Raw genomic sequence first — 122,173 nt, 5'->3', positions numbered from 1 at the left:
AGCCCCTTTTACCTTCATATCCAGAGTCAGTGAGATCTTCTTATCGTTTTCTTCACATCATCATAGAATCCATACTGTACAGAAGGAGGCCATTCGGCCCATCGAGTCTGCACTGACGACAATCCCACCCAGGCCTTATTCCCATAATCCCATGCATTGACCCTACCAGCCTCTCTGACACTAGGGGGCAATTTAGCATGGCCGATCCACCTAACCCGCACGTCTTTGGACTGTGGGAGGAAATCAGAGGATACCCATGCAGACATGGGGAGAATGTATAGACTCCACACAGACAGTGATCCAAGCCGGGATTCGGACCTGGATCCCTGGCGCTATGAGGCAGCAGTGCTAACCACTGTGTCCTTTGGGATCTTGCTTTCCCTCCAGCTCAGATGGCTGGTAAGTCCAAAGTACAATCTCTGGGCTTTGCCACAACACAGGGCAGGTGGTGCTTGAAGAGGCGTTTGGAGGTCTGTGCCCTGCCTCAATATAACATGAACAAAATAATAGAACACCGCTCAAATATTGCTTTCATCTTTCAGTATGGATTCATTAACACGTGTCTGAAATCGCTGGTGACTGAAACCTTTGGTGAGGATGCCTGGGAAGCTCTGAGGTGCGTACTAATAATCCTGTTGAAGAGTTTGAAGCTGCTCTTCATTGTTCGTGGAGTCTAGACGCGAGGAGAATGTACAAGTGTTCAAAACTAGAGGACAAAGGTTGAAGGTGAGAGGGGAGAGATACAAAAGCATCCAGAGGGGCAATTTTTTCACACAGAGGGTGGTGAGTGTCTGGGTCGAGCTGCCAGAGGTGGTAGTAGTAGAGGTGGGTACAATTTTGTCTTTTAAAAAGCGTTTAGACAGTTACATGGGTAAGAAGGGTATAGAGGGATAGGGGCCAAATGTAGGCAATTGGGACTAGCTTCGGGGTTTGAACAAAAAGGCTGCAAGGGCCTGTTTCCATGCTGTAAACTCCACGGGCCCGATTTTACCATCACGTTGCACCCGTTTGTGGGCGTGAAAACTGGGTAAAGTTGGGCGTGAGGCGAGTAGAGCCATCCGCGCCCACCTCTGTGCCAGTTCCCCCTTTACCAAGGCCCGGAAATGGCTGCGATCGGGACTGTGCCCGAAACGGGTGCGACAGCCATTTAAGTGCATTTGCATGCATTTAAATTGACTTAGTAGACTGCACGCCCAACCTCACCGGCTCCTCCCCCTTTACCACCGTGTTCACCCATCCAGAATCGGTGCGAAACAGACACGCTCCACAAAAATCCGATTGGAGCGCTCCAATTAGTGAGGAGTGGGTGCTTGAGATGGTGGGGGGGGCGGTGGGGGTGAAAGGGGGGGGTCTGCTGCCACTCTGCCTGAGATCGGTGGGGGGGGGGGGGGGGAGAAGGGGGGTCCGCTGCCACTCTGCCTGAGATCGGTGGGGGTGGGGGAGAAGGGGGGGTCCGCTGCCACTCTGCCTGAGATCAGTGGGGGGGGTGGGAAGGGGGGAGCAGCCCATGATCGGCCTGGATGGCAGAGGGGGTGGGGTATTAAGGCGGTCAGTAATGCTGTGGGGGTTGGGGGCATTACCCAGCCCGGGAGGGATGTGACAGGGAGGCGACGTTCTATCTTTTCCCTCTGCGCGTGCGCAGTTGGAGGCGCTGATGGGAACTGCAGGGTTTCAGGTGCGTTAAGCCCCGTGGGTTTCTGCAGCGCGCGATTCGGACTGGCTGGTATTTTTTTAGGCAGACGGGGGCTCCTCAGAATGGGTCTAAAAGTCAGATCTGAAACACTCCCAGTTTCGAGCCCCCCCAGCACTTTGAATCAAAATGGTAAAATAGGGCCCAACGACTGAGTCGATTTGTACCTCACTGTAAATGGGAGATAAAGCTGGGAGGAAAAGGTAGTGAGATTGACTAGTCCAACATTACTCATTTACTCTGCCATCCAACTAATATTCAATGTAGATGATGCGTTGTAAAAAATAGTCTTTCTCGAGTTGTGACAAGAGATCATCAACCCACTACTGCGACTTGAGCTGCTGTGTAATGTCCAACATTTAGAGTTCCAGCAAGTATAGTTTTTGGCTTTTCTAAATAAGTATACTGTTGGCAATGATACCTGTTTATTATCAATTTGTGGGACATGGGCATCACTGCCTGGCCAGCATTTATTGCCCATCCCTAGTTGCCCTTGAGAAGGTGGTGGTGAGCTGCCGCCTTGAGTCGCTGCAGTCCATGTTCTGTGGGTTGACCCTCAATGCTGTTAGGGAGGGAATTCCAGGATTTTGACCCAGCGACTGCGAAGGAATGGCGATATATTTCCAAATCAGGATGGTGAGGGGCTTGGAGGGGAACTTGCAGGTGGTGATATTCCTATGTATCTGCTGCCCTTGTCCATTTAGATGGGAGTGGTTGTGATCTTGGAAGGTGCTGTCTAAGGACCTTTGGTGAATTGCTATTATTTATTCACAGTTTGGGATTTCTGGACAATTTTCTCAGGAACAACCCCTGGGCATAAGTGACTTCCATATTGCATTCTGAAGTGAAGAGGTGCCTGAAGGAGAATTTAGTTCTCAAACAGCCTCAAGGATCAGCCAGCCATCCACAGGGGAAGGAGAAGCGGTGAGGAATGGGCAGTGTGACAGTAGGGAGACATTGTGCACCTTGGTCATTGAGAAAAAGACTATTTTGAACTCCGTGGGTCAGGAAAAAGAGTGAGGCTTTTCAATAAACCAGCAGCCATAATGCCGGCACAATGATACTTTCAGGGAAAGTTAAACAGCCACCCAGAGAGGTTATTCACAGAAGGAGGAGGCCATTCAGCCCATCGAGTCTGCACCGACCACAATCCCACCCTGGCCCTATCCCCGCAAGCCCACTTATTTACCCCACTAATCCCCTTGACACTGAGGGGCAATTTAGCACGGCCAATCCACCTAACCCGCACATCTTCGGAGTGTGGGAGGAAACTGGAGCACCCGGAGTGGGGGGGATGGAAGGGGGGGCGTTCTGCTGCCAGTCAGCCTGAGATCAGTGGGAGGACTGGAGTCACACATAATCCGGGCCAAGTTAGGACAACAGGTTTCCTTTCCTTGTGGGCCGAAGGGCCTGTTTGTGCTGTAGTGTTCTATGTTCTATGTTCTATGTCCTAAGGGATATCTGGGAAGCAGTTAGATTTTATTGACAATCTGATAGCTTCACCATCACTTTTACAGGTTTTTACTTCCAGCTCCTTTTAAATTTAATCTAAATTCTCAAACTGCTACAGTGGGATTTGAACTCGATTGATTGGAATCACTAGTACAGGCTTTTGGATTGCTGTTACATGGAGTAGCACAGTGGGTCCCATATATCTGGGGCCTTTATTGTTCCTGGTATGCATTCTCAATTTTCTTCTCATTCATTGTTCCTGCTGCCTTGTAACTTGTTACTTGCTGGTAACTGCTTCTGCTAAGGGACAGTTAGGTCTTATGGATATTCAGGATAGAAGTAGAATAACGGATTCAGCAGCTTTGATGCAGAGATGAGTAATCAAGAGACATATCAAGGAACCAATGGGTTAATGGGGTGGGATCGCACTCTGCAATATTAACATTTCAATGCATACATATAAAATTCCACTACCTGCTACTAACAAAGGTATTCACATATTCAAAAGCATCACCTCCCCAAATGTTTAGAAAGTAATATTAACAATAGCTCGAAAAAGTGGAATAAGCTCACAGGATATGAACTGAATTGAGACACAAAGGATCCTATTCTAACCCATTTTGATTCCAAGTGCTGGGCGGATTTGAAACTGGGAGTGTTTCAGATCTTTTAGATCCTGTCTGAGACACTTCCCTACTGCACTTTGCCTGAAAATCTTACAGCGATTCCGAATCGCTCTGCAGAAGCCTTGGATGGGGCTTAACACATCCGAAATCCTGCAGCTCCGATCGACGCCTCCAACTGCACGGGCACAGAAACAAAAAAGATAGAATGCTGCTTCCCTGCCACGTTCCTCCCAGACTGGATAATGCCTCCCCCTGGCCCCCACAGACATTGCCCCACCCTTCACAACATTACTGACCCCCTTGTCCCCCCACCACCCAGACCGCTTGCAGACCCCTCCTCCCCTTCCCTCCCCCGATCTCAGGCAGAGTGGCAGCGGATACCCCTTCCCCTCCACTGATCACAGGCAGCGAACCCCCCCTAACCCCCACCTCTACCCCCTCACACCTCCGATCTCAAGCAGAGAGCTGTCTGACGCTCGGCACCTACCTCCTCACTAACCGGAGCACCCAAATCGGGATTGTATGAAGCATGTCTGTTTCACGCTGATTCTGGATGGGTGAACAGCATGGTAAAGGGGGCAGTGCTGGTAAGGTTGGGCGTGTAGCCTATTAAATTAATTTCAATGCATGCAAATGTATTTAAATGGCCATCGTGCCCATTTTGGGCGCCGTCCTGATCACTGGCATTTTTGGGCGTTGGTAAAGGGGGAACCGGCTTGGAGGTGGGTATGGATTGTGCTACCTGCCTCATGCCCGACTTTACTAAGTTTCCGTGCTCAAAAATGGACACAACGCAATGAGAACATCGGGCCCTGAGAAAATCTTGAGTATAACTTGAGAGAGTCAGAGATTGAGGGGAAATCTGGTTCAAATGAAGACCACCTTACATTGATCTGAGATGTCCTTTGAGATGATGGAGGGAGATGGTTCGATTGAGAAGGAAGGAGAGAGCAATGAGAATAAAACCCAGAGTTGTAGATCCATTATGGCATCAGATCAGACCCCTCTATTCAAGAAAGGATAGAGGCGGAAAGTGGGAAACTGCAGACCAGTTAGTTTAACATCTGTCAAAGGGAAAATGCGAGAAGCTATTATTAAGGAAGTTATAGCAGGGCACTTGGAAAATATTAACACAATCAAGCAGCGTCAATATGGTTTTGTGAAAGGGAAATCTGCCAGAATTCTATTGCCCTGCCCGCCATGGGAATCGGAGCGGGTGAGCAGCGGGCAATGGAAATGTCCATTGACTAGGATGGGGTTTTCCAGTCTCGGGTCGAACGAGGCTGTAAAATCTTACCTATCACGTTTGACAAATTTATTGGAGTTCTTTGAGGAAGTACCAAACAATGTGGATAAAGAGGAATCCGTATCTACTTGGATTTCCAGAGGCATTTGATAAGATGCCATATCAATGGTTACTGCACAAAATAAGAACTCGTGATGTTGGGGATAACATGGATGGAGGATTGGTTAGCTAACAAGAAGCAGAGAGATCTGGGTTGACAAACTGTATCTAGTGGAATGCCACAGATTTAAGGCTTGGGCTCCAGCTGTTAACAATCTGTATCAATGACTTGGATGTAGGGACTGAGTGTATGGTTGCTAAATTTGTTGATAACAGCAAGCTAGGAGTGGTGGTATAGCTCAGTGATAGAGTGTGTGCTTAGCAGTATGAGGACCAGGGTTCAAATCCCAGTGTGCCCACCCCAATTTTTGGTTAGCACTGGGGGCCTGGGTTCGATTCCCAGCTTGGGGTCACTGTCTGTGTGGAGTCTGCACGTTCTCCCCATGTCTCCGTGAGTCTCCTCCCACAGTCCAAAGATGTGTGGGTTAGGTTGATTGGCCATGCTAAATTGACCCTGGTGTCAGGCCGATTAGGAGGGTAAATATGTGGGGTTATAGGAATAGGGTCTGGGTGGGATTGTGGTTGGTGCAGACTCAATGGGCTGAATGGCCTCCTTCTGTACTGTAGGGATTCTATGATTCTGTTCTATGACACAGATAGGGAGGAGAGTAACTCATGAAGAATACATAAGGAGTCTGAAAAGAGATTTACATAGATTAAATGAGTGAGAAAAAATTCAGCAGATCAAATACAATCTGGCAAAATGTGAACTTGTCCACTTACCAGAAAGAAGTGAAAAGCAGTACACTATTGAAATGGAGAACTCTGCAGTACAGAAGGATCTGGGTGTCCTGGTACATGAGTCAGATTAGGCTGGTATCTAGGTACAGCAAGGGACTAGGAAGGTACGTGGAATATCGTTATTTATTGCAAGGGGAATGGGATTTAAAAGTTGGGAAGTTTTGTTACAGTTGTACAGATGGGACCACATCCGGAGTACTGTGTACAATTTTGGGTCTCTTTACTTAGGAAAAGATACAATAGCATCCAAAGCAGTTCATTCGACTGATTCCTGTGTTGAAAGCGCTGTCTTATGGGGCAAGGTTGGGCTTGTAATCATTAGAGTTTAGATGAGTGAGAGGCAATCTTACTGAAACTTGTGGTACTGAGGGGACATGACAGAGTGGATACTGAGAGGATGTTTCCCGCTTTGGGAGAGGCTAGCACCAGGAGTATAGTTTCAAAATAAGGGTCTCCTGTTTAGGATGGAGATGAGGAAATTTTACTCTCTGTTCGAAGGTTATTAGCCCGTGGAATTCTCTTCCCCAGAGGCTGGGTTGTTGAATAAGTTTAAGCCTGCCTTAGATTCGCGATTGATGAAGGAGTCAAAGGGTGCAGGAGGAGACAGGAAGGTAGAGTTGAGGCCACAGGCAGAACAGCCACGCTCTTATCAAATGGTGGAACAGGCTTGGGGGGCCGAATGGCCTACTCCTGCTTGTAAATCAAATGCTTGTATGTCAAAAGAGGCCTTTTGGCCTGATTGAGTCCATGTTGGGGAAAGTGTGTACTGTGATGCAGTGGGAGAGTAGAATAGAGAATCATTTTGATGCATATCACAATATCCAGAATTCACGTCATGTATTGCATTTGGAATGAGCGCCGATCCCTTCCCATTAGCAAATCAATGTGGGGTTTGTACAGATGAAGCTCTGCAGCTCAGTGTCAGAGATGTTGCAACAGACTCAGACTGTTTATAAATGTATTCATCTGCTAATTGCCTGTAGGCCTTTGCTATAGGTGTGATACGGTGGCAATTATCAGTTCAAATTACAAGCAGAAAGACACGCACAGGTAAATGGACAGTATGGACAGCGCTAAAAACAGCAAGCTGTAGGGTGTTACAGACTGAAATCACTACTTGTTTCAGCTTCAGGGGTGTTCCGAAGCACTTTACAACCAAACTGAACGGGAGTTGCTGTTGTAACGCGGGAAACGCAGTGGCTAACACAGCAAGATCCCACAAATAATGAGGCTAATGATTAAAGTGTTCATTTTAACGATGTTAGTTGAGGGCTAAATTTTGGCCCAGATCCCAGGGAGAACTCCATTAACGCAAAAACAGAAAATGCTGCACTGACGCAGGGTCATCCAGACTTGAAACATTGGCTCTATTCTCTCTCCACAGATAGTGTCAGACCTGCTGAGATTCTCCAGCATTTCCTCTTTTTATTTCAGATTCCAGCTTCTGCAGTACTTTCCCTTTATCTTAATGAGGACCACCCCCCCGCCCCCCAGTCTTTATCCAATAATGCCACAAAATAAGAACTCACGGTGTAGGGGTTAGCTAACAAGAAGCAGAGAGTAAGGATCTGGGTTGACAAACGGTATCTAGTGGAGTGCCACAGATTTAAGGCTTGGGCTCCAGCTGTTAACAATCTGTATCAATGTTTTGAACAAAAGGACTGAATGTATAGTTATTAAATAGTCACAAGTAAGGCTTACATTAACACCACAATGAACTCACTGTGAAATTCCTCTAGTCGCCACACTCCGACGCCTGTTCAGGTCAATGCACCCTAACCAGCACGTCTTTCAGACTGTGGGAGGAAACCGGAGCACCCGGAGGGAAACCCACACAGACACGGGGAGAACTTGCAAACTCCACACGGACAGTGACCCGAGCTGGGAATTGAACCTGGGGCCCTTGGCACTGTGAAGCAGCAGTGCTAACCACTGTGCCACCGTACCGCCCCACATAGAAGGCAGTCTCAGTCTAATGTCGCTTTCTAAAAGATGGCTTGTCCAGTGCTGCAGTGCTCTCCTGGTACAGCATTGACAAGTCAGCCTAGGTTCTGTACTCAAAGTCTCCAGGATGGAAGCTGAACCAGGCTGAGTTGAGGTGAGAATGTTATCATTGAACCATGACTAACAATTCAAACTGGCCTTAAAGTTTCCACCGCTTGATCAAGTAAAGTTTATTTATTAGTCACAAGTTGACGTTTCCCACGTTACAACAGAGACTCCCATTCGATCAGTCTTTTCTCCTCATGTACCTCCCTCTCTCTCACTCAAAGACAAAGACCTTTCTCTCCTCAGAGCACAAGCTGGAGTTCAGGAGACATTCATGACATTCCATGTTTATGATGATGCTATCACGCTGAGACTTGTTCATGCAGCTTCGGAAATGCTCAGTAAGTATAATCTGCTTTGCCTTTTTCACTACAGCTTCCTCCCCTGCGTGACTCACCGCGTCCAATCACACAACGCAATGCAGTCGATGTCAGGTGAATGTAAAGCTATTTAAAACTGAGCAGGGTTGATAAAAAACTGAAAGCTCCAACAAAACTGAAATATTTATGATTTGGATTGGTTAGTCAGTGTTCGGGGTATGTTCCCTCTCCATCATTCATCCAACCAAATAAATAACTTGTAAACTATTAGCCACAAGTAAGGCTTACATTAACACTGCAATGAAGTTACTGTGAAAATCCTCTAGTCGCCACACTCTGGTGCCTGTTTGGGTCAATGCACCCTAACCAGTGCGTCTTTCAGAATGTGGGAGGAAACTGGAGCACCCGGAGGAAACCCACACAGACACGGAGAGAATGTGCAAACTCCACACAGGCAGTGACCCGAGCTGGGACTCGAACCCAGGTCGCTGGCGCTGTGAGGCAGCAGTGCTAACCACTGTGCCACCGTGCCACCCCAGTAAGAATACTTAGTGATGTGAATAGAAAATGAACTGCTTGAGAAAGGCAATATAGAATCCCGACAGTACAGAGAGAGGCCATTCAGCCCATCGAGTCTGCACCGACCACAATCCCACCCAGGCCCTACCCCCATATCCCTACGTATTTACCCATTAATCCCTCTAACCTACACATCTCAGGGCACTAAGGGTAATTTTTAGCATGGCCAATCAACCTAACCCGCACATCTTCAGACTGTGGGAGGAAACCGGAGCACCCGGAGGAAACCCACACAGACACGGGGAGAATGTGCAAACTCCAGCCAGACAGTGACCCCAGCCGGGAATCGAACCCAGGTCCCTGGAGCTGTGAAGCAGCAGTGCTAACCGCTGTGCCACCCCAAAAAGTTTATTTATTTATTAGTCCCAAGTGAGGCTTACATTAACGCTGCAATGAAGTTACTGTGAAATTCCCCTAGTTGCCACAGTCCGGCGCCTGCTCGGGTCAATGCATGCTAACCAGCACATCTTTCAGACTGTGGGAGGAAACCGGAGCACCCGGAGGAAACCCACACAGACATGGGGGGAATGTACAAACGCCACACAGGCAGTGACCCAAGCCGGGAATTGAACCCAGGTCCCTGGCGCTGTGAGGCAGCAGTGCTAACCCACTGTGCCACAATGCTGCCCCTTGAACTGCCTGTGGAAGCTTTTGAAGGTTAGATAACAAGACCTGACACTGAGGTGCTGACCTGAGCTGGCACGCCTGACATCCACACCATACTGAGACAGTCACAGCAGAGTTGTGGCCAGAGTGCCTGGCACTCACTTACCAAAGCAAGTCCCCTCCGAAGAGCTTGTTTCTGGGATGGGTTCTCACGGATGTGAGGCACAGAGGTTAGCACTGCTGCTTCACAGTGCCAGGGACCCGGGTTCAATTCCCAGCTTGGGTCACTGTCTGTGCGCAGTGTGCACATTCTCCCTGTGTCTGCATGGGTTTCCTCCGGGTGCTCCGGTTTCCTCCCATGTGCGGGTTAGGTTGCTTGGCCATGATAACTTGCCACTTTGTGTCAGGGAGATTAGGAGGGTAAATATGTGGGGTTTTGGGAATAGGGTCTGGGTGGGATTGTGGTCGGTGCAGACTCGATGGGCCGAATGGCCTCCTTCTGCACTGTAGGGATTCTATGATTCCATGAATTCTCAATGAGATTTGGCTGTACTTGGTGCGATGTGTTAGAATGGGAATTCCTCAACACTTTGGGCAAAATCAGAGATCTGGAGTGTCTGCTTGTGCAACTTACCAAGTAGCTGGATATTAGTCAGCACTAATATTTGAATCTTTCTCTGCTGCTGCACAGATTTGTCTGCCGAGGCTGTTCTGAAACTCTTTGGAGGATACTTCTTCACGTTCTGTAAGGTTTCTGGGTATGACAGGATGCTGCAGACACTGGGAGGCTCGCTCAGTGAATTCATCGAAAACTTAGACGCTCTTCACAGTTACCTTGCTCTGTCATATCAGGTAACGCACCTCTCCTGTCTGTGCTCTATTAAACCCTGAGGCTAGTGAAATACGGCTTTCATTTAAACATCTTCCAAGCATTCCACTTTAATGAGACAAACAAGGACAGTAATTCAATTATTTCTTTATTTAACAATTCTACCACCAACTCAAACATAAACAGTTGCAGCCTCATTAACTTTTTACTGAACCTTAATTCTAAGCATCAACTTTCAAGTGAACTTTAACTCTTAAACTGCACTTTAACTCTATCTGAATATCAATTTTAACTATTTAACTGAAAATAGATACTACCAAGTTGGGAAAACCTTGGCCAAGAAATATCCCCACTGAGGAATCAATCTCCTTCTCTCCTGAAGCATTCTTCAGGGTACAAGCTTTGTTGGTCTCTTTTGAGTTATCGCTGCCGAACAAAGAACTCACATGCCTTTTATCCACAATTCTCCACTTGTTTCTGGAAGATTCTGTGTCACCCAGACAATTGTGTAACCAGAAATCGATCACTTGGCTCGAATATCCAGTGAAATTACTTTTGAATGAAGCCATGATGTTTGGTTTATTTTACATGTCCCATACATAGCAGCCAAAAATCGGAGCCACAATGTCTCAGTTAATGTAAACAACTTCCTGAGCTGACCAGATCACAGCTCCCAGACCAGAGCCTCTTTGCCACCTGCATCTGCTTTTAATCTATAAGTTGACCAAAATTCCCAGCATGCTTCACTCTCAGCCAGAATAGCCATCTTAAAGCCACTATTGCCAATATTGCTGTTAAATCATTGTCGTAGCCCTTCTTTCTCTGTTCATACTAGACCTTGGGCACTGTACTTCCACCAGTAATTAATTGTAATGACTCAATTGTTACTCTAACAAAACTATTTTTTAGATTTGAAACAACCATGTACAAATTAAGAGACTCAAAGCCCTGCCTTCCACAACGTCAAGATACTTCAGAGTATTTTACAATCAGTGATGTGCTTTTGAAGTTAGCCGCTGTTGTAATGTAGGAAACTAGCACATAGCAAGCTCCTGCAAACAGCAGAGAGGTGTAGAACCAGATGTCCTGTTTAAGACCATAAAACCATAAGATGTAGGAGCAAATTGGGCCATTCGACCCATTGATTCTGCTCAATCCTGGCTGATATTTTTCTCATTCCCATTCTCCTGCCTTTTCCCCATAACCCCTGATCCCCTTATTAATCAAGAACCTATCTATCTCTGTCTTAAAGACACTCAATGACCTGGCCTCCACAGCCTTCTGCGGCAAAGAGTTCCACAGATTCCCCACTCTCTGGCTGAAGAAATTCCTCCTCATCTCTGTTTTAAAGGATCGTCCCTTCAGCCTGAGGTTGTGCCCTCTGGTTCTAGCTTTTCCTACTAGTAGAAACATCCTCTCCACGTCCACCCTATCCAGGCCTCGCAGTATCCTGTAAGTTTCAATAAGATCCCCCCCCCCATCCTTCTAAACTCCAATGAGTACAGACCCAGGGCCCTCAACCGTTCCTCACACGACAAGCTCTTCATTCCAGGGATCATCTTCTCTGGACCCTTTCCAAGGCCAGCACATCCTCCCTTAGATACAGGACCCAAAACTGCTCACAATACTCCAAATGGGGTCTGACTAGAGCCTTATACAGTCTCAGAAGTACATCCCTGCTCTTGTATTCTAGCCCTCTTGACATGAATGTCAACATTGCATTTGCCTCACTAACTGCTGACGGAACCTGCACATTAACCTCAAGTCCCAAGTCCCTTTGTGCTTCTGATTTTAGCGACAGGGGAGGCGATGGCCTAGTGTTTTATCGCTGGACTAATCATCCAGAAAATCAGCTAATGTCCTGGGAATCTGGGTTCAAATCCCGCCATTGCAGATGGCGGAATTTAAATTCAATAGAAAATGCCTGGAATTAAGAAACCATTGTCGGAAAAGCTCATCTGGTTCACTCTTGTCCTTTAGGGAAGGAAATCCACCTTACCAGGCCTGGCCTAGTTGTGACTCCACAGCAACATGGTTGGCTTTCAAGTGCCCTCTGAAACGACCTAGAAAGCCATTCAGTTTCAAGGGCAACTAAGGTGGGCAATAAATGCTGGCCAATCCACGGTGGCCCATGTGCCATGAATGAATAAAAATAGCAATGTTGGCGAGGGTTAAATATTGACCTGAAAATCTTCTTTGAAATCTTTGATTCTTTGACATCTCCACCTGAGAGGGCAGATGGAGCCCAGGTTTAAAAGCTAACCCCCAAAAGATAGCACCTCTGACAATGCAGCATTCCTTCACTACCTGAACTGGACTGCAGCACAAGTCTCTGGGATTGAACCGATGAGCTGCTGATTCAGAGGTTGGATGCACAGGAAGGATGAGACAACAGAGTTAAAATAACCATGAAAACAGAAAATGGAGGAAATCTTCAGCAAATCTGACTACCCGTGGAGTCAGAGACTCTGATGTTGACAGGTGTGGGTTTTGTGAGCAGAAGGGGGAGGGAATTTAGTCGGGAAATGCACAAGTCCAATTTTAATAGAATCATACAATCGTCACAGAGCAGGAGAAGGCCATTTGGCCCATTGAGTCTGCACCAACCACAATCCCACCCAGGCCGTGTCCCCATAACCCCATGCATTTATCCTAGCTATTCCCCCTGACAGCCATTTAACACGGCCAATCCACCTAACGCACATGGCTTTGAACTGTGGGAGGAAACCAGAGCACCCGGAGGAAACCCACGCAGACACGGGGAGAAGGTGCAAACTCCACACAGACAGTGACCCAAGCCGGGAATCGAACCTGGGTTCCTGGCCCAGGATTGCTAACCACTGTGCCACCGTGCTGTCCCAGTATCACAGGGTGCGCCTTATTTTCCACTGGGATTCTGACCTGGGGGTTTACAAGTATATCCTCGGGAGGTCACTTTTGAATCTGCTTCTACACTCTCCGATTGGAAACAGAGATTCAAACATTTATGGTCCTTAATATTTCAGCTCTGAAAATAAATTCCAACAGATACTTGTCAAAGTGACTGTGTCTGCTGATAAAAGCTTCAGTCTTCTCTGATTGTTAGGAGATGAGAGCACCATCTTTTCGAGTGGAGAAGAGGGAAGATGGGGAGATGTGGCTTCATTACTACTCCGATAGAAGAGGGCTCTGTCATATTGTCCCAGGTAAAAACTACATGGTGAGCTGGCAATTGTCTTTCCTTTGATAAGAAAGTGTGGACGCACGTTCTAATTTGTTGTACAGGTGAATCCCCGCTCCCTATCTTCCCACATAGCCCTGAAAAGGCACCTTGGAGGTCCAACCCTTTCCGCCTGTTCTACTATTCAAGAAGATGATGGCTGATCTATCCTTCACTGGGCAGGTCGCTCAGAGAGCAGCTGGGGTTCCTGAACTTCATGCTTGTTCTTCACCGTATGGTCTTGCTGTAACTCCGCAGGATGTAACTTTGCTGAAGAAGGCCATTCTCTTGTTTGTTTGCTATTTCATTTGGGTTTTTTCGATTGAGCAGACAGAGTATATACGAGCTGAAATAGCTCGGTTGGGAGAGCATAAGGCTGAAGACCTAAAGGTCCCTGGTTCAATCCCAGGTTTTGGCATGAGCCCAAGTGCTGACTTCCTTGTTATTATAGAATAGAATCCCTACAGTGCAGAAGGAGGCCATTTGGCCCATCGAGTCTGCACTAACCATAACCCCATGCATTCACCCAACTTGAGGAATTAATATGCTAATGTAAAACTTTGCGACACGAGAAAGTATAGTAGCCTGTACGAATCTACAATGAGCAGAGAGAACTCGCAGGCAACCTGGGATTTCAGGCTCGAGTTCACCTCTCCCTCGTGCACGTGGAATAAAAACTTATCTTGAAGTTCGACACTAGTCCCCTGACACTAAGGGCCAATTTAGCATGGCCAATCCACCTAACCTGCACATCTCTGGAGGAAACCCACGTAGATACATCGGAGAATGTGCAAACTCCACACAGACAATTATCTGCTAATTGGCACCGCATTTGTGGGTGGCACAGTGATTAGTACTGCTGCTTTACAGCGCCAGGAACCCAGGTTCAATTCCCACCCATGGATCACTGTCTGCATGGAGTTTGCGCATCCTCCCCATGTTTGCATGGGTTTCCTCCGGGCGCTCCAGTTTCCTCCCACAGTCTGAAAGATGCAATGGTTAGGTGGATTGGCCATGCTTAATTCTCCCTCAGTGTACCCGAAGAGGCGCTGGAGTGTGACGACTGGGGGATTTTCACAGTAACTTCATTGCAGTGTTAATGTAACCCTTACTTGTGACACTAAGAAATAAACTTAAACTTTATAATCTCGCGCCAATGGGTCCATCAGCTGACTCCCATCTTCCAGCAAGGTGCTATCTGGCAGCACTAATATTCACCGTGTTATTATGTACAGGAAGGTTACAGGAGGGAATAAAACAAATCGAGCTCGGAGACCATGTCGAACTTCAAGATAAGTTTTTATTCCACATGCACGAGGGAGAGGTGAACTCGAGCCTGAAATCCCAGGTCGCCTGTGAGTTCTCTCTGCCCGTTGTAGACTCGTACAGGCTATTATACTTTCCCGTGTCGCAAAGTTTTACATTAGCATATTAATTCCTCAAGTTGGATGGTTCTTTTAATTTCATCATGCAAATACATTGTTCAGTACATCACTGCTAATCATTTCCCGTGTACCCAATGATAATGTCAAAGTGTTGGTGTTTGCCCAACCGATCTGCAAGGATGTGTTAATTGCTCCCTCTCTCTGCTAGGTCATCATGTTTTCCAGAAGACTGTGACCTCCCTGGATTATATGGGACCCTGGCTGTCTCAGTGTTGGTTCTCCCATTGTCGTGATAACTCAGGGAGATCTCCTGCACGATATTAGTGTTCGAAGTTGATAGCATGCGTTAACTGTTATCTGTTAGCAGAGCAGAACTCTCGCTGTCTGTGTTAACCCCCTTCTTCCCCCTGGTGGGGCCTGGTTCTCTGGGTTTAGCCTATGTAACTCTGCACGTATTACACTGAAATTGAACAAAATATGAACAGAATCATAACTTAAAATGATATTGCCCTGCAACAAAAGTGGATTGGTTTATGAAATCAATAAGTTATTGTGGGCTCAGTATTAGCCTGTAAGTGTGGAAGTTAAAATGTTCAGATTGAAGCTTCATTGTTTGGAAGTTAAATTATGCGGAAGTTAAAGTGTTCAAATTAAAATTTCATGCTTTCTCTTTACAGTAGTGACTTTCTGACCTTCAAGAGGAATTATTCCTTCACAAGTCCCCATAACATTTTCCTTTCTTGGCTTTCACCAGAGGGCAAGCAAGACCAGATTTTTTCCATAACAAATACCAAAGGCGAGATATGGGGATATGTGACGCAAATGAAGGATTAGCAGAAGTCAATCTTTTATTGAATGAGAAAGGCTGGGATTTAATTGGCAAATATGTATGTCAGTGAAAGATGTGAAGAATCTCTTGTTCCTGATTTGCTGTAATTGACTATAACGGCTGAGCTGTTTCTCTGTAACCTCAGAGTCACCCCGTGTTGGCCGTGGAGAGTTCTCCTTGTGCACAAGAAATTAAAGACCTAGAGTTGGATGTCCAGGTTTTGTAAGGAATTGACTGAGTGCCTTTAGATTGCGGTTACTCAAGACAACGCTAACATAAGCCTGGATATTAACCATGGCCTGGATGATGTTCTGAGGGGAAACGCATCCCTAACAGAACCCAGAGAGAAAGAAATGCAGACAGATAGATAAACATTTACATGTACTGCAGTCAGCCTGAGTGTTAACCTCGATTACGTACTCAAGCTGTTGGGTGGCAAATCAGAGAGGGGTTCTAAGCAGCCCGCCCTCCCTGATCAGTCCATATCCTTTCCACATGATCCTTTGTGCTGAAGGGAGCAACGTTAAATATTTACCCAGTGAGTTTCAGTGAAGCCACATCACCCTCTCCTTCACAATGTTTAAACTCCAGGGATCATCCAGGCGGTGGCCAAAGATTTCTTTGATACGGAGGTGGAGATGGAAATCCTTAACCAGTCAGAAGAATCCACGGAAAAGATGGAGCATGTGGTTTTTCTTGTGGTCCAGAAGAAGGTATCACAGCGATGCAAGGAGAGGCCAGAGACCACCGTGCGATCCAAGGAAAAAGTGTTGGATAAAGAGGTAGATTTTACAAGGGTCTAAATTTCATGATGTCAAATCTTCAAGACTTACAGGGCATCAACTGCCAAGGTTACTACACAAATCTTTCCAAATCCTCTATTCTTTTACATCATAGAATGAAATAGCATAAATAAGGGGCCATTCAGCCTATCATACCTGTACTAGCTCTTTGGAAAAGCTTTCTAATGAGTCCCTATCCCTTCCTTCCCACATAGCACTGACAATGTTCCTTTTCAATTTCCTTTTGAAAGTTACTATTGAATCTGTTTCCACTAGGCTTTCAAACATTACATTGCAGATCCATAGAACTGCTTAAATATACATGGAATAACCTTTCCTTAACAGAGTGGGTTCAGCAATGAGTGTATTAAAGGTTTATATATTATTACGATTTCCAAAGAGAGTGATAACTCTTAAAAAGAGGTCAATTTCCCAATGACTGAAGGAATTAGCCAAAAGATGAGATTTCACATTAAAATGTTTACTGTAACAAACCAACTAAAATTAAACTTAACTAAACAGGCAACTAGTACTCCAAACGTTAAAAAAGGTACCAAAAGAGAAAGTGCTGGAAAATCTCAGCAGGTCTGGCAGCATCTGTAATCAACATCTACTTATTTATTTATTTTAATTATTAGTCACAGATAGTCCTACTCTAACACTGCAATGAAGTTACCATGACAATCCCCTAGTCGCCACATTCCGGTAGTTACTTGGGTACACTGAGGGAGAATTTAGCATGGCCAATGCCCCAACATCCCCCACAATATGATTGGTCCTAGGTTGCCAAAACCATCAAATTTAAATTTAATAGGTTCTTGGTATCTAAGTGCCTAATTCAAATTTAATTGGCTAAATTCAAAAAAATTCAGATGCCTGAAAGCCTTGGTAACACTGCTGCTTGGCCTTATGATAGGAATGTTTCAGTTTGGGCACTCTATCTGTACTTGCAGTTTTTTTTAACAATCTAGGCACAGAGAAAGCACCCCCTTTTAAAGGCACCATGCCCTGCTTCCCCCCCCCTTGCATTTTACAATATTATAAACACCAATCTACAATTACTCTACTCAAGCTCATAACAATGTCAATCCTGATGCCACTCCATCTTCACCTATCGAGTGGAGAATGAACAGATTTTGCTTTATCTTTTCGGATATTCCTTGACTGCCAGTCAAACAGCCTGTAGCCCGCTCCTGCCCTCCCTCTGCCAGCTCCAATATTTTAATTGCCGATTAAATAAAAGTGTCCAAAGAAAATGGAAACAAATTTTTTTTTAAAGCCCTCGTAATTTTATTTCGGTTTTCTCGCCCCAGCGCCCTCGGGTTGAACCTGACAGGGTAACACTGGGAAGGGCACTGATCTATTAAAGGAGCCCACCCGTCACCGAAAGACGCAGGAGCAGAAGTAGGCCATTCGGGCCATCGAGTCTGCTTCACCATTCAATGAGATGGTGGCTGATCTGTTGTGAGAGTCCTCAACTCCACACTCCCGCCAGGCTTCTGAGTCCCTTACTAATTATAATTGAATTGGTTCAAATTGAAATTGGTTTGGTGCATTGACCCGAACAGGGGGAGTGTGGCAAGTAGGGAAATTTCACAGTGACTTCATTGCAGTGTTAACGTAAGCCTTACTTGTGACTAATAAATAAACTTTCACTACTTTAAAAATCAGCTGCAGGGAAAAGTTACTGCAGAAACTGATTTCCTCTCTTATCTTGTATCATAGGACATTGAGAGGTATTTTCACAAGATGAAGGAGAAATATCTCACACTATCACGCCACTCAGTGAAGAGGAAACACTGGGACCTTCTCAGGAGCGTAGTACGATTTGACCAAGGTATGATCCTCTCTATATAATAACTAAGCACAAAGCAATTAAAGGGACTGGAACTCCTTTGGATAGTCTTGCCTTTCACTATATTGCTCAGATTTCCCAACTTAATTTCCAGGGATGTTTTAATCCTGTTGGTTAAAGAACATTCAGATCATTATGGAACCCAAATGGAATTAATTGCAACTCAGGGGCTGGTCCCCACGCCCCGTGTTAGCCTTCATCCTCCATTTACCCAGCTCTGTTTCCTTTATCCTTCTCCCTCCTCAGACAGAAGAGACGGAGTGAGGAGATGGAGAGGGGAGCGGGGAGAGAGATTAGGCTGGGTGAGAGACGAGGAGGAGACTAGGGAAAGAGAGACTGGGGGGAGGGGTAGAGGTGGGGAGAGACTGGGGGGTAGAGATGGGGAGAGACTGGGGGGTAGAGATGGGGAGAGGCTGGGGAGTAGAGATGGGGAGAGACTGGGGGGTAGAGATGGGGAGTGAGACTGGGGGGTAGAGATGGGGAGAGACTGGGGGGTAGAGATGGGGAGCGAGACTGGGGGATGGAGAGATGGGGAGCGAGACTGGGGGATGTAGAGATGGGGAGCGAGACTGGGGGATGTAGAGATGGGGAGCGAGACTGGGGGATGTAGAGATGGGGAGCGAGACTGGGGGATGTAGAGATGGGGAGCGAGACTGGGGGATGTAGAGATGGGGAGCGAGACTGGGGGATGTAGAGATGGGGAGCGAGACTGGGGGATGGAGAGATGGGGAGCGAGACTGGGGGATGTAGAGATGGGGAGCGAGACTGGGGGATGTAGAGATGGGGAGCGAGACTGGGGGATGTAGAGATGGGGAGCGAGACTGGGGGATGTAGAGATGGGGAGCGAGACTGGGGGATGTAGAGATGGGGAGCGAGACTGGGGGATGTAGAGATGGGGAGCGAGACTGGGGGATGTAGAGATGGGGAGCGAGACTGGGGGATGGAGAGATGGGGAGCGAGACTGGGGGATGTAGAGATGGGGAGACACTGGGGGATGTAGAGATGGGGAGCGAGACTGGGGGATGTAGAGATAGGGAGCGAGACTGGGGGGTGTAGAGATGGGGAGTCACTGGGGGGTAGAAATGGGAAGAGAATGGGGAGATGGGGAGAGAGACTGGGGGGTGTAGAGATGGGGAGAGACTGAGGGGTAGAAATGGGGAGAAACTATGGGGAGAGATGGAGAGAGAGACTGCGGGGTGTAGAGATGGGGAGAGAGACTGTGGGATGTAGAGATAGAGAGAGACTGGGGGGTAGAGATGAGGAGAGGCTGTGGGGAGAGATGGGGAGAGAGACTGGGGGGTGTAGAAATGGGGAGAGACTGTGAGGTAAACCTGGGGAAAGACTGCGGGGTAAAGATGGGGAGAGAGACTGGGGGAGCTAGAGATGAGGAGAGGCTGGGGGGTAGAAATGGGGAGAGACTGGGGAGAGAGATTTGCGGGGGGGGGGCTAGAGATGGAGAGAGAGACTAGGGGATAGAGATGGGGCAAGAGACAGGGAGAGCCAAGATGGGGAGAGAGACTCGGGGTAGAGGTGGGCAGAGAGACTGGGCGGGTAAAGGTGGGCAGAGAGACTGGGGGGGTAGAGATTGGGAGATTTGATTTTATTTGATTTATTATTGTCACGTGTATTAGCATACAGTAAAAAGTATTGCTTGTGCACTACACAGACAGAGCATACCATTCATAGAGAAGATAACAAGAGAGTGCAGAATGTAGTGTTACAGTCATAGCTAGGGTGTAGAGAAAGATCAACTTAATGCAAGGTAGATCCATTCAAAAGCCCAATGGCAGCAGGGTAGAAGCTGTGTTAATGCAAGCTTACTTGTAACACTAATATATAAATGAACTTAAATTAAGTTCACCTACAAAAGATACCATCACAGTCACTTCAGAATGAAAAGATTGCCTTTCCTCCCGTAATGAGTTATATAAAAAATAAGTCACTGGGATTGTGCAGAAAAGGATATTAATTACTCCGTGTGTTCCTATTTCTAGGTAATTTACAAAGTTCTTTTGAACCAATTTATCCGGAGAGACTGTGGATGGATACAAAGGCTTTCTGCAATGCTTTTCCTTTCCATATTGTCTTTGATGAGAAGGTAAACCTTCCTGTGCTGTTCCTGACTGGTTTTATTGGTTTGGATTCAGGAAGTCAATATTGAAATTTCCAGAGTATATTAAACCGGAGTGGGGGGGTCGGGAGGGAGGGAGTGGGGTGGTGTTGAGGTAGAACCATGGAAAAGTTATGGCGTAAAAAGAGACCATTCGGCCCACTGTCTCTGTGCTGGGGGAGCTGTGGGCAAAGTCCAGGGATCTGCAGGAACAGTTTGATGGCGTCCGTAAATAGATTCAGAATTTATCTTTACTGGTATGGCAACCTGCGTGGAGTCTGCATGTTCTCCCCGTGTCTGTGTGGGTTTCCTCCCACACTCCAAAAGACATGGTGGTTAGGTGGATTGGCCATGCTAAATTCTCCCTCAGTGTACCCACGCAGGCACCAGAGTGTGGCAACTAGGGGATTTTCACAGTAACTTCATTGCAGTGTTAATGTAAGCCTACTTGTGACACTAATAAATAAACTGTTTTTAAACTGGGGATATGGGATTATGAAGTAAAGAATGACATTAATTACTTTGCACAACCTCAGTACACACCAAAAGCATTTTACAGCCAATTCATAGAATCTTTATAGTGCAGAAAGAGGCCATTCAGCCCATTGAGTCTGTACTGACTACAATCCTACCTAGGCCTTATTCCTGTAACCCTACATATTTACCCTGCTAATCCCCCTGACACTAAGGGTCAATTTATCATGGCCAATCCACTTAACCCACACATATTTGAACTGTGGGAGGAAACCGGAGCACCCGGAGGAAACCCTAGCTGACACGGGGAGAATGTGCAGACTCTGCACTGACAGTGACCCAAGGCTGGCGTTGAACCCTGGTCCCTGGCACTGTGAAGCAGCAGTGCTAACCACTGTGCCACCGCGCCGCCCCAGTGAAAGACCTTTATGAGTTGTGGGCACTGTTATCACAGGGAAATTTTCCAGATCATTTTCTCGTGCTACAAATCCCAATCGGATAAATGACCATGTTAGCTGATGGATAAATGTTAGGCATGAAGAGAGAGATCTTTGCCCCTTCGAAATAATGCCAGGGGATCCTACAGGCGGAATTTTATAGCCTCACTTAACCCGAGACCGGAAAGTCCCACCTGAGGCCAACAGACCTTCCCACTGTCCGCCCCTCGCCCGCTCCGATTCCCGTGGCAGTCGGCCTGGTAGGATTCTGGGGATTAGGTCCACCTGAGAGAACAGGCGGGATCTTGGCTTAATGCTACACCCTAAAGAGAGCAGGCGAGATTTTCTGCTGCTGCCCTCCCTGGGAATTGTAACGGGCCAGACAGAAAATTGGGCAGGCCATTCAATGGCCCATTGACCTCGGACAGGGATTTCCAGCCTTGGGGATGTGTGTGGCTGGAAAATCCCACCCAGCATCTCTGACAGTGCGGCACTCCCTCAGTACTGACTAGAGTTCCAGTCTAGATTAGTGTCTGGGACTGAGCTTCTGACCAGAGGAGTAGTTGGGAGATGTCTCCTTATTGTGCCCACCTCAGTCCAATGTCAGCATCTCACCTCACGACTATGGTAGTGTGAGTACTACCCTAATCTATGGCTGGGGGATAAGTTCGTTATTAAATTGAATCCCTTGATGCTAGTAATGAGACATTACATTTAGAAACCCTACAGTACAGAAAGAGGCCATTCAGCCCATCGAGTCTGCACTGACCATAATCCCATCCAGGCCTTGTCCCCATATCTCTACATATTTTACCCACTAATCCCTCTAACCTACACCCCTCGGAGCACTAAGGGCAATTTTTTTAGCATGGCCAATCAACCTAACCCGCACATCTTTCAAACTGTGGGAGGAAACGCGAGTACCCGGAGGAAACCCACACAGACATGAGGAGAATGTGCAAACTCCACACAGACAGTGATCCAAGCCGGGAATCGAACCCAGGACCCTGGAGCTGTGAAGCAGCCGTGCTAACCACTGTGCCACCGTGCCACCCAACTGTGCTACTGTGCCGCCCAAGATGAGTCATAGCCACAGAAACAGGGAGAAAAGGCTGCTAATGGCAGCCTGTAGAGAGGATAAAGAGTGCGAATGGCCAAACACCAGAGAAGCTGATACCAGAGGGTAATCTGTGAGAGATGGGGTGAGGGGGATGGGTGGGAGGGAGATAAAATGGAGAAAAAAGAGGGAGAGGGGAAGCAAAGTGGGGAGAAAAGGTAAGGAAAGGGGGGATAACGTAGGGGGAAAGAGTCGGGAGGAAGAAAAATGAAGAAAGACAGTAAAGAAATGAAAGGTAGAGAACAGTAAAAAAATAAACAAAATGAAAACGAAGGGGTGGAGGTGGTTGTTGAATTCGATATTGAGACGGGAGGCTGTAAAATGCCGAGCTGCCATTAGCAGCCTTTCCCCTGGTTTCTGTGTCTATGATTCATCTTCCATTCCCTCCCCCCACAGTATAAATATCTCCCACTTTCTCTGCCTTTTAGCTTTGACAAAGGGTCACCTGGACTCGAAACGTCAGCTCTTTCCTCTCCTTACAGATGCTGCCAGACCTGCCGAGATTTTCCAGCATCTTCTCTTTTGGTTCCCGATTCCAGCATCCGCAGTAATTTGCTTTTATCCTTTAGGGACTATATTGATTAACGGCTGAGAGAATTTCTCCATATCGGAAAACACTGACAGAAGCTACTTTCTTATTGCGACAGCTAAAGGTCAAGCAGGCGGGCGTGAATATCCAGAAGCACGTGCCTGGGTTGCTGCAAACAGGAGAGGTTGGAGTTGATGAATACTTCACCATCACCCACCCTGCAGTGCCCTTCACCATTTCCAGCATTCGGAAATTTATCAACAGTCAGTTTGTACTCGAGGCGCGGAGAGAAATGATGCCAAAGTCTTGGAGAACTCAACCAATGCTGAAGCTCCGAGGTACAATTCAGAACCTTCAGCTGAATAGCACGTGAGTCTGTGTCAAACTCCCATATCATGCTTCAGCCCAGCCCATCTCGCAATCCAGCCTCCCATCCACTGACTCTGTCCACACTTCCTGCTGCCTCGGCAAAGCAGCCAGCATAATTAAGGACCTCACGCACCCCGGACATTCTCTCTTCCACCTTCTTCTGAGAGGGAGTGGGCATCGGGTTAGCAGTTTAGCCAAAGGAGCTTATAATCTTGAAGTTAAAAATGAGAATTCTGGAAAGGCTCAGCAGGTTAGAGAGTTAACGTATCAGGGCAATGACTTTTATCAGCTCTGATTACCTTACTAGCCAGCATGGAGTTGCATCAAACCCACCACCTCAGAGCAGTTAGCGATGGACAATCATGGAGTAACACGGTGGCACCGTGGTTAGCACTGCTGCCTCACAGCATCAGGGACCTGGGTTCAATTCCCAGCTTGGGTCACTTTCTGTGTGGAGTTTGCACATTCTCCTCGTGTCTGCGTGGGTTTCCTCCCACAGTCCAAGGATGTGCGGGTTAGCTGCATTGGCCATGCTAAATTGTCCTTTAGTGTCACAAGATGTGTAGATTAGGGGGGTAAGCAGCGTAAAACACGGTAAAAAGTTGCAGCATGCTGCTGTGCAGAGGGATCTGGGTGTCCTTGTGCAGGAATCTCAAGGAGTTGGTTTGCAGGTGCAGCAGGTAATTAAGAAGGTAAATGGGATTTAGTCCTTCATTGCTAGAGGCTTGTGTCACTGTCTGTGTGAAGCCTGTACATTCTCCCTGTGTCTATGTGGGTTCCCTCTGGATGCTCTGGTTTCCTCTGAAAGACATGCTGGTTAAGTGCATTGGCCATGCTAACTTCTCCCTCAGTGTACCCAAACAGGCACTGGAGTGTGGCAACTAGGGGAATTTCACAGTAACTTCATTGCAGTGTTAACGTAAGCAGACTTGTGACTAATAAATAAACTTTAACTTTGAAGATTGTCCATGATCATACTGAAGGACAGAGCAGATTTGATGGTCCGTGTGATCTACCTGTGCTCCGAGCTCTTACATTCGGCAGACCCAGCTGATGGGGTCCAGGCCAGGCAAGCAGCTCAGACCCCAAGAGACCACCTAAAGTTTGTTCAAAGAATGCGAGGTGAGTTAGGGTGGGGACGGGAAGTATGGATGAGGGGGGGAAATGGGGTGTTATTTGTTAGAAATAGTAGGGGAGTCCTGGAGATGGATTACAACGTGAGGTTATGCACTTTGGTAGGAGGACTAGAGGTGCAGACTACTTTCCACATGGGGATAGAATTCAGAAACTGGAAGCGCAAAAGGATGTAGATTCTCTTAAGATTAACTTCCAGGTTCGGTTGGCAGTTAGGAAGGCAATTGCAATGTTAGCATTCATTTTGAGAGGACTAGAATACCAAAGCAGGGCTGTATAAGGCTCTGGTCAGACCCCATTCAGAATATTGCAACCAATATCGGGCCCTGTATCTAAGGAAGGATGTGTTGGCCTTGGAGGGGGTCCAGAGGAGGTTCATGAGAATGAGGAATGTCTGAGGACTCTGGGTCTGTACTCGATGGTGTATAGAAAGGTGAGAGGGGATCTCATTGAAACCTACAGAATACAGAAAGGTCTGGATAGACTGAACATGGAGAGGATGTTTCCATTAATAGGAGAGACAAGGATCCAAGGGTATAACCTTGGAGTAAAGCTTTTAGAACCAAGATGAGGAGGAATTTCATCAGCCAGAGGGTGCTGAATCAATGGAATTCATTGCTACAGAAGGCTATGGAGGCCAGGTCATTGAGTGTCTTTAAAAAGTTTATTTATTCGTCACAAGTAAGACTTACATTAACACTGCAATGAAGTTACTGTGAAACTCCCCTAGTGGCCACACTCTGGCGCCTGTTTGGGTCATCTAGCCAACACGTCTTTCAGACTGTGGGCGGGAACCCACACAGACACGGGGAGAACATGACCCAAGCCGGGTCCCTGGTGCTGTGAGGCAGCAGTGCGAACCACCGTGCCGCCAGACACAGATAGTCAGGTTTTTGATTGGAAAGGGGATCAAAGGTTATGGTGGAAGAATGGGATTGAGAAACTTATCAGCTTTGATTGAATGGTGGAACAGACTCGATGGGCTGAACGGCCTAATGCTGCTCCAATCTCTTGTGATGTTATGAGTTTATAGTGGTATTTGTGCCAGCCTGTTCTAGGCAAAGGAGACGGCCTCCCAGTGACAGCGGCAAGGTCAGTACCAGGGGGTGTGAGACTAAACCTAGCCACTGGAGCTTTAACCTACAGTGTGACAAGGCACTATGGTCTGGCATGGGAAATGTGAGGGTTACCGGTTACAGTTTGCCAGCAGCATTTCCCAGCTGGCGGGACTCTGATCCAGGATGGACTTTTCTATCTTTCCCTCAGGACAGATGCTGTGGATGGGAGCGATCCAGTGCATGATTTACCTGTGCTCGCCACAACTGCGCTGCCTGCAGGAGCTGGAGGAGAGGAAGATGCACATCGCTGACATTGCCCAGCACGACACGACCCGAGATCTCATCCTCCTTAACCAGCAGAGGCTGGCCGAGATCGAGCTCTCCAATCAGCTCGAACGCAAGAAGGAGGAGCTGAGGATCCTGTCCAAGAACCTGGAGGTGGAAAAGAAGAAGACTGAGGTACTGCTGTACGCCATGCTCCCGGAACACGTGGCCAATCAGCTGAAGGAAGGCAAGAGGGTAGAAGCAGGTAAACACCACTGGCTCGACAGGAAAGGTGAAAAACATTAGTTATTAGTCACAAGTAAGGCTTACGTTAACACTGCAATGAAGTTACGGTGAAATCCGCCCTCCCCCCCCGTCGCCACAGTCCAGCGCCTGTTCGGGTACACTGAGGGAGAATTTAGCATGGCCAATGCACCCTAACCTGGCACATCTCTGGACTGTGGGAGGAAACCGGAGCACCCGGAGGAAACCCACGCAGACACGGGGAGAATGTGCAGACTTCACACAGACAGTGACCCGAGCTGAGAATCGAACCCGGCTCCCCGGCGCTGTGAGTCAGCAGTGCCAGCTACTGTGCCACCGTGCCACCCCTCACAATAGAGTCAGAGTAGAGCTCACATTTTCATAGTGTCTGACAGAACGTCACGTCACTCCCCAGCCAGTGACATACCTTTTGAAGAGTTTTCATTGTTGTGATGTGGAAGATGTTGCAGACAATTATACCGTGAGGTCCCACTAGACCATAAGACATAGGAGCAGAATTAGGCCACTCAGCCCATTGACTCTGCTCCTCCATTCAATCCTGGCTGATATCTCATCCCCATTCTCCTGCCTTTTCCCCATAACCCCAATCCCTTATTAATCAAGAACCTATCTGTCTCTGTCTTAAAGACACTCAAAGACCTGGCCTCCACAAACAATGACCAGGTAAGTTACACTGTTTTATTAACAAACTTTGGTTCTAACACTGGGAGAACCCCACTGACTCCTTAAATAGGGTCAGCGGGCCTATTAGACCCTGAGAGTGTAGATAGGGACCGGATTAACAGTTTATCTGAAAGATGGCACCTCCAACAGTGCAGCACACCTTCAGTCTGTACCAGGAGTGACAACCTGGACATAACCTTAACCATCTGGAGTGTGACCCTTTTAAGGCAAGGATAGATAAATTTTTGAACAGTAAAAGAATTAAGGGTTATGGTGAGCGGGCGGGTAAGTGGAACTGAGTCCACGAAAAGATCAGCCATGATCTTATTGAATGGTGGAGCAGGCCCGAGGGGCCCGATGGCCTACTCCTGCTCCAGGTTCTTATGATCTTATGTGACTTGAGTCCAGAAGAATCGAATAACTATTAAATCAGGGCGCGGGAAGTTAGTGTTTTCCCACTCTTGATGCTCTTTTGGAATGTTTCGATGTGTAGAGGAAGCCTGAAGGGAGATGAGTTGTTCTGTAAAACAGAACATGATTTTTAATGCACCTTCCATGACCATAGACCAGCCTAAAGCCCTTCACAGCCCCTGTTTTGAAGAGTGTGACAGTTCTTCTCACATCCAAACCAATATTTATTTTCCCACTGCTTTACTGAAGGTGATTACCTGCTGATTATCTCATTGCTGTTTGTGGGAGCTTGCTGTGCACAAACTGGCTGCTGCCTTTCCTTCGTTACAGCAGTAACTCCCTACGATAGCACTTCATTGGCTGCAAAGTGCTTTCGGACACTCTGAGGTACATGAAGGCAAGGTTTCCTGGAACAGACTCATTTCCCATGGTGAACTGCCCGGAGAAATCCTCATCCCCACACAGTCTGACCTGACCCTGAACCCCAACCCAAGAGGTGAAAGGTCAGTTTGTATAATCTCAGCCATCTAAACAAAAGCAAACAGCAAACTAACTACCTCTCTCTCTCCACCTCCCCCACATACAAACTAATGTTTCCTTCTATGTATTAGTGCCACAAGTAAGGCTTACATTAACATTGCAATGAAGTTATTGTGAAATTCCCCTAGTCCGGCCCCTGTTTGGGTCAATGCACCCTAACCAGCACGTCTTTCAGACTGTGGGAGGAAACCGAAGCACCCAGAGGAAACCCACGCAGACACGGGGAGAATGTGCAAATTCCACACAGACAGTGACCCAAGCTGGGAATTGAACCTGGGTCCCTGGCACTGTGAGGCAGCAGTGCTAACCCACTGTGCCACCATCAGCAGTTTGGAGGTCTCATCAACAGCCTCCAACCATCTATCCCCAATCCCCTACCATTGGTCAGTTAATAGTTCATCCTGCTTTTCCCCACCAATGGTAAAATGATTAGACTCTTCACTACCCAATTGGGCGAGTCTTGACGATCAAATAGCCTTTATCGCCCTCCAAAACTTTTCAAACTAATGAACAAACTGTTCAGTTAAATGGAAAATAACAAGCTAGATGTTTGATGACTTTTCCACTGGGTTTGAATGTAACAGTGCCCCTGAGATTAACTCCTGGAGACTGTGAGGCAATGCAGGATGGCTGGCCACCTGTGGTAGAGAATGAACTCAACAGGTGGGGGGTGAATGGTGCGGTGACACAGGTCGGGGGTGATAAATGCGGTGACACAGGTCAGGGGTGAATGGTGCGGTGACACAGGTCGGGGGTGAACGGTGCGGTGACACAGGTCGGGGGTGAACGGTGCGGTGACACAGGTCGGGGGTGAATGGTGCGGTGACACAGGTCGGGGGTGATAAATGCGGTGACACAGGTCGGGGGTGAATGGTGCGGTGACACAGGTCGGGGGTGAATGGTGCGGTGACACAGGTCGGGGGTGAATGGTGCGGTGACACAGGTCGGGGGTGAATGGTGCGGTGACACAGGTCGGGGGTGAATGGTGCGGTGACACAGGTCGGGGGTGAATGGTGCGGTGACACAGGTCGGGGGTGAATGGTGCGGTGACACAGGTCGGGGGTGATAAATGCGGTGACACAGGTCGGGGGTGATAAATGCGGTGACACAGGTCGGGGGTGAATGGTGCGGTGACACAGGTCGGGGGTGAATGGTGCGGTGACACAGGTCGGGGGTGAATGGTGCGGTGACACAGGTCGGGGGTGAATGGTGCGGTGACACAGGTCGGGGGTGAATGGTGCGGTGACACAGGTCGGGGGTGAATGGTGCGGTGACACAGGTCGGGGGTGAATGGTGCGGTGACACAGGTCGGGGGTGAATGGTGCGGTGACACAGGTCGGGGGTGAATGGTGCGGTGACACAGGTCGGGGGTGAATGGTGCGGTGACACAGGTCGGGGGTGAATGGTGCGGTGACACAGGTCGGGGGTGAATGGTGCGGTGACACAGGTCGGGGGTGAATGGTGCGGTGACACAGGTCGGGGGTGAATGGTGCGGTGACACAGGTCGGGGGTGAATGGTGCGGTGACACAGGTCGGGGGTGAATGGTGCGGTGACACAGGTCGGGGGTGAATGGTGCGGTGACACAGGTCGGGGGTGAATGGTGCGGTGACACAGGTTGGGGGTGATAAATGCGGTGACACAGGTCGGGGGTGAATGGTGTGGTGACACAGGTCGGGGGTGAATGGTGTGGTGACACAGGTCGGGGGTGAATGGTGCGGTGACACAGGTTGGGGGTGATAAATGCGGTGACACAGGTCGGGGGTGAACAGTGTGGTGACACAGGTCGGGGGTGAATGGTGCGGTGACACAGGTTGGGGGTGATAAATGCGGTGACACAGGTTGGGGGTGATAAATGCGGTGACACAGGTTGGGGGTGATAAATGCGGTGACACAGGTCGGGGGTGAATGGTGCGGTGACACAGGTCGGGGGTGAATGGTGCGGTGACACAGGTCGGGGGTGAATGGTGCGGTGACACAGGTCGGGGGTGAATGGTGTGGTGACACAGGTCGGGGGTGATAAATGCGGTGACACAGGTCGGGGGTGAATGGTGTGGTGACACAGGTCGGGGGTGATAAATGCGGTGACACCGGTCAGGGGTGAATGGTGCGGTGACACAGGTCGGGGGTGAATGGTGCGGTGACACAGGTCGGGGGTGATAAATGCGGTGACACCGGTCAGGGGTGAATGGTGCGGTGACACAGGTCGGGGGTGAATGGTGCGGTGACACAGGTCGGGGGTGAATGGTGCGGTGACACAGGTCGGGGGTGAACGGTGCGGTGACACAGGTCGGGGGTGAACGGTGCGGTGACACAGGTCGGGGGTGAACGGTGTGGTGACACAGGTCGGGGGTGAATGGTGTGGTGACACAGGTCGGGGGTGAATGGTGTGGTGACACAGGTCGGGGGTGAATGGTGTGGTGACACAGGTCGGGGGTGAATGGTGTGGTGACACAGGTCGGGGGTGAATGGTGTGGTGACACAGGTCGGGGGTGAATGGTGTGGTGACACAGGTCGGGGGTGATAAATGCGGTGACACAGGTCGGGGGTGAATGGTGCGGTGACACAGGTCGGGGGTGATAAATGTGGTGACACAGGTCGGGGGTGATAAATGTGGTGACACAGGTCGGGGGATGAATGGTGCGGTGACACAGGTCGGGGGTGATAAATGTGGTGACACAGGTCGGGGGTGATAAATGCGGTGACACAGGTCGGGGGTGAATGGTGTGGTGACACAGGTCGGGGGTGAATGGTGCGGTGACACAGGTCGGGGGTGATAAATGCGGTGACACAGGTCGGGGGTAAACGGTGTGGTGACACAGGTCGGGGGTGATAAATGCGGTGACACAGGTCGGGGGTGATAAATGCGGTGACACAGGTCGGGGGTGATAAATGCGGTGACACAGGTCGGGGGTGAATGGTGCGGTGACACAGGTCGGGGGTGAATGGTGCGGTGACACAGGTCGGGGGTGATAACTGCGGTGACACAGGTCGGGGGTGAATGGTGCGGTGACACAGGTCGGGGGTGATAACTGCGGTGACACAGGTCGGGGGTGAATGGTGCGGTGACACAGGTCGGGGGTGATAACTGCGGTGACACAGGTCGGGGGTGAATGGTGCGGTGACACAGGTCGGGGGTGAATGGTGCGGTGACACAGGTTGGGGGTGAATGGTGCGGTGACACAGGTCGGGGGTGATAAATGCGGTGACACAGGTCGGGGGTGATAAATGCGGTGACACAGGTCGGGGGTGAATGGTGCGGTGACACAGGTCGGGGGTGATAAATGCGGTGACACAGGTCGGGGGTGAATGGTGCGGTGACACAGGTCGGGGGTGATAAATGCGGTGACACAGGTCGGGGGGTGAATGGTGCGGTGACACAGGTCGGGGGTGAATGGTGCGGTGACACAGGTCGGGGGTGATAACTGCGGTGACACAGGTCGGGGGTGAATGGTGCGGTGACACAGGTCGGGGGTGAATGGTGCGGTGACACAGGTCGGGGGTGAATGGTGCGGTGACACAGGTCGGGGGTGATAAATGCGGTGACACAGGTCGGGGGTGAATGGTGCGGTGACACAGGTCGGGGGTGAATGGTGCGGTGACACAGGTCGGGGGTGAATGGTGCGGTGACACAGGTCGGGGGTGATAAATGCGGTGACACAGGTCGGGGGTGAATGGTGCGGTGACACAGGTCGGGGGTGAATGGTGCGGTGACACAGGTCGGGGGTGAATGGTGCGGTGACACAGGTTGGGGGTGAATGGTGCGGTGACACAGGTCGGGGGTGATAAATGTGGTGACACAGGTCGGGGGTGATAAATGCGGTGACACAGGTCGGGGGTGAATGGTGTGGTGACACAGGTCGGGGGTGAATGGTGTGGTGACACAGGTCGGGGGTGAATGGTGTGGTGACACAGGTCGGGGGTGATAACTGCGGTGACACAGGTCGGGGGTGAATGGTGCGGTGACACAGGTCGGGGGTGAATGGTGCGGTGACACAGGTCGGGGGTGAATGGTGCGGTGACACAGGTCGGGGGTGAATGGTGCGGTGACACAGGTCGGGGGTGAATGGTGCGGTGACACAGGTCGGGGGTGATAACTGCGGTGACACAGGTCGGGGGTGAATGGTGCGGTGACACAGGTTGGGGGTGAATGGTGCGGTGACACAGGTCGGGGGTGAATGGTGTGGTGACACAGGTCGGGGGTGAATGGTGCGGTGACACAGGTCAGGGGTGAATGGTGCGGTGACACAGGTCGGGGGTGAATGGTGCGGTGACACAGGTCGGGGGTGAATGGTGCGGTGACACAGGTCGGGGGTGAATGGTGCGGTGACACAGGTTGGGGGTGAATGGTGCGGTGACACAGGTTGGGGGTGATAAATGCGGTGACACAGGTTGGGGGTGATAAATGCGGTGACACAGGTTGGGGGTGATAAATGCGGTGACACAGGTTGGGGGTGATAAATGCGGTGACACAGGTCGGGGGTGAATGGTGCGGTGACACAGGTCGGGGGTGATAAATGCGGTGACACAGGTCGGGGGTGAATGGTGCGGTGACACAGGTCGGGGGTGATAAATGCGGTGACACAGGTCGGGGGTGAATGGTGCGGTGACACAGGTCGGGGGTGATAACTGCGGTGACACAGGTTGGGGGTGAATGGTGCGGTGACACAGGTTGGGGGTGAATGGTGCGGTGACACAGGTCGGGGGTGATAAATGCGGTGACACAGGTCGGGGGTGATAAATGCGGTGACACAGGTCGGGGGTGATAAATGCGGTGACACAGGTCGGGGGTGATAAATGCGGTGACACAGGTCGGGGGTGATAAATGCGGTGACACAGGTCGGGGGTGAATGGTGTGGTGACACAGGTCGGGGGTGAATGGTGCGGTGACACAGGTCGGGGGTGAATGGTGCGGTGACACAGGTTGGGGGTGAATGGTGCGGTGACACAGGTTGGGGGTGATAAATGCGGTGACACAGGTTGGGGGTGATAAATGCGGTGACACAGGTTGGGGGTGATAAATGCGGTGACACAGGTTGGGGGTGATAAATGCGGTGACACAGGTTGGGGGTGATAAATGCGGTGACACAGGTTGGGGGTGATAAATGTGGTGACACAGGTTGGGGGTGAATGGTGCGGTGACACAGGTCGGGGGTGATAACTGCGGTGACACAGGTTGGGGGTGATAAATGCGGTGACACAGGTCGGGGGTGATAACTGCGGTGACACAGGTCGGGGGTGATAAATGCGGTGACACAGGTTGGGGGTGATAAATGTGGTGACACAGGTCGGGGGTGAATGGTGCGGTGACACAGGTCGGGGGTGATAACTGCGGTGACACAGGTCGGGGGTGATAAATGCGGTGACACAGGTTGGGGGTGATAAATGCGGTGACACAGGTCGGGGGTGATAAATGCGGTGACACAGGTCGGGGGTGAATGGTGTGGTGACACAGGTCGGGGGTGAATGGTGCGGTGACACAGGCCGGGGGTGAATGGTGTGGTGACACAGGTTGGGGGTGATAAATGCGGTGACACAGGCCGGGGGTGAATGGTGTGGTGACACAGGCCGGGGGTGAATGGTGTGGTGACACAGGTCGGGGGTGAATGGTGTGGTGACACAGGTCGGGGGTGAATGGTGCGGTGACACAGGTTGAGGGTGAATGGTGCGGTGACACAGGTCGGGGGTGAATGGTGTGGTGACACAGGTTGGGGGTGATAAATGCGGTGACACAGGTCGGGGGTGAATGGTGCGGTGACACAGGTTGGGGGTGATAAATGCGGTGACACAGGTCGGGGATGAATGGTGCGGTGACACAGGTTGGGGGTGATAAATGCGGTGACACAGGTCGGGGGTGAATGGTGTGGTGACACAGGTTGGGGGTGATAAATGCGGTGACACAGGCCGGGGGTGAATGGTGTGGTGACACAGGTTGGGGGTGATAAATGCGGTGACACAGGCCGGGGGTGAATGGTGCGGTGACACAGGTCGGGGGTGATAACTGCGGTGACACAGGTCGGGGGTGAATGGTGTGGTGACACAGGTCGGGGGTGATAACTGCGGTGACACAGGTCGGGGGTGATAAATGCGGTGACACAGGTCGGGGGTGATAAATGCGGTGACACCGGTCTGTGCTTTGCTTCAGGAGATTTCAAAGAATGCACCATCCTCTTCAGTGACGTAGTGACTTTTACCAATATCTGCGCTGCCTGTGAGCCTATTCAGATTGTCCACATGCTCAACTCCATGTACTCCCGATTTGATCGTATAACGACAGTCCATGGTGTTTACAAGGTGAGTCAAGCACCGTTAGTAACTAAGGAGAAGGCCTCAACATGGAGACCACCAGCCCATCTCCATAAGCAGGAGAGATTTTTAGATTGGGCAGACACCAAATTACTAATCCTCAAAATAAAAGTGGAAACTTTAACCATATGAAGCTTCCTTCAGCCACATGATGTCAGTGGTCAGTGATATGCAGTATCTCTGGGGTAGGTCTGTTTCCAAGCTCAGTATCAGGACAGCACGCACCAATCCAGGAGACTAAGGTAGGGCTGCCAACATGATATTTCCCCACCATCTTCCAGCCATTATTCAATCAAAATATCCAATTTGTGACACACAGCCTTCCTACTCCAGTTGGAAAGTGAAGAGTTACATTACCCAATGCTTGACTGTCCACCATTATCTCCCTTTTCAATATATTTTTAATTTGGTAAAAAGTAATATGTAAAGAATTTTTTTTAAAAATCTGTCTTTAATGACTTTCCTCCAAGATTGCACACCCCCGTGTCCTGGAGATTGACCTTCAATCCCTGGACAGTCCAGAGCAATCCTGAAGAGTTGGTAACCTTAGCCCCAGGATGAGTTTACAATTGGCACCCAGGCCTCATAATCTGAGTGAGCTCCCTCTGCTGGTGTGGCCTAAATTAACCAGTTATTTTAATTGGAATGTTAATGCTCATTTTGGGAAAAAACGTTGAATGTTATGTAAAGTTTGCAAGAGGAAAGACTCCACAAAACACAGGCCAGTCCACGATTAGGCTGGGGGAGAAAGGATAAGTCCATGTTCTTCTGTCTGTGGCCCAGAGATCCTCCTGTCTTGAGATGGAACCTGTTCCGTAAGGGTTCAGACACAAAGCTCCCTGTCTGGTTTGCCGTGTAAGTGAATGCATGTTGGATTGTGTGCAGGTTGAGACTATTGGAGATGCCTACATGGTGGTCGGAGGCGTGCCCATTCCTGTGACCAGCCACGCGGAGAGAGTCGCCAACTTTGCCCTGGGAATGAGGATGGCAGCAAGAAGTGTGAAGAATCCGATTACTGGAGACTCTATCCAGGTACGAAACCAGAGCTCCCCTCAGCGTCACATAGACAGGCACTTAGTTCAGGGTTCGGCACGACTATCACAGTGATGTCCACAAGGTGAAGCTCCTGGGGCTGAGGGTAGGCTTCAGACCATGGGGTTGCTGTCAGACTACAAGCACCTTCCATCAGGCAGTGCCAGATGATGTCCCTGTTTGTTACTCTCGCACTCAACAAGGTCCCAACAGCATTTTCATTCTTGGCTGTTCAAAGCTTTCAAAACTGAAACCCTGGATATTCTCACTACAATTCAAAAATCAGTGATGGGGGATACAGATGTATTCCAATTATTGAAAGTGATTATCCTTTAAATAAAATCCTTTGAATAAAGTGATTAATAAAGTCATTATTTAAAGTGATTAGCTTATGAAGAGAGACTGAATAGACTGGGTCTGTACTCGTTGGAGTTTAGAAGGCTGAGGGGGGATCTTATTGAGACCTATAAGATGATGAAGGGGATGGATAGGGTAGAGGTAGAGAGATTCTCCCCGCTTAGAAAGGACAGCAGGACTAGAGGGCACAGCCTCAAGGTAAGGGGGGGGGCAGTTAAGAACTTCTTCACTCAAAGGGCGGTGAATCTCTGGAATTCTCTGCCCATTGAAGTGGCGGAGGCTGCCTCGCTAAATATATTTAAGTCACGGGTAGACAGTTTTCTGATAGACAGGTGAATTAAGGGTTATGGGGAGAAAGCGGGAAGGTGGAACTGATCCACTATCAGATCAGCCATGATCTTATTGAATGGCGGGGCAGGCTCGAAGGGCTAGATGGCCTACTCCTGCTCCTATTTCTTATGTTCTTATTATGTTCCTGTTGCCTTGACCAGTCTCCCATCAGGTTTTCCATTCTCAGATGTAGAAGATCTCTAAGAAGAGAGGGTCATGCGGGACTACAAATCTCAGGCAGTGCGTTTAGCTCCCTGGGTCTGGTAGAATCAAACAGACAGATAGTTAAAGTAAAGAGGCTTACCCCTGGCCTAAATTTCAGGCAGCAAGGACTCACACACAAGGTGGGGGCAGGGAGGCCATCATTAAATATAGAGATCAGCTCCCACTAGCATCATGGGAACTGGACAGCCGTTTTAACCTTAGACAGACCTGCCTTTCCCGATAGGTTAAAGCTGTAGGGAGGAGTGACTCCCCCCTCCCCCACCACTCCCCCGGTGAGTTTATTTCTCCCCTTCATTGGATGGGAGATGTAGGAATCCTGCTCCAGACCCCACACAGGAAGTTCGGGCCTCGTACTCGTGGCATGTATCAAAACCAAACCAAACCAGTCAATAACTGGAGAGTCATTGATGGTAAGTTAATGTGAAAATGCTGACCTTTTGGAAAGTGGGTTCTGATGGTGAATTGATGTGAATTCTTTCTTCTACACAATCAGATCCGAGTTGGCATCCACTCGGGACCGGTTTTGGCAGGAGTGGTCGGAGATAAGATGCCCAGATACTGCCTGTTTGGTGACACGGTTAATACCGCCTCAAGGATGGAGAGCCATGGAGTGCCAGGCAAAATCCATCTCAGCCCGACGGCAAACAGGTAGTGAACTTTACCCAGCCTCAGCTCTTCTGAGACTCTCATCCGTGCCTTCGTCACTTTCAGAGTTAAATATTCCAATGTTTTAATTTGATTTGATTTATTATTGGTACATGTATTAGTGTGCAGTGAAAAGTATTGTTTCTTGTGCGCTGTACAGACAAAGCATACCGTTCATAGAGAAGGAAATGAGAGAGTGCAGAATGTAGTGTTATAGTCATAGTTAGGGTGTAGAGAAAGATCAACTTAATGCAAGGTAGGTCAATTCATGGCAGCAGGGAAGAAGCTGTTCTTGAGTCGGTCGGTACATGACTTCAGACTATTTCCAGTGGAAATATCCTCTCTACATCCACTCTATCCGGGCCTCGCAGTATCCTGTAAGTTTCAATAAGATGCCCCCTCATCCTTCTAAACTCCAACAAGTACAGACCCAGCGAATGGACAAGTGAATGTACATTTACTCTGACAGTACTGGAGCTGACTCGGGGCGGCTGTATTGTGAAGTCTGCATAATGGAGACTGATGAATTCTCCAACTCAGAAACCCTCTCTCAGTTCCTCAAACCCCAAAAGTGACTTTGCCTGGAATGGGAGGCCTGGTTTGAATGCAAGTTCTTTTAAGTGAAATTGTCAAGATTGAGCACTTGTACAGAAACCTATTTAATCGAGATCTTACTGCAATCCTAATTAGTGAAGTATATACATGTCAAAAGCACTTGTAGGATATCCTGAGGTTGTGAAAGGTGCTAGATGCATGGTATATAGACGAAGGCTCTAAATACAAACATACTTCAACAGAATCATACTCTTGTCACACAGAGCCCTCCAAAATAAAGGCTTTGAAATCGTGGAGAGGGGAGAAATCACTGTGAAAGGTAAAGGGGATATGATCACCTATTTCCTCGTTCAGAACCTGCGTGCCACTGAGGACGACATCATGGGGAGGCCACCAAAGGGCGATGGAGGAGATCGCAACAACGGCGGCAGTAAGGAACTCTCTGAGCAAAACGGTGAGTTTTACCAGACAGGGAATCTGACAGTTATATAGTGTGCAACCAGGATTCAAAGGCAATGATTAGTGCTGTCTAGGCAGAGGAAGTGTTCCTGAGTTAGATAAAGAATAGACAGCAAAGTACCAGTGATCGGGGCTGTGTTAGAAAATGTTTAATACATCAATAGCACATTTTATCTACCTGAGTCCTGTTGTGTTGATTCAGTACAGATTGGGGAGAAATCATTTTGATTTTAATTGTGAAATGGTGCTGTAGTTCTGACCAGGATTTTGTTTCCTCTGGTTTAGAGAGACTCATTTTAAATAGACTCTGTAGACTGTTGGAGTGAGCTGTGCAAATAGACTCTGTAGGCTGTTGGAATGGGCTGTATAAATAGACTCTGTAGACTGTTGGAGTGAGCTGCGTAAATAGACTCTGTAGACTGTTGGAGTGAGCTGCGTAAATAGACTCTGTAGACTGTTGGAATGGGCTGTATAAATAAACTCTGTAGCCTGTTGGAATGGGCTACATAAATAAACTCTGTAGACTGTTGGAGTGAGCTGCGTAAATAGACTCTGTAGACTGTTGGAGTGAGCTGCGTAAATAGACTCTGTAGACTGTTGGCGTGAGCTGCGTAAATAGACTCTGTAGACTGTTGGCGTGAGCTGCATAAATTGACTCTGTAGACTGTTGGAATGGGCTGCATAAATAGACTGTCTGCTTAGTAAATAGACTTTGCATTCTATAGAATAGACTGTTTGCTGTGTGCCCTGCTGAATGGGACCAGTCCACTCTGAACTCATTGGCTGTCTTAAACATTTTCTAACACAACCCCGATCACTGATACTTTGCTGTCTTAAAAGTTTATATTCAGTTTGTCAAAACAGCCACATGAAAAGGTGTGTTCACCTGACCTGACTGCAAATATTGATGATTTTGATTAATCCTTCCTCTTTACAGTTTTCTCCCTCTTTTAATTTCACACTATCCCACCAGCAGCACAGTTATGGGCTGGTTATCATCAGTAACCTTATCAAACTCAATTTTCACTCCAACCTCATCTCGAATTCTCGGCTTGAAGGTAGGTCTGACCCAGAGCATCAGCACTTGGAGCAAAGAGACAGATCCTGAAAGTTCGTCCAGCAGTGAAGATACTTCAGTGGCAAGGAATAAAAAAAAACTAACTTATCAAAGTGAAGGTCTAATAAAGAAATTTCTTTACACCGCCACTTGGAACATGTCCTGGGCCACAAAATGCCCCCCACAAGCCCCATCTGCTTTCTATTTATACCAGATCAACTGGTCAATTGAGCCCTAATCCGGGTGGCACGGTGGTCAGTACTGCTGCCTCACTTCACCAGGGACTCAGGTTCGATTCTCAGCTTGGGATTTTGATGAAGGGATTTCTGCCTCTGGGGACTTACAACAGTTTTAGTCCCTGGTTTCTTCGATTGCACTAAGCTACTGAGGAGATAGAACATCGTGCACAGGAACCTGGAAAACCCTCATATCTTATGCTTTTTTTTTGCCTGCACAAATTAATAAAAGTGCTCAGTATAGGAGCTCCATCACTCCATGTTTTCATCGAAGGTTCCCACAGCACCGAAACTCCTGCCATTTTCTTCCAAACAGACGTTTCCTGAATGCACTCTTTGCAACATGTTTCTAACAGCTACCTTGCATTTCTTGCTTAAATAAGGCCACACCCGAGCTTTGGCCTCATTTTTTAAAACACTCCCAGCTCTGTAATTAAAGTTTATTTATTAGTCACACCGCAATGAAGTTACTGTGAAATTCCTCTAGTCGCCACACTCCTCCTGTTTGGCTACATCGAGGGAGAATTTAGCATGGCCAATCCATCTAACCAGCACTTCTTTGGACCATGGGAGGAAACCAGAGCGCCCGGAGGAAACTCCTGCAGACACGGGGAGAATGTGCAAACTCCACACAGACAGTGACCCGAGTCCGGAATCGAACCCTGGTCCCTGGTGCTGTGAGGCAGCAGTGCTAACCAATCTGCCACCATGCCACTCCACTTGTTGCTCTGCAGATGATTGTTACTCATGCCCACCTCACGCATGGTGTCTGGAGCACATGCGAGAGCTGTTCCTCCAAGTCTTTTTGGACTTACTGTTAACTTCCTTTACTCCCAGATGGCTAGCAAACACTGTTCAAAGTCCTCGTCACAAGATTTCATGTTGTGGATGGTGGCATTGACACTAAAAAGTACAGAGGGTTAAAAACTAACAGAGCTTTATAGACAATGTGTGTACACTATGGACTGCTTTTTCACTCAGGCAGTGTCCTGCACTAGCAACCTGTAATGTCACATCTGGTAACGACATTGCTAAACAGTGCTTACTGCAGTTACAAAACTCAATATAAACACAGAATGGGCACAATTCTAACCAATCACTGTTATTTGTTAACAATAATTTAACCAGTTACCTGCCAGAGGAAAGCTTGAGATACGAGACAAAAGAATATGTTTTCTGGTCTTGAATCACCAGTTAATGAGTGACTGAGATGAAATATTAATTGTAACCAAAAGAGAAAAAGCTGGAAAATCTCAGCAGGTCTGGCACTATCTGTAAGGAGAGGAAAGAGCTAACGTCCAGATGACCCTTTGTCAAAGCTAAAAGGTACAGAAAGTGAGAGATATTTATACTGCAGGGGGAGGAATGAAAGATGAGTCATAGCCACATAATCTCACAGCACCAGGTTAAAGTCCAACAGGTTTATTTGGTAGCAAAAGCCACTAGCTTTTGGAGCGCTGCTCCTTCGGCAGGTAAGTGGGAGTTCTGTTCACAAACAGGGTATATAAAGACACAAACTCAGTTTACAAAATAATGGTTGGTATACGAGTCTTTACGGGTAATCAAGTCTTAAAGGTGCAGACAATGTGAGTGGAGAGAGGGTTAAGCACAGGTTAAAGAGTTGTGTATTGTCTCCAGACAGGACAGTTCATGAGATTTTGCAAGTCCAGGCAAGTGGTGGGAGAAACAGATAGTGTGACATGAACCCAAGATCCTAAATGAGGTCATCCTTGCGTACGGATGTGTGCGAATCTCACTTACTGTCCTGTCTGGAGACAACGCACATCTCTTCAACCTGTGCTTAACCCTCTCTCCACTCACATTGTCTGTACCTTTAAGACTTGATTACCTGTAAAGACTCACATTCCAACCATTATTTTGTAAATTGAGTTTGTGTCTTTATATACCCTGTTTGTGAACAGAACTCCCACTCGCCTGACGAAGGGGCAGAGCTTTGAAAGCTAGTGGCTTTTGCTCCCAAATAAACCTGCTGGACTTTAACCTGGTGTTGTGAGACTTCTTACTGTGTTTACCCCAGTCCAACGCCGGCATCATGATAGCCATAGAAACAAGGGGAAAGGCTGCTAATGACTGTCCACAGAGAGAATAAAGGGTGTGAATGGCCAAACAGCAGAGAAGCTGCAAGCTGAGACAGATGAAGATTTTGGGCGGTGGGGGGCGGGTGGGGTGGAAATGGATGGGACAGAGGTAAAATTTAGAAAAAGGGGGAGAAAAGGTAAAGGCAAAGGGGGATAAAGTAGGGGGAAAGAGTGGGGGAGGGGAAGAAAAATGAAGAAAGACAATAAAGAAATAAAAGGTAGAGAACGGTAAAAAACTAAATAAAATGAAAACAAAGGGGGTTGAGGTGACATAGAGCAAATCATCTGAAGTTGTTGAATTGGATGTTGAAACCTGTAAAGTGCCTAGCCGGAGGATGAAATGCTGTTTCTCCAGTTTCAGTTGAGCTTTACGGGAACATTGCAGTATTAATTACTTAGTAATTATACATAGGTCAGGGTCTAATCATAGAATTAATGCAGGTCATCTTCAAATTATTACTGAATATGTTGCTCTCTCCTTAATTTGCAGAACAGAGCAGTGAAGATCAGGACCACAGGCCTGCTATTATCATGCAGTATGCTGATAGTGAGCAGACAAGTAACCCTTCTGGTAAGGTCTATATCTACCACAAGGTGAAGGATTCCCTGCTGTTGGCCAGGGAAACAAATGAAATTGGTGTTCTTACACGGATTTAACAGCTCTACAGATGCACATTGAAGATTTAAAAAAAAACCCGGTCATTCAAGTCACAAGGACTGTCCCATGAGGAAATATAACCAGTTAGTGATCATCCCTAAGTATACACAATCCACAGACAGTCCACTGGGAGGAGAGACAAAGAGTACGAGATTGAATGAGAGATCAGTGCTCCAGTGGGAAGCTGGGAGTCTGACAGGTCATCATTATTCCGAGAATCCAACAGTGCAGTCCAAAAATGCGCGGGTTAGGTTGATTGGCCAAGCTAAATTGCCCTTAGTATCCCAAAATGCTTAGGTTAGAGAGATTAGCAGGGTAAATATGTGGGGTTATGAGATTGTTGTTGGTGCAGAGTCGATGGGCCAAGTGGCCTCCTTCTGCAAGTAGAGATTCTATGATATCCTTGCATGCATGTGTTGACCATCACAAATTTCCTCAAGTCTTCACTCTTTCAGGATGTTAATTGGTTCAGTATTTAAACGAATCAATTAATTCCTCTCAATTCCTATTGGAAATCCTGAGCCCAGCCTCACATTGTTCCATCAAGCTAAAGGTTTTGCTGCTGTTTGACTCTGAGCTGAACTTCAAATCTCACATCTAATTCTTCCAGATCACCATCCTTTTCCCCTTCTAAAGTTCAGTTTATTTTATCAGTGTCACAAGTAAGGTGTACATTAACACTGCAATGAAGTTACTGTGAAAATCCCCTAGTAGCCACGCTCTGGTGCCTGTTCGGGTACACTGAGGGAGAATTTAGCACGGCCAATCCATCTAACCAGACGTCTTTCAGATTGTGGGAGGAAACTGGAAGAAACCCATGCAGACACAGGGAGAATGTGCAGAGTCCACACAGACAGTGACCCGAGCCGGGAATCAAACCCGGGTCCCTGGCGCTGTGAGACAGCAGTGCTAACCACTGTGCCACCCATTCCTGTTCCTCCATTCACGGACTAGTCAGGAACTCTCCCCTGCATTGTCCATTTTTTAAATATAGTGCACTTTATTTCATTTCTTTCATTAAATTTAGTAATTTACAGTGGCATGATGAGTAGCTCTGCTGCCTCACAGCGCCAGGGACCCCAGTTCGATTCCCGGCTTGGGTCACTGTCTGTGTGGACTCTGCACATTCTCCCCGTGTCTGTGTGGGTTTCCATTGGGTGCTCCGGTTTTCTCCCACAGTCTGAAAGATGTGCTGGTTGGGTGCTAAATTCTCCCTCAGTGTACCCAAACAGGCGCCGGAGTGTGGCGACTAGGGGAGTTTCACAGTAACTTCATTGCAGTGTTAATGTAAGCCTCACTTGTGACTAAGAGTAAACAAACTTTACTCTTACTTTAAATTCATGTTGTACAGCTCGCATTGAGGCACTTACTGGAAATGAAATACATCAATGGTAAACAATGTAAATGGAATGGTGAACTAATTCAGTCCGTACAGCACACCAGCACTGGTTCTATATATTGAGCATATAATTTGATGACTTGACTCTATTAATATTAACTTTTCTTTTTGTTCTGAAGACAGGGAAATCAACAGATCCGAGCATAACAAGTGCCCTGAGAGTGCAGCTGTCTCCAGGGGAGACAAAGGAGAAGAGTCAAGACTGGACCTGAATAATAAGGAGCCTCTGGGCAAGCACAATGGAAAGTCAGAGCTTTGTATCTTATTGTAAACATCCAACTCAAGCTGCTCCTTAATTAGTTGTGTTTTCACCTTGAATCCTGTAGTAAAGATAAGAAATTAAGTTGATATAGAATATTTTTTGGGACGTTGTAACTTCAAAGTAAAGTAAAAGTTTATTTATTAGTCACAAGTTAAGCTTACATTAACACTGCAATGAAGTTGCTGTGAAATTTCCCAAACTCCAGAGCCTGTTTGGGTCAATGTACCTAACCAGCACGTCTTTCAGACTGTGGGAGGGAACTGGAGCACCTGGAGGAAACCCATGCAGACATAGGGAGAATATGCAAACTCCACACAGACAGTGACCTAAGCCGGGAATCGAACCTGGGTCCCTGGCGCTGTGAAGCAGCAGTGCTAGCCACTGAGCTCCCATAGCCGTCCTTATGGGGCAGCATGTTGGTACTGCTGCCTCACAGTGCCAGGGACCTGGGTTCGATTCCCGGCTTGGGTCACTGTTTGTGTAGAGCTTACACGTTCTCCCCATGTCTGCATGGGTTTCCTCCGGGTGCTCCGGTTTCCTCTCACAGTCCGAAAGACGTGCTGGTTAGGTGCATTGGCCATGCTAAGTTCTCCCTCAGTGTACCTGGACAGGTGCCTGAGTGTGGCGACTTAGGAGAATTTCACAGTAACTTCACTGTAGTGTTATTGTAAGCCTACTTGTGACACTAATGAATAAAGTAATAAATGAACTTTGAAATTTGAAACTTTACTCTTGCAAACATTTGATGGATAAGTGAAAGAATAAATACTGAAGTTCAGTAAGATAGTTTGGGAAGAGCAGAGGTAGAGAATGTAATTGTTGAATTATCCAGGCACTGCTGACCAATTGCTTCCAGCCATGCTGGAAATATTCAGATTAACAATTTATTATGTAGTTCTCGTCAATTTTTCCACTAATCCTTCCTCATTCACTGTACTTAGTACAGGATACTGTGAGGCCTGGATAGAGTGGACGTGGAGAGGATGTTCCCACTGGTAGGAAAAACTAGAAGCAGAGGGCACAACCTCAGGCTAAAGGGACGATCCTTTAAAACAGAGATGAGGAGGAATTTCTTCAGCCAGAGAGTGGGGAATCTGTGGAACTCTTTGCCACAGAAGGCTGTGGAGGCCAGGTCATTGAGTGTCTTTAAGACAGAGATAGATAGGTTCTTGATTAATAAGGGGGTGAGGGGTTATGGGGAAAAGGCAGGAGAACGGGGATGAGAAAAATATCAGCCATGATTGAATGGCAGAGCAGACTCGATGGGCCGAGTGGCCTAATTCTGCTCCTATGTCTAATGTACTAATGTGACAACCCAGGCTGCACATCTTGAAGAACAGAGACGTATCAGATTAAGATTCAATTGGACTGACAATCAGAGGTGACCCATGATTCTTGCTCTCAAAATCACATTCTCCAAACATGCCCAGAAGGGAAAAAAAGGAGTAAAATAGGGAAATGAGAAGACTGGTCTGAACTGGTTTTGTGTACTATAAGATGGAACACCAGTAAAATAGGAAGGTAAGGGGCTGGTCTGAACTGGTCTTGTGTACTTTACAATGAAGCACCAGTAAAATGGGGAGATAAGAATTCTGGTCTGAACTGTTTTCTCCTTCCTGTATTTCTTGATGCATTGACCCTTCTCTCCCGTGCACCCCTTGAGTTGCCTTCCCAAACACCTCTTCAGCAATATGCCTTTGCATGTGGATTGCATCCCCAGTACCACGTGGTACCTTGTGCCCTGACTGTTGGAACTGATAAAATAATGAGCAGCAGTTTCAGGGTGTGAATTTTTATAAAAATTGATTTTCTGTGTGTGGGTAAATCTGGCAAGCCTAATTTATTACCCATTTCTCATTTCCCCCATTGGGTATGTGAGGCCACTCAGTGGTCAGTTAAGAGACTCACTCATGTTGGGACTGAAGTCACATATATGACATACAGGATAAGGAAAGCTGTCTTCTTTTCCTAAAGAGTTTTAAAGATAATCCAATTGCTTCAAGATCATTTTTATTGATGCCAGTATTTGTTTCCTTCAACTAAATTCAAATTCTCAACTGTTGTCTGGATTACTCATATAAACCTTTGGATTATTAGTTTGGGTTTCTACATTACTAATGTAGGTCTCTGGTCTTGGAGCAACATAGCAGCTTGGTGGGTACAATGGTTAGCACTGCTGCTTCACAGCACCAGGGACTCGTGTTCAATTCCAGCCTTGGGTCACTGTCTGTGTGGAGTTTGTACTTTCTCCCCATATCTGCATGGGTTTCCTCCGGGTGCTCTGGTTTCCTCCCACAGTCCAAAGATGGGCAGGTTAGGTGGATTGGCCATGCTAAATTGTTCAAAGATATATAGGTTAGGGGAATTAGTGGGGTAAATTTGTGAGGTTATGGGGATAGGACCTGGGTGAGATTCTCTGTTGGAGGGTTGGTGCAGACTCAATGGGCTGAATAGCCTCCTTCTGCACTCCTTCTGACCCGGGTTCTGTTCCAGCCTTGGTCACTGTCTGTGTGGAGTTCTCCCTGTGTATCTGTGTGGGTTTTCTCCGAGTGCTCTGGTTTTCTCCCACAGTCCAAAGATGTGCAGGTTATGTAGATTGGCTATGCTAAATTGCCCCTTAGTGTCAGGGGGATTAGCAGGGCAAATATATGGGGTTACAGGGATTGGGCCTGGATGGGAATGTGGTCAATACAGACTCAATGGGCTGAACGGCTTCCTCCTGCACTGTAGGGATTCTATGATAGAATGGACATCTGGCTTTGACCCCCAATTCCTTAGACCAGAACAGGAGAAACCTTCTCTCTGTTACTTTGTAAGGAAGAGATTTTCTGCCTAGTGTGAATTCCTTAGATGTGTTTTAGATCTTTCCTGCATCAATGGAGTAGTTTCAGATGGCAAGCCTACAGGTCATCACCAGTCCTGGCTAGACTCACAGTTCCAGATTTGAGGATGTCAAAACCACGTAGGCTGCTTCTGGTTTAGACCTCAAGTTTGGATCTAGCCATTGAATTGGGAGCCCTTTGTAGGGTTGTTATCTCAGCAGATGGAATCCTTTTGTGAAATGTGCCAATGGTTATTCTTTTTTTAAAGTTTATTTATTAGACACAAGTAAGGCTTACACTAACACTGCAATGCACTGCAACACTGTGAAATTCCCCTAGTCACCACACTCCGGTGCCTGTTTGGGTCAATGCAACTAACAAGGACATCTTTCAGAATGTGGGAGGAAACCGGAGCACCCGGAGGAAACCCACGCAGACACGGGGAGAATGTGCAAACTCCACACAGACAGTGACCCGAGCCGGGAATCGAACCTGGGTCCCTGACGCTGTGAGGCAGCCGTGCTAACCACTGTGTCAGAAATGCAAGATTTTCACAGTGTATAGTACTGGGTAGGCCTACTCCCATCCTGGCCAGCAAGTACGGCTGGTATTCTGAATCTTGGCTCTGGGATCTCTGACCCTGTCCATGCTTCTGATTCTCCAGTCCTGCTGCTGTGAATGGAGATTTGGCTCAGCGCTAAATTACAACACCGGAGAATTTAGGCCTTTGTACATGCTGGCCAATGAGACCGATTTGACTTACACCGATGACACAAGCATTTTACACATTCTTCCTTTGTAGCACAGTGGTTAGCACAGCTGCCTCACAGCGCCAGGGACCCAAGTTTGATTCCCAGCTTGGGTCACTGTCTGTGTGGAGACTGCACATTCTCCCCGTGTCTGCGTGGGTTTCCTCCGGGTGCTCCTGTTTCCTCCCACAGTCCAAAGATGTGCAGGTTAGGTGATTGCCATGCTAAATTGACCCTCATGTCAGGGGGATTAGCAGGGTAAATTTGAGGGGTTACAGGAATAGGGTGGGATTGTTGTTGGTGCAGACTCGATGGGCCCAATGGCCTCCTTCTGCACTGTGGGGATTCTATTTTATGATCGTTACACCTGGGGCAATATTATTTGGACTTTTTTTTCCTTTGAAGCTAGTGGTACATATGATTCAAGAGCACTGACATATGCATGTAAAGATCACACAGATAGACAAAGGCACACATACATGCACAAACATACACATTTATGGATACTGGCAGACACACACGCGCACACACACACACACACACACAGATACACACACACACACACACACACACACACACACACACACACACACACAAAGATACATACGCAGATGCACAGGCAAAGATTTACGTTGGTTAAGAGGAGGAGAGGGAATGGATGTGATCCTTTGAAAGCCATTCTGAAGGAACAAAATCCATACTCAACATACAAAGTCAGTTTGGTCCTGACTTAGCAGATCGGAAACCAGCAGTGGGATGGAACACAATTGCAAGGTTTCTTTAGGGACCTTTCTGTAATAGGTAATAAATCCTTGCTTGTTCCTCTGTTCTGCATCGTTTCCTCTGGAGCAGTGCTCTTTTCTTTCCAGTTATTAATACCCTGTGCTGTTTAGCTTTGCACTAATAATCACCATAAGGGGCAAGAGCTGTTCCTTGAGGATTGCAAAAACTGTAAACACGTTCAGTGACATTCAACACAAAGAAAATCTTCCACCCAATATTTCCCAGACAGAAAGACCTCACCATTAATCTCAGACGAATCTTTCACAAAAGTACAGATCTGGACTATTCACCCCCTCTAATCCAGTTGGGTAGTGACTAACGATACTGCTAACCCATCATTCTTTTAGTACCCTTACCCAATGCAAATCTACCAATCTCAGCCTTGAGAATTTCTGTTGACTAAATGACCTGGTGGCACGGTGGTTAACACTGCTGCCTTGCAGTACCAGGGACCTGGGTTCAATTCTGGCCTTGGGTGACTGTCTGTGTGGAGCTTGCATGTTCTCCCTGTGTCTGCATGGGTTTCCTTCCACAGTCCAAAGATGTGTGGGTTAGGCTGATTGGCCATGCTAAATTGACCCTAGTGTCAGGGGGATTATTCAGGTAAATATGTGGGGTTGTGGGAATCGGTTCCGGGTGGGATTGTGGTTGGCGCAGACTCAATGGGCCAAATGGCCCATTCTGTGCTGGAGGGATTCTATGATACTATAAGTAATTATTGATGAAATATTGTAGTTGTAGTTCTGGCTCAAAATGTTCTCCCTTTTGCTCCCAGAACCATGCGTATGTGCTTGTTGCTGAACTGGAGCACGTGAGGAATAGAGTGAGTGGGACTGTGTAATATAAAGTACAGGCTCTGATGGACATCATGACATTTATTGCAGTACTAATGTAATACTAACTTGTGATGCTAATAAATAAACTTTAACTTAAATAAAGTTAGGATACAGATTAGCTATTATATAACTGAATGGCAGGCCAGGTTCAAAGCTATGAATGGCCTATTTCCCTTTCTATTTTCTATGAATCGCACCATGTGCTGCTGACTTACGCAATTTATATTTGCCCTTATTGGTATCTTTGATCAGTGTCAGGCCTGAAGAGTTTACTACCTTACATCAAATCAGCAGGATCCTAACACTGAAGGGTTTCCATCAATAACCTTCTTGTCACCAGAAGTAAGATTGTTGCAGATGAAGATCGCAATCGTAGATTCAGACAGCACTGAAGAATTCCATTCGGCCCATCGTGTTTGTGCTAGCTCTTTGCAAGAGCTATCCCATTATTCCCATTCCACTTCTCCTTTCCAATGCCCTGCACATCCTTTCCTGTTCCGAAGTATTGAATTCCATTTTGAAAGTGACTATTGAATCTGCTTCTTCTGCACTTTCAGGCAGTGTATTCCAGCGTAACAAATAGCCTGGGGACAATATTCCCAGTTCCCTTTGGATCAAGATCTCAAACATCCTTGGGGTTCCTATTGACCACAAATTCAACTGGACTCACCACATAAACACAGTGGCTACAAGAGCAGGTCAGAGCTCTTACTGCGGGCGATTAACTCACCTCCTGAACCCCCCCAGAGTCTATCCATCATCTACAAGGCACAAGTCAGGAGTGTGATGGAGTACTCCTCACTTATCTGGATGGGTGCAGCTCCAACAACACTCGAGATGCCTGACACCATCCAGGACAAAACAGCCCGCTGGATTGGCACCACATATACAAACATTCACTCCCTCCAACACTGACGCTCAGTAGCAGCAGTGAGTACTATCTACAAGATGCACTGCAGCAATTCACCAAAGATCCTTAGACTGCACTTTCCTAACCCACGAACCACTTCCATCTAGAAGGGCAAGAGCAGCGGATAAATGGGAACACCACCGCCTGCAAGCTCCCTTCCAAACCACTCACCATCCTGACTTGGAAACATATCACCATTCCTTTGCAGTCGCTGGATCAAAATCCTGGGATTCCCTCCCAAAATCCTGGCATTGCATGTCAATCCACAGATCATGGAGTGCAGCGATTCAAGAGGGCAGCTCACCACCACCTTCTCAAGGGCAATAGGGATGGGCAATAAACGCTGGCCAGGCAGTGATGCCCAGGTCCCACGAATGAATAAAAATAATCTCAAAGTGTGTGTGCTTCTTTTGTGTGTGATATGAGAATCCAGCTCTCCCACAACACACTTAATATCACATGGATTTGTGAGCAAAAATCAGCATCACTCCTTCCATTAAAAATGACGCAAAGGTAAGACTTAAGTACTTGTTGAATAAAATAGCTCTTTAATTTTGATAAATGTATACATACAGAAAGTAGAAAAGACTTTTTAAAATGTTTGTACCTATTGAGCAATAAAAATCTTCTGTGGTTTCGTAAGAATGTTTTTTTAGGGTTTTGACAGTACTCTTGTCAAGGTCAGAAGGATTCTGTGCCTGGAATATTTTGGGAAATCCTGGTCTAAGTCACTGATAGATGTCAGGAAAACACTGACCCACGGGAAACTCTGCTACAAACCCTCCTCCAGTCCAAAAAAAGTCTATTAACCATTGCTCTGTTACTGTCAGGCAATGCTGTGTCAATGTTGCTCCTGTTCCCTTTATCCCAGGGGCGACAACTTCTCTCAGGTTTGTTGTATGGCACTGTATCAACTGCCTTTTGGAAGTTTGTGCAGGCCATATCAACGACATTACTCTCATTAACACTTTCTGCTGCCTCTTGAAAAAAAACTCCACCAAGTTAGTTAAATATGATTTTCCCTGAATTAATCCATGCTGGCTTTCTTTAATTGACCTGAATTTATCCTTGTGGCTATTAATTTTGTCCCGAGTTATTGTTTCCAGAAGTTTGTCCACCGCCAAAATTAAACTGACTGTCCATAGATGTTGGCTTATCTTTACACCCTTTTTGAATAAGGCTGTAACATTTTCTGTTCTCCGGCACCGACTTGGCGAGACCCGCTGTGGGAAAATCGCAAACCAGGCAACAGTCCACTGACTTTCAGCGGGACTGGAAAATCTTGGTGGTGGGCAGGGTTGGAAAATCCTGTCCCCAAAGTCTTCCATTCCCGCACAATCCTACATTCCCATGTAACTGAGGGTTCATCTTTGGATCCTGGCTTTTGTCTTCCAGCTATTAGTGCTGGGAAACTACCTGTTTCTTTTTATAGAATCTCTACAGTGCAGAAGGAGGCCGTTCGGCCCATCAAGTCTGCACCGACCCCAATCCCACCCAGCCCTGATTCCCGTAACCCCACATATTTACCCTGCTAACCTGCCTGACACTAGAGTCAATTTACCATGGCCAATCAACCAAACCCGCACATCTTTGGAGCGTGGGAGGAAACCGGAGCACCCGGAGGAAACCCACGCAGACACGGGGAGAATGTGCAAACTCCACACAGGCAGTGACCCAAGACCGGAATTGAACCCGGGTCCCTGGCGCTGTGAGGCAGCAGTGCTAACTCGCTGTGCCGCCCCACGATGCTCTGTAGCTCCATTGTACCAATGTCTGCAAAGCCTTCACACACCAGCTGGGGTCCCATTTGTAAAGTCAGAGAGAAAAGCTGTTTCAACGATGCTGGGGACACTGAAACCCCACAGTTGAAAATTAAAGAAAATGAAGGTTTTCAGTGGATCCCGTTGTAAGTGAAAAGTAACTGGAGAAAAGATTCTGTCAGTGCTTGAAGTGCAGACTCGTCACTCAACTGATGGCACTAAGATCGGCCTGAGAGTTCACTTGTTTTCTTTCGTGGACGTCTCTGTCCTGCCACCTAGAGGGAAACAAAATAAATGTGACAAAGATTAGCCGGAGGGACCATGGTTTAAAACATTTACTCAGACAAATGATTAGAATTTTACTGAGCAGAAGAAGGCCATTCGGCCCATTGAGTCTGTACTGACCACAATCCCACCCGAGCCTTATCCCCATAACCCCACACATTTACCCTAGTTAGACCTCCTGACACTTAGGGGCAATTTAACACGGCCTATCCACCTGCGCATCTTTGTGGGATGAGATCGGAGCACCCGGAGGAAACCCACGCAGACATGGGGAGAAACGTGCAAGCTCCACACAGGCAGTGACCCAGGCCGGGAATCGAACCTGAGTCCCTAGCGCTGTGAGGCATCGATGGTAGTCGTGATGTGGAGATGCCGGCGTTGGACTGGGGGGAAACGCAGTAAGAAGTCTCACAACGCCGGGTTAGAGTCCAACAGGTTTATTTTTGGTAGTAAATGCCGCTAGCTTGCGGGGCAAACCAAGCTGGGAATTGAACCCGGGTCCCTAGAGCTTGGACGAACTTTTCAGTGGCGTTTACTACCAAATAAACCTGTTGGACTTTAACCTGATGTTGTGAGACTTCTTGGTGTGAGGCAGCAGTACTTGCCACTGTGCCACCGTGCTGCCCCTTACTGCTGAATTGTTGTGATGACCTTTAAAAATATTTTATACCGAAAACTTGCATTTTTACAGTCCCAGTAGCGTAGTAAAAAGCACTGCAGGGGAGCAGTGGGACAAAAATTGACAGTAGAGATATCAGAACGGGTGACCCAAATGAGAGGCAGGTTTAAAAAAGGGTCTTTAAGGAGGGATCAGAGGCTGAGAGGCTGAGGGAAGTAATTCCAGAGGCTTGGGGAGTAGACAGTTGAAAAATAATGACTGAGAAACCATGTTTATAAACATTGGAGCTGATCCAAAGTGGGGTGGTGCTCTTTATCCCGGCCTTCTCATGTCCCACCCCTCCCTCCAGCGGATGGTGTGATTCCCGTTTCCTCTCTGAAATTACACAAAGTGTTGTTCGTCGCGAGCTTCACAACCAGTGTTCTTGCCTGAGCCAACACTCTGGGCAGAACCTTCCCAAAAATGCTCACTGTGTTAAAATACCAAACTACAGGCTATTGAGGCATAAAGATTCATACACCACACATTATCAACACAGTTAGTACTTTAAACCAATGTTTATGAAGAAAACTGGTTTGCAGCAATACTGCAGGTAATGGTCTCCTTTTAAAATCAATAGCCACAGATCAGTGGGCAAATTGCTATACTAAGAAAACATTCGAGTACATTTGGCCGACCACATGTTTCGTTCTCTTAACTTTCAAAGCAGAATTGAATGGATACATGAAGAGAATCAGAGTTATCGAGAAAGAGCAGCAGGGTGGGATTAATTAGACAGCTTGTTCAAAGAGCTAGCACGGTCAACAGGGGCTGAATAAGCTCCTTTCTTGTTGTACCATTCTGCCTCTTTTAAATAAGAAGGCTTCTTGTCTGTCTGGAGTCTGCACACTCTTCCCGTGTCTGCATGGGTTTCCTCTGGGTTCTCCGGTTTCCTCCCACACTCCAAAGATGTGCGGGTTAGGTTGACTGGCCATGCTAATTGATCAGGGGGATTAGCAGAGTAAATACATGAGGATATGGGGATAGGGCTTGGATGGGATTGTTGCCAGTGCAGACTCGATAGGCCGAATGGCCTCCTTCTGCCCGGTGAGATTCTATGATTCTGACTCTGGTGAGAGGCAGTCCATTGGCAGAGGGGCTTCATGATGAATAACCTGCCACCTTGGTGGAAGGCAATGAAAGACTCTGAGATTAGGGGAGGTTTCACCTGCTGATCAAATAGAATTAGTACACGTCCGCTGCACAAAGGTGAATGGAGGCCTGTAGGGTAAGAGAGAAGCTTCAGTCCTTTGTGTCTGTCCCACCATAGAGCTGCTCTCTACCTCAACTCTATTTACCTCCCCCCCCATAAGTAAAGAGTTCCTACAGTGCAAAAGGAGACCATTCGGCCCAACGAGCCTGCACCGACTACAATCCCACCCAGGCCTTATCCCCATAACCCCACATATTTACCCTGCTAATCCCCCGACACTCAGAGGCAATTTAGCATGGCCAATCAACCTGACCCACACATCTTTGGAGTGTGGGAGGAAACCAGGGCAAAGCCACGCAGACACGGGGAGAACATGCAGATTCCACACACACAATGACCGCAAGGTCAGGAATTGAACCCAGGTCCCTGGCACTGTGAGGCAGTAGTGCTAACCACTGTGCCACCATGCTGTCCATTTAAAGCCATCTATCCATGTCCTCCTTTTAAAGTTAGAACACTCATATTGTATCAGAAATGTGGTAATCTAGTGTCTAATCAACAGGGTCTAGGCATGGCCCAGTAGTTTTATTGTCCTGGTTCTCTTTAGGATGCAGGCAACCATTGATATTGTTGGAATATTGTGCCACAGTTCAATTCTGGGCCAGGCACTACAGCGCAAATATGACTGAATGAAGCTAGAGGTCCATTTAGCAGACTTCAGATCATCTGGAAATCTGAACACTAGTCTTCAGACCAAAATCAGACTCTATAACAACATTGTGGAGTCAATGTTGGATGGATCTGAACACTGGAGGGTAATGAAGACTGCCATGGACAAGGTTAACTCCTTCCATAATATTCACCTACATGAGATCTGTAAGATCCACTGGCCAAGTAACGTTTCCACTGAGGGCCTGTACAAGAAGAGTGGCTACCATAGCATTATCTGCAGGAAGTGCTGGATAACATGGCTCAGACAATGTGCTAAGGATGTCTCAAGAGTGAATACAAAGGTTGCTCTAAGATGGCACGGAGGCACTGCCTCACAGAGACCCGGGTTCATTTCTGGCCTTGGGTCACTGGCTGTGCGGAGTTTGCACATTCTCCCCGTGCCTGTGTGGGTTTCCTCCAGTTTCCTCCCACACTCCAAAGATGTGTGGCTTAGGTTGATTGGCCATACTAAATTGCCCCTAATGTCAGGGGGATTAGAAGGGTAACTACGAAGGCTTACAGGAATAGGGGCAGGTAGAATTGTGGTTGGTGCAGACTCGATGGGCTGAATGGCCTCCTTCTGCACTGTAGATTTGAAGATTCTGTGATAGACACCAGCTGGAGAATATAAACAAAGTAAGACAGGGATTGAAGTGGAAAAACTGGGATTTATATGGGGTAAGATGCAAGCCACAGTACAAGGTAGGACATAGATTCTCTACAGTATAGAACATCGCATTCCAGCTTCAGTCACCCTCAAAATGCTTTGCATAGTACATTAGTGACCTCTCTTCAAAAGTACTTCCCTGGCTTTTAGACCTCCATGTGAAAGGCGTTACATAAATGAAATTCCTGTGTTGCAGTCGGGTTAGTTTTATAGTCGGTAAATGTGAGATTGTAGAGGTTTTCCTGTATCATGGCCAGCCTATTAGGGCTTCCTCCCTCTAAAACATTACTGAGATGTTCTACCAACGTTTCTTGGCTCTCTGTAACCTCAGACCAACTCCAGAACCAATGCAATTACACAATCTGGTCATTACCACATTCTGCAATTTCGTTTCTGGGAGCCTGCTCTACACAAATTGGCTTCTGAATTTCCTGAGTGTGACTCAACACATACTTCCAATGCTGGTGAAGTGATTTCAGATGGCCTGTGGAGATGAGAACTTCTCAATAAAGGCAAATCTGTCTCAATTTTGGGCCCTGTCTCTAAGGAAAGGTGTGCTGGCCTTGGAACAGCCAGCACATCCTCGGGTCCCTGGCGTTGTGAGGCAGCAGTGCTAATCACTATGCCACCGTGCTGTCGAGAAGGTGAGAATACAAGAGCAGGGATGCACTTCTGAGGCTGTATAAGGCTCTGGTCAGATCCCACTTGGAGGATTGTGAGCAGTTTTGGGCCCCATATCTAAGGAAGGATGTGTTGGCCTTGGAAATGGTCCATAGGAGGTTCACAAGAATGATCCCTGGAATGAAGAGCTTGTCATATGAGGAACGGTTGAGGACTCTGGGTCTGTACTCGTTGGAGTTTAGAAGGATGAGGGGGGTCTTATTGAAACTTAGAGGATACTGCGAGGCCTGGATAGAGTGGACGTAGAGAGGATGTTTCCACTTGTAGGAAAAACTAGAAGCAGAGGGCACAACCTCGGACTAAAGGGATGATCCTTTAAAACAGAGATGAGGAGGAATTTCTTCAGCCAGAGAGTGGGGAATGTGTGGAACTCTTTGCCGCAGAAGGCTGTGGAGGCCAGGTCATTGAGTGTCTTTAAGACAGAGATAGATAGGTTCTTGATTAATAAGGGGGTGAGGGGTTATGGGGAAAAGGCAGGAGAACGGGGATGAGAAAAATATCAGCCAGGATTGAATGGCTGAGCAGACTTGACGGGCCGAGTGGCCTAATTCTGCTCCTATGTTTTACGATCTTATGGTCTAATTCAAATGAGCACAAGAAACTCTGGGTGGGCATTTCAGGCTCATCCAAAGTTCTGTCCTCCCAGCTGTTCCAGAACACTATTAGTAATTCCCAAAGCGGATGTTCCCATAACCACAGCAGCTCTGACAGAAAAATTTTTTTAAAGGTGCACACTTTCAGGAGGCAAATAAAAATTCAAGAGCCTTTCAATATTGGTAACATGCATCTTTATTTATACAATACTTACACACAGTGAAGGGGGCGTTTCCAAAAACAAAAATTCCTACATCCCAAAACTTTAATGTGGAGATGCCGGCGTTGGACTGGGGTGGGCACAGTGAGAAGTCTCACAACATCAAAGTAAAGTTTATTTATTAGTCACAAGACAACTTACATTTACACTGTAATGAAGTTACTGTGAAAATCCCTTAGTCATCACATTCTGGTGCCTGTTTGGGCTCACTGAGGGAGAATTTGGATGGCCAACTCACCCAACCCACACATCTTTGGAGTGTGGGAAGAAACCGGAGCACCCGGAGGAAACACAAGGAGACACAGGCAGTGACCCAAGCCGGGAATTGAACCCAGGTCCCTGACACTGTGAGGCAGCAATGCTAACCACTGTGCCACCTCCAGGTTAAAGTCCAGCAGGTTTAAGCCTGTTGAAGGAGGTCTGAAAGCTTGTGACTCCAAATAAACTTGTGTCGTTTAACCTGGTGCTGTGAGACTTTTTACTGTACCAAAACTTCAGGTCAATTCTATTTTGGAGGTTATTTAAATAGTTCACTCTTTAGTCCTTTACAATACAGGTAGGACTCATTTGGGGTCATTTGTGGGACTGCTTTGGAATAGAGAAATAGGTGTCACCTAAACAACATCACCGCTAATGCCCATGTTGAAGAGGAAAATATGATGTTGGCATATCTGCTCTATCTAGAAGATGCTGAAAGTTAAAATAAATTAAATTGCAATCTTGTTATTGTCATCAGTAACTAACCTGGTGCCCGGCGATCTCCGAAGACCCTGTGTGTGTTATCAGTGGAGAATTTTCTGCCCAGTGGCAAGTTATAGACAAATATTAAACTAATAGGGAGAAGGGAAACGAAGCATCAAGATAAGGGATGGGATTTCCCACTGAAGTCTCCCCACTGTATCTCCAGGGAATGGGATTGGGAAATCGGTCAGTGAACTCATTTATCAGACAGTTTTCTTGGAGGTGGCAGTAAAACTGGAGGCTGAGCAGGGATCATGCCATTTTGCAGGCTGATTCGGAAGCTGAAAATGAATGGGGTAATTTTGAGCCCTTACTCTCCCTCAGTGGGAATGGTGGCACACGTTCAAATTCCTGGAGAGAGCAAGTTTCCAAGTTCCGATCTTCCGGGCCCCTTGCCACACCAGACTCGATGGGCCGAATGGCACGTAGTGATTCTAAGATGACTCCCCACCAGATATTCAGTGGGGTTCAGGTTCACCTAGACATGAAACTGGTCCTGGGGGTCAGCTTGAGGTCATAAAGGTCAGTATAGTCCAAGGGAAGAGGGCGTGGCTGGACAGTGGCTTGGCAATGCCCCCTGGCACAGGTTGGCAAGGCCGGCAGGAAGGGGGTTGGGGGTGGAATTCTCCTGGATGTGCTGGTGACCAGGAGCAGGGGATGCCAACAATGGCCTTTGAGAGGGGATTGTAGTGGAGGTGGATGCCTCAGGTTGTTTGGGTGGGCGGGGGGGAACCTGGGCTGCGAGACTGGGGAGGGGGCTTACTCAGGTTCTGATCGAGGTGCCCTTCTTAAGGTTGTGCCCTGATCTCTGAGCAGGGGAGTTTTGCCAGTACGTTGACGCCCTGCAACCCCCTCCACTCCCTGTATGACAGCGTGAAACACTGGCACAGCTTTATAGGATCTGGAGAGAAAACCAAAGCTTTTCTGGAGGGAACCATGCTGGGTTTCCTCGCCAGAGATAACGGTCTGCCTTTTTTTTATTTGGTGAGATTGCACTCAACGAGTTTACAATATTGACAGGTCTTCAAAGCCATACGAGGGCCATAAGACGTAGGAGCAGAATTAGGCCACTCGGCCCATCGAGTCTGTTCTGCCATTCAGTCCTGGCTAATATTTTCCTCATCCCCCATTCTCCTGCCTTTCCCCCATAACCCTGATCCCCTTTTTAATCAAGAACCTATCTAACTCTGTCTTAAAGACACTCATTGACCTGGCCTCTACAGCCTTCTGCGGCACATGGCTGACTTCAAAACAGTGATGGTAGAGCAAAGTTCCAGTTTATAATCATATCCCAGGACTGTCAGAAACATGCCTTAAAGACACAAAAATTTTAATAATAGATATATTGGGCAGCAAGGTGGCAACCACTGCTGTCTCACGGCGTCAGGGACTCGGGTTTGATTCCCAGCTTGGGTCACTGTCTGTGTGGAGTCTGCACATTCTCTGCGTGGGTTTCCACCGGGTGCTGTGGTTTCCTCCCACAGTCTGAAAGATGTGCTGGTTGGGTGCACTGACTCGAACAGGGCCACAGTATGGCGACGAGGGGAATTTCACAGTAACTTCATTGCAGTGTTAATGTAAGCCTTACTTGTGACTAATGAATAAACTCTAATTTATTCAAACCATAAAAATGGGCTTTGTGCCTATAATCTGCCCGATCCAGAGCAGTCAAATTTAGCAGCTGTTAATATTAAACCAGTTTACATTATTTCCCAATTAGAATGATATGGGAAGCTGCAAAAAATAATGCGACTCAACACTTGACGAAAACAAAAACTTTTATTTTGCTTTTTTTCAAAAAAAAAAGTTACGGCGTCTTTGTTGTTCCTTTGTTCTTTGAGGTAAAGAAGGCAGATATATTTTTCATTCCAGTCTTGTCAACCTTTGCCAAAGATTTCTGTGCAGCTGTCATCTTGGAGGGCTAAGGGAGGAAAACAACAATGGTTATTACTGGAAAGAAAAACCTGCAGAACTTAAATTACATTCTATAAAGCACTAGAGAAGTATCACGTCTGCCCTGAGTTCAATACTGATTTTATTAAATAAATAAAATTAACTAGCTGGTGTTTGGTATTGATTTGTGTTAATTGAGGTAAGTATAATGTCACTTGGAGATCTAAATGATAGAATTTACAGCAGTATTGACCATTCCAATCCCTATCACTTTATATCCTTCCTTTTCAAATACATACAATTGCTCTCTAAATAAAGTTAAGGTCTTTGCCTCAATAGCAACTTACGGTAAAGCATTCGATAAAAACAAATTACTGTGGATACTAGACTCAAAACGTCAGCGCTTTTCTCTCCTTAAAGATGCTGCCAGACCTGCTGAGATTTTTCAGCATTTTTTTCTTCCAGTTATGGTAAAGCATTCCATGTTCTACCAGCCCTGTTTGGGAAACTAAAATTATTCTACATAATCCTGGTCTGTGCCACCTTGTTACTCCTTTAGCAAACAACGGGGGTAAAACATCATTCAATATTTCACCCTTCCAAACTCACATAATTTTGAAAAACCTTATGAGATTCTCCCTTAACTCTGTCACCGTGAAAAAGGCCCCAAGTTTATTTCCCTGTGTTCACTATAACCTTTCATTCCAGTGAACTGTCACTGTACCTCTTTGATGGCAATGATACCATTCTTTTAATGCAAATGCCCAGATCCTTCAACTTTTAACTAACTGATGTCCTGCACAAGTTCACTTTTTACCTTTATTACATTTGCTGAACCATACAGAATCGTAGAATCCTACAGCGCAGAAGGAGGCCATTCGGCCCATCGAGTCTGCAGCAACCATAATCCCACTCAGGCCCTATGTCCATAACCCCATGCATTTACCCTAGTTAGCTAGTTATAGAATAGGAACATAGAAACAGGATGAGGCCATTCTGCCCCTTAAGCTTGTTCCTCTTTTCAATTAGATCATAGGTTACCCATACCCACCCTTGATACCCTTACCTGACAAAAATCCACCAACTTCAGTCTTGAAGTTTTAACTGGCCCCAGTATTCACAGCCTTTGGGCATTGGGGTGGAGCAGGGGGTGAGGATGGTGTTCCAGATTTCCACTGCCCTTCGTATGAAAAAACCCTTCTTGATTTTTTTACTAATGGCCTGACTAATTTTAAGATTACGCTGCCTATTCTAAATTTCTCCACCAGAAGGGTTTCTCTGCATCTACTCTACCCAAGCCACCATCGTTTCAAATAACTCCATTTGCTTACGCCTCAACTCACTACAATGAGCCTAGTCTATGCGACGTATCTTCGTAATTTAACCTTCTGAACTACGATATAATTTCAACGTATCACCAGACTGCCCACTCCCAGGCTAAATTGTGCTTGTGGGGAGTGGTACCTGTTACTTCACCCCATTTATCAGGTCTGTTAACTTCTCATAACAATCCAACGAACCAAACAAGTGCAATGTGAACTTTTTGGACCCATTCTGTCAGAATCAGCCTTTTTCCACAAGACCATAAGACATAGGAGCAGAATTAGGCCACTCGGCCCATCGAGTCTGCTCCACCATTCAATCCTGGCTGATATTTTTCTCATTCCCATTCTCCTGCCTTCTCCCCATAACCCCTGATCCCCTTATTAATCAATAACCTATCTATCTTTGTTTTAAAGAACTCAGTGGCCTTTCCTTCCGAAGAACCCTATCAATGTTTCAAATATCTTCCTCACAATCAAATTCTAACTTGATCCTTACTAAACAAAGAGGGCACCGTTTAAACTTTATCAGCCATTGGGACGTTTTATGCAATTTTAATCTGCTCTGAAAGAGACCAATAATGGAATTTAAAATTAGGCAGCAGAGAGAGAAAAACCCTGAAAATAAAAACCCTCATGATAACTTTTAACATTAATTTGGGAAAGTGGATGAAGGGCAAATTATAGAATGATCCAGCAAAGGAGGAGGCCTTTTAGCCCTCTGTGCTTGCTCTGGATCTTTTGAAATTGTCTAACTTGCTCACTCCCCTGTTTTTCCCCATGTAATCCTGTTTTTCAGTCCCATTCAAGTACTTATGCAAGTCACTCTTTACAATTGCACTCTTTTGGGGTGACATGGTCGCACAGTGGTTAGCACTGCTGCCTCACAGCTCCAGGGACCTAGGTTCAATTTCCAGCATAGGACACTGTCTGTTTGGAGTTTGCACATTCTCCCCGTGTCTGCATGGGTTTTCCTCTGGGTGCTCTGGTTTCCTCCCACAATCCAAAGGTAGGCAGGTTAGGTGCATTCTCCATGGTAAATTGCTCTTTAAGTGTCCTGGGATGCGTAGGTTAGAGGAATTAGTGGGGTAAATATATGGGGTTACGGGAATGCAGCCTAGGTGGGATTGTTGTCAGTGTAGACTCGATGGGCCGAATGATCTCCTTCTGCACTGTAGGGATTCTATGATAAATTTTATTTTGAAGTGAAATCAGCAGTGACATGGATCCATTCAATACGTTTTTAAAATTTTACTATTTTTAGTAATCAGGTACTTAATAATAAAACAATTAGCTCAAGTGCCAGATGAAAAGCTCTCCCAAGCTGGGGGCACGAACCTCAGGTTACAGCTTTCCATCTCTAGTCTAAGCCTAACAGCATAATGGCTGCTCCATCATCCCTTATCTGCATCATCCCTGTCCAGTGTTACATTTGATTTTATTAATACCGTCACAAACTCCGCACAAACCACTCACCCACACCCATATTTTCTCTTCCCCATCTTTCGCAAATTTTAAGCCTTGTAAGAATATTAAGCCTCCCTTCCTCTCATATGACACCAAGAGATTTGGCAACAAAACAATTATATAAATATTACTTGATTCACTACAGCTAATACACATTGATGCATAAGTAAAGTTTATTTATTAGGTCACAAGTCTTACATTAACACTGCCATGAAGGTACTGTGGAATCCCCCTAGTCACCACAGTCTGGCGCCTGTTCGGGTCAATGCACCTAACGTGTACTGATCCACGCTGTTCTCGTATTTGCAACTTCTACATAGTTTAGTAACATCCTGTATAGCAACAAAGAACTGAAAAAAAAAGGTATGATGTGCTATCAGCAGTTCTCTTGTTTTGCTCGGTCATTTCTACCCAAACACTAAGCATAGGAAAAACCATGTTGCTATTGATGAATCGTGACCATGAATCACTATCAATCAGATTACAATGGACACAGGCATGAGGGGAGCGCGGAAAACTATCAGCTTTGGAGAACTTTAAGAACCATTGGTCCAAAGCCATCTGTTCTTGCCAAGCATGTTACACTTACCTTCTGGCATAAAGCAATCAAACCTAAATTTTTCACTATTCCTCTTCTACAGCCTGTGGTTCTGCTCTCCTGCAGAAACTATTTCTAGGGTCTTATATCTTTCTACCTTAAAATGCAGTAAAAGCAATCATCAATTTCAAAAGGAAATCGGACATGGATTTGAACAGGCAAAAATTATAGGGTTGTGGGAAGAACAAGGAAGTGGGATTAATCAAACAACTCAATCAAACCCTCTCCTGTGTCCTGTCTAGTGGGGTGTAAGCATCCTCTTTATTTATGTATTAAATGTCAGCACTCACCAGCCAACCTCACCCCCGAGTTTAATTTCTTCACAACTTATTTCATCCTTTGCAATTTTTAAGTTGTCACCAGAAAACTTAAAGTTTGTGTCACAAGTCGGCTTACATTAACACTGCAATGAAGTTACTGTGAAAATCCTCTAGTCACCACACTCTGCCGCCTGTTCTGGTACACTGAGGGAGAATTTAGCATGGCCAGTGCACCTAACCAGCACATCTTGCAGACTGTGGGAGGAAAGCGGGACACCCGGAGGAAGCCCACACAGACAACGAGGAGAACGTGCAGACTCTGCAAAGACAGTGACAAGCCGGGGATCGAACCCGGGTCCCTGGCATTTAAACAGTGCTAACCAGTGTGCCATTTGGTGATATATTGAAGGAGATGGTCAGTCAGTGACAGATTTAGAACAATTTCTGATAGATATGACAATTTGTGGGGCAGCACAGTGGTCAGCATTGCTGCCTGACAGCACCAGGGACCTGGGTTCGATTCCTGGCTTGGGTCACTGTCTGTGTGGAGTTTGCATGTCTCCCTGTGTCTGCATGAGTTTCCTCTGTGTGCTCCGATTTCCTCCCACATCCTGAAAGATGTGCTGGTTAGATGCATTGACCCAAACAGGCACCTGAATGTGGTGACTAGGGGAATTTCACAGTAACTTTTTTGCAGTGTTAATGTAAGCCTTATGCGTGACACTAATAAATAAACTTTAACTTTACTGAGTTCTGATGCCCACTGACAATGTTCAGAGCAACAGGAGACTGCACCTTCTGACCCTGATCAAAAATTATTGCCCAAGAGCTGCATTATGAAGATCACGTTTTGGCCAAAACTAAACATGGCTCTAATTCCACTTGGACGGCACATTGCAAGGACTGTCTGTTGTTTTCGACTGTCTATAATTATGGATAGGAGTTTATAAAATCCTGTAACAAATTCATTTAGCGCTTGCTAAACATTTGAACAGAATTCTAATTTTCACACTGGCCAATTGTGCCATTAGCTCAGATGCACTCAGGCCACTTGTGTTCAGGCTGAGATCAGCTCAGCATGGACCAGGCAGGGGACCTGGGACCTCTGACCTGTGCAGCTCAGTGCTGCGCACCATTCCCAAACAAAATAGAGGGTGCCTGAAATATTTGAGGTTCGGCTCTCCTGGTTTCAAGTGCAGTAAAATAACATCGTGCGATTGTCAAGCTGAGGAAGTGCCTTACCTTTGTGTCTTTTGAATCAGAGTTGAACTTCGTATAGTCTTCTTCAGCCTCCACTACTTTGCCGGACAGTTTCCTTTTCTGTAATAGCAGTTTATGAGGTTTTGGTTGAACAATGTTGTGCAACACCGTAAGGCTGCATGCTTCATTGCAGGAAAAGAAAAACTCTGCCAAAACAAAACCCCCTCAAAAACACACAGTGGGCAGACTGTAATCAAGTGTTGATTTTGGACAATTCATGCACAAGTAACGAATTTCATGCAGATCTTGGTGCAAAGGTTTCACTGAGTCTTGTCCACAGAACCAGCAATAACTTATTGTAATGCAGCATCTTAGTGTGGAAACTCCCTTTTCCCTCCAAATACACAAAAATAGTCTTACACAAATCCTAGGCTCAGGAAAGTGCATGTATGTCCTTGAGGCATCAACGCAGAGATGAATTTATTCTAACAGGGTCCCTGTTACTATTGCTTCCGTTAACCATCAGAGGTTCCAAGTTTACTTACTTCAGTGCACATTTTCTACCAATGTTAGAGAAAAAGTAAGTTTGCCGAAAGAGAGGGGAAACAATCCCTTTAGTATACTCATTAGGGGTGGCACGGTAGCACAGTGGTTAGCACTGCTGCCTCACAGCGCCGGGGACCTGGGTTCAATTCCAGTCTTGGGTCACTATCTGTGTGGAGTTCTGCACATTCTCCCCATGTCTCTGTGGGTTTCCTCCTACAGTCCAAAGATGTGTGAGTTGGGTTGCTTGGCCGTGATAAATTGCCCCCTTAGTGTCAGGGGGATTAGCAAGTTAAATTTGTGGGATTGCAGGAACAGGACCTGGGTGGGATTGTGGTCGGTACAGACTCGATGGGCCGAATGACTTCCTTCTGCCCTGTAGCGATTCTATGAGTCTATTCTATGAAAATGAGCGCAAGAAACGCACCTTTTAATGGGACTTTCACAAGCGAGTGAAATAATTGAGCAGAACCATACCACTTCATGGCCCTCTTCTGACACATGTTAATTAACCATCAGTTTGGCTTCATTTGTAATATGGGGTAGATTCAGCAGTAATGAAAAACCTCATGTTTACATGTTCAGAAGTCACAATCACGGTGAGTGAGTGAGCAAATGGTGTGCATATGTGTAGGGTGTAGATGTCCCACCAATGTCATGTCTGGTCATTCCCTAATGTTGTGGGAGACCAGTATGTAGCAGCAATGGTGAAAGTTCACGGTGGACTGAGACAGCACATCGAGTCTCTCACAGCGCTGGCTGAAGCTATTTAGATTAGCTGCCACTGACACTTCTGAGTCACAGCACCGTTTGGGCGAGGCTAGTAATTGTACTATCACCAGGAGCTTTATATTGCAAGTTTTTTTTAACTGCATTATTTGTTTGCTTGAGAAGCTGGCATTACTATTGAGGCAGCTCTTGCCTATGCCTCATTGCTCTCATCACTCTCATCACATTAAGCACGTAGATGGACCAGAAGTTTTGGTCGCCGCACTTACGCAAGGATATTTTGGCCTTGGAGGGAGTGCAGAGGAGGTTTACTAGGCTGATACCGGAGTTGAGGGGGTTGAACTATGAGGAGAGGCTGAATAAACTAGGCTTGTACTCGTTAGAGTTTAGAAGAATGAGGGGAAATCTCATTAAGACTTATAAGATGATGAATGGGATGGATAGGATAGAGGTGGAGAGACTCTTCCCGCTCAGAAAGGACAGTAGAACTAGAGGGCACAGCCTCAAGATAAAGGGGGTACGGTTTAGAATGGAGTTGAGGAGGAGCTTCTTCACTCAAAGGGTGGTGAATCTCTGGAATTCTCTGCCCGTTGAAGTGGTGGAGGCTGCCTCGCTAAATATATTTAAGACGCGGGTTGATAGGTTTTTGATAGGCAAGGGGATTAAGGGTTACGGGGAGAGGGCGGGAAAGTGGAACTGAGCCATGACAGATCAGCCGTGATCTTACTGAATGGCGGGGCAGGCTTGAGGGGCTAGATGGCCTACTCCTGCTCCTATTCCTTATGTTCTTAGAAACTCAGTAGATTTAGCAAGTTTCCATCACTGGGGAACATCAGTTAGGCTTTTGATCACAATCTGACATTTTGTGCTGCTAGTCCACAAATGATCAGATTTATTAAGTTTAGGTGCTCTAACGGTATGATTATTACCTGAAGATGTAGAAAGGGCCAGGAGAACGTTCAATGTACTTGTTAAGAACATCGCCTATGGCAGTCACATACATACAAATGAGCAACTAGTCACTGAGGGCAGAATCCAACCACACATCTTTCAGACTGTGGGAGGAAACCAGGGCATCCAGAAACGGGGAGGATGTCCAAACTCCACACAAACAATGACCAAAGCTGGGAATTGAATCAGGGTCCCTGGCGCTGAGAGGCAGCAGAACTAATTACAGAGCCACCTCTGCTGGAAGTGAGTATTCAGGGAGCATCTCATTCAAAAGACAGTACCTTGATCAGCACTACACCGCTCAGCAGCTGACTCTAATTCAGCATCCCACCACATGGTGACTGGCAGTACAATGCTTCATGAGTGCAGACCCTCAGGCAGGGCAATGCTTCACTTGTACAGATCCTCGGGGCAGTGCAGTGCTCTGTGAGTACAGACCCTCGGGGCAGTGCAGTGCTCTGTGTGTACAGATCCTCGGGGCAGTGCAGTGCTCTGTGAGTACAGACCCTTGGGCAGTGCAGTGCTCTGTGAGTACAGACCCTCGGGGCAGGGCAGTGCTCTGTGTGTACAGATCCTCGGGGCAGTGCAGTGCTCTGTGAGTACAGACCCTTGGGCAGTGCAGTGCTCTGTGAGTACAGACCCTCGGGGCAGGGCAGTGCTCTGTGAGTACAGACCCTCGGGGCAGTGCAGTGCTCTGTGAGTACAGACCCTCGGGGCAGTGCAACACTCTGTGAGTACAGACCCTCGGGGCAGTGCAGTGCTCTGTGAGTACAGACCCTCGGGCAGTGCAGTGCTCTGTGAGTACAGACCCTCGGGCAGTGCAGTGCTCTGTGAGTACAGACCCTCGGGGCAGTGCAACACTCTGTGAGTACAGACCCTCGGAGCAGTGCAGTGCTCTGTGAGTACAGACCCTTGGGCAGTGCAGTGCTCTGAGAGTACAGACCCTCGGGGCAGTGCAGTGCTCTGTGAGTACAGACCCTCGGGCAGTGCAGTGCTCTGTGAGTACAGACCCTCGGGCAGTGCAGTGCTCTGTGAGTACAGACCCTCGGGGCAGTGCAGTGCTCTGTGAGTACAGACCCTCGGGGCAGTGCAGTGCTCTGTGAGTACAGACCCTTGGGCAGTGCAGTGCTCTGTGAGTACAGACCCTCGGGGCAGTGCAGTGCTCTGTGAGTACAGACCCTCGGGCAGTGCAGTGCTCTGTGAGTACAGACCCTCGGGCAGTGCAGCGCTCTGTGAGTACAGACCCTCGGGCAGTGCAGCGCTCTGTGAGTACAGACCCTCGGGCAGTGCAGTGCTCTGTGAGTACAGACCCTCGGGCAGTGCAGCGCTCTGTGTGTACAGACCCTCGGGGCAGTGCAGTACTCTGTGAGTACAGACCCTCGGGGCAGTGCAGCACTCTGTGAGTACAGACCCTCGGGGCAGTGCAGTGCTCTGTGAGTACAGACCCTCGGGCAGTGCAGTGCTCTGTGAGTACAGACCCTCGGGCAGTGCAGCGCTCTGTGAGTACAGACCCTCGGGCAGTGCAGTGCTCTGTGAGAACAGACCCTCGGGGCAGTGCAGCGCTCTGAGAGTACAGACCCTGGGGGCAGTGCAGCGCTCTGTGAGTACAGACCCTCGGGCAGTGCAGCGCTCTGTGAGTACAGACCCTCGGGCAGTGCAGCGCTCTGTGAGTACAGACCCTCGGGCAGTGCAGTGCTCTGTGAGTACAGACCCTCAGAGCAGTGCAGTGCTCTGTGAGTACAGACCCTTGGGCAGTGCAGCACTCTGTGAGTACAGACCCTTGGGCAGTGCAGTGCTCTGTGAGTACAGACCCTGGGGGCAGTGCAGCGCTCTGTGAGTACAGGCCCTCGGGCAGTGCAGCGCTCTGTGAGTACAGACCCTCGGGCAGTGCAGTGCTCTGTGAGTACAGACCCTCGGGCAGTGCAGCGCTCTGTGTGTACAGACCCTCGGGGCAGTGCAGTACTCTGTGAGTACAGACCCTCGGGGCAGTGCAGCACTCTGTGAGTACAGACCCTCGGGGCAGTGCAGTGCTCTGTGAGTACAGACCCTCGGGCAGTGCAGTGCTCTGTGAGTACAGACCCTCGGGCAGTGCAGCGCTCTGTGAGTACAGACCCTCGGGCAGTGCAGTGCTCTGTGAGAACAGACCCTCGGGGCAGTGCAGCGCTCTGAGAGTACAGACCCTGGGGGCAGTGCAGCGCTCTGTGAGTACAGACCCTCGGGCAGTGCAGCGCTCTGTGAGTACAGACCCTCGGGCAGTGCAGCGCTCTGTGAGTACAGACCCTCGGGCAGTGCAGTGCTCTGTGAGTACAGACCCTCAGAGCAGTGCAGTGCTCTGTGAGTACAGACCCTTGGGCAGTGCAGCACTCTGTGAGTACAGACCCTTGGGCAGTGCAGTGCTCTGTGAGTACAGACCCTGGGGGCAGTGCAGCGCTCTGTGAGTACAGGCCCTCGGGCAGTGCAGCGCTCTGTGAGTACAGACCCTCGGGCAGTGCAGCGCTCTGTGAGTACAGACCCTCGGGCAGTGCAGTGCTCTGTGAGTACAGACCCTCGGGCAGTGCAGCGCTCTGTGAGTACAGACCCTTGGGCAGTGCAGTGCTCTGTGAGTACAGACCCCCGGGCAGTGCAGCACTTTGTGAGTACAGACCCTCGGGGCAGTGCAGTGTTGTGTGTACAGACCCTTGGGCACTACAACACTCTATGAGTACAGACCCTTGGACAGTGCAGCACTCTGTGAGTACAGACCCTGGGGGCAGTGCAGCACTTTGTGAGTACAGACCCTCGGGACAGTGCAGTGTTGTGTGTACAGACCCTTGGGCACTACAACACTCTATGAGTACAGACCCTTGGACAGTGCAGCACTCTGTGAGTACAGACCCTTGGGCAGTGCAGCACTTTGTGAGTACAGACCCTCGGGGCAGTGCAGTGCTCTGTGAGTATAGACCCTCGGGGCAGTGCAGTGCTCTGTGAGTACAGACCCTTGGGCAGTGCAGCACTCTGTGAGTACAGACCCTTGGGCAGTGCAGCACTTTGTGAGTACAGACCCTCGGGACAGTGCAGTGTTGTGTGTACAGACCCTTGGGCACTACAACACTCTATGAGTACAGACCCTTGGACAGTGCAGCACTCTGTGAGTACAGACCCTTGGGCAGTGCAGTGCTCTGTGAGTACAGACCCTCGGGGCAGTGCAGCGCTCTGTGAGTATAGACCCTCAGAGCAGTGCAGTGCTCTGTGAGTACAGACCCTTGGACAGTGCAGTGCTCTGTGAGTATAGACCCTTGGACAGTGCAGTGCTCTGTGAGTACAGACCCTCGGGCAGTGCAGCACTCTGTGAGTACAGACCCTCGGAGCAGTGCAGTGCTCTGTGAGTACAGACCCTCAGAGCAGTGCAGCGCTCTGTGAGTACAGACCCTCGGGCAGTGCAGTGCTCTGTGAGTAGAGACCCTCGGAGCAGTGCAGCGCTCTGTGAGTACAGACCCTCGGGCAGTGCAGCGCTCTGTGAGTACAGACCCTCAGAGCAGTGCAGTGCTCTGTGAGTACAGACCCTCGGGGCAGTGCAGCACTCTGTGAGTACAGACCCTCGGGGCAGTGCAGCGCTCTGTGAGTATAGACCCTCGGGGCAGTGCAGCGCTCTGTGAGTACAGACCCTCGGGCAGTGCAGCGCTCTGTGAGTACAGACCCTTGGGCAGTGCAGCGCTCTGTGAGTACAGACCCTCGGGCAGTGCAGTGCTCTGCGAGTATAGACCCTCGGGGCAGTGCAGCACTCTGTGAGTACAGACCCTCGGGCAGTGCAGCGCTCTGTGAGTACAGACCCTTGGGCAGTGCAGCGCTCTGTGAGTACAGACCCTCGGGCAGTGCAGCGCTCTGTGAGTACAGACCCTTGGGCAGTGCAGCGCTCTGTGAGTACAGACCCTCGGGCAGTGCAGTGCTCTGCGAGAATAGACCCTCGGGGCAGTGCAGCACTCTGTGAGTACAGACCCTCGGGCAGTGCAGCGCTCTGTGAGTACAGACCCTTGGGCAGTGCAGCGCTCTGTGAGTACAGACCCTTGGGCAGTGCAGCGCTCTGTGAGTACAGACCCTCGAAGCAGTGCAGTGCTCTGTGAGTACAGACCCTCGGGCAGTGCAGTGCTCTGTGAGTACAGACCCTCGGGCAGTGCAGCGCTCTGTGAGTACAGACCCTTGGGCAGTGCAGCGCTCTGTGAGTACAGGCCCTCGGGCAGTGCAGTGCTCTGTGAGTACAGACCCTCGAAGCAGTGCAGTGCTCTGTGAGTACAGACCCTCGGGCAGTGCAGCGCTCTGTGAGTACAAACGATATAATTTCCTCCCCTCCCCACTGTAATATCAGCTGTGATTATGTCCAGGAGTGAGGGGTGAAATTGCAGTGTTCTGATTCAGTTTCCAGGGTGAAAATACTGAGCATTCTGGTCTCTTTCTAAAAATGTCTTCATGGGAATGCTTATAATGTAATGTTCTATTCTTTCAGCCAAAATATTCTTAAATCAGACATATTATTTTATACTTAACATTGATCCCACTCAAAGCCTTCACTATTAAATTTTAGTTGTACTTATGTCAGTAATTTTTTTTTATGACTTTTTAAGAGGTTTCTATAAAACAGCTTTAGCAGGAAACAATATTCAATATAATAGAAACAAACCTTTGATGGTGGTTCGCTCACTGCCGTTTTTGTCGAAACAGCTGGTAACCTAACAAACAGAAATGTAAGTATTATTACAAAAGGAAAATCTCCAGGTGTTCCTACAATACAGAAAGAGGCCATTCAGCCCATCGAGTCTGCACTGACCACAATCCCACCCAGGCCCTACCCCCACAATCACATGCATTTACCCTAGCTAGTCCCCCTGACACTAAGGGGCAATTTAGTATGGCCAATCCACCTAACCAGCATGTCTTTGGACTGTGGGCGGAATTTCATTGCAATGTTAATGTAAGACTACTTGTGACTAATAAATAAACAAATAAACATGTACGGTGCTACATAAATACAAGTTGTTGCTGCTGTAAGCACTTAATGAACTCCCCAAAATACCCAGCAAGTGAGTTCATTACATGATGAGCAGCACCTTTACAGTTCACCAATGGTCTGTCAATGCAAGTGTGGATGGTGTAGTTAGTGGAGATTGTACTCTGTTAGCATCTTTGAGGAAGTAACAAGCAATGTGGGTAAAGGGGAACCTGTGGATGTGGTGTACTTGTCATCCCAAAAGGCATTTGACAAGATGCCACATCAAAAGTTACTGCACAAAATAAAAGCTCCTGACTTTGGAGGTAACATATTAGCATAGACTGTGGATTGGTTAGCTAACTGGGAGCAGAGAGTGGCTCATCTTTGGGTTGTCAGGGTGCATGTTAACTAATGGAGTGCCACAGGAATCAGTGCATAAGGTACCAAATGTTTACAATCTTTGTCAGTGACTTGGATGAGGGGACTGAATGCATGTTTGCCAAATTTACTGATGACATAAGGAGAGGTGGGACACAAGGAGTCTGCAAAAGGATACAGATTGGTTAGGTGAATGAGCAAAAATTTGATTTACTCACTTATATGATGTGGAAAAATAGGAGGCTTTGGCAGGAGGAATGAAAAAACAGTTTATCATCGAAATGGAGAGTCACTGCAGAACTCTGTGATACAGAGAAATCCGGGTGTCCTGATACAGGAATCACAAAGAATTAATATGCAGGGACAGTAAGGGATTAGAAAGACAAATGCAATGTTGTTGTTTATTGTAAGGGGAATGGAATATAAAAGTTGGGATGTTTTGCTGTAGTTGCACAGGGTGCTGATGAGACACACCAGGAGTACTGTGTACAGTTTTGGCCTCCTAAGAAAGGATATCATTGCATTCAGGGAAAGTTCACTTGACTGATTCCTGAGACAAAAGAATTATCTCATGAAGAACAGTTGGGCCTGCAACCATTGGATTTAGAAGCATGAGAAAGTGATCTCACCGAATCAAACAAATTTATAGAATAGAATCTACAGCACAGAAGGAATCTGTACCGACCACAATCCCACCCAGGTCCTATCCCTGTACGCCCACACATTTACCCTCCTAATCCCCCTGACACTAGGGTCAATTTAGCACGGCCAATCAACCTGGCCTGTACATCTTTGGACTGTGGGAGGAAACCGGAGCACCCAGAGGAAACCCGCGCTGACACGGGGAGAACATGCAAACTCCACACAGACAGTGACCCGGAGACTGAATCGAACTCGGATCCCTGGTGCAGTGAGGCAGCAGCGCTGACCACCGTGCTGCCCAATACTCAGCAAACTCGTCAGGGTGGATGCTGAGAGGATGTTTCTCCTTATGGGAGAAACTAAAACTAGGGTATGTACTTTAAAAACAAGGGTTTTCCCATTTAAAGTGGAGATGACGAGAACTATTTTCTCTCAAAGGGTCTATATTGTCTAATTCTGTTCCTCAGGCAGTACTGGAGGCACAGTAACGGAACATTGCTAAGACAGAATTAAATATATTCTTCATTGACAAGGGAGTCAAGTGTATTGGGCAGGCTTGTCCAAGCCATGGGTTGCAGAAGCCCCTCTGCGTGGCTCACAGAGCAACAAGGGGCCCCAGTTCTTGTTGCCCCCTTTTGCAGGCACGCATGCTCAGATACTGCTAGGCCTCAGGCCTTGGTCCTGATCTCCCTCCACTCTCCCCTTCCCCATTTAATGTAACGAACGCGAGTGACTGAGCGAGCAAACGAGGGCAAGGCTGGCTGAGTGCAAGGGTGTGTGTGAGTGAATGGAGAGAGGGAAGGTTGAGAGGGAGGGGAGAGTGTCATCTGACTCACTTCCAGTCAGGGTTCTCATTCACCCTCACCCCACACACTAACAGGGCACTCTCACAGTGGATGAGTGAGTGAGTGGACACCCTAAGCTTGGGAGTGAGCTGGGCAGACACACGCTCACCCTTTTACACTCGAATAGTTGTCTTCATTTGTTACTTATTTTTAAAATGTTAATTCATTGTTGTGATTTTTTTTTGCTCTGTAAGTTGTCTATTTTCATGTGTCAGGTTTGTTAAAAAATTCATCTTCCCAATTATCTTTCCAAAGTTCTCCTGATGACCATGAAGCCATTGTAGATTGTCGAAAAAACCCATCTGGTTCACTAATGTCCTTTAGGGAAGGAAATCTGCCGTCCTTACCTGGCCTGGCCCACATGTGACGCCAGAGCCACAGCAACGTGGTTGACTCTCAACTGCCCTCAAGGGTGACTAGGGACGGGCAATAAATGCTGGCCAGCCAGCGACGCCCATGTCCCACAAACGAATAAAAAAAAACTTGTCGTGCCCCCAAATCCCAATTGAGAAGATTGAAATGTCCCCACGCTCCCCCACCACTAAGCAGAAAGGTTGGACAAGCCTGGTATAACGGAAAGACAGCAGCCAGAATCACATCAGCTATGATCTTATCGAATGGTGGAACAGGCTTCAGAGATTAAATGGCCTATTCCCTTTCCTAATTCGAATATCCATATGTACTAATCAAACATTTTGTAAGTGAAGAAATGATACTTTAATTCAAAGCTTGGCAGTAAATAATTTTTAATTATAATCAGCTCTTTGTCCAATACTTACTCCAAGAATTTAAGAAGCTCCACACTTAGATCGGCAGGAATATAATCTGATAATAAACCATGAGCGTACTGCAGATAATCCTCTGGAGAAAACAAAATAAAATAAAATGCAATTTTAAAAATTTAGTAAGTGACACAACAACGTAAGGATCAATAGCGGAGGTGAATCACAGGTAAGCAATTAATTTATTGATTAGTATATTCAGTAGCTATTTTCTTTAAAAACGAATTAGAGATGGTCGAGAGCTTCAAGATTTTAGGGGTCCAGATCACCAACAACCTGTCCCGGTCCCCCCATGCTGATACTATAGTTAAGAAAGCCCACCAATGCCTCTACTTTTTCAGAAAACTAAGGAAATTTGCATCAGCTACAACTCTCACTAACTTTTACAGAAAGTATTCTTTCTGGTTATATCACAGCTTGGTATGGGCTCCTGCTGTGCCCAAGACCGCAAGAAACTACAAAGGGTCATGAATGTAGTCCAATCCATCACACAAACCAGCCTCCTATCCATTGACACTGTCTACACTTCCTGCTGTCTCGACAAAGCAGCCAGCATAATCAAGGACCCCACGCACCCCGGACATTCTCTCTTCCACCTTCTTCCATCGGGCAAAAGATATAAAAGTCACATACCAACCAACTCAAGAACAGCTTCTTTCTTGCTGTCATCAGACCTTTGAATGGACCTAACTTGCATTAAGTTGACCTTTCTCTACGCTCTAGCTATGACTACAATCTGCACCCTCTGGTTTCCTTCTCTATGAATGGTGTGCTGTGTCTTTATAGCATGCAAGAAACAGTACTCTTCACTGAATATTAATACATGTGAAAATAATAAATCAAATCTAGAAGTGTTTATGTCTTTTTGAGTGCTTTAGATTTGCAGCATTAACCAAACAGTTAAATAGTCTTAAAATAAAAAGAAGAAAATATTAAACGCCCGTGAGCAGACATGGGAGGACAGCTGGAATTTATCGTGTGCACATGCTGTTCAATGCCGGAGTTCCAGAATTCCTGTCCCGGAAAGGCAGAAATGTGAAGATGTACTGCCAAGTGCTGGTTCAGCAGCTCTGTGTTTGTGAGCTTGAAGCGTGGTTATCATCTTTACCGTGCACGTGAGAAGGTGAGAGTTCCATGGAGAGTACATTTCAGGAGGTGTATACTCAGCAGCTACAGAGTTCAGGAGGAGTGGGAGTAGGTAATCGCCAGGCAAGCAAGAAGGGATATCCCAGCCCCCTCCCAAAATCCTCATCAGAACAGATGCCAACCTTTGGCCAATTCAGTTCACTCCAAGTGATACCAAGAAATGGTGAGCTTGTTGGACACAACAAGGACTCTGGGTCCTAAGAACAGGCTGGTGTGAAGAATTGTACTCCATGGCTGGCTGTGCCCGAGCCGAGCTGTTCCGGTACAAAACCGACATCTAATCAACAACATGGGAAACTGCACAGCTGTGTCCGATCCACAAAAATCAGGGTCAGTTCAGTTTAGCTAACTGTCCCACCAATCTACTCTCAACAATCAGCAAAGGGGAGGAAGGTTGTTGCTGCAATTGCTCTGCAATATCCTACTCACTGACACTCAGATTAGCCTCTGCCAGAGCTACTTGGCTCCTGACCTCATTGCTGCCTTGGTCCAAACATGGACAAAGGAGCCGAATCCCAGAGGGAAGAGAGTGACTGCCAGTGGCATCATGGCAGCATTATGACAGACTGTGGCATCAAGTAAAATGGAGTCAATGGCAATCAGTGAGAAGCTCTGACACAGGATGGATTCACAACTAGCACAAAGGAAGATGACTGTAGTTGGTGGAAGTCAATCATCTCAGCCCCAAGACATTACGACAGGAGTTCCTCATGATAATGTCCTCTATCCAAATATCTACAGCTGTTCCCCTTCATAATAAGATTAGAAGTGGGGACTCTTGTTGATGGATATTCCATTCATAATTCCTCAGATAATGAGGCAGTCTGTGCCCACAAGACCTGAACAGTATGCAAGGCTTGGGCTGATAAGTGGCAAGTTCCAGGCAATGAACATCTCCAACCCCAGGGGGTCTAACCATTCCCTCTTGACATTCAATGGCATCATCATTTCTGAATCCCCAGCTATCAACATCCAGGGGCTTACCACTGACCGGAAGCTTAACCGCATCAGCCACATAAATACTGTAGTCATGGAGCAGGCCAGGAGCTGGGTGTTGATTATTCTGTGATGAGTAACTCACTTTCCAAGCCTTATCATTACCTACATAGTACAATCCAGAAGTGTGTTGGAATACCCTTCACTTATCTGGATGAGTGCAGTTCCAACAACACTCAAGAAGCTCAACACTATCCAGGGCAAGGCAAGCTGCTGACTGACATCAGATCCACCATCTTAAACATTTACTCCTTCCACCACCAGTGCGTCACAAGATACAGGAGCTGGAGTAGGTAATTTGGTCCATTGAGCTTGCTGCACCATTTAGTGAGATCATAAGAACATAAGAAATAGGAGCAGGAGTAGGCCATCTGGCCCTTCGAGCCTGCCCCGCCATTCAATAAGATCATGGCTGATCTGTCGTGGCTCAGTTCCACTTTCCCGCCCTCTCCCCATAACCCTTAATCCCCTCTCTTATCAAAAACCCATCAACCCGCTTCTTAAAAATATTTAGCGAGGCAGCCTCCACCATGGCTGATCTGATTGGGCCCTTAGCTCCACTTTTCTGCCTGTCCCCATAACCCTTGATTCTTCTGTAGATCAAAGATCTGTCAAACTCAGCCTTGAATACGCTCAATGACCCAACCTCCACTGCTCACAGGAAGAGAATTCCAAAGATTAACAACCCTCAAAGAAGAAATTCCTCCTCATCTTCGTCTTAAAAGGGAGACCCCTTAAAACTGTGCCTCCTAGTTCTAGATTCCCCCACAAGGAAACATCTTAGTGGATATCCTGTTAAGTGCCCCCAGAATCTTGTATGCTTCAGCCAGATCATCTCTCATTCTTCTAAACTCCGGTGAGTATAAGCCCCAAACTTCACAACTATCCTCAGTGGACAGCCCTTTCATCCCTGGAATCAGCCTGGGTAAACCTTCTCTGAACTGATTCCAATGTCCCTCATCAAGTAAGGTACACACTGTTTAAAACTGTATACAATACTCCAGGTGCAGTCTCACCAATGCCCTGTAGCAGGGCATCCCTACTGTTACATGTTCCCCTTTGCAATAATGGCCAACTTTCCAATTGTATTCCTAATCACTCGCTATATGCGCATGCTAACTTGTGGCTAATTTACAATGACAGCCAGATCTCTCTGTTCTGCAATATTATGTAATCGCTCTCCAATTAAATCATATTCTGCTCTCCAAAGTGGGCAGCCACACATTTCCCCAGATTATATTCCACCTGACAATTTTTTACCCTTTGCAGGCTTATTGTATGCTCCTCACAATTTGTTTTCTTACCTATCTTTGTACCATCAGCAAACTTAATCCCATAGCTGAAGCACATACCATTTACAAGACACACTCCAGCAACTCTCCAAGGCTTCTTCAATAGCACCTTCCAAATGCATGATCTCTACCATCCAGACGCAGACACGTGGGAGTACCACCACCTGCAAGTTGCCCTCCTCGCCATTTATCATCCTGCCTTGGGATACATCGCTGTTCATTCATTGCCTCTGGGTCAGCACTGTGGATGTACCGTCACCTTACAGAATATCACCATGTAGGCTGCAGCAGTTTCAACATCACCTTTGCCTGGGCAATTAGGGATAGCTAATAACTCCAGTCTTACCACAATGTCCTCTCTAAGCCATCAGGCAGCCTTAACGTCTTGTGCACAAGTTGGCCTCTCTAAGTTATCATGCATGTATGGTTACACAAAAGAAGGTAAATGGGCTATGCATTTGAAGTTTATTTATTAGTCACACATAAGGCTTACATTAACATTGCAACGCAGTTACTGTGAAATTCCCCTAGTCGCCACACTCTGATGCCTGTTTGGGTCAATGCACCCTAACCAAACTACCTGCTTATTCACAACAAGGCATTTGACGGTACATTGCATGCCAGTGGCACCTGCATCCCACGAATGAATAAGACAGTTGCAATTTTGTTTAAAGAAGTCTAAAAATCTGAGCACGCCATGGAAACCAATAAAGGGTAAGGGAGAAAGAGGGGAGCCAGAAAGATAGCCGTGAGAAAATGTTAAGAAACTTTTCTGACTCTATTTTTAACTTGTTTTTAAAGATACTGAATCACTCCTGTTGGTCTCTTGACAAGATCCTGACTTTTGCATTCCTGACGTCTGTGTCTCAGTCAGCGGATAATTTGAGTCTTCCAGTTTTTTTTAAATGTCTGCATCCATGCCTACTTTCAAACTCAAATGAAGGTTTGAACCACCCAATCAATGTCCATACGATAAGACAACTAGTCATTCTATAACTTGCTATCAACACGACCTAGCTCCTCATTTTAGTGCAATCATCAGATGAGGTTCTCCTCATACAGAAAATCTCTCAATCAAGAAGCATGGTCAAAGTGGATAAATAAAACATATTTGAATTTATGCACATTCCTACAGCACGTTCAAAGGCTTCATTTGGGTTTGAATTAGATATTTAACATTGACATACAGAGAGCTGGAGGGCTCTTGAGTTACCTAGAGACCTGTGTATTTACAAAGAGGCTGTATGGGCAAAATGTGCAGTACAAAGTAATTTTTCATCCCATTGTATTCAGAACATAATTGATTATGTGCACTGCTTAGTGTCCCAAGGCAGACAAATCGCCTCACCTGATGTAAAGGGAAACTGAAAGTTTTACTGCGCAAAGCACAGGGCTGGCTCAGGCACTATAAATTAAATTTGGCATGATAAGAACAGATGCAAGGGGGCATGAGAAACAGATGAGCTTTTGAAGGCATTATTCCCTTTTTTTATTTCAGTTCCTTTAAAGAAGGGACCACTTTGAACTTACATTAAATTTTTCACCACCCCAGGACACCTCAAAGTATTTTACAGTCATGAATTAGAGAAACAGACCATGTTGTATAACTAGTCAGAATTTACACCATAGGTGAGGTGAATCACATTTGTCCGCTATGCTTCCTTTATCCTCACTTAATTTGATATTGGATATTGACATTTTTACATCAATCACTAAATCTCTTAGTGAATTCTATAAACATGTTCAAAGGCATTTCCCCCACTATTGTGCTTATGATCTTAAATCCCATGGTCCCCCAACTTCTGGTAACTGTATGCTTCTATCTACTCTGCCCCTTCCTTTCAATTTTTAAATACTTGTATCACTCCTTTTAATATTCTACTAAAAGCCTCATTTTTCACTATTATTTTGCACTTCATCATGCCAACGGGCACCTTTGTAAATCTGCCCTGTGCCCTCTTGATATCCTTCCTCTGGTGTGGAGCTCAATACTGCACCGTACAGCAACTGAAGTCTTAATAAAATGTTGTCAAAGCTCACTCTTATCACTTGGCTTTTATAATCTTATGCCTTATGATAGAATTCTGTTTGTGTTTTTAACGTCATTACTTGAGGTGCTGCCTTTAGTGTCCCGTCAACCCTGTGCTTCCAAATCCTTCTGCTCTTCTCCAGCACTCAGCCAGCAGTTCAGAGTATAATTAGTGCTTTTAATTTTGTTTTACTTTCTGACATTGAATTCCACCTGCTATTTCTCAGGCTATTTCACCATCTCATCAATTTTACCTGTTTGCAACCACTTTTAAACCACTCTGAACTCCTACTCTTCTAATGCTTCAAACCAAGTTTTATTCTGGAGTGCTGTCCCGCCTCTAAAGCAATAATGCCTAATCTTCTCCAGTAATTTCTTGCCTGGTACCTCAAAGACTTTCCTAAAGTATACACATCATACAGACATGACTACCACCAAATTCTTATCTGTCGCTCAGTGTGAACTATGGGGCAGAATGAATTCACTCCATTGCTGTTAGCTGTCAACCAACCTGGCTATTAAGTAAACCACATCCACTCCATTTCCCTCAATCACCATGTTTGTTATCTCCTTACAGAATTCTAAAGTCTCTAAAACGTTCCCTAGCACAGATGTTAAAGTAACTGGTCTGTGATTCCTCAGAATCAGTGCTCTCTCCCTTTTTAAAATGGGTACTATATTTGTCACTCCTCAGTCTCCTGGCATACAGCCATGAAATATAAGATATAAAGCCTCTGTTATTTCACCCCTCATATTCCTTTGGCTCCAAAGAAATATCCCTTTGGGTTTGAGCACTTTGGCTTTCTTCAACCTAATGACTTACCTAAAAATGCTTTTTAATGCATCATGGTATTTCTCATCATAATTTCAACCACTGTTGAATATACTTCTCTTTACTAAAGATCAATGCAAGGAATTTATTAAATGTCTCTCCCATTTTACTTTGATAATCAGCTACAAATGAGCAACCTTTGTATCTCAGGGCTCTCGTCTCACTTTTGACAATTTTCTTCAAAAGTGTGGTTATTGTCATGTTGTAGGCACCCAATTTGCACACAGCAATGTCCCAATGCATAACAGTGAGAGAAATGACCAGGCAATCGTAGAGTCATAGAGGTTTACAGCGTGGAAACAGGACCTTTGGCCCAACTTGTCCATGTTGTCTGTATTTGGCCCATATCCCTCGATATCCATCTTACCCATGTAACTGTCTAAATGCTTTTTAAAAGACAAAATTGTACCAAACCTCTACAACTACCTCTGGCAGCATGTTCCAGACACTCATCACTCTCTATGTGGAAAAACTGCTCCTCTACACTCATTTGCATCCCTTTCCTCTCAAATTAAACCTATGCCCTCTAGTTTTTGACTCCCCTACCTTTGGAAAAATATGTTGACTATCTAGCTGATCTCAGCCCCTATTTATTTTATAGAGCTCTATACGACCACCCCCAAGTCTCCTGCACTCCAGGGAAAAAAGTCCTAGCCAATCCAGCCTCTTTTTATAACTCAAACCATCAAGTCCCGGTAAGAGCTAGTAGATCTTTTCTGCACTCTTTCTAGTTTAGTAATATCCTTTCTCTAATAGGGTGACCAAAACTATACACCGTATTCCAAGTGTGGTCTTACTAATGTCTTGTTCAACTTCAACAAGACATCCCAACTCCTGCATTCAGTGTTCTGACCAATAAAACCAAGCATGCTGAATGCCTTCTTCACCACTCTGTCCACCTGTGATTCCACTTCCAAGGAGCTATGAACCTGTATCCCCCAGATCTCTTTGTTCCACAACTCTCCCCAACACCATACCATTAACTGAGTCGGTTATAATAATGCTTGTCAAGTGATAACCAGCGGCTGGGACACTGGAGAAATTGTGAATGATCATTCACATTCTCCCAACCAAGTATATGGGACCATGGTGTAACATCCAAAAAGAATGGGAATGTCTCTCTCCTCAAACACTGCAGTATTCCCTCTATACGATACATGAGTGTCAGCCTGGACAATGGAGTAGAGCTTGAATCCTCCCTTTATATTCAGCACCAAATTACAGCCACTGAGATAACTCTTAAAAGTCTAGACCTTGGTATTAAGCTGCGGGTCAGCAAAGGTCTGCAGGGTGGGCTATTGCATCATCTCCCTCTCTTTCACCCACACACTTCAGCTTTCCATGCCAGCAAAGGAACTTCAGTATGACCCTTTATACAGCATTCTCAATAGCCACAGCCATTTGAGTTAGTAAAAAATGCCTTGCACACGCTGCAGAAAAATGTACTTTGACTGCAAACTTACATAACAAACATAACCATCATGCAACCTCCCTTTCACCAAAGTGTGGAATTCTGCCATGACTTTATCAGATACCTCTCTGAGCAGCTACTAGCTTTCCACCCAAAAGTCGCAGAGTTCAGACCCCTTGCTGAGAATGTTGTTCCTTGCTCCCCACAACACCCACCCGCCCACAAAGCGATCTGGTCCTGCTGTCCATCCACGCCACCCACATTCTCCATCCATACAAACATATAAAGAAGGAGCAGTAGGTCACTCAGCCTCCTGAGTCTGCTCTGACACTCCCAACAAGACCATGACTGATCTGCTGTAATCGCCATCCCACATTCCTGCCTTTCACCCACTGCCGTCATCTTGGCTTAGTTCTTCGAACTGGGCTGAGCTGACCATGATGACAGTTCTCCCTTCTCTATATAATGCTGCTGCTGAGGTCCAGCATTTTCAACCAGCTTCCACACCATTTTAGCAGCTAACCATGAAGCAATGAGCAAGAACGTAAAGCAGCGCAATAACAAGATTAACATTCACACGCATAAGTCATGGGAATACAAATATTCAGATCGCATGTCCATCAATGGTGCTTACTACTTATTACATTTACTGATCAGAAAGTACAATTAGTTGGCTGCCAAATTGGTTATTGCAATGTCTTGTAACTTATGAGGGTGGCACAGTGGTTAGCACTGCTGCTTCACAGCTCCAGGGACCCAGGTTCAATTCTGGCCTCAGGTCAGTGTCAGTGTGGGGTTTTCACATTCTCCCCGTGTCTGCGTGGGTTTCCTCCCACAGTCCAAAGGTGTGCTGGTTAGGTGCATTGGCCATGCTAAACTGTCCCTAGTATCAGGGGAATTAGCGGGGTAAATATGTGGGGTTATGGGAATAGGGTCTGGGTGGGATTGTGGCCGGTGCAGATTCGATGGGCCGAATGGCCTCCTTCTGCATTATAGGGATTCTATGATTCTTATTCCAACCTAAATAAGCAATCTGCAAATGAATCAATAATTGAGGAATAGCCACTAACCTTCAGTTACTTGTGTAGCTGGTTTATTTCTAATCAGCATACTGGACTGTACACCTCCACCTACAGAGAGATTGCTGTTCTTCAGTGATTTGACAGTCTGCTCAACCTAGTCGAAGCAAGAGACACAGCCAATCAAAAAACACCTTGTTGCTCCGCAGAGAATGGGATAACCCAGCGGCCAAGTGGATGTAAATACTCAATGAAACTGTGTAAACACTCTAATCACTGCCTCAACTATCACATCAGTCATTACCTGGGGTGGCACGGTGGTTAGCACTGCTATCTCACAACGTGGACTGTGGCTCTGCTACAGAGCTGCCTCTGGATGTGTGACGGACATCAGCAGATCTCACTGAAATGAAACCCAGACCCCAGTTTTGGATTAACTTGGGTGCTCCATTAGACATCTGCCATCAATTGTAACCCCATGTTATACTGTGGCACAGTGGTTAGCACTGCTGCCTCATAGCGCCAGGGACCCGGATTCAATTCCCAGTTTGGGTCACAGTCTGTGCGGAGTCTGCACGTGGTCCCCGTTTCAGCGTGAGTTTCCTCTGGGTGCTCTGGTTTCTTCCCACGGTCCAAAAAATGCACTGGTTAGGTGCATTGGTCATGCTAAATTCTCCCTCAGTGCACCCGAACAGGCGCCGGGGTGTGGCGACTAGGGGGTTTAATCCAGGCTGGCATTCCGGTGCAATACTGAGGGAATGCTACGCGGTTGGTGGAGCTCTCTTTCAGAAGAGGCATCCTGATGGGGCCTAAAAAAGAAATGAAATCATCTGGGATTTATCTGATTGCTGTTCGTGGGACTGTGTGAGGAGAATGGCTCCTCCATTCCTTACCTAGCCCCAAATCTTAGTGTTCATTCGGAGAGACAGTATGGACCTGACGGGCCAAATGGCCCCTTCTGCAATTCTGTGAAACAATTCGCCAGAGTGTGGCAACTGAGGGGTCTTCACAGTAACTTCATTGCAAGTAAACAAGTACTGTTTACTTGTGACAATAATAAAATAAACCCGGGGAGGTTTTAAAGTGTTTTATAACCAGTGAAGTACTTCTGAAGCGTCGTTCTTGTTGAATTGTGTTACAAAATTGTTACGGTGCAGAAGGGGCCATTTGGCCAGTCAGGTCTGTACTGTCTCTTCAAGTGAACATTAAGTTTGGGGCTAGGTAAGAAATTGAGGAGCCTTTCTTCTCACACAGTCCCACAAACGGCAATCAGGTAAATCCCAGATGATTTCATTTCTTTTTTAGGCATTGACTGGATGCATTTTCTGAAAGAGAGCTCCACCAACGGTGTAGCACTCCCTCAGTAATCCAGCCTGGATTAAATCCCCAGAGTGAGTCTTAAATGCACAATCAGGTGCAGAGAAGATTTAAGAGATTTAACCAGTGATGAAAGATGATGTGGTATTTGAAGAAGCTTAGAAGAGGTTGATAGGTACTTTGATAGATGTGTTTAAAGTCATGAGCAGTCTACACAGACTACATGGATAGCAACTTCCCATTGGTGGAAGGGTTGAAAACCAGAAGATACTGGTTTAAAGTGAATGGCAAAAGAATTAAATGTATAGAATTAGAGAATCCTTACAGTGCAGAAGGCGGCCATTTGGCCCATCAAGTCTGCACCGACAAAAATCCCACCAAGACCCATCCCCATAACACCACATTTTTACCCCGCTAATCCCTCTAACCTCCACATCTTGGGACACGAAGGGGGAATTTGGCATGGCCAATGCATCTAACCCACACGTCTGTGGGAGGAAACCCACGCAGACATGGGGAGAATGTGCAAACTTCACACAGACAGTGACCCAAGCTGGGAATCGAACCCAGGTCCCTGCAGCTGTGAGGCAGCAGTGCTGACCACTGTGCCTCCCTGTAACATGAAGGAAAATCTTTTCCTAAGCAGTGAGTGGTTAGGAATGCACAGACAGAGCATGTGCTGGAGGCAGACTTAATCATGGCTCTCTAAGGGGAATCTGACAAGGGACAATTTGCAGGGTTATTGGAAAAGGGGCTGAGGAGTGGGACCAGCTGAGTTGTTCTTGCACTGAGCGGGCATGGACACAATGGGATGAACGACCCCCTTCTGTTCTGCAACTGTTCCGTTATATTGTATGCTGCAGGTCACTGCTGAAGACAATGGCAAGCAGAATCAGCTGAAGCACTAACAGGGGAAGGGAGGCCTGATCACTTTTCACCCCCACCCAAAGCTGAAGGTTTCAAGGCAAGTCTGCAAAAGGTGCTGCATGTGACCATCGTTACAGAAAATATAACATTTACAATTAAATAGATTACCTTTTTCTTTAGCCACACCAGAGTCTTCTCCTTATTGTATTTATAAAACTTCCGATCACCAATTTCTGAGGGTGGGGGACGGTGGAATAAAGAGAAGAAGGCCATAAATAAAATGGGCAAGCAAGTGTCATAAGCAATATAAAACATTTGAAAATGTGAAAGGGGAAAATAATACTGGAATTTGAGGTCTGACTGAAGTCAAGCATGTTCAGGGTGAAGCTTGCTTCACTCAGTCCAGGGCTCAATATCACCAGGTACCTACCTGTCTTCAGCACCCACACTGTGCTTTTGGGGAAATGGAGGCAATTGCCCACTGACAGATAGATCTTTCCCCTGGGTTAGACTGTTTGTTTGGGGTCAGTGGATCAAGGGATAATTTAATAGAGGGTTTAAGCAGAGCAGATAGAGAGAACCCAAGCCCTCTGGCGAGTGGCTGTTTGAGGTTAGCATTCAGATTTTCCTTCCCCCTCACATAAGGGAGCTGATTTAATTTATTATTGTTACATGTATTAGCATACAGTGAAAAGTATCGCTTTTTGCGTGCTATACAGACAAAGCATACCGTTCATAGAGAAGGAAATGAGAGAGTGCAGAGTGTAGTGTTACAGTCGTAGCTACAGTGTAGAGAAAGGTCAACATAATGCGAGGTAGATCCATTCAAAAGCAGCAGGGAAGAAGCTGTTTTGGAGTCAGTTGGTATGTGTCCTCAGACTTTTATATCTTTCTCCCGACAGAAGAAAGTGGAAGAGAGAAAGTCCGGAGTGCGTGGAGTCCTTAATTATGCTGGCTGCTTAACAGTAGTGAAGAAGGCATTCGACATGCTTGGTTTCATTGGTCAGAACACTGAATACAGGAGTTGGGACGTCTTGTTGAAGTTGTTCAGACATTGGGAAGGCCACACTTGGAATACTGTGTACAGTTCTGGTCACGCTATTTTAGAAATAATATTATTAAACTAGAAAGAGTGCAGAAGAGATTTACTAGGATGCTACCAGGACTTGATGGTTTGTGTTATAAGGAGAGACTGGGACTTTTTTTCTCTGGAGCGCAGGAGACTGAGGGGTGATCTTATAGAGGTTTAGAAAATAATGAGGGGCACAGATCAGCTAGATGGTCAATATCTTTTCCCAAAAGTAGGGGTGTCTAAAACACAAGGTCATAGGTTTAAGATGTGAGGGGAGAGATACAAAAGGGTCCAGAGGGTATTGCTTTCCACACAGAGGGTGGTGAGTTTCTGGAACAAGCTGCCAGAGGCAGTAGTAGAGGCGGGTACAATGTTATCTTTTAAAAAGTGTTTAGACAGTTACATGGGTAAGATGGACATAGAGGGATATGGGCCAAATGCGGGCAATTGGGACTAGCCTAGGGGTTTAAAAAAAAGTGTGATATGGACAATTCCACGCTGTAAAACTCTATGATTGCATCAGAGCCAAGAATAAGGTGACACCACCCACCATAAAATAATAGTTACACAAGGTGTGTGAGAGAGGGGGTAGATTAGGAATTCACAAGGTTCCAAGGCTGTACCTTTTTCATCAGTGAGGTGATGGAGTGACGGCAAAGTCCTCGTACAATTCAGTAAGGTGCTGCACCTGGGAAAATCTTCATCCTTTATGACCTGATCCACTGGCTGAAACTTTCCCTGCTGGGAAGAAAGGAGTTTGAAGAAGATATATGTGACAAAATTATCAAACGACAATCTGTCCCGAGATTAATGGTTGCTGACATTGAATTTCCACCAGTTAAGGAAGTCTATATTGTTTGGCATCACTGATTGTGTTTTCAGCATTATTTTAATTCAGCATAGTTCACAGCAGATGCTAGAATAACTTAGGGATCTCCCAGACTTATTTTTCCAAGCTCCATAGCTACATACCATTGAACCTTGCAGGAAGGGACATATTAATGATATGTCTTCTTTAATTAATATTTATATCCTCTTTAATATTAATTATATATCCTCTTTACCACTGATCTGCATGTATTTCAAGTTTTGCTGTTCTAATCAAAGAAACATTGAAACAGAAGTGGGCTCTTTCTCAGGAGACGAAGGAAATTTGGCATGTCAGCTACAACTCTCACTAACTTTTACAAATGCACCACAGAAAACATTCTTTCTGGTTGTTTCACAGCTTGGTATGGCTCCTGCTCTGCCCAAGACTGCATGAAACTGCAAGGGGTGGTGAATGAAGCCCAATCCATCACTCAAACCAGCCTCCCACCCACTGACCGTCTACACTTCCTGCTGCCTCGGCAAAGCAGCCAGTATAATTAAGGATCCACACACCCCGGACATTCTCTCTTCTACCTTTCTCCATTGGGAGAAAGATACAAAAGCCTGAGGTCACGTACCAATCGACTCAAGAACAATTTTTTCCCTGCTGCCAACAGACTTTTGAATGGACCTACCTCACATTAAGCTGATCTTTTTCTATACCCTAGCTGTGACTGTAACACTACATTCTGCACTCTCTCCTTTCCTTCTCTATGTACAGCATGCTTTGTCTGTATAGCGCACAAGAAACAATACTTTTCACTGTATGTTAATACATGTGACAGTAATAAATCAAATTAAATCAAACTACTGTGGGGACCAATAGATTACTCCCACCATGGACTTCTTTCCTTTGTTATTTTTTGTTTCTACCCAGTCTGATTCCATATCTTGGTCTTCAGTGCCGATATAATTTTTGATTTGATTTACTGTCACATATAGTAACATACAGCGAAAAGTATTGTTTGTTGTGTGCGATACAGACAAAACATATCATTCATAGAGAAAGAAATGAGACAGTGCAGAATATAGTGTTTCAGTCATAGCTAGGGTGTAGAGAAAGATCAACTTAATGCAAAATAGGTCCATTCAAAAGTCTGACAGCAGCAGGGAAGAAGTTGTTCTTAAGTTGGTTGGTATGTGACCTCAGACTTTTGTATCTTTTTCCTGATGGAAGAAGGTGGAAGAGAGAATGTCCGGGGTGCGTGGGGTCCTTAATTATGCTGGCTGCTTTGCCGAGGCAGCAGGAAGCATAGACAGAATCAATAGATGGGAGGCTGGTTTACGTGATGGATTGGGTTACATTTACAATCTTTTGTAGTTCCTTGCGGTCTTGGGCAGAACAGGAGCCATACCAAGCTGCGATACAACCAGAAAGAATGTTTTCTATGGTGCATCTGTAAAAGTTGGTAAGAGTTCTAGCTGACATGCCAAATTTCCTTAGTTTTCTGAGAAAATAGAATTTCTCAGACAGCACAAATCCCCTTATTTTTTGGCAAAGCTATACCACCTCCTTTTCCTATCTGTCTATCCTTCGGAAATAATAAGTAGCCTTGGATATTCAATTCCCAGACCTGGTCTCCTTGTAACCATGTCTCAGTAATCACCACCAAATCATACCCCTTTGTCTCCATTTGCGCTGTTAACTCATTAATTTTGTTCTGAATGTTTCATGCATTCAGACACAAAACCTTCGAGTTTGTTTGATTATCAAATTTCCCTACTCTTGGGCAACGGCCAGGAAAGTGGGGTTGAGGCTGAGATGAGATCAGCAACGCTCATTTTGAATGGCAGGAGCAGACTCAAGAGGCTTAATTACCTTCTCCTGCTCCCAGTTCTTACCTAAGGCATCACACAATCCTATCTCTGTAACCTCCTCCTGGTCCATAATAGTTCCCCCAATTCTTGCACATTCCCCAATAATTTTGCCTTGTCTTCAGGACAGCAATTTGCTTCCTAATCTCCCTCTCCTCCTTTAAGGCAGTTCTTAAAACTGACTACTTTAGGCAAATCTTTGGTCACTTGTTCTAATGCCCGTTAAAAGACATATTTTTGTCTCTCAGAGAATCGAAGGATACAACGAGCAGGAGGGAAAACCGAGTAGTAGCCCAAGGTCAATACGACTGTATTAAAAGTAAAGTTTATCTATTAGTCACAAATAAGGTTTACATTAACACTGCAATGACGCTACTGTGAAAATCCCCTAGTCGCCACACTCCGGCACCTGTTCGGATCAATGCACCTAACCAGCACGTCTTTCAGACTGTGGGAGGAAACCCACACAAACATGGGGAGGACGTGCAAACTCCACACAGACAGAGACCCAAGCCAGCAATCAAACCTGGGTCCCTGGTGCTGTCAGGCAGCAGACAGAGCCTGCATGACGGGCCCACAGTCTTCTCTTACTCCTATTTCTTAAATCTTTCTGCTTCTTTGGCTTGGCGCTAATCGTTCTCTGACTGTACTCCTAGGAAATGCTCTGGAACGTGTTACTGTTTTAAAGGTGCTGCATAAAATGCAAGTTGCGATCTTACTGGCCCATCCTGGTAATGGAGGCCTCAACAATTACTTCACTTGCCTTAATGAAAATACTCAAACGCCCTGCCATCACCTTGCTTATTCTCACACCATTTGGTCTGCGATTGTTTCAGACTGTCCACTTCAGTCATTCACTTGGCACAGTGCCATTAACCTTCGAGTGGCATTCCTGAGCTCAGAGAACTCTTCCCTTACAGATTGACCAGTGCTACCATTAGAATTACTCCCTTGCCATTGCCCAGGTCGTGGCTGTTATTGCTATTACAGCAGGCTTTCCACCAACCTTGTTTTTGGTCAGAGAATCTGAAGAAAACTGTAACGAGAGGGGTCACTGGAGAGGCCTTTACATGGCATGGCTGCCTTTTTACAGTAATCCTGCTGTCGGTGATTAACCTTAGGCAATGAGCAGGGCACCAGCAATGCCCCCTACTCAGCTAGATTGGGGTCAGCCTAGGTGTAAGGGATTAATGTCATTCTAAGCTAGATTAATTGACTCTATTCAGCATTTCAAGTTCAGTCACGCGCAGATTAAGAGTCTACTGCGGTAAAACACATGACTCACCTTTTCACTGGCCTGTATAAGGTACGGCAGAACCAAAAACAACGGGTCCAGGGGAGTAACAAACAGAAGTCTTCCATCTGAAAAGGAAGGAATAGGAATTAACACAAGCAACTGTCGTTCAAATACTCCCACCTGCAGATAGTCACATCCTTAACAAAAACCAAAATAAAATGTCAGATCTTTTCTGACTGGTTGGAGGCTGGTTGGGAGCCGTTCTTATACACAGAATACCTATAGTGCAGAAGGAGGACATTCGGCCCATCGAATCTGCTTGACCACAATCCCATCCAGGCCCTATTCCCGTAGCCTCACATATTTATCCTAACTAGTCCCCCTGACACGAGGGCCAATTTAGCACGACCAATCAAACAAACTCGCACATCTTTTGACTGTGGGAGGAAACTGGAGCAGCAGGAGGAAACCCACACAGACACGGGGAGAATGTGCAAACTCCATCCGCACAGACAGTGACCTGAGACTGGAATTGAACCCGGGTCCCTGGCGCTGTGAGGCAACAGTGCTGACCACTGTGCCGCCCAACTGTATTATCCAACTGAGAAAGCAAATTATCTGGTCACTTACCTCATCATTGTTTATGGAACTTCTTTTAAAAAAATCAATTCTGGGGATTTAGGCACCGCTGGCAAGGCTTACATTTATTAGTGATCCTTAGTTGTCCTGACAACTGAGTAGCTTTCTTAATCATGCAGTGAAGAGTTCAAAGTTTTATCTTTTATGTATATTTTAAATTGATTTTATTTTAAATCTTATTTAATTTACAATATAGGATTTTAGGAATATGCAGGTGAAAAGTGCAGATAACAAACTAGCTTCTCTTGTGGAAAACACGAAACACAAAAGTGCAACTTAATGATCTGACTGATTAGCCAAGAAAACAGTAAAACATCCAAACCCCTACACCGGGGAAATAACAGTGGCACTGAAATGAGAAGGCAATGGCCTAGTGGTATTATCGCTAGAAGATTAATCCAGAAACTCAGCTACTATTCTGGGAGACTCAGCTTCGAATCCCACCACGGCAGACGGTGGAATTTGAATTCAGTAAAAAATATCTGGAATTAAGAGTCTACAGATGACCATAAAACCATTGCTGATTGTTGGAAAAATCCATCTGATTCACTCATGTCCTTTAGGGAAGGAAATCTGCCTTCCTTACCTGGTCTGGCCTACAGCTGATGCCAGAGCCACTGCAATCTCAACTGCCCTTGGGCAACCAGGGTGGACAATAAATGCTGGCCAGCCAGCCATGCCCGTTTTCCATGAATAAAAAAAAAATCTATTAACACAATCTGATAACCATCGCAACACTGTGAACGTAAACTGTCAGGGTCACTTCGCTAATGTGTAAACTGCACAATAACGTCAAACCCATGTTATCTGTACCAAGGGGGCAATTTAGACACTGGTCTAGGATTTGCACTTTTATGGAACCAGGGCACACCTTCAAAATGATGGGATTCTATGTGCCACAAAGATTTCAGTTAGCTTTAAAACAGCAAGAGGAGAAATTCAGTCTGCGCAAATTAGTGTACAAATACAAAGAACAAAGAAAATTACAGCATAGGAACAGGCCTTGCAGCCCTCCAAGCCTGCACCAACTATGTGCATGACTGAACTAAAACCCCCTACCCTTCCGGGAACCATATCTCATCCTATTCATGTATTTGTTCAGACACCCCTTAAAACTCACTATCGTATTTGCTTCCACTGCCTCCCTTGGCAGCAAGTTCCAGGCACCCACCACCCTCTGTGTAAAAAACCTACCTCGTACCATCTCCTTTAAACCTTGCCCCTTGCATCTTAAACCTGTGCCCCCTAGTAATTGACTTTTCCACCCTGGGAAAAAGCTTCTGACTATCCACTCTGTCCGTGCCTCTCATAATCTTGTAGACTTCTATCAGGTCACCCCTCAACGTCTGTCGTCCCAGTGAGAAATCTTTCTAATAATTACTTTGCGTCACTGTTAACCATCACCAGTTTGACAGCACCAGTCAGTGCTATCAAACATACTCAAGTAGCCTGACAGGGCAATTTGGATAAGGTAATAGGGATACCAGACAGGATAATAAGGATACTTACCATGCTGAACAGACTGCCCGATAAACCAAGAACGATACTCTTCATCAAAAGCTTTCACTTCATAAACCTGCCTACCACCAGCATTAAAAAGGTACAAAGCAGCAGTGCCTGAAAAAGAGATAAATTAATTCATACAAGTCCATTTTACAATATCCTGCAACAGTGCGTGTGATTATAAGCATCAATAAATTTTACTGTACAGTAATTCAACCCACAAACAGTTTCATGATAACTCTCCTGGTTTTTTTTTTGCTAGTTGAGGAGACTTTTTTCTCCCACTCACAGAATTGGCTATGATCGGAAATCTGCTGCCTGAAAGGAAAGCAGAAGCAGATTCACTTCTAAAAGGGTAGGATATAACATAACCTAAAAGGTCAGAGGTAGGCCATTCAGGAGACAAGTTAGAACACACTGTAGAAAGGTGGAAATCTCTCATAAAAAGCAGCAGATGTTAGCTCAATTTATAATTGTCAGATTAATAGGTTTTTGCTACTCAAAGGTATGAAGGATACGAAATCAGAGAAAGAAAGTTAACATTTCAGTGGATGCTCAGCATCTGAAGTTTTATGTTGGACGCAGTTGGAATACAGATCGGTCGTACACTTAATAAACGTCAGACGAGGATCAAAGAGTTGAAATTTTTTTAATTCATTCACGGGACATGGGCGTCGCTGAACAGCCAGCATTTATTGCCCATCCCTAGTTGCTCTTGGACAGCAGTTGAGAGTCAATCACATTGCTGTGGCTCTAGAATCACATGTAGGTCAGACCTGGTAAGGATGGCAGATTTCCTTCCCTAAAGGGGATCAGTGAACCAGATGGATGTAGGTCAGACCTGGTAAGGATGGCAGATTTCCTTCCCTAAAGGGGATCAGTGAACCAGATGGGTTTTTCTGACAATCGACAATGGCAATCAGCAGATTCTTAATTCCAGAAATATTTTTTACTGAATTCAAACTCCATCATCCAGGATTCGAACCAGGGGCCCCAGAACATTACCTGAGTTTCTGGATTGATAGTCCCATGGTAATACCACTAGGCCACTGCCTCCAATAACTGCCCACTCCTGTTTCTATGAAGGTTCTGTCCATTTCCTTTCCATTTTTTTGTGCAGCAATCTATGTTCTGTACACATTTATATTCTATCTAATTCCTTCTACAATCCAAACTACTGCCCGCTGTATTTTTAACACTTAATGCAGCCACCTTTATTGTCAGCCTGTCAGCACAACATGCAAATTCAACAGGAAATGGGCCCAAAGGCAGTGAAAGAGATTCAATTGTATAATAGAGATTTGAGTTAATCACAAAGCACGTTGTGATAGATCCAAGAACAAAAAGTTGAATCTCTCATCCTTCTCATCCCAGCACTCATACAAGCAGTCAGGCTGCACACCCCAGCACACGTGCTTAGGCTACATGTCCCAGCACCCGTACGCAGGCCGCGCGTCCCAGCACCCGTACGCAGGCCGCGCGTCCCAGCACCCGTACGCAGGCCGCGCGTCCCAGCACACGTACGCAGGCCGCGCGTCCCAGCACACGTACGCAGGCCGCGCGTCCCAGCACACGTACGCAGGCCGCGCGTCCCAGCACACGTACGCAGGCCGCGCGTCCCAGCACACGTACGCAGGCTATATGTTCAATCTGAAACCAATCTATTAAATATCAGTGAAGTCTAAACCAGCTTTGTTCCACTTGGATTTAATTTTAAACATTTTACCTCCAAAATCTCAGTTCCCATGATAATGCCAGACCCCACATAACTGTTCTGTGCTGATAATACAATGAATAAGTGGGTGGTATCCCTGCCTCTGAGCTGGATGCTCCTCCAGATTCGAGGTCCATTCCAGGACAAGGAAGGTGCGTTAGTAATGCAGTCAAATAAGTTGAGTATCAACATGTAAATCCTTCTAACAAATGCCAATGAGAAGTGCAAGAGTGGATGAGATTCCTGGTCAGCCAATTGATTGAAAGAAAAATGGTGCCTCCATCATCACTAAAGTTTTAAAGTTTACTTATTAGTCACAAGTAAGGCTTACATTATCACTGCAACAAAGTTACTGTGAAATTCCCCTAGTCGCCACACTCCGGCGCCTGTTTGGGTCAATGCACATAACCAGCACGTCTTTCACACTGTGGAAAGAAACCGGAGCACCCGGAACAAACCCTCGCAGACAGGGGGAGAACATGCAAACTCCGCACAAACAGTGACCCAAGTTGGGAATCGAACCCAGGTCCTTGGCATTGTGAGGCAGCAGGGCTAATCACTGTGCTACCGGTTCATAGCTCAGGACAATAACACACACGTAAAAATTATGTTGTCATCATTTGGCAGTGTGAATCTGATTAGTAGCAGCAGACTCAGTCACAGGATTGGGTCCTGTTCAGGCTGACTGAGTGGATTCAGGATGCCTTACTCATGCTGGAGGTCACGACACTATGGGTCTTAGGGCACAGAGCTAAAGAAGAAGAAATCACAAATATGCTTTGCTGAAAGAAGCATTTAAGGAAAAGCTATAAACATGCGGCAGATGGAATTGAAAGGACATGCTTAACGGGGTTAGTGGGAAGAAGGTTGTGTGGAGCATTAACACTGGTAAGAACCTGTTCAACTGACTGGTCCATTTCGTGCTGCAAACTCATTTGCCAATTCATAAAATCCCTACACAGCAGGAGGAGGCCACTTGGCCCATCGAGTCTGCACCAACCACAACCCCACCCAGGCCCTATTCTCATAACCCCACATATTTACCTTGTTAGTCCCCTGACACGAGGGTCAATTCAGCGTGACCAATCAACCTAACCTACACGGAGGAATCTGGAGCACCTGGAGGAAACCCACACAGACACAGCGAGAATGTGCTACCTCCACACAGAGAGTGACCCGAGGCCGGAGTTGAACCAGGGTTCCTGATACAGTGAGGCAGCAGTGCTAACCACTTAGGGACAGAATAGGTAATTCAGAGTCTTGTGCCAGATACCAATCACTTAGCTCATTGCTGATCTGAAACTCCATGCCGTTTACTTGCTTTGGTTCCATTTCTCTCAATACTGTTATCTAACAAAAGATCTATCAATTGCAGTTTTGAAAGCTACAATTGTCCCCCAGCATCCAGTCTTTGGGGGAAGAGAGTTCTTTCCAAGTGAAGTCCACTGTGGAAATGTAGGAAACTAATAATACTGTTGTACACTGGCTACTATGTATTCCAACACAGATTCAGTGTGACGGAACTGTGTACAAGTCTGGTCAACTGTGTACAGTTCTAGTCACCCTATTATTAAAAGGATATTATTAAACTAGAAACAGTGTGGACAAGATTTACAGGGATGCTACTAGGTCTTGATGGTTTGAGTTATAAGGAGAGGCTGGATAGACTGGGACTTTTTCCTCTGGAGCCTAGGAGGTTTAGGGGTGATCTAATAGAGGTCTATAAAATAATGAGGGGCACAGATCAGTTAGATATCTTTTCCCAAAGGTAGGGGAGTCCAAACCTAGAGGGCATAGGTTTAAGATGAGAGGGGAGAGATACAGAAGTGTCCAGAGGGGCAATTTTTTCACACAGAGGGTGGCGACTGTCTGGGACAAGCCGCCAGAGGCAGTAGTAGAGGCGGGTACAGTTTTGACTTTAAAGCATTTAGACAGTTTCTTGGGTTAGGTGGGTATAGAGGGATATGGGCCAAACACGTGCAATTGGGACTAGCTTAGGGGTTAAAAAAAGGAGCGGCATGGACAAGTAGGGCCGAAGGGCCTGTTTCCATGCTGTAAACCTCTGTGACTCTATGACATCCACCACTGCATTTCACTGCAAGTGCTGTGTGACTAGGTTTCTTCATTTGTAGGAAATAACTTATTATCCATCTGTCTCAATGATGAACTTGTTGTTTTTTTCTTGCTAATAAACCATTACCAGTAGGTACATGTATTGTGTATGAAGCTTGATCACGCTCGAATGCTCCACTTGCCTGTTTTGGGATTGCGTAGTCTGGTAAAAACAGGTCCACAATCAGCTTTCTCTGGTGCATTAATGGCAGACTCTGAAAATTGGGGAGACAAAACAAATCAAAATCAGTCAGCTGTAATGAACAAGTGTCTGTGCATGACACCGTCTTCATGCCGTGCACTGATCCCAGATCTCCGACAGATAAACTGGTCAGCATGTCTTTCTGCACAGGAAAATCTGAAACATGGCATTGCCAGAGACTGGGGGACTGATTCTCCCAACAAAAATTCCAAGTGCTGAATTGACGGGAAAGGTGGTGTAATTCACGGCTGTTTTTCCAGTGGGAGTTCAGACCTGAGTCTCCCCACTCTGCGCTGCAGGAGTCACAATCCTGAAGACTATTAAAAACCCAGGATGCGGGACCTATTCACGTCGGAGTTTCACAGCTCCGGATCTCTGCGCAGGGACAGTGGCCCCAATCTGTCAGCCTGCAGTTTGCCGGCCAGCCCGGGACCACCGCAGTGCTGGCCCCCCCACGGCCCCAGGCCAACCCCGACACCACTCCCCTCCCTCATCTTGAAGCAACCCAATCTCCAGCCCCCGGCCCCCCCTCAGCAGTGATGATGCTCAGAGGGCAGTGCCAAGGTGCCCCGGGGCATGGGCACTTTGCCCCTTGGGCAATGCCAGGGGACACAGGCTGGCACTGCCAGGGTGCTCACGTCCAGGGGGCACTATTCCCCTGTCGACCAACCCTTGGGGCGGCCCCAATTGCCCCCCCCTTCACACCAGCGGGGTTTCTCGCTGGTTCCCCGAACATGGGGAGTTAGTCTAGACGCCACCGAAGTGAAATGTTCCTGGTGGGGTGGGGGATGCTACTGGGCCGGAAAATGACATTGAAAACAGATTAAAAACAGATTAAAATCACTTACCTGGTCTTCCCACCGGTTTCCAGAGTGGTCTCGACTGCGCCTGCTCTCTGTCGAAGAGAGACGTGCATGCATGGGGAGCGCATGCGTGAATCCCACAAAACAGCCGACATGTACATCTCCCAATCTAATGCGCTAAAAAACTAGCGTGTCGCGATGGGAGAATCGGGCCTTGGGTTTCTAATGCCGCTTTCATTTTGCGCAAGATGGCTTTGACATGTACCTCAATGCAAGTCAATTCTGTAACTCAGGAAACTACCCGGTGCAGGTAAAGTTCCCCTGAGGTGTGGACTGCACCTGCTGCTGGCAGCTGCTAAAATGACAGTATGAATTCACCATAACAACTTGCATTTGTGTGGCACCTTTAACACGGTAAAACCTTTAACAGTGCTTCTTTGCAGCACAAGCAGGAAAATTATGATGCTTAACCACAAGTGGAGGTGAGTTTTAAGGAGCAACTTAAAAGCGTAGAGGGAAAGACAGGAAGAAAAGTGAGGAGGTTGACGGAAAGAATTCCAGAGCTTAGGCCCTCTGCAGCTGAAGACATTATCACTAACGTTGCAGCAGAGTAAACAAGACTTTCTTTTATTCATTCATGGGACATGGGCATATCTGGCAGGCCAGCATTTGTTGCTCATCCCTAGTTGCCCATACTGAGTGGACCATTTCAGAGGGCAGTTGAGTGTCAACCACATTGCTATAGGTCTGGAGTCACATGTAGGCCAGACCAGGTAAGGACAGCAGATTTCCATCCCTAAAGGGCATTAGTGAACCAGATGGACTTTTCTGACAATTGACAAAAGTTTCATGGTCATCAGTAGATTCTTAATTCCAGATTTTTTAATGTACGAGAGGTCTAAACAAATTATCCAAAGGATGTCACAGAAAGCTCTGGACGGTGATGATCACCTTTAAATGAAAACAGTGCTGTTAGTCTTACGAGGTCTGATCCCAAGCGCTGGACAATGAAAGGGAGCAAGGGAGACTCAATAGACACAAACCAGAGATGAAGAGCTACATGGATGGAAAGTGGAGAAATTGCAGCTGTTTGCCTTACATCAAGGAAGATTAAGAGCAGATTTATTGGTGGCATTCAAAATTATCAAGTATTTTGATAGACCAGGATATGGAGAAAGAGTTTCTATTGTTGGAGGGTCAGTTATTAGAATTAGCAAAAGAATCCGACTGGCGCTGAGAGGAAATTGTTTTAACACAACAATTTGTTAAGAGCTAGAATGCACCATCTGAAAGGCTGGTGGAAGAAGATTCAACAGTAAGTTACAAAAACAAATTAAATTAAGTTTATTTATTAGTTACAAGGAAGGTTTACATTAATAATGCAATGAAGTTACTGTGAAAATCCCCTAGTCACCACACTCCAGCGCCTGTTCGAATCAATGCACCCTAACCAGCATGTCTTTCAGACTGTGGGAGGAAACCGGAGCACCTGGAGGAAACCCACACTGACATGGGGAGAATGTACAAACTCCACACAGACCCAGGCCAGGGATCAAACCCAGGTCCCTGGCACTGAAATTCAAACATTTTCTGGAAAAAAAGAAAAATACTTCATGGCTATTGGGAAATAGCAGCAAAGTGGAACTGACTGGAAAACATTTTAACAAGAGCTGGTAATAGGCCTGCTGGGTCAAATGGTCTTCAGTAGTCTGAGTTTATGATTCTCTGACAATTGGATGAACTGGTAATGTTAGGGTGACCACCTGCAGCTGTGGACAAAGAATGAAAAGGAGGAACCAGCAACTGTAAGGATGACATTCCCTTGCAAATCAGAAAGAAATCTCAAAATTATACAGAGCTGTCCTCCTCTGGGCTCAATAGGCAGAAGTGATATTTATGACTGGTAAGAACGACATGACCACAAAACCATTTGAGGAGCACAGTTTCACAGGCTGTATCTGCTACCAGTGCTCAATATTCATGTGTCTTAATGATGAGTGAACTCTAAGGTCAACCAGCATTTTCTGTTCTTAATTTCAGATTTCCAGCACTGTGTGTTTTTTTATATGTGAGAACTCCGCTGCTCTTTTATGGAAATAATGTTGTGGCAATGCCAGCGTTGGACTGGGGTGGGCACAGTGAGAAGTCTCACAACACCAGGTTACTTGGTAGCACGAGCTTTCGGAGCGCAGCTCCTTCATCAGGCGAGTCAACCTCCCATGAGAATCACCTGACTTGCGCTACCAGCTAAACCTGTTGGACTTTAACAATGGGAATGGTGTGTACAGGATTACTGATGGGCCTCAGTTTAAGGTCTTGTACAAAATTGAAAAAAGGGCGCCTCTGACAGTGCGGCACTGGCTCAGTACTGGAGTGTGAGTCTGGGGTCTGTGTGCAGGAGTTCAGGGGAGAGGGTGTTACCAACAGAGGCAGAGCTGGCAGCCAAAACCACCCCCTTCCCCCCTGTACAGCCATTTCCTGAGTACCTTGTGCCAACAGCACCCACTGGTCAGAGGGTAAGTCCGTCCGTCTGTTTGCCTTGTTGGGCATGGTGCTCCAGGATGTAAGCGGAAGGGAAGGAGCGGATTGTATCTCTTCAGCGATACAATGTTGCAGCTCCGAGTTCCCCGCTCAGAATGGCGCCAACCTGCCCCCCAGCTCATTGTACTGCGGCCGGAGGGGGAAACCTAATCATAACCTTCATTTCAAACAGCGAAACCCCTGTCCCACAGAGACAGAAGGACACCAGTGATCATAATAAAATACTTTCTGGATGTATCATGGATCTAAACGGACTAACAACCCACCCATCCTGTTTATCCGTGGTGACAAATGGAATTGACACCCCTTTTTCTGTGCGCGAGTTGGCACAGTCCTACTTAAAGGGACCCTGCATTCAAAACAGACACAAGCAAAAAAAAGTATCTCTTAAAGTAGGAGTGGAATTGGGTTATTGAGGGGCGGGCACAGCAGTCTAGGAACCTGCCCCAAAGGCGACAAAAATAAATTAAAACAGAAAATGCTGGAAAATATCGGCAGCTCTGACAGCATCTGTGAACAGAGGATAGAGCCAACATTGCACATCAAGACAGAATAGAGCCAACATTTCGAGTCTGGATGATCCTTTGTCAGAACTGGCTCTTTTATGGAAATAATATGCACAGGATTATTGATGGGCCTCAGTTTAAGGTCTTGTCCGAAAAGGGGTGCTTCTGACAGTGCTGCACTGGCTCAGTACTACAATAAAGTCTCAGTCTAGGTGGTTTTAAGGGCTCATTGGCTCTGACAAAAAGTTATCTCGACTCGAAAATTTCTATTCTGTCTCCACAGATGCCGTCAGACCTGCTGAGATTTTTCCAGCACTTTCTGTCTTTGTTTCAGATTCCAGCATCTGCAGTATTTCCCTTTTGAATAAAAAAAATCCTGATTATCAATCTATGGAATGTCAAAGTTAGTAGGTACGTAAGTTTTGTACTTTATGCTGGGGGAGTTTCAAATAATCTTACTGGAACAGCACAGTGGTGAGCACTGCTGCTTCACAGTGCCAGGGACCCAGTTCGATTCCCAGCTTGGGTCACTGTCTGTGTGGAGTCTGCATGTTCTCCTCATGTCTGCTTGGGTTCCTCTGGGTGCTCCCATTTCTTCCCATAGTCCAAAAGACGTGCTAGTTAGGTGCATTGGCCATGCTAAATTCTCCTTCAGTGTATCCAAACAGGTGCTGGAGTGTGGCGATTAGGGGATTTTCACAGAAACTTCATTGCAGTGTTAATGTACGCACACTTGTGACTGATAAGTAAACATTAAACTTTAAAATTTCACAGTAATTGCTATTGCATGGTGCTGTAATCTGCCTGTTGAGAACAGATATTAAATATTTCAGCATGTCTAAAGTCTAAATTGATTGAGACCACATTTAAATCCTGTGTTCAAGGCAAATAAAATGTGCCTTTAAAAATCAATGGCTTTGAAAAGTGTTTAAAAAAGACCATTTAAATCATATATATACATATATCTGAAATATTAAAGTTTATCTACTTATGCAAATACCAACTTCATTATCTTTGTATAACAATCTTAATATGCTAGGTACCTTTAAGCTGTGATATGAGACTGATTAGAAAGAATAAACTGAATTTATATCATGTCTCATTGCATTCTCACAGTACCTCAAAATGCTACATAAACAATGAATTACATCTTGAAGTACAGTGACTATTGGTATGAAGACAGTAACATTCTGATTGTTGAAAAGGAGCACATTTCCACATTAGCAGAATAATACTTGCATTATATGATGCAAAACCTATATAAAACGATATTGATCGCCCTTGAGAAGGTGGTGATGATCTGCCTTTCTGAATATCTGCAGCCCATGTGATATAGGTACACCACAGTGCTGTTAGGTAAGGAGTTCCAGTATTTTCCTTTTAAAATAAAAAAAATCCTGATTATTAATCTATGGAATGTCAAAGTTAGTAGGTACATAAGTTTTGTACTTTATGCTGGGGGAGTTTCAAACAATCTTTTACTGGAGCGGCACAGTGGTGAGCACTGCTGCTTCACAGTGCCAGGGACCCGGGTTCAATTCCCAGCTTGGGTCACTGTCTGTGTGGAGTCTGCACGTTCTCCCCGTGTCAGCTTGGGTTCCTCCGGCTGCTCCGGTTTCTTCCCATAGTCCAAAAGACGTGCTAGTTAGGTGCATTGGCCATGCTAAATTCTCCTTCAGTGTATCCAAACAGGCGCTGGAGTGTGGCGATTAGGGGATTTTCACAGAAACTTCATTGCAGTGTTAATGTATGCACACTTGTGACTAATAAATAAACTTTAAGTTAAAATTTGATAAAAACACCTCCTATGTGTATGAAAGCCTAGTTAATATAAATAACAAATAGCACGGTGGCATGGTAGCACAGTGGTGAGCACTGCTGCCTCACAGCACCAGGGACCCTAGTTTGATTCCCGGCTTGGATCAGTATCTGTGTGGAGTTTGCACATTCTCCCTGTGTCTGCATGGGTTGCCTCTGGGTGCTCCGGTTTCCTCCCACAGTCCAAAGATGTGCAGATTGGGTGGATTGGCCATGTTAAATTGCCCTTTAGTGTCAGGGTGACTAGCTAGGATATGAGGACAGGGCCTGGGTGGGATTGTGGTTGCTGCAGACTTGATGGGCTGAATGGGATGTAGGGATTCTGTGAACAAATGTACAAAATTGGTGATGACTTTCCAAGGCGTTGTGTTAGTGTGGGGCATGCTCCCTGAGAAGGTTTTGGTTTTTTTATATATTTACACATTAACATTCTGCTTAATTTGAAGTATTTTAAAATTTCCACTTGATAGGTTTTTTTGTAAAACAAAAATCAAAATGGGTGACTTGGATTTAATAGACCGTGTCCCTGTTAGTCAGTCTTCTGCATCCAATCCTGACCCCAGTTTGCAAGGCCCTTGGGGCTGGCAACACTGACTGGAATCATTCCAGGAGGCATGTGACATTGCTCACAGTTTGTGAATGTTATTTCATTTCCCTTATTTAGTCCCATGTTGTCGAGTATTTTTGCTTGCAGTTTCGTGCCAGCAGCTGAGTCCAAGAATCAGGAACCCACCTATAAGCAATAACAGCAACTTATATTGATATAGCGCCTAATGAAAATCTCAAGGCACTTCACTGGTGCATTATAAAGCACCACTGGATACTGAGCCACCAAAGGTATTGTTAGTAAAGATGCCCAAATCTTGGTCAAGATGGTGGATTTTAAGTAGCATCTTTGAGTATAAAAATTGGCAGATCATGCTGCAACTGTACAGAACCTTAGTTAGGCCTCATTTGGAATACTGTGTACAATTCTGGTTGCCACACTACCAGAAGGATGTGGATGCTTTGAAGAGGGTACAGAAAATGTTTACCAGGATGTTGCCTGGCCTGGAGGGTATTAGCTATGATGAGAGGTTGGATAAACTTGTTTTGTTCTCACTGGAATGACAGAGGTTGAGTGGTGAGCTGATAGAGGTTTACCAGATTATGAGTGGCGTGGGCAGGGTGGATAGTCAGATGCTCTTTCCTAGGGTAGAAAAGTCAAGTACTGGGGGGGACATAGGTTTAAGGTGTGTGGGGAAAAGTTTAGAGGAGGTGTGTGAGGCAGGTTTTTTGCAGAGAAGGTGGTGAATGCTTGGAATGCACTACCCAGGAGCAGGTACGTTAGTGACAATTAAGGGGCAATTAGACAAATACATGAATAGGATGGGAATGGAAGGATTTGGACTCAGTAACTGCATACGGTTTTAGTTTAGGCAGGCATCATGGTCGGTGCAGGCTTGGAGGGCCGAAGGGCCTGTTCTTGTCCTGTACTGTTCTTTGTTCTTGTTCTTTGTCTTAATGGAGGAGAGTGAGTTGGAGAGGTTTAGAAAGAGACTCCAGAGCTCAGGGCCCAATGGCTCAGCGATTAAAATCAGGATACTCAAGAGTAGTAAAAAGTCGATGAGCACAGATATCGCAGAGGGTTATGGCTGGAGAAGATTACAGAGATACAGAGGGGCGAGGCCATGGGATGATTTGAAAATTGATACAAACCAATGTAGATCAGTCAGCACAGGGATGAGACATGATGATGATTTGATTTGATTTGATTTATTATTGTCACATGTATTGGTACACAGTGAAAAGTATTGTTTCTTGCCACTATACAGACAAAGCGTATGGCTCAAAGAGAAGGAAATGAGACAGTGCAGAATGTAGTGTTACAGTCATAGCTAGGGTGTAGAGTCAACTTAATGTGAGGTAGGTCCATTCAAAAGTCTGAAGGTAGCAGGGAAGAAGCTGTTCTTGAGTCGGTTGGTACATTTCTACAGATTTGTGTATCTTTTTCCCAACGAAAGCAGGTAAAAGAGAGAATGGGGTGCACGGGTTCCTTAATGATGCTGGCTGCTTTGCTGAGGCAGCAAGAAGTGTGGACAGGGTCAATGGATGGGAGGCTGGTTTGTGTGATGGATTGGGCTACATTCACAACTTTTTGTAGTTTCTTGCGGCCTTGGGCAGAGCAGGAGCCTTGCCAAGCTGTGATACAGCTAGAAAGGATGCTTTCTATAGTGCATCTGTACAAGTTGGTGATAGTGGACATGCCAAATTTCCTGAGTCTTCTGAGAAAGTAGAAGCGCTGGTGGGACAATGACGATGATAGGTGAATGGAACTTAATGCGAGTAATGGGATGAGCAACAGAATTTTAAATATGTGAAGTGTGCAATGAATTTGGAGAATCAACCAGCTGTGAGTTGGAATAGTCAAATCTAAAGGTAATGAAGCAGAGGTGAAGGTTTCAGCAGCTGAAGAGCTGAGGCAGACACACAGTCACTAGATGTTACAGGTGGCAGAAATAGATAGTCCTTGTGATGATGTGAAAAGAAATGTAATCCAGGCAGCTGAGGAAGACTGTGAAATCTCTAATCAGGAGATGGAGGGAAGGTGGGGAAAGGAACGGTCAGAAGTGGGCAATAAAAATGGACGCTCTACATTCAACACAACACAAACACTTCCTTTAAGAAGTCTTTAAGAAATACATTCCTGTAACGTCTTGCACAAAATCTGGTTGTCCCAAAGCAGAAATGTAGCAAACTGCGTGGCAAGGTCCCAGAAACAGTGCAATATCTAGATGTTGATCCAAATTCACTTTCACAACTACCTAGACTTCATTTCCTCCCATCTTACTGTCAGCATTCTATTTTCCCGATTCCATTCTTCTAAATTTTTATCTTCCTTGTATCCATTCTAATTATGTCACTTTTCATATCAGCTCTTCTGATATGTGCTAAACACAGACTGGGTGACCATTTTGAGGAACATCTTTGTTCCGTCCACAAGCACGAGCCCAGCCTTCCAGTCACTTGCCTTGTCAACTCAGCATCTTGCTCCCATATCCACATGTCCATCCTTGCTGCAATGATCCAGTGAAGCCCAGCGCAAACTGGGTGAACAGCATCTCATCCTCCATATAGGCATTTTCTGGACTCAACATTGAGTCCAATAAATTTAGACTGTGAACTTTCTCTGCCATCTTTGCTTTTTTATTTGTTTCTCCTCAATGCAGCACCCCCACCCCCCCCACAGGGTCATCGGTCATTTGATCTTCAGTTTTGCTTTCACTGAGCGCTGATCTTTGTTCACCTATTAACACATTCTGTTATCTTACCATTATGGCGCTATCAGCACCTCCATTAACCCTTAATGATCCCATTAACACTCCTTTTATCCTGTGTCTGTGACATCTTTGTCAATCTCTCCTTAGCTCCGACCTTTCTCTGACCTTCTATTCTACTCCACCTCTTCCTCATCTCTCTTCACAATTGTACTCCCTTCTGCTCAAGAGTAATACAAACTTAAAACCTTAACTCTGTTTCTCTCTCCACAGACACTGCCAGACCTGCTGAGCTTATCCAGCATTTTCTAGTGTTTACTACTGATGTATCAGGCAGGATTTTCCGGCTACACTTGCCCCAAGACCAGAAAATCCTTCTTGAGGTCAACAGACCATTGCATGGTCCACCCTCCACCCCCCATCCGCTACGATTCCCATAGCGAGTGGGATGGGAACATTCTGCAGGTTATCAGTTACCTCAAGAGTTGCTGCCCCATCCCCCGCTGTTGTTGAAAGTGCCTCGACTGTGTTAATTCCATTTCCCAGATTTCTGCTCTGGCTCATACCCCCTCTCCCAGATACACAATATAGCTCCCCTTGTCCTCTTCTGCCATTATTCAAAGCAATACGCTCCGCCATTTCCACCATCTCCAGCCTGTTCATCAACAGGTTCACAGTATTTATTGTTGAGAAAGGCATGGATGTTAGGGAACTTGGGAAATAAATAGTGATGTCTCGAGGAGTGTGCATATTACAGAGGAGGAGGTGTTGGAAGCCTTAAAACATATCAAGGTAGATAAATCCCTGGGATCTGATGAAATGTATCCCAAGATGTTGTGGGAGTCTAAGGAGGAAATTATGGGTCCCCTAGCAGAGATATTTGAATCATTGACAGCCATGAAGATTGGGGAGTAGCAAGTGTTGTTCCTTTGTTAAAGAAGGGCTGCAGGGAAAAGCCTGGGAACTACAGACCGGTGAGCCTAATGTCTGTAGTGGGTAAGTTGTTGGAAGATATTCTGAGAGACAGGATCTACAGGCATCTAGAGAGGCAAGGAATTAGGGACGGTCAGCAAGGCTTTGTAAGTGGAAAATCATGTCTCGCGAATTTGATTGAGTTTTTTGAAGGGGTAACCAAGATGAGGTTAGTGCAGTTGATATTGTCTACATGGACTTAGCAAAGCCTTTGATAGGTTGTTGCATCAGGTTAAATCTCATGGGATCTGGAGTGAGGTAGCCAATTGGATACAAAATTGGCTTGACGACAGATGCCAGAAGGTGCTTGTAGAGCGTTGTTTTTCAAACTTGAGGCTTGTGACCAGCAGTGTACCTCAGGGACCACTGTTATTTGTTGTTGTATTAATGATTTGGATGAGAATTTAGGAGGCATGGTTAGTAAATTTGCAGATGACACCAAGATTGCTGGCATAGTGGATAGTGAAGAAGGTTATCCTGCTTCATTGTCTAGGATTGCAATGGGATCTTGATCGATTGGCCAGTGGGCCGATGAATGGCGGATGGAGTTTAATTTAGATAAATGTGAGGTGATGCATTTTTGTAGATCAAATCAGGGCAGGACTTACTCAGTTAATGTTAGTGTTATAAAACAAAGGGATCTAGGAGTACATGTTCATGGCCCCTTGAAAGTGAAGTCATAGGTGGACAGTGTGGTAAAGAATGCATTTGGTATGCTTGGTTTCATTGGTCAGAACATTTAATAAAGAAGTTGGGATGTCTTGTTGAAGTTGTACAAGACATTAGCAAGGCCACACTTCGAATACTGTGTATAGTTCTAATCAGCCTAATATAGAAAGGATATTATTTAACTAGAAAGTCCAGATTTATTAGGATGCTACCAGAGCTTGATGGTTTGGGTTATAAGGAGAGGCTGGAAAGACTGGGATTTTTTTCCCTGGAGCATAGGAGTCTTGGGGTGGTCTTATAAAGGTCGATAAAATATTGAGAGGCATAGATCAGGTAGATTGTCAACATTTGTTCCCAAAGGTAGGGGGATCTAAAACAGAGGGTACAGGTTAAGGTGCCCGGGGGGCAATTTTTTCAGTCAGAGGGGGGTGAGTGTCTGGAATGAGCTGCCAGAGGCAGTAGTAGAGGCAGGTACAATTTTGTCTTTTAGAAAGCATTCAGACAGTCACATGAGTAAGATGGGTATAGAGAGATATGGGCTAAACGCGGGCAATTGGGACTAGCTTAGTGGTAAAAACTGGATGACATGGACAAGTTGGACCGAAGGATCTGTTTCCATGCTGTAAACATATTTCTACTTTATTTTTAGCTTTGCTGATGATTCTGCAATTCATTCACCTTTGCTAGAACTCTCTATTGTATCTTTACTCATCCCATCACCTTTTGTTCTGTCATCTCTTTTGTGATTTAATCCTTCCCATGTTCCACTCCATAGGACCTACTCTTTCCTCCCCTCTTAACAATGTATTTGGTTAGCACTGCTGCCTCACAGTGCCAGGAACCTGGGTTCGATTCCTGGCTTGGGTCGCTGTCTGTGTGGAGTTTGCACATTCTCCCTGTGTCTGTGTGGGTTTCCTCTGGGTGCTCCTGTTTCCTCCCACAGTCCAAAAATGTGCTTGGTTAGATATTATTGGCCATGCTAAATTCTCCTGAACAGGCACCGAGTGTGGCGACTAGGGGGACTGCCCAGTAACTTCACTGCAGTGTTAATGTAAGCCTTACTTGTGATACTAATAAATAAACTCAACTTGTTTTGAGCCTCTTACATCCCTGATAAAAGATCGCAGACTGTTCTGTTTCTCTTTCCAGACCTTGCCTAAGCATGTGCAGCATGAAAAAAAGAGTCTATTTATCAGTCACAAGTAAGACACTGCAATGAAATTACTGTGAAAATCCCCTAGTCACCACAGTCTGGGTCAGTGCACCTAACCAGCACGTCTTTCAGAATGTGGGAGGAAACCGGAGCACCTGGAGGGAACTCACACAGACATGGGGAGAATGTGCAGCCTCCACACAGACAGTGACCCAAGCTGGGAATCGAACCCGGGTCCCTGGCACTATGAGACAGTAGTACTAACCACTGTGCCACCCTATCTGCCTTTACTGTGTGGGGATAAATACTGGGCAGGATACCTGAGGAAAATACCCAATCTCTTGCTGAAAGACAGTCTTCAGTAGGTTCCCATCGCAGGGAAGGCGATGAACTAGGGGTATTATCGCTAGTCTATTAACCCAGAAACTCAGTTAATGCTCCGGGGACCTGAATTTGAACCTTGCCACGGCAGAAAATTGAATTCAATAAAAAATATCTGACGTTAAAAATCTGATGACTGTGAAACCATTGTCGGGAAAATCCATCTGTCCCGCTAATGTCTTTTGGGGAAGGAAATCTGCTGTCCTTACTGGGTCTGGTCCACATGTGACTCCAGAGCCACAGCAATGCGGTTGACTCTCAACTGCCCTCTGAAATAAAAGCAAATTACTGGGGATGCTGGAATCTGGAACAAAAAGAGAAAATCTGACACTTGGGTCATCGGGACTGGAAACATCAGCTTTTTTCTCTCCTTACAGATGCTGCTGAAATTGTGCAGCGTTTTCTCTTTTGCCCTCTGAAGTAGCCTAGCAAAACCACTCAGTTCAAGGGCAACTGGGGATAGGCAATAAATGCTGGCCAGCTGCCCAGGTCTCACGAGTGAATAAAAAAAAGCAGGTTAATAATAATACAATATGCATTTATAGTATAATGTGAACACTGTCAGATTGCTCAAGGGCCAATAATGCATTGTTATGTTAATAAATCTATGCAAATTCGACAAACGGTTACCACAAGATCTACTGTATATTATTTGCATTCATTAGATCAAACTGATTGGTTACAAACTATCCTGCGAGCATCCGGCGAGGAGCGAACGGGTCTAACAGCGCCTGGCCAGCCAAGAACAAGTGAACCCCTCTGCCACTCTCCAGCCTGCTCGCTGCTGATCGGGAGGATGCAGAGGGCTGTGCAGACCTGCATCGCCCATCAGCAGTGCGCCTTGGCAATTCTGCATCAATGCCTCCAGGAGCAGCGGAACCTTTCTCCGGAGCAGCCCAGCCCCGGTCAGACAGCCAACAACAGGCTGAAAGGCGGCTGCAGCACCCGGGAGCGAGTGCTGTCCTCAGCCCCGAGCAGCGGGCGGAGAACCATCCTCCAGGTGGCCAGGGAGAGCAGGTTAACCCGAATGATCGGCCTGACTTCAGAGTTGTTATCCCTGGAACAGAATTCCTTGTCTCAATTGCAAGAGCCACATTTCCACGTGGACTGTAAGGTAAGGCGGGGGGGGGGGGGCAACGCTGGTTACTGCAACATTTTTGGATTTAAATAAATCAATAACCTTTAATGGAATGAATGCAAATAAAAGTGGGCGGCATGGTGGCACAGTGATTAGCACTGCTGCCTCACAGCGCTAGTAGGGACTCCGGTTCGATTCCTGGCTTGGATAACTGTCTATGTAGAGTCTGCACTTTCTCCCCGTGTCTACGTGGGTTTCCTCTGGGTGCTGCGATTTCCTCCCACAGTCTGAAAGACGTGCTGGTTAGGTGCATTGACCCAAGCAGGCACCAGAGTGTGAAGACTAGGAGAATTTCACAGTAACTTCATTGATTTGATTTATTATTGTCACAAGTATTAATATACAGTGAAAAATATTGTTTCTTGCATGCGATACAGACAAAGCATACCGTTCATAGAGACGGAAAGGAGAGAGTGCAGAATGTAGTGTTACAGTCATAGCTAGGGTGTAGAGAAAGATCAACTTAATGTGAGGTAGGTCCATTCAAAAGTCTGACAGCAGCAGGGAAGAAGCTGTTCTTGAGTCAGTCGGTACGTGACCTCAGCCTTTTGTATCTTTCTCCCGATGGAAGAAGGTGGGAGAGAGAATGTCCGGGTGTGTGGGATCCTTAATTATGCTGGCTGCTTTGCCGAGGCAGCGGGAAGTGTAGACAGAGTCAATGGATGGGAGGCTGGTTTGTGTGATGGATTGGGCTACATTCATGACCTTTTGTAGTTTCTTGCGGTCTTGGGCAGAGCAGGAGCCCATACCAAACTGTGATACAACCAGAAAGAATGCTTTCTATGGTGCATCTGTAAAAGTTGGTGAGAGTCGTAGCTGACATGCCAAATTTCCTAAGTCTTGTGAGAAAGTAGTGTTCATGCAGTGCTCATGTAAGCCTTACTTGCAATTAATAAACTTTACTTTTAAATTGACCCATGAAGTATTCCCCATCCGAGTCTGGAAATAAAGCCTGGAATTATTTTATCTAAGACCAGTCAGTTCCACGCCAGGAACAGCGTTGTATTTAATCAATATTTTCTGTTTGTTCTTTGCTGTCTAGCTAAGCTCGGAGCTCAGAAACCTCTGCCATCGCATGGCAACCAGGGGAGACTGTCTCCAGTTAGATGCAGACCTAAAAGCGATCGAGCAATGTTTGAGAGACATTGTTCACCAGTTGGTGACTTCATTGCCCTCCGAAAGTTCCGGATCACACTCGCAGACTGCTGCTGTGCTCAAAACACTCTTCACAAGGTTCCTGGAGATATAGAATTCCAGAAAAACAGATCTGGCCTCTTTATTCGTTCAGGGAATGTAGGCATCACTGGCTTGGCAGCACCTTCTTGAGTCCGTGTGTATCATCGTATCCTTGCTGTTTGGCTACAGTTGCTCATTTAAAAGAGCCAATATCCATGTGAAGTTATTGTAAATGGTGTATTTATATCAGATAATCTAACGCTGGCATAAATAACAGATGGTTTTCAAATAAATTCTGTCTTTTAGCGTCTTTGAATTCAAATCTGTCACCGGATTTTCACATTAAAGTTGATTTATTAATCATAAGTAAGGCTTACATTAACACTGCAATGAAGTTACTATGAAATTCCCCTAGTCACCGCACTCCAGTGCCTGTTCAGGTCAATGTACCTAATCAGACTGGGAGGAAACCAGAGCACCTGGAAGAAACCCACACGGATACGGGGGGGAACATGCAGACTCCAGACAGACAGTCACCCAAGCCGGGAATCGAACCCGGGTTCCCAGCGCTGTGAGGCAGCAGTGCTAACCACTTTGCTGCCTTTCATAGTGCTTCTAATTAGGGCATTGAATTTCAGTGTGAGAAACAATGGAAGGGGGATTTCACACCCAGAGAACCTCTTTGAACTCAGCAGATATTGGTGCAGACATTGTTATAGAGTCCTGCATCACAGAAACAGGCCCTTCGGCCCACTATGTCTATGCTGACCATCGAATACCATTCAATTTTAGTCCCATTTGCCAGCACTTGGTCCATAGCCTGCTGTGCCTTGTAAGTGTTCATCCAGATGCTTCTTAAATGTTATTCAGTCATTCAGATCAGGCAACCCCTGGGTTAGGAAGCTGCTGTTGATGTTACTGTGAGTGTCAGTGCTATTCATAGCATCTTATTGTGCAGAAAGAGGCCATTCGGCCCATTGAGCCAGCACCCAACAGCAATCCAACCAGGCCGTATCCCCACAGCCCCATGTATTTATCCTGCTAATCCTGACACGAAGGGGCAATTTAACATGGCCAATCTACCTAACCCGCACATCTTTGGACTGTGGGAGGAAACCAGAGCATCCAGAAGAAACCCACACAGACACGGGGAGAATGTGCAAACTCCACACAGGGCAGTCACCGGAGGTCAGAATTGAACCCAGGTCCCTGGTGCTGTGAGGCAGCAGTGCTAACCACTGCGTCACCGTGCTGCCCTTATTCAGGCCACTGGACACCAGGCACATCAGAAGACTGGTGCTGCCATCATTTAAACACTGGCAACTTGCCACAATACTTTGGGAGGAAATGGCTTGCTGGCACTTTGGGCGGTCTGTGCCTTTGAGCTGGATGTACTCAGTAATGCTGAAGTCGTCCATCAAAGCTTGGCCCCTCTTACATTTCACCTGTGTTTTGTGTTCCTGTTATAGGAACATGTTGAGCAGGAGCAGACCATTCAGCCCTTTGAGTTACTGCTCTGCCATTTCGTTTCATCATGATTGATTTGACTCCATTTACCTGTATTAGTTCCATATCCTTTGATAGTAGAGGTTCCCGAACCTTCCAGGAGTTTCTTAGAATCAGGGGCTCCGATCCCAGATACTGTCTCCACAGTCCAAGAGATCAGTCCTGAACACAATTGGGGCAACACGGTGGCATTGTGGTTAGCACTGCTGCCTCACAGTACCAGGGACCCAGGTTCAATTCCTGGCTTGGGTCACTATCTATGTATAGTCTGCATGTTCTCCCCATGTCTGCGTGGGTTTCCTTCGGGTGCACTGGTTTCCTGAATGATATTTTAAGATTACGAGGTGAATTTTACCGTCCCCCACCAGGGGAATTGGAGCAGGTGAGGGGCAATGGACCATGGACAGGTTTGTTGACCTCAGGTTTAAATTTCCGGTTTCGGGGTGAGCGAGGCCAGAAGATCTCACCCTATATGCCTCATGTGCTTGATTCCCTGAATTGAGGAAGTTATTTCTCTAACCAATGCCCACTTTAACATTTGAGAGATGTTAAAGTAAAGTTTCACGTGGCCATTTGATAACAGATCCTGTAGCACTATTTGAAGAGCGGGTGATGTTCATTGGGTATCCTGGCCAACATTCCTCCCTCAAGCACTATACACATAATACCATGTATTCAGCCACATCAAAGTGTCTTGTCTCAGCCGCAGAGTAATTTCTGCAAGTAGCCCAACATGCTGAGGTTAAGTAAGGATTAATTCTTGCTCCTGTGGGAATGTTGGCTGTAGATTGACAATGGCTTGGAAATCCTTGGCCTTTCCTTTCTGGATCTGTTTATGAAGGTCAGAAAAGATCAAAAGAAAATGACTGGCTGTTTTTGAATAGATGCTACTTGATCATTGATAAGCTCCTTGTTGGTTGCGATTTAGAATTGTAGAATCCTACAGTGCAGAAGGAGGCCATTCAGTCCATCGAGCCTGCACTGACCACAATCCCACCCAGGCCCTATCCCCATAACCCCACGCATTTTACCCTAGCTAGTCCCTCTACACTAAGGGGCAATTTAGCATGGCCAATCCATCTAACCTATGCATCTTTGGAATGTGCGATTTGTTCATGTTTTATGGACTGCCCAATGTGGAGCGAAAGCATCTGGGAAAAAGACGAACATCTTGAGTTTCATTGCCAAAAGCAAGGTCAAGCCAAGTGTTGATGGTGAAAGCATGGCAACCCAGGCACCCTTACTCACCTGCTTCTCCAACCATCTGCCCCACCCGTGACAGAGACATCGGGCGGGATTTTACGGCCTCCCTCATCTCAAGACTATAAAATCCTGCCTGAGGTCAACAGACCTTTCCATGTTCCGCTTCGCCTGCTCTGATTCTTGTAGTGGGTGGGACGGTAAAATTCTGGCCAGTGGGTGAGAGCTTACGAAAACTATTCTACATGTTGAAGGAGTGACAAAACTGGGGAAAGTGGTGCTGGTTTTTTCAGCACGCTGGGAGATGCAATCTTACTGCACTCAGTGCAAAAAAAGAGCCCCAGTGTGATTCTCACCAGTAAGGGGGCGGGGGGGTGAAGTGGGGGCAGAATCTAAGCTCACGGGTGAAGCTAGCTGCATTATGCTTGGGATGCCAGTGCGCAGGCACCCTGATCTCCCAGTGCATTGGCAGATCCTCCTGCCAACTCTAATCCCTGCCAAGCACAACATCCCACCCTCCCACCTTCTGGTTGCTCGCTGTGCCAGAGGGAGTTTATTTATTAGTGTCACAAGTAGGTTTACATTAACATTGCAATGAAGTTACTGTGAAAATCCCCTGGTCGCCACACTCTGGCGCCTGTTTGGGTACACTGAGAGAGAATTTAGCACGGCCAATGTCTTTCGGAGTGTGGGAGGAAACTGGAGCACCCAGAGGAAACCCACGCAGACACGGGCAGAACATGCAAACTCTACATAGACTGCCACCCAGGTCAGGAATCGAACCAGGGACCCTGTCACCATGCCGCGCCAGTGGATATGAAGACTGATATGGAGATTATGAGCAGTTTCATTTGCTATTTTGCCATCCACTGCACATAACAGACAAATTGTATTAGCAGGAACATGCCAGGTATATACAGTGGGGAGGGTATACACAGGAATCCTCCGCTGTGTTGTGAGAATGTCATGGTATACCCTTCTATAGGTAGCCTGCACATATGTTGGAAATGTTTTGTTTACTTAAAAAGTTGTGTCTGTTTTCATTAGATCAAAGAAGAATAGGGGTGAAAATCACACTTTTTATTTACATTTTGACATTTATGAAACATAGAAGATAGGAGCAGGAGGAGGCCATTTGGCCCTTCGAGCCTGCTCCGCCATTCATTACAATCATGGCTGATTGTCCAACTTGATAGCCTTATCCTATTTTCTCCATAACCTCTGATCCCATTTGCCCCAAATGCTATATCCAGCCGCCTCTTGAATACATTTAATGTTTTGACATCAACTATTTCCTGTGGTCATGAATTCCACAGGCTCACCGGGTGAAGAAATGTCTTTTCATCTCCTTCCTAAATGGTCCACCCTGAATCCTCAGACTCTGGTTCTGGACTCTCCCAGCATCAGGAATCTCCTCCCCTCATCAACCATGTCTAATCCTGTTAGAATTTTATAGGAGCAAGAACATCCTTCCCCAGAAGAGGAGACCAAAACTGCGCACAATATACTAGGTGTGGCCTCACCAAGGCCCTGTATAATTGCAACAACACATCCCTGCTCCTGTACTCGAAACTTCTCGTAATGAAGGCCAACATACCATTTGCCTTCTTTACCACCTGCTACACCTGCATGCTTACCTTCAGTGACACCCAGGTCCCGCTGCACACTCCCCTCTCCCAGTTTAGGTGGTAATCTATGGTAAATGATGGAATGGACAGAGTAGGGAAAAGAAGGGATAGAACAGAGTAATACTGTTTGCAGCAATAGAACAAGGAGACATGGATGTTTGATTAATAAGGAAAGGTTTTGGGCCGAGGGTGTACATTTTCACGTGGAACTTTATGGAACACACTGTTGGAATTAGATCGAAGCAGAAACTATGGGTGGGATTTTCTGGCCCCTTGGCACCGTGTTTCCCAGTGGTGGAGGTGGCTTGCCATTGGTTGTCGGTGGGATCTACCAGTCCCGCCAAAGCCAATAGCCATTTGCGTTGCTGACTGGCTGTACCACGGCTGAATGCACTGTGAGTGGGGTTGGGGGTGGGGAAGATTCGGGGCACCCGCGGCAGAACGGAAGATCTCACCTGGGGGGGGGGGGGAAGGGCTGGGAAATCTCTCCAAGGACAGGAAGGGAGAACTCCATTCCGATGACACCTTTCACAACCTCAAGATGCAGCAAAAGCTTTTTTTCTGGCCAACGGATGCATTTAACTTGTGGTTGTCATGGCAATGAAGGACACAGCAGCCATTTTGCAAGCAGAAAGCTCTCACAAACAGCATGGAGATAACTGACTAAATAAACTGTTTGAATGATGTTGCTTGAAGGATAATTGTTACCCAGGAGGTGAGATAGATTGTGTTGAAAGGTATCAGAACTGAAACTTTAATTCTACTTCTCTCTCCACAGATGCTATCAAACTGGCCAAATTTTTCAGCGTTTTGTATTTGCTTTTCAAGTTAGATAAGAGTGGTAAGTGAAGGGATGTGGTTAACACCAACACGGACTTGCCGAGCCAATGTTTAAATGTTATAAGTTCCGTATAAATCCCAGACCATCAATAGCAGATCATCTGATCATTCACATCGCCTGGTAGGAACTGATAAGCCCTGAAACTGGGTGCAGGGATCATGGTGTACGTAACTCACTTCTGTTTCTGACATTGCAGAGGAGTGGGGAGGGGGTGCTCGGGACAATGGGGGAGTCTGAGCTGGTGGCCGAAGCCAGAACCAAGGCAGAGTCTTTTCTCAGTGGTTGTGTGTTCAATTTCTTAGTTTTCCTCTGCTGCCCAGTGTCCCAACCATCCCCTGGTTATACACTCTCCGAAAACCAAACTAACAAATAGAAAATAATTCACTATTTGATTGGCTGCTGCGAGGGGAGGTATTACCACTAGACTACTAATACACAACTCAGCTAATGTTCTGGGGTTCTGTGTTCGAATCCCACCACGGCAGATGGTGGAGTTTGAATTCAATAAAAAATATCAGGAATTAAGAATTTACTGATGACCATCAGATGATTGTCGATTGTCATAAAAACTCATCTGGTTCATTAAAGTCCTTTAGAGAAGGAAATCTACCGTCCTTAAGTGGTCTGGCCTACATGTGACTCCAGAGCCACAGCAATGTGGTTGACTCTCAACCGCCAGCCAGCAAAGCCCATGTCTCACGAATGAATAAAAAAAGTGCCAAATCCATGTTGCCCCTCTGAAGGATTACTGAGTGCAGTCAGTGTCTCCTGAGCTGCTCACTGACTACAGACACCACCAGGGGGCACTGCTATCAACCAATAGGGCCCAGTGCTATTTAAGAGTAACCTGCTCCACTTAGAGGAGAGGTGCAAACAGTTCTCGGCCTCAGGCCTCAGGTTACTGACTGTGCGGAGTTTGCACATTCTCCCTGTGTCTGTATGGGTTTCCTCTGGGCGCTGCGGTTTCCTCTGAAAGATGTGCGGATTAGGTGGATTGGCCATGCTAAATTGTCCTTTAGCATCAGGAGGACTGGTAGGGTAAATGGTGTTGCGGGAATAGGGGCAGGGTGGGATTGTGGTCAGTACAGACCCGATGGGCCAAATGGCCTCCTTTTGCACTGTGGGAATTCTATGCTTCTATGAAAAGTTAGTCTGGGCTGTATTAGTGTGAGGGACAGCTGAATGTGTGAACGAGCAAGCAGCAAGGGTTTCAGACAATGCACTGGACCCCTAGTTGAACAAAGTGGAAGGTGTCCTGTCTCTGCAGAAGGACATGAGGCATTCCAGACGTACTCAGGTGGCTACGGTAACAAACAGCAGCAATGGTCAGTGCCAGGGTGTTGCCACAAAAACATGGATGCAGCGCAGGAATAAGTTTAATGATCACACTCAAGTTATCAAGATGAGTGAGTTCTTCTTCAAATGGCACCTCCTACCAACCACAGCAGCAGCCTCATCTGTTCCTTAACTCACCACACTCCTGAGACTCACCTCTCTATCATTTTTATAGATCAGTACTTAGCCCTTCACTTCACCCTGCTTCACTTCACCCTCAAACACTGAACACGATTGTAAGCCTCACTCACTGTTCACAGTTCTCACACACACCAGCAGCTACTCACTCATGATTGTCACAACATCCAAACACATTGCACAACACTCGGATACACACTTCCCTATTTCTTGTAGAAGAAATTGGCGGAGAACAGCTGACAACAGCAATGACGTAGGGGAAGACAAGTGCTGTTGTATGTTTTAACCCTCTTGTGATTAGAGATTGGGTTCACAGGGCCTGTATTCACCTCTAGCACACACTCACACTCGTTCTCACACAAAGTCATTCTCACACATTCTCACACACACTCAGACTCATTCTCACTCACAATCTCACACACAGTCATTCTCACACGCAATGTCACAAATAGTTATTCTCATACACAATCTCACGCACACTCATTCACACACAAACTCATTCTCACACACAGTCATTCTCACATGCACTCATACTCATTCTTACACTTATTCTCACACGCACTCATACTCACATACTCATTCTCGCAGTCACACAAACTCATTCTCACACAAACTCATTCTCACACACATTTGCTCACTCATTCATTCTCACACACATTCTCACACATACTCGCTCTCACTTTCACATTCATTCTCACACACACAATCTCACACACATTCACTTTAATCTCACATATGCCTGCTTTCACTCTCACTCACAGACATTCCTACTCACGTACACATTCTCACACACTCGCTCTCACTCACAAACTCATTCTCACACACATTCACTCTTACACACTTGCTTTTACACACTCATTTCACACACAATCATTGTCCACACCTTCACCCCTATCCGGACGGCCCAAAGGCTCTCTGCTTCTTCCCTGACTGAAGGTCAAACCCAGGCCATTCACCACTACCTTCCCCTACCTGACTGAATAAGTTCACATTTTGAACATTTTGGGTTCACATACTTTCTCCAAATTAGAGTAATTGTGTGTGATAATGAAAGCTGGTGTGCGAGAGCGTGTCTGAGAGAATAGGTGAGTGAATGTGTATGTGTGTGTGTGAATGAGTGAATGTGTGCAACTGAGTGTGTGCAGAGTTTGTTGTTATTGAGTGTGTGAGAGTTTGTGTGACTGAGTTTGTGTGAGAGAGTGTGTGCTTGTGTGAGAGAGAGTGTGTGTGACTGAAAGTGTGTGTGTATGTGTGTGTGTGAGTCTGTATGTGTGAGACTGAATGTGTGTGACTGAGTGTGTGTGTGTGTGTGTGTGTGAGACTGAATGTGTGTGTGTGAGACTGAGTGTGTGTGTGTGTGAGTGTGTGTGTGTGTGTGTGTGTGAGAGACTGAATGTATGTACGTGAGACTGAGTGTGTGACAAAAGGACAAAGAACAAAAACAGCCTGGGAAACAGGCCCTTCAGCCCAACGAACCCGCGCCGCCATTGTCAGTGTGTCAGCTGAGTATGTGTGTGACTATGTGTGTGACTGAGCGTGTGTGTGTGACTGAGTATGTGTGTGACTGTGCGTATGTGAGACTGAATGTGTGTGTGTGACTGAGTATGTGTGTGTGTGTCTGTGTGTGCGAGAGAGAGACTGAGTGTGTGTGTGTGTATGTGTGTGTGTGACTGAGTGTGTGAGACTGAGAGTCTCTTTGTGTGTGTGTGAGAGAGAGGCTGAGTGTGTGTGTGTGTGTGACTGAGTATGTGTGTGTGTGTGTGAGAGAGAGAGAGACTGTGTGTGTGTGTGTGAGACTGAGAGTGAGTGTGTGTGTGTGTGTGTGTGTGAGACTGAGAGTGAGTGTGTGTGTGTGTGTGTGTGTGTGTGTGACTGAGAGTGAGTGTGTGTGTGTGTGTGTGTGTGTGTGACTGAGAGTGAGTGTGTGTGTGTGTGTGTGTGTGTGTGTGACTGAGAGTGAGTGTGTGTGTGTGTGTGTGTGTGTGACTGAGAGTGAGTGTGTGTGTGTGTGTGTGTGTGTGTGTGAGACTGAGAGTGAGTGTGTGTGTGTGAGACTGAGTTTGTGGCTGAGTGTGTGTGTGTGTGTGACTGACTGTGTGTATGTGAGATTGAGTGTGCGTGTGTGACTTAGACAAACAGAGAATCCTGATACTGGGAGTAAGCCAGATACACACACACACACAGACACACACACACACACACACACACACACACACAGAGACACACACACACACACACACAGACACAGACACACACACACACACACACACAGACACAGACACACACACACACACACTCCCTCCTGCTCCTCCCACCCCAAAAACCTGCCCACAGACCAGGCCAGGTAAGGAGGAAATTCCAGGCTGAAAGGTGACCCCCCCCCCCCCCACCCCCCACTTGTATAACTTCACTAGAGGCAAATGCAAAGTTAGCGTTAATAGGACACAACTCCTCAGCTTAGTCCTCATCCCCCTCTCCTACCCTAGTGACCAGAACCTGAGGCCTAGGCCATCTCTCTCCAGCTCTGCCTCTTAAGTGAAAAGGTTTTATTAGCTCGCTCTGTCACTTGGCACTTTTTAATGGTCACTTTAAAATAACTAATGATTTCCTTTGATATTTCTGCGTATGTTTTCTTCATTCCTTAACTCTTGTTAATTGAGATTCATGTTTAGTGGCCAACATAAGACCTCAGCAGCTGCTACTGGATTCCTTGCTGTAAGGGAATGAAATTTGATTTGAATTTGATTTGATTTGATTATTATTGTCACATGTATTAACATACAGGTGAAAAGTATTATTTCTTGCACGCTATACAGACAAAGCATACTGTTCATAGAGAAGGAAACGAGAGAGTGCAGAATGTAGTGTTAGTCATAGCTAGGGTGTAGAGAAAGATCAACTTAATGTCAGGTAAGTCCATTCAAAAGTCTGATGGCAACAGAGAAGAAGCTGTTCTTGAGTCGGTTGGTACATGTCCTCAGCCTTTTGTATCTTTTTTCCAATGGAAGAAGGTGGAAGAGAGAATGTCTGGGCTGTATGAGGTCCTTAATGATGCTGGCTGCTTTGCCGAGGCAGCGGGAAGTGTAGACAGAGTCAGTGGATGGGAGGCTGGTTTGTGTGATGGATTGGGCTACATTTGTGACCTTTTGTAGTTTCTTGCGGTCTTGGGCAGAGCAGGAGCCCATACCAAGCTGTGACACAACCAGAAAGAATGCTTTCTATGGTGCATCTGTAAAAGTTGGTGAGAGTCGTAGCGGACGTGCCAAATTTCCTTAGTCTTGGGAAAAAGTAGAGGCGTTGATGGGCTTTCTTAACTATAGTGTTGGCATGGGGGGGGACCAGGACAGGTTGTTGGTGATCCGGACACCTAAAAATGTGAAGCTTTCAACCCTTTCTACTTTGACCCCGTTGATGTAGACAGGAGCATGTTCTCCTCTACCCTTCCTGAAGCCGATGACAATCTCCTTCATTTTGTTGCCATTGAGGGAGAGCTTATTGGCTATTATTGAATGAGAGTTTGGTTGGTTGTTGGAGGGCTGATAAAAGGGGTTATTTTTGTTCCTATAGAAACAGGAAGTGTTAGAAATGCTCAGTGTGCCTGGCAGCACATTGAAACAGAGGTCAATGATGTTTCATCAGAACTAGCACTGACTGTGGAACTGAAACCTCTCTCTGGCCACACACACTGCCTTGTCCGCTGAGTTTTTCCAGCATTTCCTGTTTACACTTCAGAATTTCAGCATCTGCAGTGCTTTATTCTCCTATTGTATCCTCCGTGTTGGATGTGTGGTTAGCTTCAACTTTAAATGAGAAAATAATAATCACTCGATGCAGAGTCTAATATTTTTGGTCAGTGAGCTTGTATAGAGTTTAGAAGGATGAGGGGGGGATCTTATTAAAACTTACAGGATACTGCAAGGCCTGGATAGAGTGGACGTGGAGAGGATGTTCCCACTGGTAGGAAAAACTAGAACCAGAGGGTACAACTTCAGGCTAAAGGGACGATCCTTTAAAACAGAGATGAGGAGGAATTTCTTCAGCCAGAGAGTGGGGAATGTGTGGAACTCTTTGTCACAGAAGGCTGTGGAGGCCAGGTCATTGAGTGTCTTTAAGACAGAGATAGATAGGTTCTTGATTAATAAGAGGATGAGGAATTATGGGGAAAAGGCAGAGAATGGGGATGGGAAAAATATCAGCCATGATTCTCCCCTTCCCTCCCTCAAGGATAAGCTATCAACCAACATCCCACGAGACGTTCACTGACCCCCAAAGATACCTTGACAATGTGAGAGAGGAGAACTGAGTTCAGCAGGTGGTCGGCCAGAGGGACAGGAAAATTAGCAGCATCTTCACTATAAACTGGCTGTCTCTACATATACATGAAATAGTCAGCACAGACAAAGGAGATGTTTCACTCTATCTATCAACAGAGCACAGTTGAATGTCCTTGCTAACAGAACCAAAATACTTATAAAAGACATGATAATTGTTTGAACGGACATTTCATCCACCTACCATTAAAGATTACGACATTACCGATGGGATGTGATGAAACAGCCATTGTCCTGGGCCTATCTCTTTGTACTATATGTAAATAATTTACCAGTGCGCATAACTAGAGGCAATTATCTTTACTAGAAGTTGTAAGAAATGCCCTATAATAAAAAGCTGACTGTACACAGTTTGAGCTTGAGAAGGTAGTGGAGGCCAGAAACCTCACAACCTTTAAAAAATATTTGGATGAGCACTTGAAATAGTATAGCATTCAAGGACATGGGACAAGTGCAGAAAAATGGGATTAGCGTGCCTTTATCGGTAGTTACGGTTGGTGCAGACTCGATGGGCTGAAGGGTCTTTTCTGTGGGGACGATCTTACATCTCTCCCTGCCGAGAACGGGGTGAACCGGTAAAATTGCGAGAGAACCGGGAAATTGGGTTTGCGCCTGATTTCTCACCTCTCGTGATCTTACCAGCATCGGATATCCAGTGGGATCAGCTTCGTGCCCGAAGAGGGCGAGATGTTGATTGTAATATTTAAGTTCTATTTAAAGTAGAATTTAAATATTACGAGTGAACCCAGGACACTGTTGTCTGGGTTTATTTGCCTTAGTGGTGAATGTCCTCACTGGCGAGGGTCATGTATTTCCTCATCAACAGGGACCTGTCATGGTGACCTCACTGGTAGGGCCAGGGGCCATTGAGGCCCACCCAGGAGATTGGGGGTAGCAGGGTGTTTCCTAGGCAGTGGCAGCCTGGCATCCAGACGGAGCCACCAGGCCCTCAGCAGTAGCAAGGGCGTGGAGCCTGAGAGGGTGGGGCATAAGGCAAGCGGGGAAATGCTGCAAACTTTGCAACTGGGATTATGGCTGGGGGAACGCAGCACAGTCTGCAACCGGCAGTTCCCCAGTCTGTGCAGGAGTTGGTTTGGGGGGGGTGGAGGGGTGCGGTGCAGGGTTGGTGGTGCGATAGACCAGGCAAGAGTTTGGCCGTGCAGGGCAATAATAACAGGGGGGTGCGAACAGGCTGCGAAGGCCACTGG

At 46.5% G+C, this 122,173-nt stretch overlaps 3 protein-coding genes and 1 non-coding gene across 6 annotated transcripts; 3 read left to right on the top strand and 1 right to left on the bottom strand.

Annotated features, from left to right (window-relative positions):
• Positions 1 to 494: 494 nt before the first annotated feature.
• Positions 495 to 48,525, top strand: LOC145352890 (guanylate cyclase soluble subunit beta-2-like). Its single transcript, XM_080203191.1, has 16 exons — positions 495 to 616; positions 8,210 to 8,304; positions 10,160 to 10,320; positions 13,383 to 13,482; positions 16,302 to 16,492; positions 18,218 to 18,329; positions 20,342 to 20,445; positions 23,133 to 23,352; positions 25,784 to 26,104; positions 33,882 to 34,030; positions 34,928 to 35,074; positions 36,480 to 36,634; positions 37,450 to 37,640; positions 41,528 to 41,608; positions 43,214 to 43,340; positions 48,486 to 48,525. Exons 1-16 carry the CDS (start codon positions 495 to 497, stop codon positions 48,523 to 48,525), a joined length of 2,316 nt encoding a protein of 771 aa, XP_080059317.1.
• Positions 13,842 to 13,914, top strand: trnaf-gaa (transfer RNA phenylalanine (anticodon GAA)). The gene has a single exon. It is a non-coding gene; the product is annotated as a tRNA-Phe (tRNA).
• A 1,487-nt stretch (positions 48,526 to 50,012) lies between the features above and the next one.
• On the bottom strand, positions 50,013 to 99,025 carry rnaseh2b (ribonuclease H2, subunit B). Of its 3 annotated transcripts, none has more exons than XM_080204259.1 (11): positions 98,862 to 99,025; positions 95,514 to 95,585; positions 91,551 to 91,658; positions 89,451 to 89,527; positions 86,104 to 86,221; positions 84,577 to 84,641; positions 82,276 to 82,381; positions 73,497 to 73,578; positions 70,544 to 70,592; positions 63,709 to 63,786; positions 58,692 to 58,847 (listed from the first exon to the last, which is right to left on the bottom strand). In XM_080204259.1, the coding sequence occupies exons 1-11, from the start codon at positions 98,923 to 98,925 to the stop codon at positions 58,734 to 58,736; spliced, it is 933 nt and encodes a 310-aa protein (XP_080060385.1). In that variant the 5' UTR covers positions 98,926 to 99,025; the 3' UTR covers positions 58,692 to 58,733. The 3 variants fall into 3 exon arrangements, with proteins under 3 accessions (XP_080060387.1, XP_080060385.1, XP_080060386.1); XM_080204260.1 differs by having other exon boundaries at positions 86,104 to 86,218; XM_080204261.1 differs by lacking the exons at positions 58,692 to 58,847; positions 63,709 to 63,786 and adding an exon at positions 50,013 to 51,491.
• A 9,355-nt stretch (positions 99,026 to 108,380) lies between these two features.
• dleu7 (deleted in lymphocytic leukemia 7) lies at positions 108,381 to 110,302 on the top strand. The gene is made up of 2 exons (XM_080203329.1): positions 108,381 to 108,786; positions 109,853 to 110,302. The coding sequence occupies exons 1-2, from the start codon at positions 108,469 to 108,471 to the stop codon at positions 110,057 to 110,059; spliced, it is 525 nt and encodes a 174-aa protein (XP_080059455.1). The 5' UTR covers positions 108,381 to 108,468; the 3' UTR covers positions 110,060 to 110,302.
• The last annotated feature ends 11,871 nt before the right edge of the window (positions 110,303 to 122,173 follow it).

This window comes from Carcharhinus amblyrhynchos, chromosome 15, assembly GCF_965287045.1.
Source record: "Carcharhinus amblyrhynchos chromosome 15, sCarAmb.v2.hapA, whole genome shotgun sequence".
Classification (NCBI taxonomy): Eukaryota; Metazoa; Chordata; class Chondrichthyes; order Carcharhiniformes; family Carcharhinidae; genus Carcharhinus; species Carcharhinus amblyrhynchos.
The sequence above is the reverse complement of the archived record's forward strand: the minus strand, read 5'-3'. Positions and strand labels throughout refer to the sequence as shown.

What these genes read in the sequence shown, in the direction of transcription:
- LOC145352890 (XM_080203191.1), top strand. Translation starts at nt 495, where the DNA reads ATGAACAAAATAATAGAACACCGCTCAAATATTGCTTTCATCTTTCAG. An exon ending in ACCTTGCTCTGTCATATCAG is followed by an intron (nt 10,321 to 13,382) that starts GTAACGCACCTC and finishes TCTGATTGTTAG; the next exon opens with GAGATGAGAGCACCATCTTT. An exon ending in CAGTCCATGGTGTTTACAAG is followed by an intron (nt 34,031 to 34,927) that starts GTGAGTCAAGCA and finishes GATTGTGTGCAG; the next exon opens with GTTGAGACTATTGGAGATGC.
- rnaseh2b (XM_080204259.1), bottom strand. Translation starts at nt 98,925, where the DNA reads ATGCCCAACAAGGCAAACAGACGGACGGACTTACCCTCTGACCAGTGG. An exon ending in CGGGCAGTCTGTTCAGCATG is followed by an intron (nt 89,528 to 91,550) that starts GTAAGTATCCTT and finishes CTTCCTTTTCAG; the next exon opens with ATGGAAGACTTCTGTTTGTT. An exon ending in TGGTGTGGCTAAAGAAAAAG is followed by an intron (nt 82,382 to 84,576) that starts GTAATCTATTTA and finishes TGCTTCGACTAG; the next exon opens with GTTGAGCAGACTGTCAAATC.
- dleu7 (XM_080203329.1), top strand. Translation starts at nt 108,469, where the DNA reads ATGCAGAGGGCTGTGCAGACCTGCATCGCCCATCAGCAGTGCGCCTTG. An exon ending in ATTTCCACGTGGACTGTAAG is followed by an intron (nt 108,787 to 109,852) that starts GTAAGGCGGGGG and finishes TTTGCTGTCTAG; the next exon opens with CTAAGCTCGGAGCTCAGAAA.